Source organism: Anomalospiza imberbis, chromosome 8, assembly GCF_031753505.1.
Source record: "Anomalospiza imberbis isolate Cuckoo-Finch-1a 21T00152 chromosome 8, ASM3175350v1, whole genome shotgun sequence".
Lineage (NCBI taxonomy): Eukaryota > Metazoa > Chordata > Aves > Passeriformes > Viduidae > Anomalospiza > Anomalospiza imberbis.
The window spans coordinates 27412043-27531436 of NC_089688.1; the positions used below are offsets into that span (position 1 = coordinate 27412043).

Here is a 119394-nt window from a genome sequence, read left to right on the forward strand (position 1 = left end):
CCACACTTTGCAGCATGTGGGTGCCTGTTTAATTATCATTATGGCTGAACTGTATTTTAGTAGCAGCATCTAAAAAACGTAATTGTTTTACTCAGATAACAGTTTTGCAGCTTTGACCCAGAACCTGTGGGTACAGGGCGATATTACAGCCTCTCATGTGCTCCAGTAGAACTGGAGATGGACACCAACATGCCTACAGAGATGATCTATTATTTGTGCTGCTCATCATGTTTTTATTGATACAGTGACTTCTCAGTAATGAAAGCATTGTGTGACAAAAATTCTGGAATGTCTACTGTAGGTCAGCCTCATAAATTGTAGTGTAACTGTTGAATTTGTGTCATTCCCACCACCCCACTAAAGATTATTCATTGTGTTCATTCATCTATTCAAATATTTAAAATATTTATACACACTACTTATAAAACTCAGCTAAATTTCTTTGATTTCCATGCAGATGCAATATATTCAGCATAGTGTGATGCAGCAAGTCTAGATTTGACAGACACTCAAATTCGATTGTAATTTCTCTGTTTTACTAAAAAGTTCATCAAAAGCTTCTGCCAAGCTGAACTCATCAAGTTTAGGCCAGGTCACACAATCTCTCAGCATCTCAGTGAGCATTTGCCACAGGTCACAAAGCTGAGCCTTGACTGGCTTTGGATTGTCATCTCTGAAATGACACCTTTACACCCAACTTCTGAGTGTTCTTAAACCAGAAATGCTGTCTGAGCACAGACCTGCACATTCTACATGCAAACCAGTCTATGATGTTTTTGTGTCTCATGGCACTTGTGGGACTGAGCTGGGCTGGTGCATTTTGCCAGAGCCCCGGCAGGCACTGCCTGGTGCAGATTTCTGTGGTCACAAAGTCACTGCTCTAGGAAACTATTAATTAGCTTGTTTCTAAAAGCAAGGGAAAGGAGCCTTTCAAGTTAAAATCACTAACAGGGCCAAGATATTTTCTTGTTATTGCAAGGGATTCTGCAATCTCCTGCCAAGAGCAATTTATCCAGAGATTGGGTAAATGAGGCTTTAAACAGCTCCTCTCCCTGCCCCGTCCTTCCCATCTGAAGTAGTTTCCTGTAGCTGTTCAAACTCAGGACTCTGCTGCCCCATCTGAATTTTATCTTTTCTGCCTGACACCCTGGTATTTTGTGCACACAGTCCCACCAGGAACTGAAAACAATACCTGATGGCTATTTTACATGCCAGTGTGGGTGGCAAAGTTCCACACTTGCTGTAACTGAGCTTTCTAGAGCAGGTTTGTGCTCCTCTGCCCTCTGCTTTAAGCACAGAAGTCAAAGCAGAGGTGAGGATTTCAGCCTTTGCGTGTAAAGGAGTACTTTCTAAAGTGTTGCTAGAGCAGCACATACTGTTTCTTTTTTTTGGAAAAGCATTAGCAAGTTATAACCCTTAGTTAAATCTCTCCATAATTTTACTATCTCAGACATTCCCTTAAGCAAAGTATGTGGGAATGCCAGTGCTCAGAGCTCCTAGCTCAGGCTGTAAATTCTGGGTATATTTTCCAAACACTGAAAAAGCTGTAATATTAAGGAGTAGTTAGATATTAATGAAGATTTTGTTTCACTAAAACCAAATACTTAGTCAAACTTACCCTTGTGCTGCATAACTTATGAAATCCATTCACCATGGAACTGCAATGTTATTTTTGAAGCTATCATTGCAATTACTGTCCTTGAGAACTAAATAGTTGTTCTAACACCATCTTTATTTTCCAGCAAGAAGGTAGCACATCAGGTTTAATACCCACTTTAGACTGCAGGGCTTGGCCGAGCACATTGCTTCTGTAGTGAAGTGAACCCTGTGTTTGAGGTGACAGCACATAAAGTGTGACATGTTTTAATCAGAGCATGGCAGACTCAGCAGTTTAATGATGTTTTTATTGATACAATGATTTATCATTGATGAAAGCATTGATGTGTGTCAGCAGCAGGCGTAAGCAGTCGTTTCCTCAAGGTCTGTGTGCCTTCCCTCCTCCTCTTTGTGCACACTGACACACTTTATTAAAGCTGTGATGTTTCCAAGTTATCTGGGGTTGATACTGAGACACAGAGATCACCAAGAATGAGAGATAAAACCATTTTTTCAAAATCTTAATACATTCAGCAAGTGGAATCACAGGATAAAATATAACATTGAAATGCACCAAGCACTGTGTAGGTGCATCAATGCTTAAGTGGCAGATAAATCCAAAGGAAACTTGCTGGGGGCTACTGAGAAACCCATCATTTAAACTTTTCTTTCCTTTATGCAGTTGAGTGAAGAAGATGGATTTAATTTGCATTTTTGCCATGTGTTAGCAAAAGTGCTATAAAGTGCTGTTGTTATCATAGACTCAAATCAGACGTGCATGTGGCAGAACTTCTGAGAGCTTATGAGGAAGATGCAGAGGGTGTAATGGAGTCTCTAGCAGAGAGTGACAAAAATTTGCCTCACAAATTCACTGCAAAGTGTAAAATGAAACATTTACTGAATCATAACTGGATTAGTTATGAATTTAAACTATCAGGGGATTAAAATTCTTATTTACTTGAGGCTGCTGAACAGAATAATTCTCTTTACAGGAGGCTTAGATTACATGGAAGTACACAGTACAGAGAAAAATACAGAACTTAGCCAAGAGAAGTGAAATAGGATGGATGGTATATTTTATATAGAAGTGTGTCTTTTTTCCAATATATAGCAAGCTTGCTGATTTTTAAATAATACTTTTGTTCAAATGTTAGTGGATGGAGGTCTCAGCAGCTTTGAGACCCATTTCTGGTCTATGTGAGTGCATCACCTGTAATCACAAGATTGTATGTTTTTCTTACACACTTGGTACAGGGTCTTCACTTGCAGGGGTGGCCTGATCACCCTGACACCCTCTGGGACTCTGCATTTCATAGCTTTTTTCTTGACAGTATAAGAGGGACTGCCTTGCTACAGGCACCTGACAGCAGGTATGCATCTGTTTTCCAAGAACAGCCTAGCTCAGATGAACCTGTCAGAGTGACTGTTTTCCACCTTCTCCTAACATGCAGAAAGCTTATGGAATACCTTGTACAGTGACAAGCAAAATAAATTACCAGGATTTAATCCATGCTCAACTTCTCACAGTCTCACAGGAAAGTTGTGTTTACAATTAAAGTGCTCCCAGGAAAGAAATAATTTGCTGTTTGCAAAAAACCCCTACAAGTTAACCTAGAAAACTTGTATGTTTTAAACTCAGAAATGTTTGCAGTCAAGCAAAGAAAATTTCAGAAGGAGGAACCAAGTTAGCCCAAAGCAATTCTGACTTGCCACTTTAACATTGTGAGGACTACAGAAAGCAATGACACATCCTGGTGGAAGGTGTCCCTGCCCAGAGCAGGGGGCTGGAATGAGATAATCTTTAAAATCTCTTCCAACCCAAGTCATTCTATGATTCTATAATCCCATACTTCCTGGGTTTTGTTGTTGTTGGGGCTTTGTTTGGGGCTTTTTGGTTTTGTCAGCTAAGGAAATGAGTGAGGAAAATCCACTAGAATTACGTTCCAGCACAGCTCAGCATTACAGCCTACTGAGTTCTCCTCCATTTGGGAAGAGACTCAATTCACTGGTAAGTTTGACTCAGTGATGTAAACCATATGAAGTCTGAACCCTCAGGTGGAATAAATTTTCCTGCTTCTAACTGGGCAGTGGAGTTTATACATTTCTCTCAGGCAGCAAATAGATGCATTTATCCCTGCATTGCTGTGCTCCTCTTGTTAATCTCTGCTGAGTTTTTTTCTTAATGACCATCATGTCACCCTTTTCACTCTCCATTCATCTCTGTAATTAGTTCTCCCAAGGCTTGTAGCCCAGTAACTAGTTTTGAAATTTTCATTTTGTTTGCCTCTGTACTTCTCTTTATTCTAACTCTCTACATACTTTGGACACTGCTCCTTCATCATGTGCTTGGTTGAATAGCTCTCTTTCCCATCTCCAGTTTTTGGTGGGAATTTCTGTAGACTGCTACCCTTCTTTCCTTGCTGCCTTTGCACATTTTGTCTCTGGAAGGTACAAAGTTCCTCAACCACCCATGCTGAGGAGTCAGAGTCCTCCCTCTCTCCTCCAGAATGGTCTCTGTCTACTAAAGAAGTCTCACCATTTATCTTGACTTATCCTGTGACTTTATAAAATGTAATATACCTGCAAACTCCTAATCATCTGTTCATTACTCCATGTTACTCCTTCCCTTTTGCAAGCAATCTTTTGCTAGATTACAATTAATCTGGTTACAGATTATTTATTATTCTAATTACAGACAAGCCTTAGAAGTTCAGTGTTCATTCAGTTTGAACAGCTCACTGGATCCTTGCATTTGGACAGTATCTGAATGTTTGCAGATTTTTTCCCACCTTTTCTCTGCTCTCTCTAATCCGAGCATTTATTTGAGGTTTTCTACCTCATGTCTCAGTTTCTACAATACACTGTGTCAGTGACAGAATATTGGCCTGCTCTTGCCTATCCCGAATGTGACTCTGTCAGGTGTTGATTGCACAGTCCAAAGGCTGGTGACTGAAACATGACTTTCTAGAATCCAGGTGCCAGCTTTCCATGCTTGCTGGTATTGGTCACATGCTGACCCTTCACATATTTCACTGTGCCTCTCAGCCTGGTCATTTCCTATTTCTGAGATTCTATTAATTTTCAAGATACCAGCCCCAGCCTCTGGGTTTTTTTTAATCTTTCTGCACCATTATCCACTATTATTCTTGCAAATATTGCACAGCTAAGCTCTGAGGTTTCCCTTAATTTTTCAAAAAGATTTCCTCATCATCTCTGGCAAAGCTTTTCTTACAACACTGAAATGTCATCAACTTGTAGGCTCTCCTGGACTAAGATCACTCACTCCTACACCAATAATAGCTCATTGTTTGCTGTCAGACTCTGGCTCTTCTGTGCCATTTGGTGCCAGGTGTTGTCCATCAGTTGTAAAATCTCAGTGTAAGCTCTCCATGGACATGGGACTTTCTTCTCCTCATGTGTTTACACAGCACTCAGTGGCATGCAGTTTTTCCTGAGAACTGTGCTAATATAAATGGTAATAACAGTTGGTATGACAGGTTTATTTCCCTGGCAGTGCTTAATCTTAGCAAAACAGCTTTTAAAATCGATTTGGGACCCAGAAGAATAAAATAGGTGACTTGTACAAAATTTTAATTTCTGCTTCCATCATTCCAATATCTTGATTTTGCCTACTTGTTTGTAGATAGATCTCACATTGCTTGTCCCACTGAAGCTTAAGCAATGTATAGGAAAATAAATTTTAAAAAAACTTTCCTGAACTGGGGGAATTTTTTCCTTAGTCCAGGAACTCCAGAAGGGCACATGGAGTTCAGCTGAGCTGGATGTCTGTCTAGGTTCAAATCCTAAAGGATCCAAAGATTTTATCATGCTTTTTATAGGGATGTTTAATCACATACTGAAAACATGTTGAAATTGGCTAGAGATGTATCTGCCTTCACGATATTTCTTGGCTTTTTTTTCTCCTCTAGTGGATGAGGAGACGATTGAAACAGATAAAAAAAACAGGAGCATTGCACATGGGGTTTGATCCTACGATGTGACCTCTGCCTTCCTCCAAAACACAGCAGATCCTACACATGTGAGGGAAGGGATGAGCCTTCCCACTGTGGGCTGCTGCAAAGGGCACATTTGCAGAGTCCTTGGGAGGGAAGTTTTGTGGCTATGTTCAATTCTCATAGAACTACAGTCCATGGCTTTGGAAAAGCCAGCAGGCTGTCCCCTGCACTGCTGGTTGTCACCCTGATGTGGAGATCTGAGTGACTGATCAATCATTCATTACACCTGCCTAACACCTGTTCATTCTTAACACCTACCTGACTTTTTGGCACTGAACATCTGGAAGGTCACAAGCAATTTCCTGGATTTAATCTGAAGGATTGAGATTGGGGCAGAGGGATTCAATCTCCTCATCCACAGGCCTTCTCTTCTGTATAAACTGTTCTTTCCACGCTTCTCCGCACTCAGCATCAGAAGCTGCTTCCCATCATTCCCATGACCTTTGCTGTGTGTGCTCCCACTGCTCCTGCAGGGGGGTTCAGGCTCTCAGGTCCCTCTGGCAGGGAGAGGCCCATGGCACTTTGGGGCACAGGTTGGTTTTGGCACTTTGGGGTACAGCCTGGTTTTGGCACTTTGGGGCACAGGCTGGTTTTGGCACTTTGGGGCACAGGCTGGTTTTGGCAGTCTGGAGCACAGGCTGGTTTTGGCAGTTTGGAGCACAGGTTGGTTTTGGCACTTTGGAGCGCAGGTTGGTTTTGGCAGTTTGGAGCACAGGCTGTTTTTGGCAGTCTGGAGCACAGGTTGGTTTTGGCACTTTGGGGTACAGGCTGGTTTTGGCACTTTGGGGCACAGGCTGTTTTTGGCAGTTTGGGGTACAGGCTGGTTTTGGCAGTTTGAGGCACAGGCTGGTTTTGGCACTTTGGGGCACAGGCTGTTTTTGGCAGTTTGGGGTACAGGCTGGTTTTGGCAGTTTGGAGCACAGGCTGGTTTTGGCAGTCTGGAGCACAGGTTGGTTTTGGCACTTTGGGGCACAGGCTGTTTTTGGCAGTCTGGAGCACAGGTTGGTTTTGGCACTTTGGGGCACAGGCTGTTTTTGGCAGTTTGGGGTACAGCCTGGTTTTGGCAGTTTGAGGCACAGGCTGGTTTTGGCAGTTTGGAGCACAGGCTGGTTTTGGCAGTCTGGAGCACAGGTTGGTTTTGGCAGTTTGGGGCACAGGCTGTTTTTGGCAGTCTGGAGCACAGGTTGGTTTTGGCACTTTGGGGCACAGGCTGGTTTTGGCAGTTTGAGGCACAGGCTGGTTTTGGCAGTCTGGAGCACAGGTTGGTTTTGGCACTTTGGGGCACAGGCTGTTTTTGGCAGTTTGGGGTACAGCCTGGTTTTGGCAGTTTGAGGCACAGGCTGGTTTTGGCACTTTGGGGCACAGGCTGGTTTTGGCAGTTTGGAGCACAGGTTGGTTTTGGCACTTTGGGGCACAGGCTGTTTTTGGCAGTCTGGAGCACAGGTTGGTTTTGGCACTTTGGGGCACAGGCTGTTTTTGGCAGTTTGGGGTACAGCCTGGTTTTGGCAGTTTGAGGCACAGGCTGGTTTTGGCAGTTTGGAGCACAGGCTGGTTTTGGCAGTTTGGAGCACAGGCTGGTTTTGGCAGTCTGGAGCACAGGTTGGTTTTGGCACTTTGGGGCACAGGCTGTTTTAGGCAGTTTGAGGCACAGGCTGGTTTTGGCAGTCTGGAGCACAGGCTGGTTTTGGCAGTTTGGAGCACAGGCTGGTTTTGGCAGTCTGGAGCACAGGTTGGTTTTGGCACTTTGGGGCACAGGCTGTTTTAGGCAGTTTGAGGCACAGGCTGGTTTTGGCAGTCTGGAGCACAGGCTGTTTTTGGCAGTTTGGAGCACAGGCTGGTTTTGGCAGTTTGGGGCACAGGTTGGTTTTGGCAGTTTGGGGCACAGGCTGTTTTTGGCAGTTTGGGGCACAGGCTGTTTTTGGCAGTTTGGAGCACAGGCTGGTTTTGGCAGTTTGGGGCACAGGCTGGTTTTGGCAGTTTGGGGCACAGGCTGGTTTTGGCAGTTTGAGGTACAGGTTGGTTATCTGAGAAAAGGCAGTAGTCAAAGCCCTGTTAGCACCAGTTAGAGGGCATTCTTCCATGGGAAGCTTTTCTCAGCAGAGAAGGAAGATGTGGTGACCTCTCATTTGCTGCTGTCACTGCCAGGACTTTGCAGCAGTTCATGGAATAAGTGATGATTTCACCTTCAGTGTTGCAGAGCTGCAGCCCAGGCAGCAGGAAACAAAGGCATTTATAACTGGGAGCAGCATTCTGCCAGGTTTGATGTCTTCTGGTCAATGAGAGGAGGTGGAAAGCCTTGCCCTGAGATGGAGCTGTGTGATCCTTCCATGTCAGTGAGGAATCATGGAGCATTCCAGCTGCACCACCAGTGGAACCACCCTGACAGATGGATGGTCAAAAGCCCTTTTTTTGGGGAAGGTCTGCAATGATACATAAATCTTCTGGCCTGGCCTGGTTTATTTTTACCTTTAATCCTGAAGAATTCCTGTCTGATATTCTAACCTTGTTTTCTGATGCTTTATTAGAACTAACTTGCAAAACCTTTTTCCAGTATGTGTGGAATCCTGAGCTCAGCTCTTCAATAAAAGCTGCCTTTTTAACTCTTTTGCACCTTCTCTTAGTTGATTTTTCTATTAAGGTAATAAAGTATCTAAGGAAAATATTGGAAGGAACAATATGCTCTTTTTCCTTTTCTGTAAAATAGAGGGGCTTGAAATGTAAAGCACCTAATACAGGACATTAACCTAGGAAAAAAGCATCTAAGACCCGTGAAACTCAGAAACAAAAATTAAGATATTATCTTAGAATCTTTTTTTTTTTTTCCAGATTCCCTAACTTTGGCTTATTTCTTTTACAGTCTGAAGAGAGTCACATATATAACTTTCAAGATTAAAAAAATAAACAACCTATAATTAATGCAGCTAATATTCTAGTCAAGAATGTAAGGCTGCATAACCACAGCTGTCATAAAACACAACAGAGCCCAAGTCAGGTCTTGTCCTTTATGGCAGTGGGAGAAGAGAATACTCAGTTCTCAGTGATTATATATCAGTTTCCTACCCTCTCAACCATAAATAAACACCATCCTTGTTGGTACTTGCTTACTAATATACTACTTTCTAGTATGGTTGTCTTTCCTCTGCCCCAGAATATCTATATTCTTTCTTGGATGTCCATTATAGAAGTTTTAAAAATTCTGCACTGCCTTATTTAAAACCCTTGACTGCAGATATCCCCCTCTCCCAGAGAACTGACAGCCTGTTATAAGCAGGCCTGTATGATGACAGATATGTGATTATATTTAAATAGCCCTGTCATAAAAAGCATTTTCTGGATTATTTTTTTCCCTTAGCTTGATATTTAAGAGGTTGCACTATGTTTTCTGTGCTGTTAATTAAAACTTTCTGCAGCGTGACGAAGGAATTAAAAGCCCTGAATTAAACATGTAGGTACCATTTATGCTGCAAAATAAACATGGAAAAAATGGGGGAAAAAATCTGTAATGCGTCTATGAGAGCTTCTCATCATGGCAAAAAAAGTCCTAGTCTGCTCAAAGAGCAGATGTATTTGGATCCGACTTCCAAAGAAAGGCTCCTGCTGCTAATCTCTGTGTCCTGCTGCTTGAACTCATCAGCTTCAGAGATGATAAGAATATGTTGTTATGCAAACTATCAAAGTTTATTTACACAGCTTCTTAAAACACATTCTTTCAGTGGTATGGCCAGGTGGTTAATGCTGATTGTCAGATTTTTATGGATGCCAGCTTGGTAGTACACATCCTCCACCCTATAAGCAAGATATTGTCTGCTGTACAATGCTCTGTCATCCTAAATCTCAGGGGTTAACACGCTCTCATCTTTAATCTCTTGGAATTCTTCTTTTCCTTTGATTTTAAAACATATGAACATTTTCACAGAGCAAATCCTCAATAAACACAATGAAAAAAAAAATCAAATAACCTAAGCAGCTTTAAGTTTAAAATTAAATTATGTATCAAGCAGGAATCTGGCAGTGCAGTGCTAGTCTACCATAAAGTCTTTCATCCATGCAAATCCTGTGAGCACTTTACTGCTCCCAGATTGTCAGGTGAGCTCTCTGTTCTAAATATTTTTAAGTGGCTTAAGCACTTAAGCACTCAATTCTGGGATTCCCAACTTAATGTTTCCTCAAAGGAGCTAATTTACAAAGGATGGCTGTTCATCTCCTGCTATCTATAAACTGAGGCAGCAATTTAACTGCAAACCCTTTATAACAGCTGGGATTTGTCAGGTCTTCTATATTTTAAAAAACTTTGCTTCTGCATGGGATATAAATCACAGAATAAAATGTATGAGGGAAAATGGGAAATGGAGATACCACCTTATAGGCAAAGGAAATACTGAAGATTTATTGTCAGTGATTTTCTTAAATCTGCTTTTACAGCCAAGGCAATAGTTTCCAGAATGGAAAAATGGCTGTGGTTTTCACATTCATAGGTCAGCAGTTTGTGGGGGACCTTTGAAGAGCTCAGACTCAAACTAAAGGGCACTGACAGTAATGAAATGTCTCCCAGTGAGCACCAAACTGCCAGGAGCTGCTGGAAATCACCACCACAGGGAGGGTTTGTGTTGGAACCCTGGATGCTGAGAATTTTAAACTTTCTGTGCTGAAAGGCACAGACCCACAAGAGAATACTACATTTGACCTGAGGCCGTGGAGAAGGCTTCCAAAATTGAATGATAGCACTGGGATTATGGGTGTGGAGTTAGAATAGAAGTGTGTAATATCACAGGGTGGAAAACTTAGAATTTAAGGTTTTAGAATATAGCAATATATAGAGAGCTAAGATGAAGGTTTTAGGGCACTGGCTGGTCCTTCTTCACCTTCTTCTTCACGGGTTTGGGTGGTGTTTTGTAATTGGACAGAAAAGTCTGCATTGCAGGACATGAGTGATTGGTTATTGGGTTAAAAGTAAAAATAATTTAGGTATCATTACTTAATTGGATAGTTTAGCCTTAAAAGACCTTGTAGAGAAAGATAGTTAGCCATTTTGTAACTTGTTAGTAGAATGCTGTAGAACTCACAACTTGTGGGACTGTAATATAGATAAGAAATAATAAACATTTGAGTCTGAACACAAAATATCTCAAGTGCTTCAATCCTGACCTTGACAGAGGCAGAAAAGAAGTTAAAGAATTGACAGGTTTGGTGTCACCCTACCCCTCACCGAAGTGCTGAATGTGACAGCGAGAGCTCTGGTGAGTGGTGAGAACATCTCTGAATCAGTGTCACAGGGATCAAGCGTTAACTGGAGCTCTCAACACATCAGGACAGCATTTTGGAAAGAAAAAATAAAAAATTCTTATGTCTAAGTCAAGTTACAGCAACCTAAAAAGATCAGTTGGACATTTTGTGGCCTGTGTCACCAACAGGGTTATCTGAGTGAAGGTCACAGTAACTCAGACTACTTTATGTTTGCTGTGAACTAGAAAACCACAGCCTCAAGGGGCAGGAATAACAGAAACAAAGTCAGCTGAATGGATTTGTGAATTCTAGACACCTTGGAATCCAAAAATTATTTTCACTTCACTGTCTCTTTTGATATTACTTCCCCTAATAATGACAAGTCCCTCAATACTGTATTGCTTTCCAGCTAAAGCTTGACCTTTGCTGCCTTTTCTTCTTCAACAAGTGACACCGATAAAATTATACAGCAGACAAAAAGGCAAATAAATAATCCAGCTATGAAATACTTATATTGGAGCTGTGGAGAAATATATATTGGATATGACATTCAGGAATTGATTAAATCACCACACTTGCAATTCTCCAGTGAAAGACTACAAACAAAGTTTGCAGAGAGTTTGCAGCAGATACGTAGCAATATCCATGAACAGTAAAACCAAAACTTCTGAGAGTGTGTGTGGCATTTTGGAGGACAGAAACATTCACAGAATATTAGAATATTTCAAGTTGGAAGGGATAATATTGTGAGTTTCATTTATACAGATACCATTCTCAATCAGTTTACATCTACCAAAACTCTGCTTGTTCAGAAACCAGACATTTGTTGGCCGGAAGATTTCCAAGTAGGGAGCAAACAGGAATTGTCCACTTCACAGCTATATAATACCCTTTATAGGTAGTGTCAGTCTGTTCTCAGTGGTCATGCAGCCAGGCTCCAGAAATATGTCTTCAAAGCTGACTGGCATTTGGCTGAGTGCAGAAAGGAGAAATACTGAGGAAATTGGGAAGGGAAGTGCCTCCCAGCAGGTCTTTCCAGAACTGAGTTAAAGCATTGTGCTGAAAAGACAATAACAGACATTTTTATGCAGTACATTTCATCCCCAGATTTGGTTCATCTTGAATAGCTGCTCTCACAACTGGGGCTGTTCTGTGGATGAGAGGACTGTCCCTCTCTATTCTGAACCAGAAAGAATGTGCAGAAAGAAGAGATACACAAATTAAATCCAGCCAACATTTTCATTATTTATGTTGGGAAGGTGAAAGACAGAGCAGACTTTCTAGGCTATTTTGGTAACTGGAATGATTTAAAAACGTGGCTAGGCAACAGTGTGTACAGTCCTTAGGCTGTTCTGCCAGCTCATCTAAGTCATCATCTGCAGCATCATTTGCTGTTTGGTTACTAGAAATCCTCGGGGCTGAGCACTTCAGTCATGCTGCAGCATTCCAAATCATTTCAGCTGGGTTTTTCCGTTTAGCACCCAAGGACATATGCCCACAGAGAATATCATTGGGTGAGCAACTTCATTTGCCTTTGTGCTCTGCTCCTGGGGCTGGACTGAGGATGCAATGCCCAACCTGTGCTGGATGCACATCAGCTGAAGAGAGGAGTCACTGGAGCTGCAAGGTCCTGCAGCTCGTTATGGCTTGGGTGCGACAGTGGAAGCTGAAAATCTTGGCTACTGTGACAGGGAATGAGCAGCAGAGAGGCAAGAGCCTGGGCTCCTGATTTCCAGATCTCCATACACTTTCAGGAAAGGCCAATGGTACCTAAATGAGACCCTCTCCTCGAGCAGGGCTGGGCTGTTGGGCCAGTGCTGCTGTCCCAGGAGGAGGGGAGCTCCATCACCTCAGTGCTGTGGCCCTCACAAACACATGTGGGTGCCTAAACTTGAATGTAGAGATTTCTGCAGCCAAATCTGGACATGGTGTTCAGATTCCTCTGGGCTGGGCACTGGGGTGCAGGCAATCTGGTTGCTCTCCAAGGCCTGACTTACACAGCACCTGGGTCGCAGTCTGAATTTCACCCTTAAGCACAAGTCCTCATTTCAGTGTTCTCTGAAGTCTTCCTTGAGCTTTTAAACCTTTGCCCTGAAAAGATATTATCTTGATAAGATACATGATTTAATAACCCTTTTAAAAATAATAAGGAAGAAAAAAAATTGAGAACCCAAGTTGTGCACACTAAGGTCAAATACTCAGCTCCTTCTCCAAACTGAGCTCATCGCACTTGGAAAATTCAGGACATAGCAGTGTTGGTCCAGCTTTCTTTTGAAGCATTTTAATCTGATGTCCAAAACAAAGCAGTAAATTAGATGAACCAGTCAGCTGAAATTCGATGTCTTTAGCTGAAACTTGGCCAGCTCAGTTATAGATTTTTTGGGGGTTTTATGACTATTTGGCTTTTTTACTTCTGTCTGTGCCTTTTTTTCTTCTTTCTCCTTCTTTTCTTCTGAAAAATATACTTTCCATTACAAGGAGCCCAAGAAAGCACCACCTTACTAGCTTCTCTAATGCAGCCATTTTATTTAAATATTCTAGACACTAGAGACATTTTCTATTAAACTTAACAGTTTTCTTTCTTTTTGTCATTGGAACATGGTTTTAAATGTAAAAGTGTTTTGTTTCTGAGGTGTGTGGAAATGAGTGTAATGTGGAAATTCACTTTGCTGAAATGAAGCTAAACAAAGCATTAGAAAAGATACAAAAGAACATGATCCTGATCAATGCAGGGGCATCTACTTCATTTCCATTGCTGAGTTCTGGCACCAATGAAATTAGTTTTTCTCCAGGTAAGACCAGGTAGATCTTACTTCTAACAGTGAATAATATAGTATATTTTGAAGATTCAAGTTTTACCAGAGCAAGTTTTGGGAGTCACTTCACATCAAAGTTAGCATTACAATTTTTAGGATTACCAAGGAAGTTTTTATGCAGCTGATTTGTTTCCTTTCCTTTTTCACCTGGGCCGCATAGTGATGATACCAGCGCTTTAATAAGCTCTGTGTGCTGTTTGCTCATGACATTTGGAATATTACATCTCCACTTTACTTGTGGGTCATTACCATCTTGAGAGAAATGGCATGGCCAAAGGTTCTTGGACTGTCACTCTATTCTCCATCCTCAGCTGGTTTGCGAGCAATGCTGACTGCCAGGGTTAGTCAGAGCTGCTTAGAAATTGTGAAACTGCTGCTCTTTCTCTGGCTTCTGGATTTGCTGGCTTGTTGCTAGCAATTCCAAAGAATCCATGGTTCTCCAGCCCAGACAGAAATATTTGCCTCTCTTCTTGAACTTGCCATGATTTCTTCTCAAATTTCCTTCAATGTCAGTAAGGGAAGCAGAAACAAACAAACCAAAAATATGAGCTTTACAACTTTTCTTGGGAGGAAAAATCAGCTAAGGCAGCTTTCTAAGGAAGCAGAAACCAAGCTGAAATTGGCTTTCTTAAATTCAGCTTTAAGGCTTGACCTTCAGTTCTTTAGGCCACATGAACACCAACAACATTTCTATAGACATTTGGTTCCAAATAAAAACCCAAAAGAATAACAGCATACAAAGAAATCATCATGTGGCTACAAAGGAAAGTTTGAATTTCCCAGAATCATGCATTTGAAAGGTTTCCTGGGAGAGATATTATTCTATTCTTATATCTCTATATCGAGTGAGTGAGAATTAGATGTTGTATCCTTTCATTCTTACGGTCATTTCTTAATCCAGATGGAATCGCAATCTTATTTATTACATTGAAAATACAGAATAGCCCCACTAAACAAAATAGTACAAATACTATTCCTTTTGTGTACAAAACATAATAATCACTGCAGTAATGGTGTGTATATGTCTTAGTTTATATGCAGATGTGTCCTTCACATCTCCTTAAGTATTTCTTCAAGTATTAGTGCATCAAAATCCAGCTGTATCCTGGGTATGGCTCTCTCAGAGGGGTGTACCTTGGGCACTGAGCTGTGGAGGGAGAAAATAACTGTCTCTCAAAAAGAAAGGTTTTAACAGAGCTCAGAATGGAATCCTTATCTCCTTTCCAGCCCTTCCTTTTATTGTTGCACTTTTTTTCTTTCCCTGACTCATGGAACAAAAGCTATATAGCTTAATGCAGATCTTATCTTCTTTAGCTAGCCCTGAAACAGCAGCTCCACAAAGCCAGTGTCCTTTACACAGCCCAGAGTGACTCATTAGCTGTGTCAAGGGCTGTTTGCTCTTCTGATCTGCTCCTCCACAGAGCTGCATCCAGAAGCCTGTTTGCACATAGGATTCCTGCCCTCTGTGTATTGATTGCTCCAAATAAAAGCACTTCCTCCCCCTTTCTCTTGCCTGCCAGAGCTGGTGTGCTCCAGCTGTGAGGTTGCTCCTGTCCCTGCTGGTGGCTCACCAAGGCTCCAGCAGGAGCAGGCAGGTGGCCCATGAAGGTGGGAGGTTTGCAGTGCCATTTCAGAATATCAGCAGTTGTAAGAGATATCTGACATCCATTTGGGAACTGGGACAGGCCCATCCCGTCGGTTTTCCATCTTAAAGCCATCTGTAACTTTCCAGAGTGAGCTTTTGTTTTCCTGGGAGAGCATCCAGCCCGTGCCCACGCCAGGGCTCCTTGGCTCATGTCTGTGTGTTTGAAGGGATGGCTGCTTCCATCTAAAGGAGCAATCCCCCCCCTGCCATCACTGGACAACATGCAAATGTAGTAAATGAGAGTGTTGAGGATAATCTGCTAATGGGGAACCGACTCCATGTTTTTGCCCTATCAGTCTTTTTACCAGAAATGTATGAATCCACACGAAGAAAATGCTACCCTTTGTGTGAGTCATAGAGAATGATTAAAATCAGATTTTTTTGACTGAGATGCAACTCTATAAACATCAACAAAATGGACAAGAGCAAGTAGAGTTTGATAGGAGGAGAGAGACCTGCCTCTTTCTCCATCACACTGCAACTAAACTTGGTTCAATTTTTTCTAGTTTATCAAAGTTCAGCCTAAGGCTTTAGAAGTTCAAACACTCATATGATCTTTCTCCCTTCCTTACTCTAAGAAGTCCAGACTAGTTATTACATGCTATTTTTGTTCTTGGTCCATCTCTCTAGAGTTTGAGTAGGAAACCTGCAGCAGCACCAGATGGATTATTTCTCCTTTTACAGCTTTTTTTCTGTGTATGTGTTTGGTGACTCCAAAGTTTGAAAAAGAGAACTCACCCTCCCATTACTCAGCAGCAATTCCCAGTGGGCAGACTGTTAGAGATGAAATAGCAAATCACAAGCACTGTATGGAGATTTAAAAGAGGAAACTTAAAAGCTGTATCATTTGATTAACCTCTGTGTCTCACATTTGAAAATTAAAGATAATTATGTTTACTTTCATGTAAGCCTAGAAATAATTCTCTGAGAATTTGAAAGCCCAGAGCATTGTCATTTACTTAGAGCTTAGATTCCTCTATGCAGTTTTTAATATGTTATACACAAACCCATGTATTAACTGGTTTTGGATATCTGCAATATAGATCCTTATTTTTACCATACCCTTTTCCTCCCACTGTTCTACAGCTTCACCGTTGAACAAGCCTGGGATGAAAAGCTGATGGTTTAGTTCCACACTATAATTAAGTGATGGCTAAAGTCAAGTCCCTGATTTTCCAGACACTCTTTTCTTTTTTTTTTTCTTTTCTATTCGTTCCACTGACTATGAAGAATAGAAATAGAAATCTGTTCAGGTGAACAGAATTGTCTGAAACAAATTACTTTAATGATGATGCCTTTTCCACGAATCAATGATGCACATTAAAGATTCAGAATGCACTTTAGAGCAATCCAAAATGTGGAAAATAGCAAGATACCGGTGTGATCCCCCTTTAAATTATAGATTGAGAATTAGATTCTACTTCCAACCATGCAGGTGCAAATCCATTAATTTCAGAGCAGCTTCTGCAGGTTGACTTTGAAAAATATGTGAGCAATAGTTTAGTTCTCTTTTTCTCCACTCCATATTTATTTATTTATCTGTATGTTGGAAAACCTGTAGAAGCTTTGACACAGTTTTCAACCATTCTGATAGACCCCAAAGAAATTCTAGGTAGTTTTTAAATGCACACTAGAAAATCAAACCTGTTCTTAACACTCCCTTCCTGCATCCTTCTGAATCGATGAAGCATAGAATTTTTTACCTTTTTTAGGCACAACAGAAGGACACACCTAAATGATGCATTGCTGGTGAAGGAAGAGATATAACAAAAAATTTTGACACTTCTTTGGACAGATCCTCAGCTGTGGTAAACCGATAAAATCAGTCAGAAGTCGACACATACCTCAAGGGGAGATCTAAGTCACATGCTTTACATCTGAGGAGGTCTTTGTACAGGGTAAAAATGCATGCTGATCTACCATTTCAGAGGTAATAAAATTGAGTTATAAAGATTTTTGAGCATTTCCCTCCAAAATTAAAAAGGGACTAGAGGGAAGAAAGACCAGGAGTTCCATTTTTATAAATTTAGAGCAATTTCTGTCATGAGAATTAACCTGGTGTGGGGTTCATAGACCTTATTTTGCCAGACTTTACTTCCATGAGTGCAGCAAAGGGAGTTTTCAAGCAGCTTAATGAGGTTCCTGGCCTGCAACTTCTAAGGAAATAAAACCCATGATTTTTGCATTCCCTTATGCAGTGAGTACCAGACTCCTCCATCCTCAGACAGCACAGTCTGTATTTGCAAGAATTTGCAGATAGATTTAGATAAATTTGTCTGAGTAACAAAATAACATGAGGATTAAGAATTGCCTATAAAATGTGAGCTTTGGTAATAAACCAGGATGTGTGGGAGTTCTGCTCTAAGGCAGCAGTATGTCTTGAGTCAAGGAGTCTCAGTGAATAAAACCCTCTCAGCATGGTATTAAATGAAGTTCTTGCTAATTTTGGCTTGGCTTGTGATGGATGGGAATACATTAATTTTCCATAAGCAGGAAAGCCCTGTGTGTTTTCTTTTCGGTAGTAATGGAAGTGAAAATACTTTTAGAGGGCTTTGAGGAGGCAGAGGGAGAGAACAGAGATCTGCCAGCACTTTTTCAGCTGCCCTTTCTGCTGAAAACTGTCCAAGTAAAGGATGAAGTTCACAGAAATGAATGGAAAAGACCACTACAACTGTGTTGTCTTGCACAAATTATTTTTTCCTCTGAGCTTCATCCTTCTGCTATCAATGGAAGCATTCCAGATAATGTGATTTTAAAGGGAAAAAGATGTAAACATTTTGCTTTGGTATGCCAGAGACAGGCTTAATTATCTGGAGATTTGCTGGATATGTCTGCAAACCATTATAGGCTGAACTAAATCCTTTTGAAAAGCCAGGTCTCATTCTTCTTTACTGTTCTTTGCATCTAAACACCCTGATAAAACGTACATATTTGTGTTTATTAGGCAAGTTCTGCAATCTCTTTGTTCCTTTTTTTCTGTGGCCCTTTGTACTCAGGGTGTGCAGTGTTTGATGAAGTGGCACTGCCCTGCTAATGTTCCTCCAGCGGCACAACCGGCTTCTGAAGAGTCCAACTGAAGTAATTATTTACATCCTTTTGTGTTGCAAAGACAACCTGAATATAATGGAGGGGGTTCCTCCTCCCCAGGGTCTATCTAGGTAGAAACACTGAAGTGGCTGAGTGCTTGATGAGAAGAAATACAACTTGAGAAGCATGAACTGTCCCACTCCACCTCAGCCAGGCATGGGTTCTGAAGGCTAATAAAACTCCCCTTTTTTGTGGGGGCACTCTGCTGATCACAGATGAATGGAGCTTTCAGCTCCCACCTGCTCTCTTTAGGGTGGGGGTCTGTGTTATTGAAGCTGAAGAGCTCATCCAATCATTATCCATATTTTCTTCACAATTTCTGTCTGCGAAAAAGAAAGTATAACTGAAAATAACATTTCAAAAACCTGAGGCTGAAAGCAAGTGATACTCAAGCTCAAGTGAGAAATTAACCTGATTTCTGAAGGGCTGTTTCTGGGCTGCTCCTGCTGCTGCCTTTCTCCTGCATTTCACAAGAAGACATCTTATTTCAGGAGAATCCTCACGTTGATGAGCATCTGCAAACAGTTTATTTATGTCAGAAACCAGACAAGGATGAACTTGTGCCCAAGTCCCTATTTATACCCCCATTTATGTTCTAAAGAAGTCCTCAGATCAGAAGATGAGCCTTTATCTTTCTTTTCTCTTTCATTACAGAAAGCAAATTGAAAAGAAGGTCAATATAAAGATTAAGAAGTCAGGATCAGTCTGAGATATCTTCTTGAAATCTGTTTACGCCTGCATTACTCTGTACATACGAAGTGGTGTTTAAATTCCAGGTTCCTATTAAGGCTTTTTAGAGAAAACAATGGAATTTCACAAGCTTTGGAGCTTATGCGCTCCCAAATTGCTGGAACCTGACAAACTAAGAGGTGGAAACCTATTCCTGGATTTGTAGATGTGGATTTGAGGCTGCTTTTCTATCAGCCACCAGCCAAAGCTGATGGTGCTTGGTGGTCTGGTTCAGGCCTGTGTGCTGTGCAAGTCAGGAGAGTGCACACTCTTCTCTGGAAAGCAGACATCAGTTAAAAGAGACTCCTTTGGTTTCTGCTGGAGAAAGCCACACTGTCAAGTAACCACAAACTGTTCAGCTCACTGTGATTTAATTCTTTTGCTAAGAAAAACAGTTTGACCATCTATATTCCTACCTAATGGTTACTGGCCATGCTTAATTTTGAATTTTAGCCATGTGCTATTAATTCTAGTACCATCCTGGATTTCCTGGTCTGTCACTTACTGTTCTCACTGAAATGTGGCCATGCACAGCAAGCCAACTAAAATGTGACTGTGACACAGCCAGGCTGGCTGACTCCCAGGATTTCCCTGGCCTTGCTCACGTCTACTCCACTGCCTTCAACTTGCAGGTTTCTCTTCATATTATTTATTGCTGCTGAGGGTTAGTTAAAAGGCAATTTCTGCTTAGGTCTAACTCTCTGAATACACAGTCAAATCTGGGATAAACCTTCTGAGGTAAGTTAGTAAGTTTAAAAACAACACACAGCTTTTTACATCCCTCTCCTCCCCATGTACTTTACAAGTCAGCTTCACAACTACAATAAGTTTTTCAACCCCAGAGAGTGAAGCCCTCAGCACTGGCTGTGTTGATTAACACTTAGCTTGTGAGGAGAAGAGAGCCCTTGCAGACAGAGCCTCTTCTGCAGGAACATTTTCCATTGCTGATCTCCTCCTGCGTGCTCCTACTGCCAATGACACACGGCCCCTCATCTTTCCAAGCCATTTTACTTTGTTTTCCTCAAACAAAATGATCTAAGAGTGGCAAGGGTGTGCTTTTGCAGTAGTCTCTGGAAAGGCTTATTGCTGCCATCTGTCTCAGCTCAGCTTAACCTCCACTCATGTTCTGCAGCATTATTGGTGCCATTTACTCTGTAGTGAAGTACAAAGTCTTTTCACCCAGTATCCCAATTCTAAAAGAAAGTTAGAGGAAAGTGGTTTAATCATGTGCAAAATAAAGTAGCAATATTTTGGGGATGCAAACTTTTTTTTTATTCCCCTTTGAAATAATTTGTGAAGAATTGAGTTTATTAAATTTTCTCTTTTGAGACATTTATTTTTAAATACTGTTTTAGCAAAGTAGGCTTTTTCAAAAGGGTGAGTTTGATTTGGAAAGCATCAAAATTAAAAAATGTTTCACTATTTCCAAGAGGAAACATTTCATTTAAAAACCTGTCAAAGGAAAATGTGGTTACATTTAGTAAAAAAGCTCCGGTCAGCTTTTTCAGCTATGAAGTAAAATCTAAATCAATACAAGTTACAGTCCCCCTAAAAGTCATCTCCCCCAGAAATAGGTGTTGACTGTCTGATACCTCAGCCACCATCCTCTGAAGCTTTACACTCTTGTTTTACAGCTCTCCCAGTTGTAAATCAGAAGCAGGGACAGAGTGGATCCCTGCACTCCACAAGATTTCTTCTCTTTCCCTCCCTCCTCAGCCTTTGTAAGCACTGGCACACTCAAGGCAAGTGCCTGCCCTCCCTCAGCCTCTCTCTGTGCCACCAAGGCTCAGAGGTGCAAATTCAGTGTCTCACACTCCCAGTGGGTTGTGCAGGGAGGAAATTGGGTGGCTGCAGTAACTGGAGGAGTGATGAGCGGGCAGCCGTGGAGGCACAGGTCTGCTGCTCTTACACCTGCCTGGGATGGGACCTCCTGGCAGCCCAAACCTCACTCCTCTCCTGGCAGCTCTGTCTGCCCACCCTAATAGGAGGTGACAGGGCAGTTCAGTTTTCCTGCCCTTTTTCCTTCAGCTCCTCTGCTAAAAGTGCATCTTTGATAAAAATCTTCTGTAATACAGCCAGCCAGCCATTAAGAATTAATGTAAATCCAACAAAGCCTCAGAGATGAAAACAACTCTTGACCATAAGGAAAGGGGGTGGCATCCAAACCGCTGCCCTGGCAGCACAGTCTCTGGGAAATGGGAGCCTTGTTTCCCAAATGTAGTGACTGCATGGCCACCAAATGCCTTCCTGCTTGAAGTATCTGCTGCTGCACTGTTGCTGGAGGGGCAGGATAAGGGTAAATAAGAACAATGGGAAAATGGGCTCTGAGGACCAGCAACACTGCTCCTTTTCCTCTGTGGAACAAATTTTTCAGTTAAAATTAAAAGCCCAGACTTGTTTTCATTTTCTTTTCTTTTTAACTAGCAAGAATCTCAACATACAGCAGAAAGTTTCTCACCCTGACCCCCAGTGCAATCAGCCCCTTGCCATGGGGGGCTGGGTAGGCAGACACAGCATCATTCCAGTAAATTTCTCATTAACAAGCAACTAAATGCACCAGGTCTGCTTGAAATGCAAATTATGTCTCTGTGATTCACTGACACTGGTGACAGTTTTCTCTCAGCTCAGGTTAGGTCTTCCCACTTGTTCAACTCGTACTGCAAAAGCACTCAAAGTGAGCTACAGTCAGCTGTAAACATCAGAGCTGAATAAAGTCTTGCAAGAAAAATAAAATAAAATAAAATAAAATAAAATAAAATAAAATAAAATAAAATAAAATAAAATAAAATGGATTTTAGAGGAAGAAGTAGGGTCTATTGAAGACTTGAATTCACCCATGATCCTACCATACTGCAGAGATCATATTTGTCCACTTCTTTTCCTTTATCTGCCTCGTGTATGTAGATGGCAAGATCTCCAAGACAGAGGGGGAGTTTAAAAGCTGAGGGTGTGGTACCTGCACAGGGGGCTCTAGTCTTCACTGGTCCAGCAACACTTGTGGGAAGGGGTGACTGAAAATTAAATCAGAAAAAGTGAGAGAAAAGAGATTGGGCATTTAAGAATGGTGAAGTGCTGGAAAGTACATGTGGAGTTGAGTTCTAGCTTTGTTAGACTGACTAAAATGCCAGTATTCAGACAGAAACACAGGAAAACAAGAGGTAGCTAAGGACTGCAGAAACGTTGGGAATGGTGAGTCTTGTTCCATGCTCTTATCCTTCACAGCACTTAAAAACCCATTCTCTGAGTTATTTATCCACAAGAAATAAAATATTTTGTTTAACGGACTGATCAGATCTTGGACAACATAGAAATGTGGGGGATTGGGAAATCAAAGAATGAAATGAAGGGCTGCAAAGAGGACACTGTTTTTTTTCCACAACACCCGATTGTCTCAGCCCTGTCCCAGCCCATGCAGGCACTTGCTGTTCATTTTGCTGGAGGTAGGAGAGCAGGACTGTACCTGTTTCTGTTTGAAGTTGCTAAGTTATGAAATCACAGGTTCCACAGCAGACTCAGGGATGAGTAGGCTTTGCTTCCACCTCAAAAGAGCCATGCAATAGTCACAAGAAGCAGCAGCTCCACAGTGGCCTTGCCAGAAAAGGTAAAGGAAAAAGAAGAATTCAACCACACCTGGCCGACATGGACAAACCTGTGCAGTTCTGCCTGAGCAGTCTTTCTGCCAGCAGATATATTTGTGTAGAGCAGTTTAGATCAAGGAAGCATGGAGACATTAGAATCACAGAATCATGGAATTGTTAAGGTTGGAAAAGACTTCTAAGTTCATCAGTTATTCATCTCCATGCTCACCACTAGCCCACATCCTCCAGCGCCACATCCACACTTCCAGGGATGGTGACTCTACCACTTCTCTGGGCATCCTGTTTCACTGCTTAACAACCCTTTCTGTGAAGAAATTTTTCCTAACATGCAATCTAACCCTCTGCTGGCACAACTTGAGGCCACTTCTTTGCTACATGGAGAAGAGACTGACGCCCACCTTGCTACAACCTCCTCCCAGGTAATTGTAGAGAGCAATTAGGGATCCCTCAATAAAAGTGCCTATAAACACTGAGTCACAGAGTAGCCTTTTTGCAGTTCCCATAGCTTTCTATCATATCAATTTTGATTCAAAGTGACTTATTTTTCATAATAATACATGAGAAGGAAAAAAGACAAGGGCACATTGTGTATTTTAAAACCACTAGGAATGTCAGATAGATATTTTACACTTTTTCTGGAGATTTCTGGAAGAATTAAATTGTTCCTTTTCATCTGTGGATGTAGTTATCCTTCTAAGAGGAATCCAGGTACCACCTCCCTAGAAACAGACTAAAGATAAACCTAGCCTTATACTCACCAATTTAATAACTTTCAGTGCATTGCCTTTTTAGAGGATTATTACCATCATACTTAGCTTAATTTAAAACATTTTTCAAATTAAAGTCTAATCAAAGTGTCTTTGCATCTAACCAGAATATTCTCTGTAGGAAGCTTGCTGTTTCAGTACCTGGAACAATGGAAAACATTTAAACTGGTACCCTTGTTTCACAATGAGACTGCTCTTAGGTCTGGGATGCAGAGTCTTCTCAGGAGAGTTGTAGCAATGCTCTGGTAATAAAGAGGGAAAAACCCTGCTGAAACATCTGATGCTTCTGGGAAGAGCTGCATTACATAAGTTGTTTTCTCCAGACCGTTTCAGTCTCTCCATATTTTTGAATGACTAAAGAGATCCATCATGTAAGAAAGTTTCCTGATAAGCTACTCAACAAGTTATCACACTCCTTCAGCATGCTATTAGAAATGGATGGTTCACTTCTACAGCTCACTGGCATTTGCTGCTCCTGCTGAGAGATTTCTGACAGTCTTGTAATAATAAAAGACTCGTGTGGATGTTCAGCTAGTGTAAGATAGGGCAATAGCAACTTTTAGCTGAGACAAGCTTAATAAAGTCACAGTTTTTCAGGTTTCAGAGCAATTGGATATCACATTACAAACTGCAGCTGGAGCCTTATCTAAAATTGGGAATGGGGCACCTTTCTGGCAAGTTCTGCAGTAAACACTCCAGTAATTCATTGGTGCTATTCTGGTCTCTTGGTGTGAGTCACCAGGCACACTGGTCATACCTCTGTACACGAGCAAAGGTGAAGCAGAATACTGAATAACTGAATAACGTGCATGGTTAAATTTAGTAAAAGATTCCATTTCACGCTGTTACTCAGAAAAACTCCTTTACTTTGACAGCAATCTTGGGAGGCATGTCCAGAATTTTGTGTATTCACTTGAATACCTGCAGGTGAAAAACAAGTGACCACACCTGGCAGTGCTGATTCACCTCTGTGATTCTGTGTTCTCCTTTAACTAATTTAGACATGCAAGGAAGTGCCTCATCTGCATCCAGGCGAAGCAAAGGTGTTTGGACACCTGTTTTTTGAGATCTGTGGGAGTTATAGCATGCTAGGTAATGCACCATCACATGAATTGGCACACGTTGCCCAGGACTTTGAGCGGTCTGGATCAGGTTAGGTGTCAGAGGCAGGCAGATTAGGGGTCCCTCTGCCTTGGAAGAGCCTCTGGTTCATGACTTTCAGGCAACTAGTATCTTTAAATTGAGTAAGAATGTGAAGAAATTTTGACTCGTATCATGACCTTTAGAATAAAAAAGAAGAGATGTGTGGGATTCTAACAGGATTTATGAATTAAACCTGTCTTTTAATACCTGTGTTGACCACAAGATAGTTTCCTGGGGAACTGTTACGTTTCCTGCTTCGTGTTAAACAGTTGCTGCATTTTTTCCTTGCTAAGAGAACAGGTATTGCTATATTTCTTACAAGAGAACAAGAGGATTTCAGTACCCTCTTTAGGTTTATGAATTTCTGTGTGCAATATTTATTGTTGCTAAATATAATTGTGAAAAGCACAGATCCTTTTCATTGTATTTAAAATACAATGGCTCTTCAGCCTCTTCAGTTTTCATCTTGTTTCAAGTGGGGAAAAATATTCAGTGTGCTGTATGTTTTCTGCCTCTGAAAGATGTATGTATCTACAGTAACATCATAAATGCTTGATTGCCTGAAACTGTATAAATATTGTGCTTCTGCCCAATGCAAAAGTGATTACTTCATTACCCCAAGATATAAGCTGAAATAAACATGATATACAGTGAGGTTGTTCTGATTTTGGCTGGATTCTCAGTCTGTGAGACCCTTTTTACTCTGGGAAACATAAGATATCTTTTTCTGTTTGCAGAACTAGTGATAACTTGCTCCACAGAGAACAGAAGGCTTACGTTGAACTTGATTTCAAAACACTGCCTAATCTTGGGGCACTATCTAGAATGGTCTCTGCTTCAGCTGAGGTTCAAGTTCACGTCCCTTTGATGCTGTAAATGGAGCAAGTTGGACTGGCTGACGCAGTATTCAATGTTCTGTGTGCTTTTATAAGAACAAATTAACAAATTATCTAAGGGTTAGCATGCTCTGCTTTACATGCTGAAAATTCAGAGGTAATGACTTTAAAAGCTGATTTGTGTTTTCTTTCATGTCCTAAAACAGCATTCATGTGCATTGTCATTCTTATTCCTTCTGCTGATCTAGAACATCACATTATCTCAGCAGAGTTTATAGACAAATGGACCATAAGGCTCAAGATGAAAACTCTTATGCTGGTATTAATCCCCATCACAGAAATTCATATGGCACTTGAAGCAGAGACTGGACATGTTCCTGGACAACCTGCTCTAAGGGACTCTGAGCAGGGGAGGTTGGACAAGGTGACCTCCAGAGTCCCCTTCCAATCCCAACCATTCTGTAATTCTGTGAAGTCCCCCTTTCCCCAAAAATCTAACACTTGTGCTTATTTTAGTATGATTAAAAGTAGCAAGACTGCAGTGTCAGATACATTTATGTTCTGGTTTAGTAAGAAATTCTAAAGATATGCATGATTTTTTAAATTATATTTTAAAAAGAGAAGGAAAATGAATAGTATCTCTGTAGTTCTTCACTCCTCCCAGTCATTCATTGGATCAGTTGAAGGTTGCTTTCTGCTTTTTCCAATTATGGTACGCTTTTAAATTTCAGTAGGAAAGTGTTTTTAATATTTCAGGATTTGGCTTGTTCTTTGCTGCCTACAGTTTTATTTTTCCACCATATTTCCACATGATATCCCTTTCCAGTAAAGGAGAGGGAATGCCAAGCCTTTCGGTGCTCACTGCCAGGGTCGGTGTAACTCCAGCATGATGGCATCCGCAGTGCCAGCCAAGCAGACAAGGAGTTGTTCACATGGGACTCTCTGTTCCCAGGCTGCTTGCTTTGATACCTGCCTTTCTGTTCCTCCAAAGCTCCCTCCTTCTATCTCCAGATCTCTTTAGGCTCTGGTTCTTCTCATAGATCATCTGCAGCACTGCACATGCTGCCTTCATCCGGGAAACATCCTGCTACACAAACTGAAGTTCTTTCTGTGTGCCCATTTATAGTGTTTCTAGAGTGATTTAATTTTATTTTTTCACATCCAAAACATTCCAGTGATAGGCAAAAAATTGCATCAAATATCAAGGAGGTGTTGAATTTTCAGCACTAAGTCAAACTCTGTGTGAACTTTTCTCCATGCTTCTAATGCTAAGAAGCTAAAGGTTTCCCAGTTACCACAAGAAAAGATTTGTCACCCTTTGGAATATTTTCCCATGTGTAGCTGGTTATATATGATGCTGTGGGAGGACTAAATCACAAATTTGCTATAAATTCTCTCCTAAAGACAAGCTGTACTTTTCAGTGGGCTGAAATATTAGAACCCTTGTTGAACCAATCTAGTTCTTGTATCAATTAATCCATTTCTGCCATTTATAGGAAGTGTGATTTTGTACAGTTTCAAGGTAATATTTAATCCAGGTAGGAAAAGTCCTGTGTCTGAAAACAGTGTCATAGATCAAGGCACATAGATGAAAAGATCTAGAAAATAACCCAGGTTATTGGCATGGCAGAGGTCTCAAAAATAAAGATCCTTTCTTTCCCATCAAAGACAGCTCATGTAGCTGATTTGGGATGGACTGCTTTTGAATTTCATTGCTGCCCCATTAAAAAAAATTATGTCCCAGAAAAATACGATAACATCCAGACCAATGCACTGAGTGCTGAATTGTAGGGTCCATTCTCACTCCTATGTGGATTCCTTGTGTCATCCAGAGGAGTAACTTCATTCCTCTGCACGTTTAATTTTCCTTGAAGGAGGAAGAGAATCATTCTCTGTCTGAGAGGGGTCAGAGAATAACTAGAGGATGTGTTCATACAATTATAACATGAGGACTCCCTAATGACACCCACTCCCAAAAGTGTTCAGAGAACCTTAAAGAAGCAAGTTCAGCTGCATCTTCAGGAAGTTCATCTGCAGAGAACCCCATTAGGATTTAAAAGCCTGCTTAAATGCCAAAGAAATCTTCAGTCTCCGGCTCCTTCCTGTTCTGGAGTAAAATGCAGTATCAGAAGATTATCATCTGTAGCCATAAGGTGTGTTGCTTTTTATGTGTCAGGTTTTTATGGAGAGGTTTAAGGAGACCAGAGGGAGCTTCTTGAATTATAATGAGCAATCCAGGCAATATCAATTTGGGGTTATTTTCTATTCTTTCTACTCCTTAGTGCCTAAGCTCTACTGCTGATCTTTCTAGCAGGCAGATGCCAACATAAATTTCTATTCTTTTTTCCTTCTTTAGTTAAGTCTGACATACCAGCAATGTAATAAACTCAGCAGATTCAACATTATTAATGTTGCCACAGAGTTGGGACCTTGCCCTGATAGGATTAAAGAGCTGCTGGGATTGACTTCCCTGTCAGCCCACTTGAAAAATTAATTTTCTTTTAATTGGTAGAAACCGATTGCCTTTTAAGCCCCTAGGAGTTTGCCCTCATTAATATTACCATATGGGGTAAGTAAGTGAGTGGTGAAGGAATTAGGACACTTGGTGGGTTTAGAGTAGTTTGGGGCAGCAGCAGTTTTTCTTTTGTTATTTAGTTTACTGTATTAAACTCCTACCAAGGATGGATGGAGCAAATAGGAGAAAGAAATAACTCTCAGATGGGAAAAGCACTGAACAAATACTGCTTTGTCTAGTACAAATCCAAAGAAAACGGAATTCTGGCTCCTTGGATGGCACAAGGTTTACACTGGGGGAGAGGAGGATTTGGCTCCTCTTTCCTAGGGATTTGTGTGTATAAAACAGCACAAGTGCATTTGTAAACTGGAGCCTTAAATCACAAAGCTTAACACCCAGTGAGTCTGACTTGGTCTTTTGGTAACACGAAGTGGCAAGGAAATTACTTCTGGTTCCTGGTGAAGTCTCGTGGAGAGGTGGCACCTGAGGTGACACTGACTCAGCATGAAAGCTGGTATTTCCTCTGGCATCTTGGGGTTGTACAGGACTGGTACAGCCTGAGGGGCTGGTATGGCCCTTACACAGAACCCTTGGCTGGAATTACAGCTCGTGGTGATGGAGCCTCAACTATTAAATGCATCAGAAGCTCATGTGAAAATCTGTGTTGAAGTTCCTTCAACTCTTCAGCTCTCCAGCCAGCAGAAGCCATCCCACGTGTCAGCACAACTCAGTCAGTAACAAACCACTGGGAGGCCAAGCTGTGAAATGTTTATGTTGAAGTAAAGGATCTCACTGTGCATCTTCATATGATTTTAGTTGTGAGGAATGGTAACTAAAAGACACCATGAAGCCTAACTGCAATTAAAGGAAAGGGAAGGCAGTCTCCGTGTTGCAAATGGAAAATGGAAAATGAGTACTTTGGATGTCACGTAGCCAGGGTGAGAACAAATTTCTCTATTCAACATAAGTGGATGAGCACAAACATATTTTCCACATATGTTTAATCATGCATTCACAGACTCTTTTTAGTTTTATTTGGCATATAGGCATAAGAAAGAACAGAATAGAATAGAATAGAATAGAAATGTTTCAGTTGGAAGGGACCTACAACAACCATCCAATCCAATTTCCTGACCTGTTCAGGACTGACCCAGTTAAAGCGTGTTAAGGGCATTGTCCAAATGCTTCTTAAACATTGACAGGCTTGGGGCATCAACCACCTCTCTGGGAAGCCTGTTCCAGTGTTTGACCAGCCCCTCTCTAAAGAAAAGCTGTTTAATGTCCAGACTAAGCTCACCCTGATGCAGCTTTGACTCATGAAGGAGTAGGTCCCTATCAGCTCCCTGTGATTCTTCGCACAGCACAGTGAGAGCTGTGTGCATCAGCCTGCTCTGATATCAAAAATGCCTTTGGAACCCTTGCAGCTGGCACAGTAGTTGTCAGCCGTCAGATCCAGAGCTGAGGTGAGTTAATAAAAAGCTTATCCAAGGGGTGGTGAGTGGGTGAGAGGCAAACAGAGGTCCAGGGATTTGGCACAAGGACTGCACAATACAGCAAGGCCACAGTGTCAGCCACAGGTTTTATGGTTGTTATGAGTTTTCTTGAATTTATCATATTAGCCTTCTAACAATACATCCTGATGCCCTGGAGACCTGGCAGCAGACCCAGGAAGCTATGGAGTGACAGCATGCCAGGCTCCCAGGCTCCTGTTTGAATGCAGAAAGAGACCCAGGTTGCAAAAAGAATCACTGAGATGAAAATAGCTCACTGCAATATTATAAACTCTATTATATACTGTCTGCAGGATATAAATTTTGCCCTGCACTTCAGTGAGTCATGTGAGATTTTTATAAACTCATATTAACATTTTTTTTTTAATTTGAGAAGGGCAGTGGATTTTGGTTCTAACTTCTCATGTCTTGCAGTTTAAACATTGTGATGGTGATATTATTGTTACTTCACACAGACTTTCAGATTTCCCTTTGAAGGAGCACTCAGGATACCTGTATGTTTTTAAATACACAGGCAGGCAGTGACATTGTAAAGCTTTTCAAAGTCAGCAATTAGTGAAATAAGTGATATTTTAACTTTGCAGAATGCAGTATCCATGCCATCAATTACAGATTAGGTGTAGCAAACAGTGACTATCTAATGAAAAGCAAAACTGCAAATTAACTTCCTTTTTTTGCAGTGGGAGGAGGTGAGACAAAGACCAAAGGCATCTTCCTGATATGTTATGGGCTTTCCTGCACTGCTTTGTGCTCCTGTGCTCTTCTGAGGATTTTGCCAATTCAGAGAAGCTGTGTGAACAACAGCCACTTGGGATCCCAATTAAGGCTTCTGAATTATGTTCTAATTTTGTTTCAGTGTTGCAAGGGTGGAAATAATTCAGCTTCCTGCAGCACCACTCCAAAGACTCAAAATCCTCAGCCAGAAAGAAGAGAATCAGTCCTGTCACACTCCCACCTTCAAAATGCCCTCTTTGGTTTAAGGAAATTAGTTTTCCTCCATCATTTCCTTGGAACAAATGGCAGAGAAAGGATCAGTAAAGATTTCCCACTCCCTGTCTTCATACTCATCTATTTCACAGGGTACAAGTGAACAGATGCAGCTTCTGGCTCACAGCATCTCTGTGGCTTGTCAGGATTGCATTTAGCTGCTGTTCACAACTTCTGGGGCAGTGTGAGAGACACAGACTTCATTTTTCACCAGCTGCTGCGTGTTTTTATAAATAGAACTGGATCAGAAAAACACACTTGCTGCTTTTCTAAGATCTACAGGTTGTTGTAACTCAGTTTCTACTGCACAATTCACAAATTCAACAGAAATTGCAGAATGCTTCCAAGTAGACTTATATTCTATGACCAAAAAACCCCTAATTGCACAATAAGTATACAGACAGCACGCAGACAAAATGTGCTGCCTTTCCCCTCACACTTTCTGCGCATCAAAAATTTGACATAAAATCAAAATGTATTTTTAGAAACCCTATATTTTGTCTTCACAGATGATGTTTTTACATTTCTCTGCAATCCAAAAAGTCACAGAAGTAGTTTTTTGGGGAAGGGCTGTGACTGCTTGTTTTTTAATGACTGTTGTGATCCTTAATACCAAAGGTTCTCAGCCACACTTTGCTAAGAATGACAGCTGAATTCAGTTTATTCTCCTCCTCCTCCTCATTGTGAGCTGGCTTAAGGCAGAAAACTATTTGGGACAGACTTTTTTTTTTTAATTTTTGTGCACCAAAATTATCTTGCATGATTGCCACTGCACATTAAATAAAAATATGACCTAAGGCTGATAAATCTCAGCCATTAGCCCCACAACAAGTGTGGCACCTACTTCCTTCCTATGGAAAACACAGACCAAAAGAATATCCATGGTACTTTATAAGTGCTTGGATCTAGATTTACAGTTAAAGATTCATGGCTTCTACTCCTTCTGCATAAAAACAGCCTTAATCCTTTGTTAATCTTGCTTAATATCTCTAGACCTGGCTGTTCTTCATTATTCTTATTATTTTTATATGGCTCTAAATATGTGCCAGGAATTAACTCTTCATTAACAGAAGGGAGTCAGGCAGAGTCCAGCATTAGGTGGGAAGTGCTGTAAGAGTGGAAAATACATATGTTCATTCTTAGAACTTCTATGTTTGTAGACTTGAAGAGTATCTGACTTACCTCTCTACCAAGTCCTGCTTTTAAAACTCTTTCAAGCTCCTTTGTAAAGACCTGAGATTGCTGATGTTACATAAAGTTGTGTAATATTTGTTCATGAAAGAAATTAAAGCTTATTATGTGAAGAACAACTTCAAGACACCAGCAGCAAAAGCCAGCTGTGAAAGGGGAATTTTGAGTCCAAATTTTGATATTTTTTTTTAATTTTGAATTTATTTTGAAATGTGGATGTTTGGTGCTGGTAAAAATGTCACCACCCATATAAACATTAATAACACACTTTTCTACTTGCATAAAGTGTTGTTTATGCAAAGACAGTGTGAGTGGAAGTGAGATAACTCATTGACAAGGAATCTTGTATTTGGTGGAAGAGTTGGGTTAGCAATGACAGTGCCCAGCTGGGTCTTGTGGCCCTTTTGTTTTGGGCTCTGTGGAGGCTCGTAATTGGAAGAACCTTCCAAGCCTTTCCCTACAAATCTCTGTTGTGCCTCTTCATATCTGACAGCATTTATGTCCTATTCCAGTCCCCACTTTTAAATCTTATCTTTTCATCTTCCTAAGCATTTTCTAGTTTCTGGTGAGCTCTCCTTTTCCTGACTGACAGTGCAGTTGTGTTCTGCTGAAAGCACCTGGCTTGCTGATGGATGTGGAGCTACACAGCACTTAGGGCTAATGAGCTCTCAGCATCCTCTGCTGCATGTGCTGCACAGGGGAAACACCTCCACTTTTTGAGCTAACTTGAAGAAAATGTAGAGAGTGAATTGCTTTAGGGAAAAGAATCCACTTAAATGTAATGGGGCCTAAAACAGATAGCTCCTTCTGTCTGCAAACTCTCTGATACCATTTCTGCTATTCTGAGATTATGTGAATTTTATTTTTTAATGCTGTTGAAACAAATGGAAAGTGTCAACTGTATTTTTCCCCGTTTTCTCTACACAAGAGGGTTCAGAAGTTCAGATAAGCTGGGAAATACGGCAGGAAATCAATGATCTGTCATGGAGCACTCCCAGCAGTTCCTTTTCTGTATCCCACAGCAGCAGACAGCATCATTCCCCATGGGCTCTGTGAGGATGTCCCCATTCCAGAGCTCTCTGCAGCTGCTGGAAGTCTTGCCAGGAGCATGGGCTTCGTGTCACACCAACTTTTGCTGATTTTAGGAGTCTCAATTTCCTCACATCTACGCACAACATTTCACAGAAGGCCCATTAAGTCTCTGAACTATTCTTACACACCAGGATATCTTTGAATCATCTTTACCTTAAAGCAAAGGAAAAAAATATATGTCTGGATCACTGTGATGCCACTGTTGCCTAGGAAGAGCCATTCCTGCAAGGCTCTTTGATTTGAATTACCTGAGCAGAGCACCAACCATTGCAGCTCCCATTTCCTTGCACTCAAAAGGCAGCTGGTGGTAATTTCCAGATATTTAGGAGGATTTAGCTCCTAGGTTTATCTACAACTGCAAATAGTAGGATTTGCCTGTATTACTCATGTCTCAGGAGAAGCTTTGAGAGTATTTCATTATTAAGAATTACAGCAATGCTATCCAAGGAAGTTGTCTGGGAATAAAAAGTTTTCCAAGTAGCTGTGACCAGTGTTTAGGACAATGTCAGCTCTTTACTTGACTGGGCAATGAAAATAAGAACATGATACCAACATACCTGGATTTTGCCCTCTTGGTAATATGTTAACAGAGATTTTTTTCCAGCAAGTGGCAAATGACCATGGTATTCACCATGAAAGCAAGCCTCTGAGTGCCCAAACTACATTTCACAGATGCAAACTCCAGATTGCTTACTCATTGGGTTAACCAAATGTACAATCTGTTTCATTAAGCTGAGAAACAATGACCCTAATTTCTTAACCAAACCCTATGAATTTTAAAAGAAACATCATTATATTTTTTAATTAGCCCAGAAAAGAAAGGTTAGATTTTCCTGTGCAAAGCCATGGTTTCTCTCTGCCACAACTCTCTAGCCTTGTGTGGGTCACTTCAGGGAAAGGATGATCTCCCAGCTGTGTAGGAGTAAAATGAGAATTTCTATTCTGTAGGAGGCTATGGGAACTGCATGGCCTCTGCTTGCTCATAGACTGAATTGTTTCTGGCCTTTTATTGCCTTTGAAGGGCACTGTTAGATGGAGCAGCTCTGACAGTTCAAAGGCAGCACAGGTGAACCAGCCTGGCACAAGAAGGAGCAGAATCAGAGGAATACAGCAGCAATCTTTATGCAGCTCCTGTGCAAGGAAAATTGACTTGGGTGCTAAGGATCTGGACTATAAAAAAGAATCTGGCCCTTTGTTTATGAAGCTTCATGTTATAACACTGGCATCTTAGATGAAAAGCACTAAGCCATCAGATCATTAATACCTTTCACGTTTTGTCAAATCATGGGTGAAAACTCCAAACAGAACTCAGGGCAAAGTTCATTAAGTTGGCAACAGTCCTGGGAACATGAGCCAGGAGCATAAACCCAGACTCTAGCGAATTCTGTTTATCTGTGTCATTGCCCAAAATGGTCAGAGAAGGAAAACAACAGTGGACACCACAGCAGGTTCAATTCCTCTGTTTTAAGGTCCTTCTGCATTACAGAGAGGAAAAAAAAAAAAAAAGGAAAAAAGAAAAGAGTATATTAACAAAATAAATGTCCATGTTTAAAAGTGTAAGTCTGTGTTTCCCCTCTTCTTGGACAGGGAGCAGCTTAAACAGTTGTTGAACATACAACTTAACTCATTTCCCCCTTTTTTAAGAGTTTGTGCTCTCTCTGCAGAGAAGAAGGTCCCTGTTTCATTCAGTTTTCTGATGGTTTTTATGATAGGAAAATGCCCAGGAGCATGTACAGAACAACCTTGAAGCTGTTGAAAGCTTGATACCAACTTGAATGCACTCTTGTTATACCCTCCTGCAGCTGCTGTGTGTCATGCAGGGTTTCTCGCTCCCATCTGCAGGAGATATCTTACCAGCACTCACCTGCAGCAGCATGGCATAAATCACAGAGACCAAATGCCCTGCTGATGTGAAGGGGTGATGTTCTAGGCACACCAGGGAGTTTGTTTTTTTGACTGGCAAGCAACTGGCACTAGATGTGTGCATGTGTGTGCATGAGCATGCTGCAGAATGGAAACAGTACCAGGACCCATATCCTCGTGTTCTGTTCCCTGCAAGCACCATGGTAACTCCCAGTGGTGCCCTACACGATGCTATAAACAGCCAGGAAGGGCTACAACATAATAGATAAGTAGCTATAAATAGCTTTAATGTTTCTCTAAAGGAGGAGATGGTTTTATGTCATTTTAAATTCCATCAAGCCACCTGCATAGAGTTGCTAAACATTCCTTCTACTCAAATATCCAGAATAATAAGTTTCTGTTAGCACAGTGGGGATATTTTTGTGACAAAAAGATTCATGTTCTCTTTTAAAAATCATTTAATAATGAGATTGCTAATAGATATGGGCTGCTGAGTGTTTAATCTCTCCTTTCCCTGGATTAAGAAGCTGAAGGTTTCTGAATGCCCAGGAGACTGAACTCATTCACTGAATAGAGAATAAGTGGTGGCATAGCTAAATTAGCCTTTGGGTAGTTCAACTTGCAGATGCCCCTGGAATGACACACTCCAGCAAACTGGGGACTTCTTGAGTTGCAGGTTCCACCCAGCCAGAAATCAGCTTTGACCACAACAGCAGCCTCTGAGTGAGACACTCCAGTGCTGCACACCTTTGGGCAGTAACACCCAGCACAGCTGGGACAGGTGCTGCCATGGCTTATACACCACAGCCCAAGCTCACAGAGACAACCCCTGCTGAAAACACACCCAGGACAGGCAGCTCTTTGGATTTCCAGAGCCCTCAGATCTAGAAAGGTGCTACACAGGGGTTCCTGTCTACTGCTGCTCCTTTGTCAAGTGATACAGGCCACAGGTAACAATATTAGAAAGGCAGGTGCCAACTGGAAAACAGGAGAGTAAGCAAGTTGTCCTGGCAGGCCACAGCTGAAGGAGCCCCTCATGATGGGACCCATCAGGAGACCTGCCAGCAAATGTAAACGCTTTGTGAATTTGCCTCAGTTGTATTCAACTGTCCATGAATAACAAACCACAATAAATGGCGAAAGCTGAAAATTTTCCTCTTGGCAACTCCAGTCAGAACATTTGGTTTCCAGCTGGAAATAGGTCTTCATTTAGAAATTTCATTCCCTTTTGTTTAAGAAAATAGGTTTTAGAACATCCTACAATGCTTGAAACTGAAATGAAATGTTTTCTTTACATCAAATTCCAGAAACTTGTTGGGTAGGGAGTTGGAGAGATTTTAATAATTTTTAAAAATAAACAGAACCATCAATCATTGGAAAAGTTCTCTTCCTGGCTTTGCCTCTGATTTCTGATGGAACTTGGGGTATCTCAGGACATTTACTAAGCCTTTGTTTTTCCATCTTAATTTGGAGCTATAGCTATCCCTGCCCGTGTTTGTGTTACCCTGACCTCAGTGGGCCCTACTCTAATGAAAACTGCAAGAGCTCCTCTGCTCTCATTCTCTCCTCCCAAGGCCCCTGAGAGCCTCTGTTCCTCAGCCCCACTAAAACCATTGATGAACCGTGGGCAAGGCTTGTGTGTCTTCAGACACCACGTATCTCCTGCCTCCTCCCTCCATCTATTTGCTGCTGCCTTCTGCAGAAGAGAAAACTGCTCAAGGGAAAGCAGATAAGCTGATCTGAAAGGGCAAATGGGCTTCCTGAGCTGACCCCAACAGTGCTGTCTCCAGAGCACCAAACCACAGCCAGGCCAGCCCTGCCAGATGGGACTGGGTCAGCATCATCTCCCCAGCTCTCAAGATAACCAGTGCAAGATGAGCCAGGACAGATTGTTCTTCAGGACAGACTCTTAACTTCTGCTACTCTCTAGTGCCAGCAATTCCTTTAGCCAAGCATATTCAAGATTAGCCCTTTCTGTGAATATCAGTACAGTTTTCCCAGTAATCCTCAAGCTTATTTCCTCCTAAGAGTCCTGAGAAAGCTTATGCTGGTGCAATTTATCCTGACTTCACAGAAATCAACAGAGCTCTGACAAATTTTTTTCCAAGTCAGGTTCTTCAGCCACTTGGCAAGGAGACCCACAGGGCATTAGGGTAACCTGAGAGGAGAATTCAGATCTTTGACCCTGTCCTGGGACCTTCCTTATTAAGAGGGAAAGTGGAGCCCAGGGGACAAGAGTGGGAGTGCAGCTCATTGTTAACAGGAATTAATGCCATCATAATGCCACCATCATCTGCCACTGCAATGGATCTGTCTCCATGGCAAGGAGTTTGCTGTCAGGACTGCATTGATTCACAAAGCCTCATCTATTTTCTGCTCATTCTGAGTAAAAACAGTGAGGAAGTGGACAGAATACTGCTTTGTTTCATTGGGTGTTTTGGGAGACGTGATTGATGGGCTGGATGGATGGTGTTAGAGCTTGTGCTGTGACAATAACTCTTCCTGCCTGGTAGTGCAGGGCTGCACATCTCACCAAACCTTGTCAGAGCAATAGTAAATAGCCTTTATAAATTAAAGAAAGAGTAAAATCAAGATTAGTACCAGGAAGGATAGAAATTCTTCTTGGAAGTTGTTTCCTTAATATTTGGATATAATCTACCTTATTCAGGAATATCCATCTGTATGCAGAAGAAAGAAATATGCTTTTGTGCCTTGCAGCAGAGTCCAACAATGAGGTAGTAAGTACTGCTTCCTGATCACACACAAATGGGGTTTTTATCTGTGCCAAGATCATAATATGAGCAGTCAAATAAAACTACAAGAAGACAGGGAAAAAAGCTCATACCTGAAAGCCTTTGGTGACTCTTTCCATCCCCTGAGCTTTGCTAGCCTGTTCTAATGAAGCTTCACTGGAGATTTTTTTCTGAGAACATTTATATTCTATTAGGAAAGTGCAAACATCTCTAACAATAGCTTTGTGTCAGGCCACAATTGTAGCCCTTGATGTTAATGCAAGCTATTAAAAGACAAAGTTCAGCCAAAACCCCATGGGTTCGAGGAGAGCTGTACAATTTGGATGTCAGATTCACTTCCAGTTTCAGAGCTTTGCTATGCAGATGATTTCAAACCTCGCAATTCCACCAAGAGAGACTAAAGCTGCAGAGGCCACTAAACTGAGAGGGACTGCAAATCAAACATAGTTAAAATGCAAAAATGTCTTGGCAGATAGGGAAAAAAACCCACAAGTGTAGGAAAAAAAAGGATAATTCTGGAAAGACTACAGCAGAGCAGAAATATTGAAACTAACTGCAGAAAAGGGGGAAAACAGAATTACAGACTGAGTTTCATGTTGTCCCTTTGTAAAAAGGTGAGCAGCAGGTGGGGCTGCCCAGGCTGGAAACTTCAGGTCCTAAGGCTGGTGGAGTGGTACTGCTCCAGATGGGGCTGGGAACATCTGAGCTGAAGCATCAGCTGCAACATGGGAAATCCAGAGAGTAGGGAAAACATTTTGGTTGAAGTTGTAGGGAAGCAGGGCAGTAGATTTCTTGAGGATGCTATAGAACCTGCATGAAAAGAGATTCTGCAAAACAAGTGGGGAATGGGTGAGAATGGAAAAGGCCAAGCTGCTTCTGTCCTGGAGGAGGGGCATGGGCCAGAGGAGGTTACCATGCTGGAATTTGGGCCTGAGTTCTCAGAGCCAAAATGAGTTAGAGCCAATTGCATCCACGCAAGTTGTGCAGGATCACGGGTTGTGCCGGAGAACAGGGTGTTTTCCATGTACTTCCTCAGAGTGTCTTCATTTTAATTCACGGCCCACAGGGCTGCTCAACAGAAAGAGGAAGGCAGCACTCCAAGGAAAACATCGCTGAGTGACCTTCAGTGCCACCAGTTAATCCCTCTGCTTCAGGGGCCAACTCACTCCAGCCAGTGCCAGAGCACTGCCAGCTCACATGTCCAACGAGTTTGGGTTCAGTGATGGCACTTAAGCCAAAAATGCAATAGATGCAACCACATCTTTTAGGAAATACAGACCTCCATGTGAAAGTTCCTTACCACATGAGATTTGCAGCCTATAAAGTGTCACACTGAGCCACATCTCTAGCCCATCTAGTCAATCAGGCTCTGATTGCCATTTGACTTCCCCTGAGTATCTGCCTCTAAATCAGTTTCTTGTTTCAGGAAAGCACCTTTGGATGCAGTCCCAGATACTGGCAAGTGGCAAGACTGCAGCAGGGCAAAAGAGGAATCTTGCAGTCATGAATGGTTTTGCCCAGGTAAAAAGTTTTACAACTTGTACACACAGAGTTACAGGAAACAACTGATTCCCTACAGCCATTCTGAAATCAAAGCATCCCACCTCTTTCTGAGACTGAATCTAGATGATATTCCACATCCTATCGTTCCTTACAGGACTAGGAACTAGGGAAAAGAGGCCATTTTTTGTGAAGAATCCTTTCTGTTTGAAAGAGCCTGCATGAATCTTCATTTCTCCTCATCATCTGTAGGACTGTATGACACACACGGGAGGGAAACATTTTAAATATATCCTCCCAGCTTGAGTTCAAAGGAAAATGAGCTGGACAAAATGTGCCAAAGGGTTTACACCATTCTTATAGAGCATTGTTTTGTCCTTCATACTGTGTGAGGAGACACCCACATGTGTTTTCCACTTTCATTGTGAAAGCAGGAAATGTTTAATTAAAATCAAGCTTAACCCACTTTGTTTTTTCTTCATGCTGAAGTAACATCAGCTGCTAGAAGGGAGGATCTGTGAGTCCTGGAACACAAATGGCCTCACCCAGCAGAGGGAAGGAGCTGGAGAGATCCAAACAGATCTGCTGGGATGATGTGTGTGTCCCTGGGGTATGGAAACAAATTAGGTCATGTACCTGAAGGGGCAGGACTTGTGGTGGGCTGGGGAAATTCAACCCAGATAGCTGTACTGGGCCAAACTCTTTTGCTTTTATACAAAATTACAGAAAATAGGGATGGCAGGGAAGTCACCATAAGATACAATCCACCTGCCTTACTCTGTTCCGTCCCCCTGGTGAGCTGCAGTGGCTGGGAGTCAGGAGAGCTGAGGTAAGGACAGCTGCAGGTACTGCACCCCAGCATCCTCCCAAACCCAGCAGCTGTGGGGGGAGGCACCAAATCAGTTAGAGAAACTCAGAGCCGTGACTGATTCATATCCTCGCTGGATCAGGCCAAAGGAAGGACACTCCATCTGTCTTAATCTTAAATACAGATTTTATCATGCATCCCCTTTCACTTGACAGGGTCTGAAAGAGTTTTCAGTCCCCTTTCAGTGCCCATAAAGTAACACAAATCTTTGTGCTCTGTTTAGTAATGCAGGGAACAGTCCTATGGTCATGTGTGGTTTGGGAGGAAGGTTAAGTCTTCATATTCTGTTTCCAGGGATAACTCCACTTCCAATTACATAGCATTATGTGTCAAGTACAACTTCATTTTGCCGTAGAAGGTGGTCTCAAGTGCTTTTTGCTATGGCACTTCAAGTGCCAGGAGAGGCACTAATTCTCTCAGGAAAAAAGAAGTATAATTGTGTAACAGGAGCTTTCCATGCAATGATTACAAGTAAAGTCCTTGGATACATCCATCAGACCACTTTGGAGAATTCTATAGCATCAACATAGTCTCTAAATATATTCTAAAGAATATAATTATTTCCAGTAACATTTTCACCAGCTCAGATGTTCTTGAAATGGAAGTATTCTTCAAATAATTCAGTGTTTTGGGTCAAATCTCTCTGTACAATTTTCTTGTAGATGATGAGTGATCCAAATCAAGATAGAAGCAAATTAACGTTTGCAATTTTAATAAATTTCCCAGTCAGGTGTTAACTTTCTCATTTGCAAGGAAATTTTGAGGCAGCTTGTCAAAGCTGTGAAGTGCTATTTAAAACCCTTTGGGATTTTCCTATTTATCAACATAATCACTGGCATTTTTCTATAATTTAGATGGGGTCTTTAGTGCTTAGAAGAACACCAGCCAGAATATAGTGCGAGCCAGGAACCCATTATCAGAAGACAACCCCTGCCCATGGAAGCATAATCCTTGTCTCAAACACCATATTAAAGTAGGCTAAAATTGCTTCCTCAGTTACCAATGAAGAATCTGAGGATAAGAAATAAAAAAGTTACTCGAATTTAGGATTCCTTTCTTCTATGTAGTTGTAATACCTTGCAGCAAAGGGAAGGCTGAAAGCCAATGGATTTAACTAAACATATTGTTGAGTTTATGAATTCAAAGTGGGAAGAGAGTGGGAGGAATTATCCTGTATATCAATGCTGCAGTAGAAGAGGTTTGTCTCCAGCTTTAATCTCACTTCTTGTTTTCCCTTCATTCCCCCTTTGGCCCATCCTGACATCATCCATACTTTAAAAGGTTGACCCCTTCTCCTACCTCTCCTTCCCTAGAGAAAGGGAGGTAAGCAGAAGTTTAAATGAGCTCAGGGAAGAGCTCAGGACAGAACAAGAGCATAAAGTACTGGGGCTCATAGGGCTGAAGTACAGCAGTGCTGTTTCCTCAGCTTTGGAGCTATAAAATGACAAGCAGCAGCACACAAACGTGTTGTCATGACAATGAGTGGGATAAAAAATGGGGGTTTCTTTGCACGGCTGATGCAGTGAGGGAAAGGTAACCAGGACAGCAATAAGCACTTGAGAGAGTTCACTGTGTTGAGGAGCAAGGCAGCACAGAGTTTGAAACACAAATAGAGACAAATAATTTGTTATTGATGAGATGATCCAAACTTTCCTATCTGTATTGAGGGACAGTAGTACAGGGTAAGCTATTCCAGTCTGACCTAACACCTGCAAACTGACTCTTCTGCATGGCTGCAACACCACACTCAACCCATCCAACCAAGAAAGAAGAACTCGTGGGTCAAACATATAGTACAGTCTAATGCCTTGAGAATGTAAAAGAAATTGAGAGATGTAGAAGAGAACACAATAAAAGTGCTAATAATTGCATGTGCTAAATGTGAGCCACAGCACAGTGCCCTTCATCCACTCAGGCTGGGTGAGTTGAAGGGACAGTGGACAAATCCAACAATTACAGCTTGAAGACCCTGTGTGCTCATAACTGCAAAGCTGTCTGTGAAAAAAAAAATCTAAGCTTATTCATTTTTTCAAACCTTTTCCCCAAGTTTAAACATTTTTCCCTGTCACTGTTTAGATCAGTGGCATAGGAATGCCATGCCATGACCTGACAACAGGCTGCCACAAAATGTGCAGGTCTCTTGCTAGAGGATTCTTTTTCCTTCTCTCTTGTGTTCATGAGTTATTTACCTTTGATTCTAAGGAAGCAGATAATGGCTCATTTCAGACAAAAGACAAACTGATAGTAATAGATCTCTCAGTTCATAGGAGGGTTTTCTTTGTTTTCAAGTCAAAACCCAGTGGCTCAGATCCAGTCAGCTGCCTGAGTTTCGGGATGTGGCTCTTGAGCAAGGTTTTAAAACTCCATCCAGCATTTTTTAATTGATGAAGAGCCATATTTTTGAGCTTCCAGGGAAGACATATCAACAATAAGAAATAATGGAGTCCAGCCTGACATATTTAGTCAACTGTGTGGATCAGCCCATCCATGGGTCTTCTGTTCACACAAAATAAAATCTCTAGTCTTTTCTAATCTCATTGTCATCTTTCTCTTGAAGGAGACAGTCCTTGCTATGTTGAATTCCAAAGACAGGAATAGTCCGTAGCTTTCTGCTTGAGCATAACTGATCACATTTATCTTCTGCTTTGTGATCTGCTTAGAGATCTCTGCTCTTCTTTAAGACTGCTCCACAGCTGACTAGATCACACTAGCAGGAAGCTTTTCTTGATATTCCTCCTTCTTTTCAGCTGCTGTGTTCAAGTGTCTTGTCCAAAGCCACTCTTCCGGACATCTCCCAGTATGTGCTAAACACACTCCCTTGCACAGAAGGGAGTGTTCACAGCAATCCTTTCCGGCAGACCACCAGGTTTGTTATCTGTCTCACAGTGCTTATTTTCCTTCCCCTCACAGCTCACCTTTTCCCATTTCCTTCCTGCAGTCATCTTCCAGTGAAATTAAGAGCACATGCAGTCAATTAAAATTTCAAAACCAGGTCCTCCCTTGAAGGCACACCTGCTTTCAAGTCCAGCAGGGCAAACCACAGTTCACCAGCTGGGATTCTTGGGAATGGCTCCTGCTGGGAATCAAGTCCCTGGTGGTGGGCAGCACCCACAGACAGACCATCTCCATTTCACTCACCAAACCAACAAATGTGGGACCGCCTAGCTAAGAAACTACTGCTGTATTTATGTTGCATCTAGGGAAGAAAGGCAGCATATAATTTTGTATTGGAGCTACTCTGTGCCATAAGCAGCTCATGGCACTGGGACTAAAAATATCCAAGTTATTGGCTTCCCACTCATACTGGAGGGACAAATCTTGCACAGAAAAAGCTCTATTTCTTCCTATTCTGTCACACAAATGAGGAAAATGCCGGGCAAGTTTTTGTTTCTCTTTCCTAAGTATCTGCCTGTTTAGTATATATGTTGTTTTCAAAGGTATTAAAGTTCACCACTTCCAGACAACACACCACTGTTCTTACACAAAGTGTTACTGCCTAGAGAAGAAGCCACATAAGGGTTAAATGTCCGAGGTTGGGAGCACATAACCAAGTGGGGATTGTAACTAAGGGGCAACCAGGCTCCCTTCCTGCTCAGTCACACTGCTGTGGCACTGCAATGATTTCATTCACCAAAACACAGCCATGGACAAAGAACGGACTCTGCAAAAACAGCCCCTTATCTGCTCCTGCCTGCCTCTTGTCCAAGTCATGTGTGATTAGTTCAGTGACACAAACACCGCTCTGGAGCCAAGGCAGCTGCAGGAGCAAGCTGTGCTCTGATACAGCTCATGCCTTTACAGCAGTGTGAGAGCAGTAGCTACTGTCTAGCTGAGCCCAGGAGCTTCGTTGTTTGTTGAGCTGGAAGGAAAACAGTGTTTGATTCTAAGGGATCAAGCAGACCTGCTTGAGCTGGCAATCAAAAGTAAAAAGTCAGTCCTGATTTGTAACAATAACTGTAGTGAGTATGAAATAAAGATTGGTTGTAGAAAACAAACACAGGACTGAGAAACGTAATTCCCAGGTGGTGTTTAAACTTTTCTTTAGTTTTAATTTGTTGATAGGAAGCAAAGGGGTTCAAAGTACTTGGGGCTGGGGGGTGAGGAGTAGATGGCAATAGAGCAGTTGAGTCTCTAAGTGCCATAATTCCAACCTCATATTGTTAATGCAAGTACTCCTCTGAAAACTAAAACTGTGGGGAGCTTCATTTCAAATATACTTCAGCTGTGTGGGTTCTTGGATATCTGCTGTGAAAGCAGCTCTGCAGCTGCCTTTCTGTGAGTGAGGCTTTCTCACTCTACCTAAACAGTATTTTCAGTAACATTGATAGGAGATTATTATCTACTGGAGATCTTTTGTCCTCTGTCAGCCCTGGCTGAAATTAGACAACAGGAGAAAGACTTTAGAAGACAAGTTAGAATCATCATCATCATCATCATCATCCCCATGCTTTGCAGTCCTTCCATCAGCATTCATTCCTGCCATGAATGGACCATGGAAGCATGGCTATAACATATGCCATGTAACAGACTTTCTGTCATGCTGCAGAAGCTTTTCCAATGCAAATGTTTTGATTCCGGTTTGAAATATCAATTCCATGCTTTTTTCAGTTTCAGCTCCATAAAGTTCATTGAAGACATTCACCTTTTATTTTCAGGCTTACAATATGAAAAGCCAAGGAAGCACAACCTAAAAGCTCAAGGAAAAAATATCAACCAGCAAACAAACAAGCAAAAACCAACCAGAATACAGAGCATTTAAGAAAGACCTCAGTCTTTCTAAATGTAAAACCTCAAGAGTTTTAGGCCAGTATGATTTTTCTGGGGAGGGCATCTTTGCCACAAGACAGTGTTGGGTGTTAAATAACCAAGACGATGACTCAGTACTTCCTTAGTTCACAGTAATGAGGTTATAGATAAACTTTTGTTAGTGCTACATCTTCTGACCTAGTAGGACAGTCAGGTTATTATGGTGTTGCTATGGCATCTTTTTCTAGTTTTTTTTTTACACTACTTCATGGTGTTTCTAAAGAATCTTTGAAAACTGAGACTAAAAACTCTTTTCCCTCATCTGCTTTTCAGGACTTACACTGGAATATAAGCCAGTAAGAAAAATGTTACTCATTATCAATTATTCTAGAAGGAAAATGGTTTAGCTGATAAAACCTTTAGAATCATGTCTATATTTTCAAAGGGCAAATAATTAAACAGTTTGGCACAGTAAACAAATGCTTAACTTTTCTGTGGAACAGAAAATATGTGTAATGTTAAGGTCATTCAAGCTTTTGTGAAGCAAAGATTCACTGCATCAAAGAAGTTGAAAGGCAATGGTGAAAGCAGAAACTGGAGACCATGACACAGGACCCACAGGGTCTGAGGATGAGCCACAGGCTAAAGGCCGGTCACTGAGGCCCAGATTCATCCCATTTAACTTCAGGCACTTAAATGAATTGGCTAATGTAGGAAGCTGGGCTCCCTCATTAGACAATGTAGAGAAAAAAGCTTCTTCAAAGAGAATTGAAGCACAGCCAGAACTCACATTTCTCTTTACTACATGTAAGAGAAGTTTAAACTCTAAAATTCAGTGATGCTTCTAACCTGAGACCTCACTTAATTGCATAAAGTTACTTCCCAGCCATCCCAGACTCGAATCCAGCTGTCTCCAGTGCAGCCTAAATGGCTCTTGTTGTAATGTATGTCCATTCCTTCTTCTCCTGTATCCAACAGAGAACAGTTTATTCCTGTCTTCTTTGCAGGAACATTTTACACTGTCATTCTGTCCCCTTAGTGATGTCTCTAGAGTAAACAAACCCAGTTCTTTCAGTCTTTCCACTCCAGCTACAGTGTCAAGGCCTCTGGTTGTTCTCATTGCTTACTTTTGGGATCATGCCACTAGGCTCACATATTTCTAAAAGTTGGCACCTAAACCTGGACACAGGCATTGCCAGTAGGCCAATGCCAGGTGTTTATTTGCTACTCTATTTTCAATAGAGCAGAGGGATTACTTTATGTCTTGCGTGTAACTCCTGCTCCTGGTGATTGTGCAAGCGCAGCCGCCGCTCCCCAGAGGCCTTGCAGCACGTCAGGATTATCAGACCTTTTCACTGAGAGAGAAACAAGGGCCCTGCCCCCTTAGTCCTGCTCCCACAAGAATGTCTTTTCATGGTATGGTAACTGGTGCCAAGGGTAATAAGGGCAGGAAATGGGCATAAAGAGGAAAAGACAAGTTCTTTGCAATCAGAGGCACCAATCCCGCAGGCCAAACACCAATGGAGATGCTGAAGTTGCCTGTTACGATCCAACTTTGCAATGTTCCGTCTGGGAAATGTCATTTCTCTTGTCTGTCCCTTTGAATCCCTTCCTAACTTTCACCTAATGAATGTGATCAAGTCTGCAGGAGTGCATTCCTGTACCACAGGCCAGATTCAGTCATTCTCCCACTTCACTCAAACTACCCACCCCTCTGTAGGACAACTGCAAGTAGCAACTGAAGTAGAAGTTGACAGCAATGCCAGCTGCCCAACCCAGCCTCCAAAAACATGTGATTTCAGAAAAAGTTGAATGAGAGGTGCCTAGGACTGGGAAACAGTGAGATGCCCTAATGCTCACGTCAGAAGCCCTCCCGTGTTCCTTCCAGAAGTGCCTCTCATGGGTTGGAGACTCATCCTTTGGGGAACAAAAGCAGTGCCACATGATATGGCTTGCAGTGATCCATGAGTTCTGTGGACAATGCAGGAGGAACAGCAAATACACAAAGACATCAGGAAGGCAAAAAGTTCATAGAGAGTCTGAGATGTGTTTGCATAAATAATCTCCCTGAATCATTATGAATAATTAATGTGTGAAAAGTCCCATACTCATTCCTGGACAGTCTGCAGAATAGAAGGATAAATAAATCATAAGGAGCAAGGTGTTTGCTGAGTGACAGCAGCTAAGCTAACTACATTCTTCGCAGTTTCAGATTGCAAGGCTGCAGTGAGCAGCCTGTGGTTACTGTCAAAAACAGCCTTGAACACAGGGGTGTCTCAATAACAGCTTTTCTATTTAAAATAGTCACAATATTCTGTATAGAGGAGACCTTTCAGATGAGGACTGCAAAGTGGTTCACAGCTATTCAGACTCACAAAAGCCCAGTGAGAGCAAAGAGAGTATTTATTAGATACAATTATGGCTTTATTACCAATGCATTACAAATTTGTTGGCAGATGCAAGATTTTGCTACTCAGATATAAAGGAGTTATATTAAGTCTAACAGCTAATACAGAAAACCTTAAAAAAAAAAAAAAAAAAAAAAACGAAGAAACATTAATCCTCTTTTTTCTCCAAAAACATTGTATATAAAAAACAGGCATATCAATCATTTCTTGCAAGTGTCCTTTATGTTACTTGGTCATAAATTAATTTAGCTTGAAGCCATAGTGAGGTATTTGTATATTGCTAAATGTCTTCTGATTGAAGAGGATGGGGGAAACGGAGACCTGGTTAAACGGACTTCAAAATTAGGCTCTTACAATAAAAATTGAGATAAGACTCAATATTAACTTTGCTTCATCAGTCATTGAAGAAAACTAGAGAGGAATCTGACAGAAAGGCTCACTGATTAAAGGGTCACTTCAGTATGCTTTTTCTTTTCTTTCCCTTAGTTAAAACTATATTTTAAGATCATAATTATTTTACTGAAAGATGTAGATATATAGCTTTAAATTCTGACCAGATTTCCAAAAGTACAGAACACGTTTATCCGCTTTACCTCCTGGAAACAGGAATGCTGAGCACTTCACTTTACCATACCAGGTGTCTGTTGCCAAATGCAGACTGAAGAGATATTTCCCAATAGGTGGTACCTAAAAGGGGATTTGCCATCAGAAGTGTTACTTGCAGAGCTGGAGTATCGTAATTTAATTTCTAATAACAAATTGATAAGCAAACAGGTGAAAAGTAAGGCCACTTATCACCATCTTACAATGATTTTATGATAGACTGAATAAATAAAAAAGGCACATGCCCTGGTCCACATCTACTGAAAATAAAAGATGTAGAGGTGACAAAAAGCTTAATCCAAAGAATCCAGTTCCACCAAGAAATGGTCAGCAGAGGTGTCTCGTAACCAGTCAGAAAAGGTTATTAGCAGCAGATTTATTACTGTAAGCATTGCTTTAAACACTGGGAATGTGCTTAGAAGGAGGCACCACTGGATTCCAGCACTTTTCCTTCCCCACTTCCAGAGGCTCAGCTGGTCTGCAAGTCAGTCAGGGCAGTGCATTAACTGCTAAGGGCTGAGCTCACCCACGTGCAAGATAGATGCAAGTCAACCACTTATTCTGTGATGATTGAAGCCCAGCAGTTTTCACTCCGTGACAGGCATTGACTGCATCTGAGGCTGATGTTAAGGTGGTTTGAACATTTTTAGCATTTTCCAGAAGCAGGTATCAGACATTTATCAGAGAGGTATAAAGCAAGAGGTTAGGGAAAAAAAGAACAACACAGAATTAAAGTTATTGCGATATATTTTCCTAAGATTATTTTTAATATTTGTGTTTTCTTTTGCTACTTATTAGTGGCCTTGCATGGCTCTGCAAGACACCCATCTAACACTGATGCATCCTACCATTTCTTCCTCTTTTAGCTAATCCTGTATTTATTTGCACCAAATAAAAGCAGTCACTAAAAAAGCCTGTCACTGAATATTTTAAACTGCCAAAAATATAGGTTTCAAAGTTAAAATTTGTAATACAGAATCCCCCAAACCTTCTAAAGGCACTCAACACCACAGAAAAAGGAACAACTATTTAACTTTCCCACATGTAGTGACACAATCTCAGCTCTTGAGAGATCTTTCCCATGGCACTGCCCTAAATTAGCATGAACCACAACTGACTTTTCTTGCTTAAAAAGAATCCAGAATGTATTCTCTCGCAGTGGGAGCCCTAACCCGTGTCCCTACAGAATCCAAGGCCTCAGTGCTACATCTGGAGACACTCAGCCAACAGCACTGGGCTGACCAGACCTCTAAATCAGCCTCAACCATCACCCACCATCACAGTCAGCTGGGGCTGACCCTCAGCCATGCTGCTCAAGTCAGTCTTTTGCCATTCAGAACAGAGATACAGCTTTCCCACACGTCCAAAAACACTGAATGAGTCTTTTTGAACATTCCAGGCACTTGTTTATGTGCTGTAGTTATCCATGATGTGAAGGGGAATGAAATGGTCTCTAAATTTCACATTTCAGCACCCAGCATGTTGCTGGACACCGAAACGGTGCTGCTGTGCTTTTTCATCAAGCCCACACACCAAGATGTGGTTTTAAAGCACCAGGTTTTTTCCAGGTAAAATGTGAGATGGAGTTTCCCAAAGCATGCTACTGTCATCCTATGGATGGGTAAGCATCAGGCTGGAGAAATAAGGCAAGTTCTTGCAGCCAGTATGCATTGAAGCAGGAATAGACTAACACAAAACCTCAGAGGGCTCAGTCATCACTCCTCTGCTGTCATCTCTGACCACAATCTCTCTGTATAAACAAAGGCTCTGGCCACTGCAGGGTTTTCTGGCCTGCTGTAAAATGTTCTGCCACCCCTCTCACAGGAATTGCTGATGCTTAAAAAAGAGGCAGCCTTTTCTCACAGTGCCAGTGTCTCTGCAGAGGAGTCGGGATGTCAGCAAAGTACAGGGGGATGTAGACAGGAATACCCAGAAGCTTGAGCAATTACAGTCAGTCGTAATCTGGATTAATGAGCACATAATTATTGCTCCAGATTAATAGTAGTCCAGATTGCAAATAAAGTCCATTCTGGGCGAATTGAATGATGTTGGTCAAACACAGCCTTCTTCTGAATTTTGACTTTTTAGCAATAATGAAACAAAGATTTCGGGAGACAAGAAACATGATTTGGCTGTTCTTCAGCACTGTTTTGCTCAGTGTGTGAGAGACAGAAAGACATAGTGCATCTCTTTTATCACCTGAAGGGAATTAACGAATCAGCATGATTGTAAGACAGTCTCCCAGTGACAAAAATACTCTGAACAATGGCTGGTTTGCTGTGACAGGGTCTTCCAGAGCATCAGGATTTATTTCTGTGTGTTCAGATTGGTTTGGAGCTTTTCAAAATGTTGATATGCTCAGTCCTGTACATACTAACCTTCACATCAGCCACAGCCCTTGAGTGAACAGGAATTAATAAGCATTCATTGCTTTGGACCCCCAAAGTCAAACTCAGGGTGTGCTTCCTACGGTAGCTCACACTTGTACACAGCAACCCCATGGAACTATAGTGTCACACACACAGCATAGGGCTGGAACTTCTGTTCTTTGATACCTTTGCTTTATATTTTTCTGATATTGTTTAACTAAAATCAACTACATACAGTATTTGGAGCACTGTCACACGTGCTCAGGAGATAATGTCAATGGAATTGCGTGTTGTCACAGGATAACAGCCTCCCGCTGCTGCTGAAATGCCAAATTGAGGCTGAGGCATTTATGGAAAATAAACGTCAAGTCAAAGCCAAGATGTTTATTTTAAAAGCAAGAGACATGGATCTTGTGGCAATGTTCCATCATGTCTCTATTTCTCTAATAACAAATGTCTAGTGTGAATAGGGCCAAGTGATGATTTCTTCCTGGGCCAGCAGGGAGAGGGTGAAGCCGGATCACTTCACGTGAGGACTCGCAGAGTTGTTTCTCACCTACTTTCCTGCAGGTTTTAGTCAACTGTCCAGGTAGCAAACACAAAATTATTTACCAGATGCTAAGCTTGTGAAGAGGCAGCAGGAAGAAAAATGGACAGCAAATGCATTTTTAATTTGCTTTTAGGTGGTTCTTTTTCTCCAGAGAAGGAATGACAACATCAGGCTCACTGAAATCAATGGGAGGATTTCCAGGCTTTTCAGTGGACTTTGATTAATGCCTTAAGAGAACAAACAGCTCATGTTTTTAGAGGGAATTATGTTAATAATAGTGGTCCCTGAATTTGATTCATGAAGGCACAGCTGGACCAAGACTGGGCAAGGAAGACAAGATCCTTGTCTAAGGGGCATCACGAGGCACACAGAGCAGCCCTGGAGAGTCAGGGATGGTTTACAGCAGCAAGTCAGAGCCGGCAACAGCAAATCCCCTGCCCTAGCTACAGCTACAATGAGGGAAGGGGTTAGTGCCACTGGCAGCACCATTCCCAGTCTCCTGCCCCACTGCTGGTAGGGACAGAACTCATTCAACAGGACCCTCATCTTCCAATCTGTTTTGCAAGGAGGGAGGTGCACGAAGACAAGCTGGAAGCTGCGCAAAGCATCTCAAAGGACTGGGTTTAAAAAACACCCATGTAGCTCACTTCAGTTCCTGAAATGCTGAGGTTTCACAGCTCATGCCAACAGGGCTCCTCAAATACAATGCATTTTGGTTCTCATCAAATCTACCTGTTGCTCATTAGAAACTGTGATTTGGAGAGCAAGTAGAAACAAACCATTTCAGTGCTGTAAGCTCTTCTCTTGACCTAACATAACCTCCTTAAATAATATCCAAATAAATGGAAGTATTTAAATCATGTTAAAGAGCTGCCTGAAATGCAAAGAAAAAAAAAGGAAATTTCCAAGGAAACATGGAGTTAAAGGAGATTTGCAAAAGGTAATGCTCTGAAAGGGGTTAAGCCCACAGTGAATATTTGGCTGCTCTGTGCTGCAAGGGCCAGAGGGATGTTCTGTACAGAATTTGTAAACTTGCTTATTTTTTCCTTTGGAGATACATTGTTTCCCAAAGACATTCTGGCTCCAGCTCTGATCTGACATTCCAGATTGATGCGTGTGGAACCAACAAAGACATGGAGAAGCAACACACAATTATGTGTTTTCTGCTTTATTGCATACTTGTTAATAATTTCCTTTACTCCTCCAACCATTCAGCTTATCTTCTCTTGTGGTGGGAAGAGACCTCCTGCTGGAGATCTGATAGGACAGCTTGATAGGCAAAGAGTTAGCATTTTATTAGTTTATGGTATTTATTAACTGTGTAAAGATATTACAGCAGTAATGGATCTGGACAGATGACAGATGGATGGTGCTCCAGGAATAGCAAGTAAAACAGCTGCAGGGTATCCCCACCACTGCTTCAGTGTCATCTTGGGAAAAATATGTAAGATTTTATCAGAATTTTTTCTGGCTGATTTTATGCTAAAATGGACTGTACACATTCAAAAAATTCATCCAAGCATCTCATCTGTGAAGGTTTTGGTGCAATGATGCACCATGGGCCTCGTACTTACTTAAAGTGTTCCAGCTAAATGTAGCAAAGAAAAAATTGTTTCTATCCCACAGCTCCACTAACCTGGTTTCATATTATTACTTTTTTTTTTTTTTTTAGATCAGGATTACTGATACAGATACCAGATCTGGCCAAATACTCCTAGAAACAGTCCTTCTGCTTTTCATTTGGCATAAGGTCTCCCTCTGTTCTTGAAGATGTCATGCCTCCTTCCCTTCCCACTGAAGAGGGTCATGCTTTGGTCCAGCAGATGACAAGTGGCAAAGCAAAGTCCATGGGAACATGAGGGAATGGTTTGCCAAGCAGCAGGTCCACGCTGGTGTGTGGCCTTTAGTCAGGGTTAAATAAATAGTGTGTAAATAAATAAATATTTTTTTCCCAGGTTGTGACCTTGTAAATCAAGCCTAAGCCTAGAAGGGATGTTTATGGGCCAGCTAGAACAGTAGAGCAGTCCTAGCAGAATAAATATATAGGGGGAAGAAAATAACTGTGACTTCCACTTGCTCCCAGTGTGCTGTGGGGAACATTTGGTGCTGCTGTAAAGACATGCCAATGATTTAAAAGGCAGGAGAGAGGGGACATTGTTCTTATTTACTCAGTGGTTGCTCCACATTATTTTAAGAAGTTTAATACAGTAAAATGCAGTAAAATGCAGTCTTACAGCTTCAGAGCAGAACAGAGAGCCAAGCAGGTAAATGGAAATATAACCAAACAAGTTCCTAGTAGCAGGTTTCACAGAAGGGCAGGGGACCTGGGCAGGGATTTGCTCCGTTGGTTATCTGGGCATTGCAGCCTCCTGATGTTTCACGTACTTTACTGCTCATTACCAAATAATGGTACAGAATTACCAGCATTTTTAATGACCTAACATAACCTCCTTATAACATAAGCCTCCTAACATAACCTCCCCATTTTTAATGCTGGTAATTTTTTTTTTACAGCATTAATACTTAGAGCAGTCCCTAGATTTCGTGGATTTGACCAGACTGTGTAAAAGCTATTGCAGGTATTTTTAGAAGTCCAGAGAGATCTGTTCAACACAGCAGAAAAAAAGCCAGAAAAGGGAGCTGGGGCTCCTACCTCCCAGCCCAGCAGTGGCTTGGTCTGGCAGGGCTGGAGGAGAAGGGGAAGAGAGGATTCGCAATGGGGAGATGCAGGGGACAAGCGGCAGCCGCAGTGCCTGCACGGAGCTGGCAGCATCATCCCTTTGAGCGGGTTTTACATGGGGCTGTGGGGCTGCCCAGGCTGGCAGAGGAGGCACTGGGGACAGGGAGCTTGCGAGCGCGGCACTTGTCCCTGATCCGGACATCCAATGAGAGGGGATGCCAATTACTTTCCAGTGGAGAATGGTGCTGACAGTGTTGGCATTTTGCTTTTTCCAGGGATAAAGAGAAGTAACTTCTGCTCCAGAAGCCGGTAGGAGCCCACCCTGCCCGTATCCCCTGCCTGCCCTGCGGCTGCCGGGCACAGACACGCCTTGCCCAGGACATCCACGCTGCCGTGCGGGAAGGGGGCTCTGTGCCCGGCAGCCGCGGGGCAGGCAGAGCGTAGGCAGAGCAAAGACGGGGGTCCGGGGGTGTCCGGGCGGGGTACCGGCAGGGATCGGGGCAGGGATAGGGGCAGGGATAGGGCAGGGATCGGGGCAGGGATAGGGCAGGGATAGGGGCAGCGGTACCGCCGGTGCGCGGGCGGGGCGCTTCAGTCCCGCTCCCTCGGTGCCGATTGGCGGCGGGCGGTGCTGGGGCGGTACCGGGGCGGTGCCGGGGCGGTGCCGGGGCGGTACCGGGGCGGTGTCGGGGCGGGCCCGTCCGGCGGCGCGGCGCGGGGCCATGCGGCAGCCCCCGGGCGGTGGCAGCGGCGGCGGCGCCGCCTTCCTGCCCGCGGCGCGGTGCGGAGCGGCGGCCGGAGCGCCCCGCACAGCCATGGGCGATGGGTGGCTGCCTCCGGACTGCGGCCCCCAGAACCGCTCCGTGGCCGGGGTGACGGCCGTGCCGCCCGGGAGCAGGCAGCTGCCCGCCGCCGAGCTGTCGCAGCAGTGGGCTGTGGGCATGAGCCTGCTGATGGCCCTGGTGGTGCTGCTCATCGTGGCCGGGAACGTGCTGGTGATCGCGGCCATCGGGAGGACGCAGCGGCTGCAGACCCTCACCAACCTGTTTATCACCTCGCTGGCCTGCGCCGACCTGGTGATGGGACTGCTGGTGGTGCCCTTCGGGGCCACGCTGGTGGTGCGGGGCACCTGGCTCTGGGGGTCCTTCCTCTGCGAGTGCTGGACCTCCCTGGACGTGCTCTGCGTGACGGCCAGCATCGAGACCCTGTGCGTCATCGCCATCGACCGCTACCTGGCCATCACCTCGCCTTTCCGCTACCAGAGCCTCATGACCAAGGCTCGGGCCAAGGGCATCATCTGCACCGTCTGGGCCATCTCTGCCCTGGTCTCCTTCTTGCCCATCATGATGCACTGGTGGCGGGATGACGACCCCCAGGCGCTGGAGTGCTACCAGGATCCGGGCTGCTGCGACTTCGTCACCAACAGGGCTTACGCCATCGCCTCGTCCATCATATCTTTCTACATCCCCCTTCTCATCATGATCTTTGTGTATCTGCGGGTGTACAGAGAGGCCAAGGAGCAGATGAGGAAGATCGATAGGTGCGAGGGCCGGTTCTACGGCAGCCAGGAGCAGCCGCAGACGCCCCTGCCCGCTCACCCTCACCACCAGCCCATCCTCGGCAACGGCCGAGCCAGCAAGAGAAAGACCTCCCGCATCATGAACATGAAGGAGCAGAAAGCCCTCAAGACTTTGGGCATCATCATGGGAGTGTTCACCCTCTGCTGGCTCCCCTTCTTCCTGGTGAACATCGTCAACGTCTTCAACAGGGACCTGGTGCCGGACTGGCTCTTCGTTTTCTTCAACTGGCTGGGCTACGCCAATTCCGCGTTCAACCCCATCATCTACTGCCGCAGCCCCGACTTTCGTAAGGCCTTCAAGAGGCTGCTCTGCTGCCGCCGGAAAGCCGACCGGTGGCTGCACGGCGGCGGCGGGGAGCTGGCCCGGCTGCCCGGGGGCTTCATCAGCACCGTGGGCTCCCCCGAGCGCAGCCTGGCAGGGACCTGGTCCGACTGCAACGGGGGCACGCGGGGCGGCAGCGAGTCCAGCCTGGAGGAGAGACATAGCAAAGCCTCCGACTCGGAGTCCAAGGTATAGGGGGGCGTGGGGGGCCGCGTCGGAGCCGGGACAGGGGGGAAAGGCAGGCGGGGAGACACGCAGGAGCAGAAATCCCCGGCAGCTGCCTGGTGGTAACGCTATTGCCGAGCAGAACGATCCCTGCCTTGGCAGGGGGAGTGCGGGTGTTTGCTTAGGAATAGGAGCAGGTGAACTGGTGTACGACATACCTCATCCGAAACTACAGAAAGCAGGAAACCCACTGACCGGACAAGAAAGGAAACAAACGGCCCATCCCAGAGACAGCCACCGCGTCTTTAGGAGACGCGCTGTCGCGGGGACTGTGGCGGCAGCGCCCGCGCTCGGGCGACTGTCCCAGGACCGTGCTGGTGGCCCAACCAGCGGGTGGTGCTGGCCCTTGGTGGCCGAGTTCGGCTTCAGCTGGGGTCCGGCCACCCCCGCCTGGCCCCGGGGCTCATCCCCTCTCCCAGAGCACCGGGATTTTGGGAGGCGCGGGGTCGGTGCTGCAGGTGCTCCGGGCACAGAGCGCGGCCGGCAAAACGGAGACCTGCTGGAAAGATGAGTTTTGAGCTCGGAGTAGCCGTGCTCTCCTCGTCTGCAGAGTAGCGAGAGAGAAAATAACGAGCAATGAGGAGCGCTGGTATATTCTGAAAGGGGGTAAAACAACCCGACCCACACTCTTGAGCTTATTCCCTCTGCATCAGCCAGCAATGAGTTACTGTGCTTATCTCCTTCGGCCAGACAATAGCAGTCAGGCTGAGAAACTTCTACCTCAAACTGTGCATATTGTACAGGGGAATGAACGGACCATGTTTATATTAAACAGCATATTTACATACCACTAATAGGGTTTTAGGACAAGGGCCGGGGAGGGAGGGGTGAGGAACCTTCTGCAGCTTGTTCATTGTAATTACAGATGAACGGGGGGAGGGGGGAGAATCCTGGCAACAAAAATTTACTGCACACTTTTTTTAAAAAATGGCGACAAAGTCGTTTTTTTGCACAGTGTTAAAGAGTTGTAAAGTTATTTGAAGATATTACTTGCACACACGTACATACATGCAGATTGAAAAGGAAAAGGAGGTTTGCGTAACACCGACCCTGAACCTGATTTCTGGTTTTGTCTGATCTGTTATAGTTTTATTGAGAGAGTGACTTTTTTAATATTATTTTTTGAAGGTACTGTAAATATCTCCATATTATAAATTAAAATATCTTAAGAGAATTTATTATTTTTATTTTTATTTCCAAATGCCCACGTGAATCTGCTGTTATTTTAGCACTTGTGTGTCATTTCCATTTTTCTCTGTGTGTGTGTTTTATAACATATTTATACTTTGGTGCAATTTACTACTGTGTAAGTAATTGGTCTATGTGCAATAAATACCATTGCAGCACAAGCAAGTGTGTCTCTATAGGTTTTGAAACAATATCAACCTATAATGGGAAGAACAGCATTTGTTTTTCTCCAAAGATGGCTCAGATTACCAATACAACTTGATCTAATGGCTTTTCCTGACACAACGTTGTAAAAAACCTGTTTGAAACCCAGTATGGTTGTGTTCCTGTTGCAGTGAGGTCCACTGACTTCCCTTATTAATGGGAAAAAATTAATGGCTAAAGACAAGGTGTTTCCACTCTGATAATGAATACTCATTTTCTTGAACTATTCCTTTCTGGAATATATTCTTCTCTTTTTTTCTTTTTTCTTTTTTTTTTTTTTCTTTTGTTGTTGTTGTCGTTGGAGTACATGGCTGGGAGTCAGGAGACCGGAATATTTAAGATTACAGAGGACGCTTAATTTGAAAGCTTAAAATGGTCTTGAGTAGCAAGAAATCTCTGTAAGCACTACATGCCACCCCACAAGTAGGTCCACCTCATGCTGACAGCAGGCCTGATCCTGCCCAAGCAGGTCATGAAAACGGAATGTTGTATTTTTCATTGATTTAAGTAAGGAGTTAACAGTGAGCAGAAGTGCTGCAGCTTTGTGTCCCTGCTCCGAAAGATTATCTTCCTTTATTGCTTTATGAAGGTGTGCTCTATCCTTGTGGTTTCATTGCTGAAATGAGTAAATGGCAGACAGAGAAACAAAAAGACAGTGCAGAATAAAAGTGAAGTATTTTTTAACTCTATTAAACTCAGGAGTATAGTTTAATTAAATATCAGCTCCCAGGAACAGCACTTCCCAAAGCGAGTTCTTCAGGGTGGTGGCTCACGGTTTGTTTTGGAAACCAGTTGTTCATTTTTCTTTGTTTTCAAAGTTAAGGAATTTGTCCTTTGCAATTTCTGATGTATTTTCAGGGGGAAAAAAAGTTACTCTTTTTATGCAAATTCAAAATAAAGGGACTGGAGAAGTAAATAATACTTTTCCATTGATGTCACTGGAGTTTGATGTGAGCTGCAGTTAAAGGTGTCTTCCTTGATAACAGTGAAATGGGCTCCTTAAAATGCTGGGGTGACATCAGATCAGGAGCTAAGTGAAGTGAGCTCTGCCAGCAAATAAAAAAAATCTGGTTTTATCTTTGATTACAGCAAACACAACAGGACCAAAAGAGTGCCCTGGATGGTGATGTCTGATGCCAGCAACTGCAGCGAGATGCTGGCTGTGCATGTCTGGGATGGGATGGGATGGGATGGGATGGGATGGGACGGGCGGACAGCGCTGCTCTCCTTGTGCATGTTATGGACCACAGAGCCAGGGCAGGGCCAGGTTCCTGCCTGCGGGGTAGAGCAGGACAGGATTCCAGCACCTGTCTGGGAACTGAAGTGAGTGTCAAGCCCTCATCCTCAGCAGGGTGCTAGATCCTGGGGAAGCACAGGGCCTACTGCATGGAGCAGGACAGCCTGATGGACTTGGCTCTTCACCTCATAAATCACTTCCCACACTCAGTTTTAACTATCCAAACACTCCTGTCCTTAGACTTTAAAAAGTGGTGAGATTTTTGCCTCAACAGGGTCCAACTTAGGTGGGAAATTTATGGCCAGAGCTTGCTCTGCTTGCCCTGCTGAAGAACTGTACTGGGTGATGCATCTCCTGGACAAGTGTAATGGCACTGGGGTAGGATGAGTTTAGCCCACTGACCTCAGAAGGGCCAGCTGTGTCAGCAAAGCAGTCAGGATTTGTCTGCTGTTGAATTTTTGCCAGTTGAGGACCTGCTGGAAGAGTCTGGAGGCTGACACATTGAGTGCCTTCATAGAGAGCTGAAGTAATCCCACTGTCAGCCTGCACAGGGCATGCCGGTCCATCTTGCACGGCGTGGAAAAGGCAGTGGCACAGTAACAGTGAGGACGGAGCAGGACATATGGCACACACGTGTGCAAGGAAGGGGAGGCTGCTGGAGAGCAGTCTGCTGTGGATCACACTCAGAACAGGCTGTTCTCTGCAGGGAAGAAGGATACTCCGAGAAGCGAAGCGTTGTGGGGCAGCTGAAGTACTCTGGAGGCAATGAGTCAAACACTCAGGATGAATATTTTTTTCTGACAAAAACCAGACATGGATTAGCAGTTGGAGCTGCAAGTCAGAAAGAAAAGGTGGTAGGCATGCGGCTGCACACGTACGTGGGCAGGAAAGCAACAGCAAAGAGCTGCAGGCCTGCAGGGAAGGGAGACACAGGTAAGCCAGAAATCCGCTCAGAGAAAATGTCCTGCAGCTGCCAGGACCAAAATTGTTTGGCGAGGATGCCTGGAGACTTGCACAGGGAAGACTGTGATTCTCCAAGGCGCCGGCCACACTCCGTGCAGTGTTTGCTCAGCACTTCTGAAAAGAAGGCTGCTTCTCTCCACGTGTTTGAATGGGAATAGATGGGCTTGAAGGGCTGGATTCAGTTTTGTGTGTGCTCAGGGAGGTTGAGGCTGTTTCAGGCACACAGCAGGCTCTGCAGAAGGACTCCCCACCAGTGAGAGCTGCACAGAAGCCCTCCTGCAAATCTGCTGCACTCTGAGACTGCAACCTTCAGCACCCACTGTCTATAGCTCCAAGCAGCATGGAACTATGGGCAAAAAAGGTGGCTTATGATCTGAACTGTGCATTTGACAGCATCAACTGGGTCTTTGAGTTGCTGCATGCACTCGTTCTTATGCAGATGCTGCTTTCCCTCTTGGGTATCCATGTGTCATCGACTATAAGGACAACTTCTTTATCGGCCTTTTTTTTTCATAAACCCTATCTGAAGCTGAGGTTTTATTAACAGCCTTGAAGTGGCTATTTTGCAAAACTTCCTTGTGCTGCACACTTTCCTAATTTATTGTAATTTCCCGTCTGGTGGAGTGCACTTACTTCCTTTATGTAATATATCAGCTGCAGGCCTGGAAATTGGGCAGCTATGAACTGAAAAGAGCAGGCTTTCGTGAGGCCAAATGCGGTCAGGCATCATTGCCACTGGGAGCAGAATTTGACCTGATAATCTAATCTCATACAAGAGACTATCTCCAGAAAAGTATTGTTACCAACAGCAAATGACCTCTGCTAATGAACCTGGAGCAATTAACCTGTTTAAAGCTGTGGAGAAAATGTTAACTGCTAAACAACAGTTAGTGCTGGATAGTTCAAATAATGAGTACTTTGTTTATTGGTGTGTGTTAGGTGATGTGTTGGGAAATAATTATCCTTTGACTAGCAGCCAGCTTTGTACTAATCAGAAGTCATGTTCTGTTTGAAGGATTATACCTAAAAATAGTTCTGTTACCACCACATCAACGAGCACGATGAAGCAAATTCACGGCAATGTACACACCTTGCTAACATTTCTCTTTTCATCCTAAAACCTCATTGTTCAGCTGGGACTTTCTGTTTGATTGTGTCAAGAGCACTAATGTGATCTCCTGCAATAGCACTAAGCACACTCTCCCCATGGAGCATTACCCTATGCACCACTGACTCGCTTTCAGACCCTGCCAAATTCCCAAACGCCCCAGGAGGAAGTAAGGATTCTTTCTCTTCATATAAATAATCACACATAATGTAAGATCAACAATATTTTTTGACAATCATGCGGCAGAAGAAATTGATCTGCTTATTCTCTGAGATGTTTGTATGCCTGCCCATCTGCAAGCAGCAGCCGCCCATGGTAACAGCAGGTGATTTATCCTGCAATTCAGTAACTTCAGCCTGCCAAACTCTGCTGGGAAAAGTGACCAAGATGGGAAAAGGATAAAAAAGGTGATGCTGGTGAGCAAACACAGGATTGTCAATTCAAAAAGGAAAACTGGGATATCTTTGGCCATGCTGTAGGTGTTGACTTGTACTGGTAAAGTGTAATTGGTTTGGAGAGGGATACACCGAACAGAGACACTGCAGAAACACAGGTTAAGAAGTGTGAGAGGTTAGACATTCCATACAGGACCATGTCACCAAAGAACTGGCAGCTGAAATATACCCAAAACATTCCTAGAAGTTTTTCTTATTCTTTGTGGATAAGAGCAGCAGACTAAAGCACACCTGAGCAGCTTCCAGCTGATGTAAAGCCCTGCAGCTCCCTGGGCAGCCGCAGACACGTGGGACCCCCTCAGCATCTCCTCCTCCTCCTCTCCAAGTGCTTCCAGCTGAGTTTTGTTGGACCTGGGCCATCCCCCAGCCTGGAGCCACCCTCCTGTTCTGTGGTGCCAAACAGGAGGTGTCTGGTAGCCTCCGGGGATGGCAGTGCTGTGGGCAGGTGCTGTGGGGTGCAGGGCGTGCCCACGCTGCCCTGGCTGTGCCAGGCGTGCTGGCACCGGCTGCTGGCCGTGCCCCTGCCCTGACTCATCCTCTGTCCTTCCAACCAGCCACAGAATCGGCCCCGCCGTGCTGGAAATGGAGCAGAGTTTGGGTTTGTTATGTAAACTGGCGATCAGCTTCCTGGTTCACCAAAACCAGGAGCTTGGTACTCACATTTGCTTCAGAAGTTAACTTTTTTCTGCCCTACCCCACTCAGCTTCCAGGTTTTTCATGGTAATGTTTGTCTGCTTGGCCTTAGCACCCAGCAATACAAGTTTTTTTGTCTGTGCCCTGGCAGCTGTTTGAATCCAGATATGAAATGTACCAGGTGCTGGGCAGTGTCTGGGTTTGGTTGTACCCATTCCTTTCAGGATTGATGTTCAGAGTTATTAATATGGGCTGCACCAGAGTGCAAAATTCCCAGACAAATAGGAAATGAGTCCTGACCTCCAGGTTCAAAACCTAAAGAAGAAAACAGAAGCTTACCATTTGCAGACTTTTGCCATTGGCATGATTAGCAGAGCATCTCAAATGTAATGGTGCACCCTTCCCATCTGATCCTGTGTAATGCACCAAATCCTGTTGTCCTTAATGAGATTAAATGAGGATTTTTTACTAGTTCAGTGCCTTAGCCATTAGCAACTGTTGTGTGTCTCTAGGCAGTGATGTACCTTTGCAAGCCTGGCCCAGTGTCTCTCTCAAAGCCATGATATTTGGCTTCTTCCTACTAAAATTATTTTGATAATTGCTCTTAAGCTCATTGGCACAATACTTTGAAAGGCAGATCTAAGTGCATACACCAAAGAGGCAAACAGAGACACTAAAGAGCTCAAAATCTCAGCAGCTGCTAGGTGTATAAATATTTCAGCTACCAACAAGTCATTTTGCAGAGTCAGGGGAGTGCTGCAGCCCCCTTGAAATCTGCAAGCTGCCCTCCCTCAGAGGGGGACCCTGCCACTGTAAGGAACAATTGCAGGGACAGCACAATAGCTCATCACAAACGATTTTTCCAGGTGATAAAATTTGAACAGTGCTTTGCTGCCAAAATTTAGATACCTCTTGTTAAGAAGAAGGAATCGAGAAAAGCCCCCCAGCAGGAATTCCTAGTGGGGAAGGGAGAACAGTGCTCAGGGTTAAAGTTTCCATGTGCAGATGGAGAGCCCCGCACTGACTGGTCCAGTGAGGGTTACAGACCCTGGTGATGGACAAATGCCATCCACCCTGGTGATGGACAAATGCCATCCACCACAGCCACCCCAGGGACACTCTCTGTGCCCCCCATCACCTCCCTGTGCTGCCTCTCACGTGTACAATGTGTGCCCCTCTCACCTGCCCGAGTGTCAGAAGGGACCCCAGAGGTGTCCTGAGACACAAAGTGAGTGTCAGCCCGCGCTGCCACCCTCTCATTGTGCAGTGGAGGGAGGAGTGCTTCCTCTTGGACTGGAGCAGGTGAAGTGGGAGATGTCCCACAAAGCTCCCATTGTTATTGTTCCACAGCTCTCCCGCTCGCAGAGCCCGCCTTCAGCCAGGGGTGTTTTGTTTGTCTGTTCTTCCCCTAAATGCTCACTTGGGAGCCGTCAAATAAAATCTCAATTAGCTCACTTAGGACACGCAGGGCGGTGTGGGATGTGTTCGCTGGCAGGCAGCGGTCCCTGGCAGGCAGCGGTCCCTGGCAGGCAGCATTCTCGCCGTGGGCACAGGAGGCAGGAGGGCTATGTGGGACTTGCTGCTCACACACAACCCCAACCTGGTACCCTGGTGGGTTCCCGTCACCAGACTAGGACAGCCACACCACCAGTGCATCCAGGCTGGATCTGACACGGGAGCATCTGTGGGGATGCTCACACAACAGCTTGTGTCGAATACTCGAGCTTTTTGGAGCTTTTATCTCATATGCAGCACAAGGCAGGTGCTGCAGTAATTGCCAGTCACAACAGGTGTTGCAGCAGTGCTCTAAACCACCTTGAGAACATCCACGTGAGAGGTTTTGTTCCTGTTTCATTGCCAGGCAGTTACCAGCTGACTGGCAACGGGGTAGATGCCTGTCTGTGGTTTTCAACATCAGCCCGTCCAAGCCAGGGCTAGTGCTTACCCCCCTCTCCTCCCCAGCCCCCAACTCCCATTCCATGTCCTGCTTCCCAGCCTGGCTCCATGCTCGTGCTGCTGCATGGGCAGTGGGCTCCTGTAGCTGGAAACCAGCCCTTTCAGACAAGGTTTGTTTCAGCTCACCCAGCAGCTTGCACAAACAGGGGTAACAATTGGCATAGGAAGATGCAGAGAGATGGGTTAGGGATCATCTGTTTTGGTAGCAGCCCTGATTTGGATCCATCCCTGTGATCACCAATCTCATGTGCAGTGTAGAAGCTGAGACCCAGACCATCCCTCCCTGGCCCATTGTTTTGCTTGACTTGTGCTGAAAAAAGAGGACTTGCCACCCAAACCTTCCCTTCCTTTCAGAAGTTGCTCTGAATATTCTATTCAGAGGCTTAGTGACTAAGCCACTAAGCTTCCTACTGTATGTGAAGAGTCAAAATAAATTTAGTTTTTTATAAATACTGGTGCAATAGAAAAAGAAATTATTTAAGTCTGATTATTTCCAAGACCACAGCAAGGGGCATGGGACAAACTTTTGAAAGAGAATGGGACCAGGGCAACTAAAAGAGTAACTCATGTGGGTCACAGCACTAAACTGTCCTCAAATGCAAGAGGGTGACACGGCCACAAGCCAGGGACAGTGGAAAAATAATTCCCCAGGAAGAGCAGCTCTGTTTCCCCAGAGCATATGTATGAATCCCAACACTCACGGGCACCACTGAGCTGTTAGGGGCTTGTGAGCAAACCCCATCAAAGTGTGTCTGCTGGTGAATGATGTTGAGCAGCTTTTATTCCTGCACACTTCACTTATGTGGGAGCAAGGAATGTGGTGATAAAAAGGCTGGAATGATTTCAGTGCTGGATAGTTTCCATTAATATATTTGTCGTTATATAACGCTGCCATCACAGTACAAAATCCAGTAAGGTGCCTTTTAGGAAGGTGGAACTTTTCTACATAGCTGCAATGAGGTAAGTGGGGCTGTAGAGCAGGCTGGGCTTTGATCAGACAATTTTTAATTGCACCGGATGTGTTTGGGCTAATGCATGGTATGAATTTCTTTGCCTTTAGGTTACAAGCCACCTCATAAATTAAATGGTTGATGTTGTCAAATGCATGCCATTAGCACTCCGAGCAGATAATCCTTCCCATGGCCTCATTGGAGTCTATCTCAGAGCCTGTCTCCAGATAATGGCCTGGAAGAAGAACAATGGTGCTCCCAGCTCTCAGGGGCCTCCACTCTTCTGTTCTGTGCTTCAGAGAAGAAAAATTATCATTATCTGCATGGCTCAAGCTCTCTTTGAAATGCAGTTATTTTTTACTCATACACTCCCAAGTATTTTTTTACGTGATATCAGTGAGAAACTTGAAACCCCCTTTGAGAAGAGAAAGATTTCCTGCAGCCCTACTACTAAAGAAAATGGATAGATCAAGTAGTAAAGTTCAATGACTTACTTAGCGTTAAATAAGAAAGAGAATAATGAATTGGATTTTGTATGCCTGGTTTTCCTCTGCAGGGAGCAGCCAGGCTAATGGATTTTCATTGCCTTGTGTTCATCAGCCTAGGTGAGTTCAAAACACTCTTGCCTTTTTATGTTCTCCTTTCCCTGACCACTTGTCACAAATTCAGGTATTTGGAGATTAGCAAACACATAGATTTGCTGCCATCAGCACCATCTTGACTGGGGAGGAAAGCACAGGGTTAACCCCCTGCACCCAATGATGACTTTTGCCTGCATGGACATCTGTATTTTATGCCTGGTAGCTGCAAGTAGACAATTCCTTACCTAAGCTGGACACTAGTTTCCTACTATTATGAATTCAGGCTGTAACGTCCTTCAAAAAAGACATTATTTCCCCACTGGGTTCACCAAATATTTGTTGGGTCTCCAAACCCTCCTCTTTGTTTACAGGATTTGCCAAACATGCCGTAGGGCTTTTATTGGGGAAGGAAGGGAGGTGGCGGAGGAGGAAACTATTACAAAGCTATTTAACATAAACAACTCTCTCCTGTAAACTCCAGGCACGGCTTGGCAGGGAAGAGGTTAAAGCTAGGGGGTGGATGGGGAGACTTATTAGGGCAAAGTAATAAATGGCAAATTGAAAAGCCCAGGGAGAGACACAGGGGAAGAGCTGAGCTGACCCTAAATGGGACCCTAAATGGACTCTCTGGCTTGCTGGAAGCCCTCTGCTGCTCTGACCTCAGGGTTTGGACCTGGTTCCTCCCTAAGGCATGCCAAAGCTGGGGGATGCTCAGACAGAAATCCTGCAGAACTGATTCGGAGTCATATTTCAAAGGTGAACCTGAAAGGTTTCTACAGAGCCAGAAATTGCTACTTCCTGCCCCAAACCTTTGCTGGGTCTGCCAGCGCTGCCCAGAGCCAGGGAGCTGCTCTCTGCCCACTTGGAGCAGGATTTCCGTTTTCCTACCAGCCTTGGTGCCTCAGGCTTTGTGGTCTGTTTTTGTCTGAATGGGAAATGCATAATGACAAACAGTTTAAACAACTTATGGTACAAGGAAACTTGCTGGGGTACAGTACAGGACTCTAATTTGTTTCCAAGGAAGTGATGCGCCCTCCAAAAGCACTCCACTCAAGCATTGATATTCCAAGTGCAGGTTAATTGCTGGCCATCCTCAGTGCTGCCTTCAGCCCTCAGCTAGGCTGGTACTCAGCCTGAACCTCAGGCATTCAACTGAGGTTCAGGGAAGGTCTGGCTGTTAGAGCTGTCCTGGCTCTTGGTTTGCTTGTGTGGGTAATTCTGGTCATCCTGGTGCTGGGGAAGGAAAACCCAGGAGCCACAAAAGCCACAGAGGAATTCTCTTGTTCTATTTCCAGCTCTGCTTTTTAAGACACAAAGGGTTTCAGATCAGATGCATTTCTGAAGCTTATCTGTGTGAATATTTCACTGCTTATCCAAGCAGAACAAAAACCTTCAAACCTTCTGAGGTCTATCCATCAAATGCCTTATCTGCCCATGTCACAATTTGGCTCCTGGCTGCTGCTGCTTGGAGCCTCCCGCCACCAGCTTCCCATCTTCCCTGTTTGTGCTGCTCCACAGCATTCTCCACAGCCACCCTGTGGTCACAGACTCCCTGCCACTTCAGCGCTGGCCTCTGCACTGCATGCAGGAGCAGGCCTGTGTTGCTGCATGCTCTGCAGCCAGCCAGCATGCTGATGGGCTGCATTTGTGCTGCTGGGTCACAGCCCACGGTCTGCATCCCCCACACAGACGTACAGAGTCTGGGATATGGCCAGAGCCGTGGCCAGAGCAGAGCACACTGACTCTGCCTGGCCCCAAGAATGAGGAACATTTCTCTTTTTTATGGGATATTAATGAAGCTTGGATAAAGGAATGCTGTCTCCTCTATCTGAGGTTCCAAGACTGAAATATCCAAGGAGAATACTTCTGATCCTGTCCCACCTGGAAGCTTCTGGTCCCCTCTGGCAGAGGCACCACTGACGTGGGGCTGCTAAGAGATCTCAAGGAGCATCTTAAAAGTCCAGGCAGGCTCTACCCCTTTGTAGCTGAGCATGGTACCTGAACCACTGGGAAGCACCGGGAGCATGGAAAGAGCACAGGGGAGGCATCAGCATCATCAGCCATGTGGAAATTCCTGGCCAAGTAAAACAGCTGCACAGTCAGTCTTAGTGCCCAGTTTATCCCTGTGTTACTGAGCCGTGCCAGGAGAGTCTCTGCAGTGCCTTGGGACCAGGGCCACAGGACTTTTCTTGCTTTGAAGCTGAGCTGGCACAAGAAGTTGTCTGCAGCCATCCTGTCAAAACCATGGCCAAAAACAACAGGGTGAAGTCTTTGGAAAGAGCCACCCATGCACAGTGTCACTGATTTAAACTGGGGACCTGGCTGGCTCAGGGCTTGAGAACAGCTTTTATGCAGGTCAGAGGTCGAGATCCTGTGCACCACGGTGGGGATCAGAGACCTCTGCTGCTTGGTACTGCCTGGACTCAGCCCAGATGTAGACAAGCTTCAGCATCAGGGTGGCTTTTTCCAACAGGGACCATTTTCCTATGGTCCTTTTCAGAGGAGACTCTGATGTGTGGGTTGGTTTTGCTCTCCTCCCTGTGGTTCTAATTCTTTTCTCTGTTTTGATGGTCAGAGGGGTAAAGCTAATTCCCATCTCATATAAAACAATGATCTAGTCTCAATAACAAGAGGCTAAATGTACTTTTTATACTGTGGTGTATGATTAGCTATTTATAAATTTCATATCACTGCTGGATCGTAGTCAGAGTTTAAAATAAAGTTTGAATTTAACCATAGTTTTCCAGTGTTGACAGATATGATAAATACTTTTTTTTTCTATAAAACCTACTTTCAGCAGTATTTTGCAAAAATCATTAGAAGCTAAGGATAATTTCCATGGGGTTTTTTTTTTGCTTTGTTTTTCTCCATGTTCCAGTGTTTAGTTTAATGTTACATTCCATTATAGAAAAAAAAAATTGTGTCGTTGGTAATTTGTTCTCCAAGGCCTCTGCTTAAGAGATGGAAGGATTTTCCTTGAGAAGACCAATGGAAAGAGGTGTCAGCTCATGTCACAGAGGCCTTGGGGCAGTTGCAGCACCTCTCTGAGGTAGAACCAGCCCTCAGGGCACTGCTGCAAAGCCCACTGGCAATTTCACAGTGATTAAGCAAATCTTGGTATTTCAGGTGAGCCCACAAGAGAGCCAAGAGAGCACAGTGGGGCAGCTTGCATGTCTGGAAGGTGAATTTGAAACACAAGTCCTCCATCTACAGGAGGGTTGCATTCCTGTTGCATCCACCGATGAGCTGAGTCCCTTCAAAATTTTTCTGGACCCTCTCCAGTTTTCCTGCTTCCCCATGTAAACAGCTTTGAGGAAGATGTCTCTTTCTGCAATCAATCATTTTCATTCTGCAGTAAATAGCTCTCACATCAGCTACCATTGTATTGTAGATGTAGAGGCAGCGCAACAGAGCCCTACCAGGTTGTGAGGTGAGTGGGTCAGATACTGTGCTGGAACAACAAAAGCACACGGAATGTTGAGCAGGAAAGAAGGCTTGTTTTTAAAGTGTTTTAAAGCTGCTGTCTGTCTTCTCAGCCCTGCAGTTTACAGCCCATACTTCTCACGCTGCCTCCCTAACAGACAAACGAGAGATGAAGCTATTTGGAGAGCAAGTCTGTGCTCTGCAGACATGAAAACACTGACACCGACTCGTATCAATATGGACTGGCCTTTGTCTGTGAGGAGTTTACAGAAGCTGCAAATACCCAGGAAAGGGGCATGCAGGAGGGGAGAGAGGTCTTCTTCTGGTGGGCTGCCATGTCACTCAGGCTGCTCTCATGGTGATACCCAGGGGATGTCATTGATGCAGCCAGCTATGATAGTCCTTTCAGTGGGAACAGGTGCTGGGGGATAATCCTGCTGTTTTTCTTGGTTATGGTTCTCTTCAGTCACTAAGACAGAGCAAACAGGATTATCACAGCAGCCATTCAGGAGGTGAAGGTTTTGGTGCTGCGTGCCTGGGGCTCTGTGGATATTTGTTTCCCAGGAAGGTGCTGGCTCTGCAGAGCAGCCTGTCCTGCTGAGGGCAGCCAGGTGGGCTTGGCTGGCTGCTCCTGAGGCTCTCACTCAGACGACCCCTCAGGGATGAGGGCTGAATTCCAGATGCAAAGATCCTGCTCTCTACAGCTCTCCCAGGAAGATGCCTTCCCCAGAATCCCAGACAATGTGGGATGGAGACTGCCCAGCTGTGCATTGCCCCAAATCCTAGCTGGGCCAAGGCACTGGCAGAGGAGCTGGGGGAGGACAAGGGATGGCAGCTCTGCCTGGGCTGCCAGATTTTGTCTAGCCAGGAAGGTTTGAGGCACTACAGACACCCTGGGGGCTCACAGTGACCCAGCCTGTCCTGACCCTGTGCCTGAAGTTGTAAGTGCAGGCTCATGCCTCCAGCAGACTTTAATGTATTGTCAGGTTTTGTTTTAAATCCCTGGATTGCTGCACTCATCCATCCCCTCCCAGCCCAGCTCCAGTGTTCTTAGACCAGCCTGCACCCTGGTGACTGTCCTTGCCATGCAAAGCCAATGTCTCTCTGTTGCTATTTCACCACCTTTTGCTCTGCTGATAACAGCCTCTGCCCCCCCGGATGGTTCCCTTCTCCACCAGCGAGGAAGGGCACGTGGGGTTCTTGGAATCAGCCTTCACACAGCCTCTGTGCACAGACACCTGCTCCCCACTCCTGCTTTGTTTCAGGACTTCCCTGACCCCTGATTTCAGTATCAGCTCAGCAATTGATCTTGGCTTCATGGTACTGTGGCAATCTGGGCCCAAGGCTATTTTAAATGGAAAACTACAAAATAAACTTATGTGTAGAGCATATAGACACTGAAGTGCAGGAGGAAGAGCCAGGGACGTGCAGGGCTGTTAAAGCTCCAGCTTGCAGTTGTGCTGATAAGGCAGTTTCCAAGAAATTGCCCAGCCCTTAAATTCTAGAAGCTCTCTCTTCCCAGGTCAACAACCTTCTATGGACTGAATCCTGGTGTCACTCTACAAGCAAACACAGGCCAGGCTGGAGGTACCTTCTGTAGGTGGTACAAAAAAGAGAACTTGTGTTGCTAAGAAGGGGTCCAGGCACCCTCTGGCATAGGGAACCAAAACACACATTGAGAAGCACACTGGTAACTGTGGTAGTTTGGGAAAGCACAAGAAAATGTGCTTCAACTTCATTCTTCTTTGGCCAAGCCTCCTCCATGCCTGGGAGGGGATGAAGGTGGTGTTAGCTGAGCTGCTGCTTCCCTGTGCCAGCAGTGGGCTGCAGTGCTGCCACACTTGGCCTCTCCCCAAGGTCTTCCCTCCTCTGGAGGAGCACTCCATCAGCTCTGCACCCAGGCTGCTCCAGCACCTGCTCCCCTGCAGCTCCACACCCTGCTTTTGGCCAGCCTTAACTTCAGACAGGAGCAAAGGCTCCTTGGAGACAGATTTTCCACAGCATCCCACAGCTCCATTAGCAAAAATGTTCAGTGTGGCTCTAGTGGGAGCACAGGCAGGTCTGACTGGACCCAGTTGTTTGGCTCCCTCATTTCATGGGGATATTTTAAAATATCTTATGCAGGTGCAGGAGTTGACACAACAGAGCATGCACCGTGTTAGAGTCTGTCCAGCTTGTGTGCAAACACCACTAGTCCCCTTTTCAAACTCTTAGGAGTTGTTTCATAAACACAAAATACTTCACCTAATTTCCAAACCACTCAGGGTTTCCTCAGCAGGGCCAGTGGTGGAGGACACAGCACCAGCCCCAGGTCCCTGCCAGGGCTGGCAGCAGAGCCAGGCAGAGGCTACCACCTGCTGGGCCCTCCTTGGTGAGTGCTGCTCAGAACCTCTCCACGGTGCCACTTGCTGCCTGGCAGGAGCACGGTGTGCATGGCACAAGCCCCTCTGGCCAGCCCTGGGTCACTGACAGAGCCCTGGACATGTAAGCCTTGTGAACAGTGAGGAAGCTTAGTCAGTAGCTTTGGGCACCTGACCTGTTTCTTGCTCATTTTATGTCTTCCAGAGTCTGTTTCTCTTCCTTACTGACCCCACAGAGCAGGGTCATCTTTCTGAGCTGAAGCAAATTGCTAAAATTTTGCTGAATTGGGGAACCTGTTATTTCCCCATCGAAACTTGCTCCTACCAAAAACCAAAATGACTCTTCCTGCAGTCTGCAGAAAGGGGGAATAAAATTCATGTATATGGGATGGGCACATGCCTGAATTTGTGTGGGATCCCACACTTGCACGAGGAGTCTGGAAAGTCTTCGTGGGAAACACCCTTGCATGTTTAGGGCTCTCCACGGGAGATGTCACCGTGCAGTGCCACCGTGCAGTATCACCGTGCAGTGTCACTGTGCAGTGCCACTGTGAGGTGCCACTGTGAGGTGCCACCATGCAGTGCCACAATGCAGTGCCACCATGCAGTGTCACCGTGCAGTGCCACCATGCAGTGCCACCATGCAGTGTCACCATGCAGTGCCACCATGAAGTGTCACCATCCAGTGTCACCATCCAGTGTCACCATCCAGTGTCACTGTGAGGTGTCACCATGCAGTGCCACCATGCAGTGTCACCGTGCAGTTCCACCATGCAGTTCCACCATGCAGTGTCACTGTGAAGTGTCACCATGCAGTGTCACCATGCAGTGCCACCATGCAGTGCCACCGTGCAGTGTCACCGTGCAGTGTCACCATGCAGTGTCACCGTGCAGTTCCACCATGCAGTGCCACCATCCAGTGTCACTGTGAAGTGTCACCATGCAGTGTCACCGTGCAGTGCCACTGTGAAGTGTCACCGTGCAGTGCCACCGTGCAGTGCCACAGTGTCACTGTGCAGGCAGCACTCATGAGCAGCCAGGTCAGGTCACAGGGCTGCTGCATTTGTGAGGGTGCAGAGCCTGGCCTGGGCAATCCAGGAAACCCAGGGTCATGTTTGTCCCACTCAGATGAGTTCTGTTGGTGACCCTGACTCCTGCAGCCCTGAGGTTAAGGGACTTGGAACCTTTTCTGGATGGACACTTTGTGGATCTTGCAGTGCTGAGCACTCACTGCTACCAACTTCTCCAAGGGGCTCGTGATGTTGCAGCATGTGCATTTCTGGGGCAGAGACTCTGGTTTTGCACCAAGCTCACTGAATGCTATTGACACAGTTTCTTGATTGAGCCTTTTTTGTTTGAGCTGCTCTACGAGCTGCTCTGAGCCTTGACTTGCACCTACAATGCATCAGGCTTCATCTTCCCAGTCAGCCAGGCTCTGGGAAAATCACTGGAAGGACTCCAGTGGCTTCAAAATAGGAGTTGACTCATGCCCCAGGAGATCAAAACAAAATGTCTCTGCATATGAAAAATATTATGGAAACTGTATCATTCATGCACGAAAGCCTCACTTCAAGTTTTTCGTATAAAATACATAATATTGAAAATGGAAAGAAAAAATTTCACAAGGCCTGGTGTGCATGACAATTATTGGCATGTGAAAATGTCTCTTCCCATAAACACAGCTGTGGTCTGGTACACAAATAGGCATCCAAAACGGGCAATCTCGGTCCCTTTCTGCTCTTCTTCAAAACTCTCCCTTTCTGTAGGAGCAATTACTTTCTAGACTCATCCCTTGTATTGTCAAGAGTGACCCAGAGTAAAGGCTTAGGATGGAGTGACCATTATGAGGTGGTGTGGCAGTGTGACAGGTACTTCAGGAACTCACAGATACAGCAGCAGCACCTGAGAGCAGCCTGGGACAGAGATGGTGCTCAGAGCACCCCACACCAGGCTGCAGCACTTGGCTCACTCAGCTCTTTGTCACAGGTCTGAGTCTGGGGTCAAACCCTGCCCCACTGGAGCAGGCCAGGATGTGGCCGTGGTGCTCAGCAGTGCAGACTCCCTGTGATTCCCTCAGCCCACATCTGCAGCTTGATCACATTCCAGCAAGAGCTGAGTGCCATGGTCCAGGGAGCAGGATTTAGCATATCACCTTGAGGAAATGGTTCTGCAGGCACAGCAAATGTAACTCTGAGGTGAAAAATGAATTAATGTGGGTATTAACCAGCAATTTGTCATACAGCCTCTAGAGTCAGCTTCTGATGCTGGGAAGTGTGCTGTGAAAAGCAGTGGATGCTTCTGTACCTCCTCTGGCTTCTCTGAAGCTCTTCAGCACTGGGAGCAGGTGGATACCACCAAGCCTGTTCACTGTTCAGCGATGGGAGAATCCAGGATGAACACTACAGCTGCTGCTGCTGTCCCAGCTCTGTCCAGGGGCCATGGGGCAGCAGCAGCTCAGCCTCTGTCCAGGGGCCATGGGGCAGACTGCAGCTCAGCCTTTCCCTCCGTGCCATGCTTCCTTCCCTGCGTGGGAGCACCAGGAGCTGGCTGAGGGCACTGCAGAGGTGCTGTCTGTCCCCTCCTGGGCTGGACCTGACACACGTCCCGTTTATCGCTCTGCCGTGCCTCAGTGTCCCCTCTCTGAAGTGGGATCCTTCTGCCTCTCCTGTGGCAGAAGGATCCCACCACACACCCTCCAGCAGCAGGGCCTGAATGTAAACACAGTCAAGATTCCAACGGCCCAGAGAGCCAGGTGAAATGATCCACCTGCACCATTTGTCCACTATTGCCACAAAGTGACCCATTTCTTCCCCCAAAGCACATGCAGTGCAGCACAGCTGGCCACACTGTGCAAGCCCATCACTGATCCCCATGCTTACAGAGAAGAGCTGTGGGATGGCTGAGAGGACTTCTGGCTCTCATGGTCTCCTGCCTCAGTGTTATGAGGTGACTCTGGAATGTTCCTCAGCTAACTGGGCTGTACTGGTTCTCTGCTGGAGCAGGGAACTGGCTGACTGACCCCCAGATGACATCAGGAGACATCCAGCTGCGATGACTAAACTCTTCTTACATTCCAGAACTCCGACAAATAAATGTTTCTTGAAAATAAGGTGGTGTTTTGTTTGGGGAAACGAGCAAACCATCTTCCTGGTTGCTGGTGTGCAGAGGGCAGAGCCTCTCAAGGACCCGCAGGGCAGGGAGCAGGAACAGGAGCATCTTGCTTGCCTGCCCTCCCAGCTCGCCTCCCCTCCTTTGATGGGTTTGGAATGGGCTCTGGAGGTCTAACTGCCGGGAGTAATGATGTGTGAAAGCTCACTTTCATTCTTCACTCTACTTTTTTGGAAGGTGGAACATTTTAGAGTTGACAGTACCATGCTAAAGCCATATGAGGCAAGTAACTATTTTTAACCAGATGGAGATTATCTGAGAGTCTACTGCTGAATCATTTCAAACAAGGAAGAAATCATGGAATCCAAATGTAGGCGTGGGAGGGATGGGGGAGGGAAGGCTTTTATCATACACTTATTCCAATAACTGTCCAACTGCTTCAAACTTAAGACAACTTAACTGAACATGTCTGTGGGGTCACTTCAAGCAGTGGCTGCATTTTACAAAATGCTCCTGCTCTGAAAGAGAGGCAGATCCTCAGGTTAGAGCAGCTTGAGAGGCTCACCAACCCCCTTTGCATCCTGCTCTAAGCTGTGCCAAATGGGAGAAGACACTTGCCCATCTTGGCACTGCCCTTCTCTGGGCCCCCATCACCACATACCTGATGGGTGTAATGTGTTCAACTCTTCTGGGGCCACAGTCTGGGGTGAGAGGAGAAGGGGTGGTCTCAGCCCTGCTCTGGATGCCCTTCCACCTGCCAGTGAAAAGCACTGCTCCTGCCTCCCCTGCCCATTCCAGCATGGAGGTGATGCTCCAAATAATCAGAGTTTGCCACGTGAAATTTGCCTTGTGGATAAACTGAGGGATTTTCATCACATTTCCTTTATCTGACACGCCTCAGGCTCGCCTTTCTCACTGGCAGCCATGGACTAAGGCAGTCCCTCACACAAGGAAAGGAAGAGCCAGGAAGTACAACTGAGTTACAGCAGCCTGACAGGCCGTGACCCAAATGCCTGCCACTGCTTGTGTGAATTAATGCACAGCCTATTTGTAGGCACTCAGAGCACAGGGGGGGCAAGCACACACATGATGTTTAGCTTTATGCTAAGTCTGTTTAACTCCATTGCAGGTGCAGCATTGACTGGTTCCATGCAAGAATGGGGCACTGCTCGGGCACACCGTGGTGCCAAAACAAGTGTTGGGAAGAACAGTTCTGCATTCAACTCCACCAAAAGCCATGCTTGGTGGTCTGCAATGTTTTCCCACTTTGCAATGGGAAATCAAACCTCCTTCCCTGACCTACTGTGGTACTTGGCCACTAGCCTGTCTTCTCAGTGTCATTGAAATCATGAGTGGGACACATGACCTTAGCCCCCTCTAGACAAATCTCTTGGCTCTGATTTCCCAAAATCTGCTGCTCCTGGGATACTCTGCATTGAGAACAAAAGTCAAACCCTGTCCTGGCTTTGCACTTCAGCATGGGTGGGGCAGAGTGTGTAGAGAAGACACCAAGGCATTGTGAAGTCCTGTGTCTGTTTGTCACACAACAAAACATAGTCTCTTATTTTGTGGAGACAGAAAAGTTCAAATTAACTTTCTCTTCCAAGCCATCAATGTAATCTACAGAAGGAATCTTGTACATTAAGAGTACTTTTAGCTCCCAACTCAGTGGCACCTCAAATGAGGAACATATTGGCCATGGTAGGTAGGGTGCAGCTCTCTCCAGTGTCTGCTGCACTGCAGCTGCCTCTGCAAACATCCTAAATGTTGGCTATGAGACCAGGTGGACATTGTGGCTGCAAGGACTCCAGCAAATTTTGCGAAAGGGGTGGGATACATCCCCTTTAAAAGGGGTCAGGGTCAGTGTCTTCAGCATGGAGAGTGGAGTTCAGGATAAATGATCTAGAAACTCAATGTTTTAAAGAGCAGTTGTGAAGTGAGAGGGACAAAGCAGGGTCTGCTGCCACCTCCAAACGCCTCTGCACAACACCCAGGGCACTGCACATCCCAGCTCCACCCGGGCTGGTCACTGCTGTCACTGCAGCTGTCAACTTGTGGCTTTGCTCTCACTCTGCAGTGAGCAGCAGCGAGCAGCAAGGCTTGCATTGCTCCTCATTATGTCAAATGCAGCGCAAGCTGCCGAGATCACATGTGGACTGTGGGGCTGTGGAGGGAAGACTTGGGTGTCCCATGGGACTTGGCTTTCACTCGGGATCCCCATCCATGGAGAAGATCAGAACTTCCCTTCCAGACCTCCTCCTTCTTTCTGGTTGTTTCTGACCTCACCCCTCTTCTGGAGGCAGGGCTGTGGGGAGGTGGTGGCTCCCTGCTCCGTGTCAGCCCACCCGGGCAGAGCACAGCCCAGCCTGGTGCCAAGCTGACCCGGGCCTTTGGCTTGAGGAAACGCCTGGTTCAGCTGATGTCACTGGACTGGCATCCAGCATACTCACACACCACGTGTGGCTTGTCCCATCCCTACCCCTGCAGTCTTGAGTAATGGGGACTGACACATGTTTTTTCCAGAAAGCAGTCTCTTCAGATCAAATTAATTCTGTGATTTCCAGGTGCTTCCTCCTCCGCACAACTGATGAAGACTTCCTGAAGCTAACGGCCAAGGCTGCTCCAAGCCAGGACATTTAAATTAATCTTTTGTTCTTGGGGACTTTCTGTAGCTTGGTGACTCTGGGTGCTGCTTCTTTCTTACTCACAGACCTAGATCCTAAAGCTGCCAGCAAAGAGGCATTTTAGGGGGAAGAGGAGGGCAGGGTGGGAAGTGGCTTGTCTGGGGGTCTGAGCCTGTGGGGAAGCTCCCCTGAAAGCTCCTTGCAAGAGCCCCCCTGTAGAGCGGCTCTCTGGGTGTGGGGCGAGGGCAGCGCTGTGAGTCCAGCCTGGGGTCCACCACAAACGGCCTCAAATGAGCCTGCAGCTGCATCCCACTGTCTGAGGGTGAGGCCAGCGGTCACCAGCAGATCCTGAGGATGTGGTAACTGAAGGCTGTGTTTAAAGGCACCAGATGACCTCCCCTTCCCAATTTGAGGGGGTGCTTCTTGAGTAGGATGTTTGCTTTTGAGCAACACTGGGTCCTGTAGGTTCTCTGTGCATTAAGAGGAACTGAGATTTTGATGGGAACACCTTGTGTTGTGCCTCTATTTCCTCTCTCTCACTTATCAGGGGTTGGATCATGTTGCTTATGTTAAAGTCCAAAATACAGATGAAGTTGTGAAGCATGAACAATAAATGCTACTCATCAGTAGATACCCCAGAAGCACATCCCATTAATAAGGGGTGATGAGTGAATAAAATGCCTTTTACTCTCTGATGGAGAAATTTTTATTCGCTGCTTTTTAGCATAATTTAGTGTTGGGTCTGAGCCAGAATGTTTTTATTTTTGTGTGGATCTACATTTGCAGTTTCTCATGGCTATTCTATAACCTGACTGCATTGCCAGCATACATAGTGCTGGCATCCCAACATTTTCAGAGCCTGTAAAAGACATGGAGTGGAAATCTAGAGACCATACCCCACACCTGTGTCCTACCTGCAGTGTAACCGTCAGTATTTATCTTACAGGTACAACTCCTCCTGACACAGATCTCAAATATCCATTGGTAAAGTGTATTCTTTTTTCAACAAATGAGAAGTATTTCCTTATCCAGCTTTTTATCTGAGCAAGAGGCCATGTCCTGGTGCTGAGCTGCAGCTTTCTTGCCTTGCCCTCCTCATCAGGCAGGTCTGTCCTAGTAGGGTTTTTAAATGTGATGGATTTTAAACAAGTTTCAAATGTACAAACCTGAACATGAAGTCTTCATGGTTACTACAGTAACTGCAGACCTAAGGGACAGGCCTGGTTGATGCTTTCAGTAAGGTCAAGCCCTTCTTCTTAATTCCGGTGTTACTTGTGCCTGCACTTGTGCCCTTGCTTGCCTGCCAGCCGGGAGGTCGACACCCCTGTTACACAAGCGAATGTCGTCGGTGTTTTCCTTCTTGATTGTTCTGCGTGTAATTTGGGTTCCACGAGCGGCGCTCAGCTTATGTCATTGCGTCATTTTAATGGTGTTTTTCTTGGCTGCAGGTTTGATTTTCTTGGCCTTGCAGTCAGGGCATCTCTGCAGACATGGACACCCGATAGCTGCACACGCCGCTTCCCCTTTCGCGCACCTCGCGCTCGCCCCTGCGACCCCAAACTGCAAAGGACTGGCTTTGCAATTCCTGCCTTGCCCCTTCACAACGGCCAACACACTCCTCTGCTCCTTTCATCTTCATGTATCAGAACTTGAAAAAGTTGTTACTGTACTATGTTAAATCTTTAAAGATTTCATTATGACAGCAGTGCCTAGAAGATGCCTGCAAGGATCAGGAAGAATTTGTTCCGCACAGGCAAAACCCAACACTCCCGGTTGTTAATGCTTCTGCTCTAATCTTCACATGGGACAGCAAAGGGATAAGGACAGGAAAATAGGATCATCAGGAAATGATGATGCAATGTTAGATGATAGATGCATATGCTTGGCACCAGTCATTTTCAGACCTTTGTCAGCAGCTGTGCAAAGGCTTTTCAGAGGAACTTGGAAGGATATCTAGGTACTTTTGAGTGGTCCCATTTCACTTATCCTTTTCTGGATGCACATCTTCACAACAGAATGAGTTTGGGATTGTATATTTTCCCGGGCTGTTTAGAAAAGCCATTCCTTACTCCTAGTAGTTCTGTTTTCAATGTATCTCCAGCAACACAGGTATGCTAAAATAGTAGTGCAGGGCTCTTGATGGATTCATGCAAATCCTCACATTTTTTATTCCCAGTACTGTTATAAGACAATTTGCCCTTCCTTGTATGAGCTGACAGTCAAATCATACATGTATGTTTTGCCAGTTGAGAGTTGTGTTTTCTTATATATTACCAATTACATTTCTTGCCTGCACTGTTTGTAAAAGAAAAACAAAGCAATCAGCTCCCCCCAAAACAACCTCTTTCTTCTCTAAACCCATCAAAAATTAGAATCTGCATCTTCCTTTCCTCTCCCCCTGCCCATGCACTTCTACTTCTGTGCTCTCTGCTCAGGGATGGTCCTGTGTCCTGCTCCTTGGAGGAAAAACGGTATCAGGAATCACCAAGCTGAGTGAGGTCTGGCAGGGGCTGGGGTCCCTGGCTCCCACACAGGCACTCCCAGAAGCATGGAGAGGAAGGAGGGAGAGGGAAAATTGATGGGGCTGCGAGCCAACACACAGACCAGAACAGGCAAGACGCTTCCCAGAAGGAACCTCCAAGTAAATAGGGTTGTGCAAGCCATTTTTGTGCCACATTTCCAAAGAGAGACTTTTCTGTTTCACATGTAGCCATTCAGAAGTGCATGTTTGGATGCTCCAGGGTTGAACAAAGAGAAGTTAAGATCATACTGTCAGCTGCACTCCAGATCTGGGCACACAGCACCCTGAGCTCATTCTGTGGAGGAGAAGGAAACCCATGACACTCCAAAAGCAACTAGGGTTTGCTCTTGTGGCAGGATGGCCTTTCTAGAAAAAAAATTGTCTTTCTCCACATCCCTCAGTCTTTAACCAATTAGCCAGTTCGCTTCCTCTCCCCTCTATGTTGATTTTAGGCCTTTTTTGGGGACAAGCAGCATCCCCAAGGAGAAGGACTTGGGGGTGCTGGTGGATGAGAAGCTTGGCATGAGCTGGCAGCCGGTGCTGGCAGCCCAGAAAGAAAATCATATCCTGGGCTGCATCTAAAGGAGCATGGCCAGCAGGCCAGATTCTCCCCCTCTGCTCCATTCTGGTGAGACCCCACCTGGAATGCTGCATCCATCTCTGGGGGACCAGCAGAAGAAGGATAAGGACATGTTGGAGAAAGCTCAGAGGAGGACAACAAAGATACTCAGAGGGCTAGAGCACCCCTGCTATGAAAACAGGTGGAGAAAATTGGGATTGTTCAGCCTGGAGAAGAGAAGGCTCCAGGGAGAACTTGAAGCACTTTACAGTGCCTAAAGGAGCTGTAAGAGAGATGGAGAGGGACTTTTTATAAATGTTTGTAGGGATAGGACAAGGGGGAATGGCTTCAAACTGAAAGAGGGCAGGTTTTGTAAGATATTAGGAAGGAATTCTTTGCTGTGAGGTTGGTGAGGCACTGGCACAAGTTGAACAGGGAAGTTGTGGATGCCCCCATCCATGGATGCGTTCAAGGCCAGGCTGGATGAGGCTTGGAGCAACCTGGTCTAGAGGAAGGTGTCCCCATGGCAGTGGGCTTGGAAATAGATGGCTTTTAAGGCCCTTTCCAATCAAATGATCCTGTGATTCTGTGATATGAGGGATCAGGACCCCAGCTGACCTCCCTGGCAGCTGTATCTGAGGAAGGCTCTTCACCAGTCCCAAGGCATCCACACAGAGTGTGGCAGTCAGCGACAACAGAGGATGGTGGCCAGACAGGAGCTACTCCTCCATGCTTCATCCAGCACAGTGGTGACAGGGCATCAGTGCAGGAGCCCATGAGCCTGCTCTGAATCATCTTCTGGAAGGACTTCACTTCCTTGCTCTCTGATCCAAGGCGGCTTTCTTGGCAGAGGCGTCCCCCCAGCAGTCAGTGGTAAACTCACTGCTTTGGTTGGTTGGTGTTTTTCCAGTGTTTGCTCTGATACACAATTAATGAAACGTAACTACCTCCATTTATTGCTCTCTAGAGAATTCCTTGGATTGCAAGTCCTGGCCTTTGGGGACATTTCTATTGTTCCAGCTGCCACCAAAGCCAAGGCAAGCTAAATCACACTCTCTTCAGTGTGATGGGAGGGAGCTCACCCACCACTGTGCCCTGGCATTGCTTGCAGTTGCCTGAACATTGTCTTAATGAGAGACACGCCACAGTGGCTCTGGCATTACAAGGTGACCACTACCTGTGAGGTCTGGGCTCTGTCACCAACCCAAGCAAGGTCAAATCACTTTGAAATAGTTGACTGATCTTTCAGCATCAACAAGCAGCCTTGGAAAACTGCAAGGAAATTCTGAGAGAGGGAAATAGTTTGACATAATTTGGGTAAACAAAAGAAAGCAATCTGCCAGCCTCGTGCTGCAGGCCTACTGCCAAATCTGCCACGACTCCTTCCAAGGGCTTCACCTGCCTGAGGAGCAAAGGTGACTCCATCCACCCTGTGTTTGGTCAGGTCCTGGTTTAGAGGTGTGCCTGTATTTTTGAAGTGCCTGTATAGTAGTCATGCCCTGCTGGCAGGAGACCTTCTTGATGCATTTGGGTTTGGGGTTGGACGGCCCACGAAAGACCACGAGGGCTCCCAAGCACAGTGTCCAAGGTCACAGGTACCTGGATTGATGGCTGCTCTCTTTAGCAGGTTGGTTTATGAAGCAGAGGCTTTCCTCTGCCAGTACTTGCTGATGGAAAACAACTGCTTGGTACTAGCTGGATCTTTCTAGATCCCAGAAATGTCTGATTAAAGCCAAGCAAAACAAGGGGCTGTGGATTCTGGGGGAGGTTTTACCTGGAGCTGTGGATGGGTTTCACTGCCAGCTGTCCTGCCTCACTCAGGGCACTCTGGCTGCACAGCACAGGGGATGTCGGAGCTGTGCAACCACCTCAGGCAACCTGCAGGTCACAGAGCAGCATTGCCAGGGAAAACAAATATCCTTGTTTGCCTCAAAAAGCTGAGTCATTATCTGCAGTGCACCAGGAGCTGCTCGGACAGCTTTGGGAGCAGGTGGACAGGCAAAATCTCACTGGGGGACAGTTCTGTTCCCTGTGCCAGCCACCCCCACGGGTTTGAGTGAGCCCTGGGTCAAAGCAGACACATGGCAAGGGAAAGGGACCAGGGGAAGGCATCACAGGTCTGATTGTCAGCAGCCTGTGTCGCTCCACATGTTAAGCCCATGAGAAGCTGCCAGCAGCTCATTATGATTTCTCATTTTACCTCATGGATGAAGATCCCTTCTCGAGAGGGGTGAAACCCTTAAACATTTTCAATAGTCCATCTAATCACGATTGCTCTGATAATCTAATTACTAAAGTGAGGCCAGGGCAGTTGATTAGTACAAGCCACTTACAGCATGAACAGGTCAGAGCTCTGAGCCCAACTTTGTTTTTTTCAACCTCTTTGACTTGAAAAGTTTTCAAAGAATTTGCAGGACCAAAACACAGGGCTAGGCTGAACAGCACAAGGCCTGTTTTTTCAGACATATGCTGCTTTTACCCACAGTGTTGAAATGAGTAATTCTCACCTTCTTCCTCTCCCCTGTGCTAGGTACTGACTAGAGTTAAAATAATTTAAGATCTACCATTTTCAGAGTATTTTTAACCACTTCCTTTCACCGTGCAGCCTCACAAAACCCTTCTGTCTGGCTGCAGATCGCAGCTTGAATAAACTGCCTTGCATTTGCACCCTGCTTCAATCCATCTCCAAAGGCAGCAGCAGTTCCCAAAGAACTGCAGGTTGGATGGCCCAGGGCAATGTTTAAGGACACACCAACCACCCCAGAGAGAGCAGCAGTGCCTGCTAGTTCCCAAAGAACTGCAGGTTGGATGGCCCAGGGCAATGTTTAAGGACACACCAACCACCCCAGAGAGAGCAGCAGTGCCTGCTAGGCTGTGCTCACCTACCTTGTGTTAAACACCAGTGCACTTTGGTCAGAGCTCACAGACTTTGTGCTTTCATTTGCCTTATTCCACACACATGGGATTATTTTAAAATAGAAACTTCTTAAGAAGATGTTAGACATTCCTATGACTCAGCCTGTTAGTGAGAAAGGTGCTTCACTTGAGGCATTTGTGCAGCCCTGCTGAGATCAGTGGGCAGCTGCACATGGTCAAGAGCCCAGTGAATCCCAAGGGCCAGAGGATTTCCTGACTACAGGGCACCCACTGGAGCAGAACAGCAACAAACACATCTAACAGCCTATTTCTACATGTTAGATGAGAACAACTTGTTCAGCAGCACTCCACTACTGCAACGGCTACATTTATGCATGCAAAAATCTCACAAAATCTGGCACAGACCCACTGTGGTTTGATGCAAAATAGCCTAAAAACAACCTCAAGAACAAAACCTCCAGCAGAGCTTGCTATTGAAAATCCCTTAAAATAAAGCAGAGAGAGAGAGAAAAATAGCAGGGATGATTTCCTCATTCACAATCAGACAGAGAAGAGAACTGCTAGCATTTGGTTAGATATTTATCACACAGTAGCTGCAGTATCAGCCTGGCTTACTTCAGCGCCGAGCACTTAACACGTGCCATGAGAGCCCTTCCTCTGCACAGAGCTCAGCTGGGTCAGGCTCAGACACAGACCCAAAACCAGGGGTGGGAAGCGTTTTGCCAAATGGCCACTTGCAAATACCACCAAAGCCAAAAATTAGTATTTGAGGAAGCTTAGCTTCACGCTGCTGTTTCCAAGCAGCAGCGTTAAATACTCAGGAAGCACAAATAAACCTTGATTTTTGGTCACATCTGTCACCAACAACTGTACCTGCTAACAGTGGAAAAAGCTGGAAGAAAAGTTGTGAGCTGTAAAACAACTTCAGCATAGGGTCATGCTGTAACCAGAAAAATCACTGGGAGCCCCTGGCCTGGTCCTGGGAAGCTTGAGGCTCTTTGCCATTAAATTTCAGCAAAATATTAGGACAGCCCCCTCTCTCATTTAAGGTATGCTGGGAGATACTAGAATAAACTCCATAAATTGTCACCTTCACCGTATTCTTTTTTCCCTTTTTCTGGCTCCCTGTAAGGGCAGGACAACCCATATCAATCCCATTCCCAGGTTTTTAACAGAAGCACTGCCAGCAACCAGACATGAGCACTTACCACTTATTAGAAAATACTATCACGGTTTAAAAACAAACTGTTAGATCTCTACAAGAGAATAAATAAATCAGAGGAACAAATGTGGAGCTGCAGCCAAGGAACCAGTCCTTGCTGCTAGGATTGTGGGATTCCCAAAATTCAGCTAATGGAAGGGAAAAGCACCGAGGGCACTGACAGGGACTGCAGTCCTGAACTGCAGCACAGCTGTCGCCTGCCCACCGCATTTCCCAAGGGATGAATACAGGGAGAGGTGTTTTCCCTGGCTCTGCTGTTCCTCCCGCTGGCAGTACCGGAGAAGAGGCACTGCCACCTCCTGTTTACCGGGTGCAATGGGCAAGCAGGGGCTGGCAGCGAGCACGGGAGCGGCAGAACCTGCAGCACCGCTCGGATTTCCTGCCTACGGTCAGACCCACTCAAGAGGAACAAGAAATGCTTCGGTGGTACAGGCAGCCCAGCTGCTTCTAGCCCAGAGTGTTTGTTTACAGGCATCACGAACTCCCACTCCCAGGGATCAGCACCCAGCACAAACCCTGCTGCCACCCCACTCTGAGAGCTGCCAGCACAACTGGAGCCAGGCAGCAGCAAACAGTGGGACAAACCAGAGCAAAACCAGGCTTTCATACATTTGTATGTTTATTATTTCAAAGTACAGTATATACATAAGGTATAGCAATACCTTTGAAAACTTTATACAGAAACGGTATCTACAAAATTAAATCAAGACATTCTGTGTATAGGATTGGAAGAATCAACAGTTTCAGTTAGAACACAAAAATGGGAAGGAAACACCCATCCATCTTGGAAAAGCTCTAAATACCACCCAGCTCCCTCTGCAAACAGGCACCTGTCCCTGGACAGGTGAGACAGGGTACACCTGATTCCTTGTGCCCCCTCCTGCTGGTGTTCAGTCACAGTGACTTGCACAGGAAGGGTGGAGGCCCTTGGGACAGGCCCTGCCCTCTGAACCCCTCCCCAGATTCAGGTCTCTGCAGCATGTAGACACTCAGGTTTACAGTTGATGCACTGGAAGCCAGACATACTGTTTTTAAATGTTTCTTTTTTAGTTATGAACCAAAACATTTCAATTAAAAATATTTTGAGATACTACAGGTGTTGCCAGCAACAGGTGAAGACAGTGAAGAAATGTTCAAGGAAGAATTCAATCTCCAGTTTTCTGGACACTGTAATTAAAAATATTGCACAGGTCTGTATGGCAGCAAGCCAGTGATTTCTATAGCATAGAATTGTATTTTTCAGGTCAGAGGGTCTCGCTTCTAACAATGACAGTGCTGGATTTTACAGAGGGTGGAAAAGCATAGGCAGCTTTCTTGTAGGGCCTCTAACAACATCTGTTTGTGCGATGTTTGAATAAAAGAGCACCCTGAGTATTTAAGAAACAGATGTTTAAGCTTGTAAGACACAACCAGCCACAAGCCTGGAATTTTCAAAAGCAGCCTGTGGAAATTCCATGTCTAATGGACACTGAATTTCAGTGACAGGCATGTCACTGTGACATTTCATGCTCCAGGCTGCCTTCATGATTAGTTGATGAATTCACCAGTTTGTCTCTAAAATTTAGTTTATCTGAGGACAGTTTTCAGTTTCAGGTTCATAACACAATTTCCAAAACAAGGATAAGTGGGATGAGATCACTACACAAGGCTCACACCCACCCTGCACCAGCTGGTGCTCACCTGTGTGAGCCACCCCACAGAAGCACCTTTCCACAGAAAGTGTTCTGAGTACTGCACCAACAGCATCACACTCCTGACAAGCTATCCCATGGGAACAGGGCCAGCAACATTTTATGGCTGATACATCACTGCCTCTCAAAAAGGAGGAACATCCTTATGCCAAGTTGCTGGCTGGTACTCATCAGGTACTCATCACACCCCGGGCTGACTGGAGAGTCACTTGCCAATGTGCAAGCCAGAATGACTTCTCCATCTCTAACAGATATGTCTAAAGTAACACCTGTGGATAACAGATTTGGTCCATGAAAACACCATGCACAAAAAACAACGTGGTATTTTGGCTGCTTTGTGTGTCTCCATAACCAAGGGGGAAAAAAAAAGTCTGAGAAGTTACTCGTGCTACAAAGAGCAAGCAGCATTTCAGCAGGGCAGGAGGACAGCTAACTAGGTTTCTTAACTTAAAAGGAGAACAACCATGCCAAAAAGAAGTAAGAATTTCCACAAAGCCATTGCACTGATTCCATCTGCACCACATCCCTCCTTCATTCACACTGTACACCTGGAGAACATACATTAAAAGATTACAATATTAACATGGTATCTAAAATACTGGAATCATTCAGCTGAATGCCTGAAAACATCCAGAGATCTGGTACATTAAAGCATGAAAACACAAACATACAAGAGCTAAGCTATGTTTTAGCATGCAAATTGCTCTAGAGTACTTTCTCTCAGCAGAAGGTCCAAGCTCAGTCATGAACAACTGTCTGTTTGCCTCCTGGAAGCTGTGACAAACCTGTTTCAGCAGAGCCAGGTATTTGCCTCTTCACATCACTTAAACAACAGTAAAGCAGAAGTAGTCCCATGACTGGACTGGCCCGAATTTCCTAACATTTCAGATAACCATTGCTCTCAGGAATTAGAAAAATAGATGTATAAAAACCCACCCAGATTAAAGGCTTGCAGTTTCTGTGTAATACTAGCTCAGGTTTTAAACTATTTGCTCCCATTCTCCCTTTCCAAAGGAATACTTAACCCTCTGACACTGAAGGGACCTGCCATCCCAGACTCTTGAAGCTCTCTGGACCACAAACCAGGTCTTGATCCTAACAAGGACTTTCAGAGATGCCTATCTTTAAACTAACAAGGAAGTTCCACTGTCTTGAACCAAACTATTCAAACCAGTTTAGGCTCTTTTGCTCAATTTGCTTTATTACAAAGCTCAGGCAACACAGTGGCATCTGAAAATGGAGCTCACACCCCTAAGTCACCCAGATGTCTGATCAATTATCCTCCTCTGTGCTGCCAAATTCAGGTCCCTCATTCAGGTTTGGTGTACAACACAAACACTATCTGCATAAGAGATTCTCCCCACACCCCCCTTTTTGATTAAAGTAGCTAAAGCATTGTTATTGTAAATGTACATTGACTCTTTTTTCATGGCAATAGGAAGTTCAAGTATTTAATAAAAACCTGAAGTATGTATTTACACGGTGATCTGCTCAATTGATTTTGGTCAAAAGGTGATAGATACAGAAACTACGCATTTACTGCTGGAATAAAGATATTTCACATCATGTATATTACTTATCCTGGAATTAAAATGTGAACATGATATTGTGACTAACCCAAATCTTGTCATCTTGATACTCTTCCTTCATCACCCTCTCAGCCACTGAAGGACTAAGTAACAGTTTTCAGTTATTTTCATCAACTAATTCTTCACAACAGTAAAATCAAGGAGTTGCACAGATTTCTGTGCCACTTTCACAGTCCAATAATAGGTTTAAATCCCATTTAGATCTATTTCTTACCATTATTGTCACTAGTTGGTCTAGCCACAGCTAATAAGAAAATTTCACTGGTTTCCATTTGTCTTTGAAAACAGATGCAATCACCATGCCTACATGTACTTACATAGATTTACAATGGGCAGCTTAAACTCCTTAAATGCTGTTAGTTATGCAGAAGCCCAGAGAACTTTATTAACCAATTATCTGATATCAGACTTCTTTTGATCATATGTCTAAGGATCAAGGGTTTACAAGATTTGCTGAACTGACATTGGTTTCAACTACATGAACTCAAAAACTGAATCAGAACACTTTCTAATTCCTTAGTTTTACTGTTGTTTCACTCCTCTGGAATAAAGAAATTGACCAGTTGAATGTTAATCTAAAGGAGAAAATACGCAATATCATGGCCACCACTTAAACCCCAAAATTTCGTAACAAAGCATTGTTCCATGCATGTGTCAAAAATGCTTAATCAACCCAAAGATCAGAAATAATATGCAAAAAAGGAAATAAATGTCTTCAAGCCCTTAAAGCTCCGTAAAACTGGATATGTTCAATAGCAACTAAGACATAATTGGCTTTATTTTTTTTTTCAAGCTCCATCATTAAGAGACTGATTAATTACACAGTGCAGAAATTAAAATCTCATGGCAACTCACACTCCAAACAGTCTGCGCTGCAAAGCATCTGTATTTCAAACAGAAGTGTCAGATAAATGTAGTGTGCAACAAATTTCAGCAGTGCCTCAGGCTGGTCCTGGGTAGACAGAACCACACAGATGCCAAACCCTGTTGATCTCTCACCCGAGTGAGCGTGTGTGGCCAAAGGCTTCTTCTGCAAAAACCCAGATGCTTGTGCTGGCAGGCAGAATGTAAAACACAGTGGTCTGTAGCACCTGCCTTTTCTGCATCTTCAGGTTGGTGAGTCCCCAGAAGTTTTAGTTATGTCTGCTTTATTCTCTGTTCCAGTTCATGCTTGTGTTTAATAAGCCGTTCTATTTCTGTTCCTAGAGTTTGCAGGTTTTCCTTTGTGGGGGGAAAAAAATGATAAGGTAAGTTATACAGGGAAAGGAGTCCATCAGCACAAAATGCACTAGTAAGTCAAAGTTACTGTTTATGTCAGCAGGTTGATATTTCAAGTATCCAGAACAAATGCAAATTATTAGATTCAGAAAAAAACACAACCATTTCAATAAGAGACTCAAAGCTCTCAGCAGGTCCTTTTTTGCAGTTACCAGTATTCTACAGGATGTCTAGAAGGTAGAATGCCAGTTCCCCTAGCATTCAAGGAGAATGATGATGATTACAGGAAGAGATCTCCAGCTTGTGCAGAGCCCTGCAGCCCAGCTGGCAGCCTGCACACCATTTTCCAGCCTACCACCTCTCCCTGGCAGCAGATGTGCTGCCCCAGGAGCAGAGCCTGCACTCCTGGCTCCACATCCATGGGGAGAGAGCATGGAGAGACCCTGCCCTGCTGAAGGCACTGGCACTTCAGAACTTATTTCAAGCAGAGCCCGTTAGTGCAGCATACTCTGAGGATCCTAAACTGGAGGTACATGGCATCATATCACATAACTCCTTGGTTAACCCCAATGCTACCTGTGGCACCAAATCACGATGAGCTGACTTCTGAAAAGCTTTAATTAACAGCATGCAGTGAAGGGAGCATCGGAGAACCACAAGAATGTGCAGAAGAACTGGCACAGCTACTCACTTTCAATGTAATATTCTTCAGTAATGTATCTTCTAACACAGCCTGAAGCTTCCTGTTTATCTCTAAGGAGAGTTCCAACGTGAGCCCACTGTCTGCAGGGTGAGATGTATACAGAGATGCCATGATGCCACCACGCCTGCTCAAGTGTACTTTGTTGAAGTCAGAGGCCTCTGATGACAGTGTTCCAGCTTCTTCCCGCAAAATATAACTCTGAATAATTCTGGAGGATAAAAAAAATTTTAAAAATGACATCATAGCATTACAAGACAGAGAAAAGTCAGATGCTGAAGTAACTTCAGATTCCTGACACGAGTAATTTTATTTTCAAGCAGTACTGTATTACCAAAAAAGCAGTAAAAAATTATTACTGCTATTTCCATGTCAGAGGAAAACCTGGGATACCAGTAGTGATATAGGAAATGCTGGTAAGCCAAGAGACTACAATGTGCAGGGTTTACTTATTTAAGATGAGATTTTCATTTAAGTGGAATCTTGTCTCACACATTAACCACTGACCACATTCTGCTGAGATACATCATTTGTTTGATGTCTATACCAGAGTACCATCTGGAATAATGCAGATTCTCCTTCCAAAGCAAACACAATCAGCACCCTTTTAAGCACATGAGGAGAATGGACTTTTCTGTTAGCCAGTGGCAGCAGTCCACCTCAAATCAGCCACCTGCTGGCCATTTTGCTACCAAAAACCCACTTGTACCAGTTTATTCCTCCTGAAAAAAATCAGTAAGAGTACTAATTGCCAAAAACTTGGCAATTACTATAACTGTTGGGAAAAGAGAAGGAAAAAAACCCCACAAAACTAATTCCATCTACAAAATCTACAGTCACTGCAGTATTTTTACTGTTTTAAACATTTTCACTTAGACAATTAGTTTTCTTACATGTCTAGTGCATCAGCTCAGCACTGAAAACCTGCATGAAAAGAACACAGAACATACTTTGTTTTTTTCCTGATTTCCTCCACTAGCTGTTTAATGTGATCCTCCATAAACTCCATTTTCTCATTTTTTCGGGCATGTGCCTTCTGCAGCCTTAGTATTCTTTCAACCAAGACAGCCTTGTCCACCTCTGGGAAGCTGTCCACAGCCACGGCAGAGCCAGTGTTCTCAGGCGACCGATCCTCGGTGCTGCTCCGCGCGTTCAGGGACCCTGCCAACACACCAGTGTTTGTAAAAACCCCTTTGGATCTTGCATCGGGTGAAGTGCCCCAGCAGAGCAGAGCATGCACTCACTACCTGTCAGGAGCTGAGGATACCTTCCCCAGGATGCCAGTTTCCCTTTATGTTAGTGGGGTTTTCCCTAAAGGATCCTTACAGTGTTTAAATGCGACATGCTGGGACAGCGGTGCAGTCCCCTCCTGTGGGTGCACTGCCTCTGGTGTAAGTGTACTCCCTTCAGGAATGCTTATTCCTGCTTAAACACCTTCATGTCCATTTATCTGCACAAGACTCAGCTGATTTTAAATGTGTGTTTTCGAGTAATCTAAAATTACAATACTTTGAAAACTGTACAGACTCACCAAAGCCCTACATAGGAACACTCTGCAGCACTGATCACTTTGAGCTTGCAGTATTTACTTTCTGCTGTTCTTTCTAAGCATTTGTCTCTCTCATACAGTGAGATTACAGGACATCTGGACAGAACTAACCCAACTTAAAACCCAAAGATATTGAGGAAGGAAACATGCTGTTTTCAGTGCTAAAGATCACTCCTTTACTTCTAACTGGATAGAAAGCAATGAATATTACATAAACCCACTGATGTCTCTAATGATGCTAATTGATTTCTCATTCACACAGTCGCAACTGTCAATAGGGCAATTAAACAATGTTGGAAGCCACTGCTCATTTTTATTTTGCCTCTGGCAGCATGTAAAAGGACCATGTATAAACTGGAATCCTCTTGAGCTTCCTCCAAACATAAAAGCAACCAAATAAAAAAAGGCAGGTATTTAAAAAGAACCAAAATATATAAACATTATACTTTAATCTCATAATAAGCACTTACAACTGCAGTCAGCCAAGTGCATTTTGGTGCTTAGAGGCTTTTTTGTCAGTTTTAATGGGAGGCTGCCCACACACTGCATATGCACAAACCACATAAAGAGCAAGCACACTGTGGCAACCTTGTTAAGACTGAAGGGCTGTTTGGCAGCCCTGCTATGTGCTCCATTACCTGATGAACTGGAACGGCTCCCCATGCTGCTGACTTCTTTGTCATAATTACCATTTTCCATCTGATCCAATTTCCTGCGTGCTAAAAGTATTAACAAAATGATGATTAGCAATAGCAGAGTAAGAACTAAAAATTACAGTGTTACCCAACATACAGAACCTCTAATCATCTCTGGCCTGCACTAATTTAACATGATGTGACAACTGAAAGACAATGGTAGCAATTAAAAGTAAAACCCAAACAGCCATGCAGCACCTGGATGCAACACCCACCACGATCCCTACACACTGCTGTAGTTGCCAGTTGAAGGGGTAATGTCATATATAGGATTAACCTGGACCAGTAAGACTGCAATTTGATCTTACTTTTGATTAGGTCTGCCATGTAAATCACTACTGATGTCAGCAGCTCTGTTCCAGCATCTCATAACTGCATCACTACAGCAGCACTCGTGCCAGAAGCACCACTCACTCAGTAGGGATCAAGAGGGAAAGCACACAGCTGTTCTTATATGCACAAAAAGGGACGTGGAACTTGTCTTGCAAAGTGCCAATAGGATCTCTTCATTCAAACACACTTCAAACATCTGATTATCTTCAAATGTATTTGCTTTCAGAGCATATGCATTGTTGGGTAATTGATGACTTCTATTTGTAGACAAAATTAGTCATCAGTCTCTCCATGTCCAGCTTTAAAAACTGAAGTGTTATGTTAAAAAAAATAGCCAGGAATTCCTGATATGGTCAGCAACTAGGAAATTTCTGGCAGCTTCTGAATATACTCCTACATAGATCAGGATCCATATACTACAGTGACATTTCAGTAGTCAGATATATCATAACAAAGACTAAGCTCTTTTGAAATAAATATTTCATTTTATGTCTAAGCCCACTTCAGAAGTTACATTTGAGACTGAAAATTAACACAAAGGTCTGTAACTGCAGTTTCCACAAGGTCTAACTTGCTCACTCTCATTGTCTTCAGGGACAAGGAGAGCTTGAAGGGTGACACTCAGGCAGTGAGCACACACAAGGACCTGAATCTCTACCAGACACTGAGGGGGTCACAGATGGAGCTGTCTCAAAAGTGAAAATAATCTCCACCTAGCTGAAGTTGTTTTGTGAGGTCTTTCAGGTTTGCTGCGTGCTTGCGCTTCTGGGTAATCAGGTCATCCTTCAGTTCATCCACGTGGGTCTTCAGGGCTGACACTTCTTCCTGCTCTGAGGCCAGCTGAGCCTGCAGGGTCTCAACCTCTGACTTTCGCTGATCCTCCTCTTTCTGTAACTTGATGGCCTGGAATTGGGATTTTATTTTCAGTCATACACAAAAAAAAATCTAGCCTACCCATAGTGCACGCAAAACATCCCTAACTGCACTTTTCACCTGGGAATCATTCACGCTTTACTTCTATTATTTAGGCTGAACACTAGCACTTCACATGAATATTAAGATCCCTCTACTACCTCCAAAACTTCTATATGATAGAGTACAAAGTCCATTACCTTCCACACAAAATTTATTAAAAATTACATTTATTTCATAGTACAAACAGGACCTGAGGAACAATTTACAGTAACAAATTTCACAGGCAAATTAGAACCTTTTGTCTGTTTCACTTTATCTGAAAGTGAACAACTCTCTGCTCCCAAAAAGCCAGAAAGAGCAACATAGTGACACCCCCTCATTCCAGTGCAGCGTGCCTCAGGATTTCTTTCAGCCTGGGAACATGAGGTGTTCATATCCCACTGCTAACTAATGGCAAACTCAAGGAGAAACTGCAGGTAAATGAAGATACAAGGTGGTATTCATGTGCTACATCTTTATCTGCATCAGACATCTTACTAGAGCAAAAACAAAAAGCCCACTGTACTCACCAGATCATCTTTAGTCTGTTGAACACACTCCAGCTGATTCTGCAGCTCTCTTTCACTGTAAGAAAGCTTATCCAACTGGCTCTGTAAGGAATTGTTTTCAGACTGAAGCTGTGCATTCTTACTGGTTAATTTCTCAGTGAATATCAATAGCTCAGATTCTCTTTTCCGACTACCTTCAATGTCCTTCTGAAGATCAGCAACCAGAGAATTGGAACCATCTATTTCTTCCTTTAAAGCATTGATTTCTTGTTCATCTCTGCCAAAACAATTGTATCACATTAGGGATAACCTGAGCTTAAAGATATTAAGTTTATTGCAATAAAAGCATTCTGGTCAAGTCCAAATAAGGCAGGGGAACAATCCTGGGGTATCTGTTAGTCACTGGATCATCTTAAACGTCAAGGGAGTTTTCACTTTGTTTCACAAGACGCTGCAGTGCTGAAATGACAGATGTCTGCAGCCCACAGAGGACACTCAGGCATTAGCTCCTCAAGGAAGGTCACCTCTCCATATTCAACTTCTCCATATGACCTTCAGATCAGGGCACAAACAAAACCCTCAAAACCAGACCTAGTGGGTAAGAGGAAGGTTTGCAAACCCAACAAAGATGGCCAATCTGTAAGAGGCCTTCTCTTCAGGAAACAGGGAAATACTCCAGTTTGGATTTCTCTAGGACAGCAGTATGGCAATTCCTGACACATCCTTATCCAAGTCCTGCAGCTCTGAACCAAAGGGCCTGTCTTACACCATTACTCCTCCTCCCAAAAATAAGTCCTTCCCCTCTACAAACAAGTTGTTGTTTCTACTGAAAGACTCCCATATCCAATCTGAGTGAAAAATGCTGCATCTTCAGTTATCATCAACATTCTACAGAAAGTGCTTGAAATTAAGTCCAAAATTTAATAGCTGTTAAAAATGTTACAGACTAAAAACGTGTGTTTGTATTTGCTCTTGCAATATTAGTTCATTAGTTCTTCAACCATAGAATTTCATACCCCTTTTCTAAAACCAGCAGAAAAAAACTTCACCTTTCTCACAGGGAGTGCGTATATTCAAATTTAAAAATAAAATTAAAATCACACAAAGCAACAGCACACATCTCATGAAATTTCCTGACAGACAGTGTAATTATGAGGAGGATCAATTCACTTTAAATCAACAATTCTGGACTGATTTGTTTCTCCAAGAAGAGCCGAGACCCAATCATTTGTGCTGCAAAGTATCTCACCTGGAGATCCCATTTAAAAACCTGTGCCAGAAGGTTGCACGTGTGCTTGCATTTTACATTTTCAAATATGTTGTTTCATTATGACAGGAGAAATCTCTGCCTAGCAGTCAGGGTTGGATCAGACAAAATTAAAGGTTTAGACCATTCTAAAAGAGATGTCTAGATTAGCCTTAAAAATTTGCAAATGCAAGAGACCAGGGAACGCTGGAGGTGATCGGTATCCAGTTCAGCCATGAAGTTCTTCCCAGCATTCAACCTAAAATCATATTCCTCCAGTGAACAAACATAGCTGAACATTCACTTTATAATATAGCCTTTTCAGGATGTCTGCCTTGAAATTGAAATAAAAGACAATATGAAATTTGATGTAGGGATAATAAATGCTGTGTGGGAAGGATACTGAAAAAAAATCCAAATTGCATAGGAAAGAGAGACATATTTAAGCATGTCTCAATTACTGAGAGGAAAAGAGAAGTAGAAACACACATTTGTAATTTCACACTTTGATCACAGTCACTTTAATTCATTTGGCAAGATTCCAAGTGAAAAATAACTGTTACTGATCCAAGTATAGGCCCCAGTAATTTCCAGCACACAGCAGTTTCCCTGGACAGGCTGAGGACACCATGACAATACAGGTGACCAGCACACGGAAAGTGGCTGATTTGGTAAGCCCTGAGGAAGGCCTATAATTATGGAAATACTTCACAATGATAAATAAACAGTGGGTTTTTTACCAGCATGAGAGGGACAGACACAGGGGCGGTTCTGCCCATCTCCATTTATGCAGCACCAGTGGAACCAGCAGAGTGGTCAGCATTTTGTATCCCAGTCCATGTGCAGCACACAGACACAGGACCATGCTCAGACACTCCTGAATTGTGCACAAGCCCAGGCCTCCCCTGAGATTATTCCCCTCACATTCTTAAATGAGTGAACTTCAACACAGCAGAATGAATTCCAGTCCACTAGAAAGACAAGTGCCTCACACTGTCTGAATAAAGCATCTGTCAAATAAGTAAAATTCTTTCCATTAAATACTTCCTTTCATCCATGACAATTTTAAAGCAATTTATCTTTCCAATTTAATTGCTCCCCTCCATCTTTCAATAAAACAGGCAGTGAGCAGACACCTAGAAGACAATTTCCTGTAGAGTATGCTGGAAATCAGGCACTTGTGTGTGATATAACTTATCACATATATTAGAATAACTTCTTATTCTAATAATGAGAGACACTAAATTAGATTTATCAATCTCAAACCACTTGTTTTGTAAGAGGCCACCAAGGTTATCTTCAGTATTAGCAACACTGATTTAAATCAAGACAGGCATTCTTCAAATTACAATGCATTTAAAGCATCAATAACTTCAATAAAACAAACCCTTCCACATCTCAGATAATCTTTTAAATCATTACTCAAAGTGCACAGCTGTACCTCTGATGCTGATCCTGCAGCTGATCTATAGTTTTGACTCTGTCCAGCAAATTCTGAATTTCACTTTTCTGTCTATTTATTATTTCTTTATACTTGGATAACTCATCTTCTGTTCTTAAGCGCTCATCCTCTAGACACTTTACCTAAATGGAAAAAAAAAAAAAAAAACACAGAAACTATTTAGTTTCACAAACTTCAGAGCTAAATTATTCTGATTATATGTCTAGACTGTTGTACAAAGCTCATGTGTTAATTTTTTGGTGGTTCCAAGTAACTTAGACCAATATCCCAAAGTATTTCAGATCAAATAAGAGTCAGAAAAACAAACAAAAACAATTTAAATTCAACAAATGCACTTAACGTTAGTTTTGTCCAAAGACTCGAACTTATCAGCCTAATGGATCAGGGTCCACAGATATGATGCTTCCCCAGTTACCAAGGCAACCCCTTACTCTGTCTCTCTCCCTTTTTCCAGAGTCCTAAAGAGCTGCTCTGGAGAGAGGGACTGGCATGCTATTCTATAGACTGTCCATGAGTTATGGACAGCATAACCTCCTTACCAGAGGCCAAAACTTATTTCACAGGTAGGAGAAGCTTACGAGTATTTTGTTTATATTACATTTAGAAGATTTAAAATATTTGCAGGATTACAAATCTAAAATGTTTCTCAGCTTTTCACCCAAATGAGTTGCGCACAATGAAACAAAACACTGTTGTGTTACAGATCAGCTCACACTTCCTAAAAAAAGGCTACCCAGAGTCAACAATTAGGTATTCTTTCTAGTCTCATGCCAGCCAAACTCTAATCAATCTGGAGTCAGATCTGAAGAACTAAAACGACAATTAGGAATGGAATGTATTCTTGCTCTAAAAACCCAGCACTGTGCTTTCAGCCCCACTCCAATCCAACTCAGCACAATTTACCTTTGTTCTCAGTGTTCGAAGCTCATCCATGCCTTCCTTAAATGTTCTCTTCAAGTCTTCCAGTTCTTTTATTTTTGCATGATGCACCTTTTTAGAGGGTAAAATGCACATTAAGAAAACTAAATGTCCAGTGGCACCTCAAAAAAAAAAAAAAAAAATCGAGGCCAGCACAGGCCACCACAACATCTTAGAGGGCTTGAGGCAGAACAGGTACCCCAAAGGCTTGGTTTACTTCTTCAGAAAGGAAAGCGAAACCTCAAAGCTTCTTTATTCTCAGGAGAACTGAAGAAAATTCAGCCTGCACACTCTGGTTTTAGGTACACAAATCTATGACACAACAGGCCCTAAGAAAGCTCTGAGCAAACTGGCACTTGGTCACCTCTGAAAATGGCATGGGCACAGATGAGCTGTGAGCAGGCACATCATTAAAGAATTACACTTTGGAGCTAGCAAATCTCTACAAAGAACAGAGGCTGGTCCTTTTCTCTCTTTGCCATGCATCTTGGCAAAATATGGTCAGAGAAAGGCCTGACTACACTGAATTTGTGCTTTTAATTACAGGAACACTCATGCTTATAAACAAAAGAGAAGTTCACCTTCACTATATCATACTTTCCCCCTAACTTTGTTTTTAAGAAGTGATTGAAAGGTATCACCTGAAGACATCCTCCAAGAAAAGCAATGCTGGAAGGGCAGGCACCTGGGATTTACTATCAGACCACCAAAAAAGGCAAAACCCATAGAATGTGGCATAACTGTAAGAAGCTTAAAATAAGATTCTCAAAATTATAATCGCATGGAATTCTTAACCACAAAGTGGACTCCACACACCACGTATTTACCTCCAGGTTATCAGACTTCTCCTGAATTTGTTTCTCTAGTTCTCCTTTAGTTACTCGGAATTTTGCATCAAATTCATTTGATTTGATTTCTTCTGACTCCTAAAGGGATTGAAGAAATATAAAGTGGAGTTTTAGGGTTTTATGTTTCCCATTACATTCTATGAATGTACAGACAGCTTTTCATATCATTGAGTCTTTTCTGTAAGTACACCGCTGATAATCTTGACCATGCCAAGAAAGACCCCCACACTGCATGCCAATCAAGATAAACTTTTTCCCTTTTATTTAACAACTTTTCAGTAAAGTAAAAAACCAGTCAATATTCAATTCAGCTTTGGAGCTTCCACAGGATATTTCTTTCCTGCTACAGCTTAAGCTAGAAAGAAATTAAAAAGAAGACTAAGGCACTAAACAATAATTTGACATCTTGAGAAAATGTGCCTACTTGATATGATTTTATCATTTCTTGACAGTTTTTCCTTATCTGATCTCCTTCTTCTTTTGCTTCAGTTAATTTTGTCATTGCATCTTTGAGGCGTTCTTTGGTTTCCTACAAAAACAGTAATTAAAAGAATGGGTCAAACCTAGTAAAATCCATTTACTTAACTTCATCTGAGAAGCACATTTCTCATAATAAAAATTCCCTTTCAGTCTGAAAAGAATTAACAAAACAAAAAGTCCAACACTATTTTTCCCCTTGCTTCCATTCAGCTGTTAATGCATGTAATTCCGTTTGACCCACCACTGAAGGCACAACAAAAGGATCTCTTGTTTATGTACCATGCACATTTTCAGACAGCAGATTTAACTCTCACTTAAAAACTAAGATAACAGTTATTTCAAACAAATAACCCCTCCCCAAAACACAAACTTAATGACAAATTAAAATTTGATGACCAAATTAAAGAGAATCCTCCAGTACATCCTCCCTTCCCATCCTTTCAACATTTCCATTTCAGTATCACTGTTTGAGAGCACTATTCTGACTTTTGCTGCAAGTATTCAAATTAAACAGAAACACCCCATTAGGAACAGTACATAAGAAGTAAATACTGTAACAACCACATTACCCTGACTATATTTTCATGTAATGATATCAGCATCACTTCACTCACCTTGTGTGAATCCATTTCTGTTTTCAATTTGTTCTGAGCCCATTTTACTTTTATAACATGAGAATTGATTTCTTCTTTCAATTTTTCTATTTCTCTGTTGAGTCGAGTGGCTTCACCATCCTGAGAAAATTTCATAGGTTTTTTATAGAATTCAATCTAGTGTTTCTAGAACAGAACTCCTGTCCACTTATCAAGTTAGTTTTTTTCTTAATGTCTGGGTTTTGCAAAATCATGCATATATTTCAGAATGCCCAATAATGCTTTAATCCAGTGGGAATAAAAAAACCCCATTAGTGTTGTAGTTTGAATAGCAAGGTAAGGTTGCATTACTCTTAGTATATGTTAATGCTATATATCTGTGAAAAGACAAAGCACCACAGAGGCAATTTTTCTTTCAGAAGTGTAGTTTCTAGTCATTTATTAATTTTTGGATCTTCCACATGACATAGTATTGTAAAACACAGCTGTGAAGAACGACAAAAATACTTGGATCATTTAATAATAATCTTACTGCTTTCTAAAAATGAGTAGCAAAATTCTGGATGAAAAGTTCTATTGCTTTATTATCAATTTTAGTAGTACAGGAGAGGAAATACAGAGTGAAAACACAGAAAACACCAAAAAAAGACTGCAATAATTTAATGCCTCTGCAGCCTTTTAGAAAAATCTGAAGCTAGAAATTACTTCAAAATCTAGACAACTGAAACAAGATGTCTTCTCAGTTTTGTCAAAAAACCCCTAATGTTTCACAAATTAATATTCAGGGAAATATTAAAAGGAACTTCAAAAAGATCACAATGAGAACTGAGTAATTCCTCCCCTTCCCTTGGAAGGAAGACACTTTCACAGCTGTGCAGCAGAAACTAAATGAGAGCAGGTTTCTTTTCCCAAGTACAACAGCAAACAAGCGATAAGGTTGTTCTGACAGTGCTTTTAATCAAGTCACACAGCAGTACTTGGAGTACCTTTGTTTCATAGAGCTGATGCAATCTTCCTTTTTCCTGAGAAAGTTGTTTGATTTTATTTGTAAGCTTTTCTATTTCTTTGTTTGCATCTCTCAGTCTTCTCTCAAGGCCCTCCTTTTCCTTTCGGAGGTCAAGCGACTCCTTCTCCCCTCGGACGTATTTCATCACCATCGTCTCCTTCTCATGGCGAGCTTCCTCACATTTCTTGTGTGCCTTGAAAAAAATCAAAACACAAATAATCAAACCTTGTATTTCATAACTAACCAGATATTTTTTAGTATTGCAGTAGAGCAGCATAACAAGGCAGGGCTCAAAAGCTCCAGTTTGACAAAGACTAACATTCAATCCCTCTTAAGCACTGAAATTACTCCTACTTCTAACAATGAATATTTTAACAGCTGCATCTTCACAGCTGAACGTCTCAAATGAGTTATCAATACATTAGTAATTTGCTTTTTAGGAGGAAAGAAGTATAATATTTAGGAACAAAATAATTTTGCAAATACTCAGTACTGGTACTCTGTCTTCCTTCATCCTCATGCCAACTGCACAATCATTTTCCAGTGGCTTTTCAGTTGGATCACTTCCAGTGGCTTACTTTTACAGATTCTCCCCACCCCAGCACTAATAAGTTCTGCTTCAAATTAGAAAAAAAAAAAAAGTAAAATCAGACACTGAGGTTTAGAGTACATGCAACAGAGAAAATACTTGGCATAATATGATATTAAAAAGGAAAAAAAAAATCCCAGATTTCAGTAATACATAAAGACAAAATAAGAGCTTTGTGCTAGAATTAAGAAAAATATTAGTTTTGTGACAGCCTGTCTGAAAAAAGCTACTGCCAGTTTTTAGCTCCTTCTGAATCAAGTTCAGCTTACAGGTAAAGAAAATTCAATTTCCTTAAGGGCTTAATTCAATACATATAAAAATAGGTATTTTTTAAAAGAGTTATCAGGCACTCTGAAGTGTTAACAGCTACTTGGAAATTCACTGCTGACAGTTATCCAAAATGCATATATAACTGCACACTAGGAGTTCCAGTTCTGGAAAATTCTGTCTTACCGTGTGATCCAATGTTTCCTACAAGAACCAAGTTGTTCAATAATGTAGATGTTCAATAGTTTAAGTTTTTCCATATTACCTGTTCCATTCGAAAGGCCATCTCTTTATGCAACTGCTGAATAGTATTTTTGGCTGCGGCATCTTGAGTTACAAGTCTGTCTTTGCTAGCTTTCACTTCTTTATTAAGCTCTTCTATTCTTGCTTCCAGCTAAAATACAACATCATGATATAATTATAGGGAAAATAACTCTTTGATCATGTTTTATACAGGCAGGCGTATTTCACACAAAATTAGATGCTTCAACAGATATTTACCTGTATTTTACACTTGTCAAGCTGCAACCACCCATATCAACATCTAGCTTTGCATGACTAGCAAAAGCATGAAAGATGTCAATTCTCATCTTCAGTGAGAGTGAAGATGCTTCAAGTCAAGTAAAACAGTAGGCACAGTAATTTACTACACAAAATAAGACTGACAGCAAGTCAGAGAGCTGCCAGAGAAGAGCTGGCTGCTGTCTGAGGTTGCTTCACCTTCCAGCCTTTTGTTCCTATCCTTGTGCCATATCCTTCACCATGCTAGCAAAGCAGCCATGCACCCATACTGAAATGGACTGGGAATTAATTCATTGAAAAAAATCACTCAGCAAATAAAGATGAGCTTAGTCATCATGCTGGCACTTTTTTTAGCCATCTAGTGAACCAAGTCAGAGACCTGATCCAGCTGAAGAATAATCCCCAGTGTTAACTGGAACACTTCCCAGAATGTGCTCCCTGCCAAGTCATGCAAGTCCAGGAGGAGCAGCATGGTGGCTGCAAAGGCTGTGACACTGCCCAAACGTTGTTCAAATTGTGCCTCATGACTCTTCTCTTGTCCCAAGGGAAAGCCAAGTCACCCAGGTTGGGGGTTTCGTTTTTGTTTGTTTGCTTTGTGGGAGGAGTGGCAGGATCCTAGGATCAGTACTGTAAATTCTGTGCAGTCCCAAGCTGCTGTGTAAGAAGCAAGAACCACCTAATTTGCTTTTGTTACCACACCATTACTTGACCACACTTTATTCAGCTCTGCAAATGGATCATATGCCAAAGAAAAAGCTTCACGTGTACAAGCAGGCAGGTACAGTTTGGAGCTGTGAGTACAGCCAAGCTTTAATTTACATAAAAGTAACCATAAAGCACTACTACAGAAATTCCAACAATAGATCACAATCTTCACAAATGAAAAAATACGAGTGTTTCACTGCAATGTCTCTTATAGCTCAGGTGCTATCAACAGCCATATAAAAATATTATAGTCCAAAAGAATATTTTCTGAAATCGCTTGCAAGCATGTAGTATCACAAACACCCTCACAAATACTTTTTTTCAGAATGGAATACAGAAATTACTGCATGATAGAGCTTCACAAAATCATACATGACTCATGACAGAGCCATCATGGAAATGCAGACAAGAAAGAATGAGAGAGCTGTTCATACTGGTTTATTCAGGCACAAGCAATTTCCATTTGTAGCCTAAAAATAACACTTTTCAATCACATCATGCATTTGCAAATATTCTCTGAAATCAACCATGACTATATGAATATATTACATGAATATATTCCTCTAGAACACTTCAAGCCTGACACCCTGCTCTGTGAACAGATTTTTGTGTGATGCAGACACCAACAAAGAAACCTGACAACCAGTATAGTCACCAGCACTTGGATAAACAGAAATTAGTATTTTAAATGTTTCTTTTGCCAGATTTCCAAGATATAACCTGTAATCAGTTTATAAAGCTGGCCAGCCAGCTGCAGGGACATCAGCAGATAGCTGATTACGGCCAAGCACTAACAACCAGCCTCCACCATGCACACACCACGGTCCTCCTTGGCCTGCTGTGGTTCTAACAAGCCCCTGAGAAAAGGCCTCTATTTAGTACCTGCTGCTACCACAGATACAGAACACTTAAGGGATGGGAATCCAGAAAGTAGGTTTATCCAAATTCACTAAAGGCTTTTAGACAATTTCTTGGAATACAAGAGTAGATTTATGCTCTTAAAAAGCTTAGGATAATAAGCACGAGAATCAACAGTGGCAACAGTGACATTATGCACAGGTGAAATACTAACCAGCACTTCTGTTTTGTTATCTGTACCTGTTTAATAATGCTGAGGTGCTGCTTTTCTGTTTCTGTTCGTTTTTTCAATTCATCTTTTAAGTTGTCCTTTTCTGAGCAAATATCCAAAATCAGTTCCTGATGCTTTTTGTTTTCTTTAATCAATCTGTTAAAAAAAAAAGAAAAAAATTTAAAAACAAGGTATATCAGTACTGGGGTCTTTTGGTTGCTTGTTTTCAATCTCGAGATACACAGTTTTTGCTCTTCGATCTGCAAGTTTTATTGGAAGCCAGAAATCCTAAAAAATCCATGAAAGCCTTACAAGAAAAAAAAAAAAAAAAGAAGAATGTTGGACATGTGGAACTTACTCCAAAAGAGCAAGCAGCAACCTCCTTGTGAGGAAAGTGCTTGTTTCCAGCATTTTAGGGCTGTTGTGGTCCATAATGACATGGGACATTTGGTAACCCTATGAAACTATGAAACTGTAAATGCTGGTAATTTTAAGGTAATGTAATACAGTAACTTCCAGTCAGACAGTCTCACCAGTCATTTGTCTGAAAACACAGGTATTTTAATAATTTCATGGATTTCTCAGAGTACCCATGAAGTTCACAACCTGGAAAGAAACAGAATTCTGATTTTTTAAGTCCTAACTAGGTAACAAGTATCCGTGCCCATGCTCCTTATAAAGTTCAACTTTTAGCAATAGTTCCAGTTCAGCTGTTTGAAACCAACTCAGACCTAGTTTGACATTCTAACATAAAACTCCGAAGTTACACTGTCAGAACTACTGAATGAACAGTCTCACACGTATCTACGTGTTTGCAGATACTATTACACGGTGGGTATTTTAGGCCACTAAATGCACGAATTTGTGGGAGGCAAGCATTTGCATGAAAAAGATACTTAATTATCCCTTTATCCCCTCTCCTTTGTTGAAAAAAAAATCTCTGAACAAACTAGTCTCCTAAATTAAAAGGAATTCAAAACCATCAGTTACAGAGAGCTTAGCGCTTGTGATCTGCTTTTTAATCTATTAATCAATATTCCAGGATTACAAATTCTTAATTCATACCACAGCTGCTGACATATATATTTAGATCTGATCACAGGAGACAACTGGGCTATTTCCAGAATGATGTTCCAAGAAATTCTGCTCATCATAAAGCAAGGGACAAAACAAACACAACCCAGAATACCCTTTGGACCAAACACAAAATGTTCCACAGCAGTTTGACACTCTTGAGGTGAGTTCCCAAGTGTCAAATGGGTGCAGCTGGCAAAAAGAAATAGACATGTTTTTACATAAAGCCTTCTGTATGTATATATAACATACACACATATAAAAACACTGTCTCTAAGGAACTAATTGGTCCATGGCTGAAAACACTGCCCTGCTTCTGAGTTTACCATGGATAAGTAAAACTCTTCACCTCATGATCTCCTGGAATTACCTCGCTCTACACACCCACTATTTCAGATTCCCACTCCTCCTCTGTAACTTCTGAACGTCTAACTGTGCATTCTCTACCTTTCCTGTCATCAGCTGACTTTCCTCACATGGATGGTTTCTGTCAGAGGTTAACTGGTGAAGTTCAAGAGAATACTTTCCCTACTGGGACTCTCTCCCTCTGTCTGGTTTCCCTTCCTTTGATGTCCTCTTATATCATGGTATTGGAGAGCATTATATGAAAAGCAGGACTCTCATTTCCAGCTCTGCAAAAAGGAATAAGTATTAAATTAGAGGCTACATTCTGTTAGCAAAAAACATTTCTAAAGAGGCAACAGAGTGTTAAACACCAAGTAAGGAATCATGAAATTGAGCAATGAACTGGCTTTTGATGAACAGAAATATTCATGTTGAATGCTGCCTGGTAGAACTATTAAGCCCAGTCAATTATAACAACAGTTATAAGCCATGCATTTCAGAAGTCCTCCTATAACATGTGCAGAGTAGTTTATCTATATATGCCACTTCCAACTCAAACAATACTCTCATCTGATTAACAACTTCACTGGATGATGACAGGAGATTGAATACTACTGGAAAAAGAAACAAGCAATTCTGAACAGAAATAAAATGCCCATTGTGGGAGTTAGTACTTTCGAAGATTCGTTTCTCCACAGACACATATGGACTGAATGAATCCTGGACTATTTTTAAATCACCATTACTGCTGCAGTATTTAAGTAATTCTAGACATTGGCAAGCTATTCAATGACACAGTTGGCCATTCAGTTCCTGCCAAATCCTGCAAGAATTCAGACATCTAAGCACACAATTTTATTTACAAGTACACACCACAATTAAAAATGATTCTTTCATTAAAAACAATTTAAAAAAAATCTCATTAACTATTCTCATACCAACTTGAGACAAATACCAAAATGTTGTATGCAGGTGCACAAAACATGCAGCCAAAACTGGTCAGCACAAACCTCCAACTGTGAAGCACATACATAAATACTCACTTTCTAATAGTTTGTTCTTGCTGTAGGTATTTATCTTGTACACATTTTTCAAACACAGCCAAGGCATGTTCACCCTTCTGCACACCATTGGGGAGCTTTGGTTCTTTTGAAAAATCTGTGGATAACAGTTCAGACTCTATTTCCTTTAGTAAATCCTCCTGTGAGGAAGTCTGATGTATTGTGGAAATAAGTTTCTTTGTGCAGTCTGTGTCATAAGGGCTTTCTGAATAGATTTTATCACTTGATTTTTTCACAAAGTCAGACTCCTCCCTTAGATCCTGTAATATTTCCATTAATGATTGCTCTGTCTGGTTAGTTTTTGGATCATGTCGTTCCAGTTCTTCACTAGGTAGATGTTCTGCTTTTGTGGAGCCTTCTGCCTTTGTTTCACAGTAGGCATTGGCAGAGGAGTCTGCCTCTCCACACTGCTGCTGTCCTTCTGCTGGGGCACCCCTGCTGCTGGTGCTGACAGCTGCTGCATCCTGATCCAAGGGCAAGGAACTCAAGTCCCTCTCCAAGACACCAGCATCACTTCCAGTGCAACTGGTGCTTGGGCACTCCTCCATTCCAGGTGTTTTATCAGCTTTCTCATTATCTGGGGACTTGAAAGAGGCATCATCTGATAGATTGACTGGCTCCAGTGCGCTCTGCATTTCTGGTAAATATTCCTCCATAATCTTCCTTTGGAAATCTAGATGGAGAATTCATATTACAACACATTATATACAATATCGATAGAGAGAGGGGAAATAAAGACTACTAGAAAGTAAAATTCAAAGTGCAAAAATATTTAGATGTATGTTATACAGAGTTTGTTGATCTTTCAGCCCAACCTTTAAGTAATGCTCCAATACAAGTTTTTCTAAGAGAAGGTGAGAAATCGGGGATAGGCAAACAGGAAGCAGAGAGACAGCAAATGCCAAGACAATAGAAAAGCAGAACTTTTTAGAATTAATAATTCTACCATTTAAAGCCACAAAAATTCCAAGTAATCACTTCTAAAAAATATTTCATGACAATAAATAACCCGAAAAGATTAAGCATCCAGGGTCTTACACCTTTCACTTCCCTATATATGATTTGAAAGCAACAATATGTCTTGACTTACTCATTTTACAACACAGGGTGACTCCCTGGTCCAGCCAGAATATCCAATTTCCTCAGTGTCATGTTCTCACTGAGTATCCATAAAGCAAAATGCATCTGTACCCAGGAAACTAAGAAAAGGGTCTGGGGGAGGATGGGGGTGAGAGTCTCTTTTCCCATCTGTTTTCAAGCAACCAAAATCCCCTGTGGAAGAGCACAGATGGTCTGTGGCAGATCTGGTCTCTCAAACAGTAGCTTGCAGAGCAAGGACTTGAAAAGCTCAGTAGAATCTCTCTAGAAGGACACCACAGTGAAATCCAAATAGCCAGAATAATTATGGAAAAGCCTGGGTATAATACTTTTTTTACTTATATTACTTTTTCAGGAATCCCAGATGGTCCAATATCTGAAAAGACTACTGGCATTTTTAGCAAGCACAGGAAGCCCGTATTTCCATTAGGAGAAATTCATTACAGAAGTCTTCACTTTTATATGCAACCCTATCTTCCTACACTGGATAATTTAGGCTATTTATAAACAAGGCAAACTTTTCACTTATAAATTCAACTCTGCTATTCCAAGAGCTATCTCAAAGGAAGTGCTTACTTGTCCCATCAAACTTGTTTCCATCCTTGCTTTCTAACTTGTTCAGCTCTCCCTTACACAGCCAGACCATCTGAGCCCCTCAGGTACTTGCTCCATGCTCCTTCCTTTGCCTCAGCCTGAAAGGAAACCCTTTGTGCTGTTTGGCTTCACTCCACTCCCCCAGAGTGCTGCCTTATTAACCAACACTTCCTACTGAGGCTCACACTGTTAAAACAGAAGGGTTTATGAACCCCATTAGGCCTGTCACCAATTGCTACCACTGTCACCTTTCACTGTTAGACACAAAAAGCAGCTCCAGCCCAGCTCTTTCTACCAGGAAATATCCCACAAAACACCTCCCACACGCACCTGAAACCTACAGCTGGGTTCCAACTGGCATTTAATCAACAAGAGAGAAGCACATGGAAAACTGAGCATTCAGCTGAGAGTATGGAAGGGAACATATCACAACTGCACAAGAGTCACAGATCAGCAAATGAGAATCACACATTTTTTAAGTAACAAGCAAACAACTTTTCTTTTTCTGGTTTCCAAGCAAAAAAAAAAAAAAATCCCCAATGCTACAGCCTCTAACCCAGCACAAATCAGCAAGAACTAGAACACAAGTGGGAAGGGAGAGGTACAAACAAGCACAGAGATAGGGAATGAGAGAGTCTGTACAATGTGACAAGGACTGCCCATTCTACAAACAGATGTTCTCTGGTATTACTAAAATTCCTGATAACCCTTTGCTTCCAAAAATTTATGTTTAGGTCAACACTGGAACCAGCAAATCCCACCACTTGGTTTGTGCAGTCCAAACAAATGCTCTATTGGAATCCATCTATCCTTTGATAACTTCTGCTAGTAAGGAAAGTTCACAATTTACTACCATTATTCTCAAATAAAACAAACCCAACTGACAGTCTCAATGTGAAAGAAAAAGTGAACGTAACTGCAAGAAAAAGTATTCAGTTTGACAGTCACAGAACACATTAACTCCTACTTAATTAAAATGCTGTTAAAAACCAATGCTTTCAGACTAGTGCACTTTAAACAATCAATAATTGTAAGATAATTTGCCAATTATGCAGTTAAGACAGAAGAAAAATTCACCTTCTAGTATCTGTTCCTTCTTGTCAAAAGAAGTTTATAATCCACACTCAGCTGTATTAGCATAAAGCTGAGGAACTGGTTTTTTCTCTAGTAGTTACTCTAGTCAAAGTTCTTCATGATGCTTTCTCTGGAATGATCAGAGTGGGTTTTTCACCTCATTTTAAGCCTTTTTTTTTGAAGTATCTTCTGACATATTACAGAACATCCCAACATGCAGTTGTTTGATATACTACTGCCTCAAACCTGCTTGTGACTGCCCAGCTGCTGCAGTTCACCTTTACTACAAGAAAGGGAGTGGTAAAATTGGATAAATGAACTTCCATGTTGGCTGTTACACATAAAATTTCCAGTCCAGTCAGCAAACTGGAGGGTATTTATCTCCATATGGAAGCAACAAGTGAAAAATACAGCCCTGTTAAGAGAGTATATTAGGAAGGTCACTGAGTTTCCTTTTTATTATTTCCTTATGTAAATAATACTGTGAATTAGTATTACAAAGACTAATCTACATGGAAGCAGAAATACAATTATTTGCACAACACAGTCACAGAGAAAAAAAAGCCACTGACTCCATATCCATAATAACTTAGTTATTATTAATCATAAATAAAGTGTAGGTTTTTTATCAAACACATGAGGAAATCTGAGTAATGATTATACAAATCAGTTAAAGCATGAAAAGTAAATTATGATGATTCAGTGTTCCCTGCAGTCGTACTTTAATTTTCAGTGGTACCTAGAATATAATTTACCACATTAAGTTCACAGTCTTATGATTCCAATACACTGGATTTAGCCTTATCTGCCCAAATCTACCTGCACCTACCTGCACCTGTTCATGACATACATAGATTTTTTCCCCCCTACTGTCAATGAGTAATATTAGCTTTTACATTCTAATTACTAACTCTTAAACAGAAATTAAATAATTGATCACAGGATCACAGTTTATTTTCACACCAGCAGACAAAGAACTCATTTGGAGCAGCTGTCAATGCAAATTCATACTGATATTCAAATATCTCTTGAATATTCAAAGTTTGTTCTGCCTACCTCTGGCAACTTAATATAACAGCTACTTCCTATATAATGCCAGAGACAGAAAACTGCAGTGATGTCACTAAAGAACAGGCTCATGGTTTGTAGGCAAAACATTTTCTGTGACAAAATAATCAATCAGTCTAGCAGTAGCCAGTTGAGATGAAATGCTAATATTTGACTGTTTCACATCAAACATACAAATCCATCAAGCTCCAGATGATATTTGGACACTACCTGGTAGGAGCTCCACGCCTTCCCAGGTTTAATATCCGTCTTGTATTACCCTACTCATCCTTACAAATTGCTTTTTCAAAATCAGGGATGTACTAAGGTTACATATACTGCATTAAGGAAACAAAAGTTTGGTGCCTCTTACGAGGTCTTCAGAGAGCATCAAAAACAATCAAAAAAGGCAAATCTTGACTGAAGCAAGTGAACTAGTTTATGTAATGATATGCTTAAACATCAAACAAGAACATAGTGTGTTGACTGACAGCAAAGTGCTGGGCTCTTGCACTGGTTTGCAAAGTTTCTACCTTCAAGCACCTGCTCTGCTCCTTCCTTTAGGCCTGATGATCATCTTGTCAACAGGGCAGAAGTGTGATGTTTGCCCCAGCCGAAGTGTAAGTCCCTTCTGCTGCCTGTGCCACAGGACCTTCTCAAAGCAGCACTGAGAGCGGCCCAGCCCAAGCCTGCTTGCCCACATGCCATCCAGTGACTGCCATCCATCCAGGGCAGCACGTGAAAAGCTCTGTCACTGCCCTGTGACACCTTCTGCAGCTGTGACAGCACTGCCTGACTGGACTCGTGTAACTGGTCTGACCAGCTGTCCTCCCTTTTTACAGCTCACAATTAGTCTGACACTCAAACACATCTTTCCAGTGCTCCTGCTCCACAGCAGAGGAGGCAGCTGGCTGTGTTTTCCCCCAACACAGTGACACAAAGCCATGCAAGTGGAAATACATCAATTCAGATCCTGGTGATGAGAGCAGCAGGAATGAGGAACAGGAGCACAGCTCAGCCACATTTGCAAAACATCTCCCTATACATGAGAATACAGACAAGTTGTAGCCTTCAAAGCCAAAACTGCTTTTTAAACAGCCATTGTTTTTTCTCATCACAGACATGTTCTTCAAAGATGCAAAGAGCATACACACTTTTCATCATTATTCACAAAACTAAGTTTAAATCTGCATCAACACAGATGATCTCAAGTTCCAATGTAACATCTAAAATGAGTAAGTAGTTAAATAGCTGGCACAGGATGCACAACATTGAATACTAGCAAGGGTTACAACCATTTATCACACTACTTAAACTGAGATGTGCTTATCTGCTAAATTGCTGATAGCACAACTGACTGGAATCAGAGGCAGGGAGCAGAGAGCTTGCCAATGGAGCTGTGAACAGCACATCAGCTTTTGAACACAAACGTCTCCCAGGTACAGCAGGGAATACAAAGATTCAGGAAATAGCAATTGTTTATTTCACTTTCTGTTACACAACAGAAATACCTTCTAGTAACTGCTAATCAAATGATAAAAATAAGAACAAATACAACAATGAGTCATTTAAGCTCTTCAAGGAAGTATCTGACACAATGTAAGTATTGATTATCCTGGGAGAACATCAAAAACCTCAATACACACTCCTGTAACATGCCAACAAAAGGAAGAAAAAAATTTCCTGCAGCTACCTTCAGCAGCAGTCCAGAGAAGCTTATGCTGAACAGCAATTTCTCACTTCAGAGTCCATCCACTGGCACAGAGAAAAGCATTTCTGTAACACTCAGTCCTCCCTTTTCTCTGCTGCAAGTACTTACACTCCTAACTTTTTAAGGAAGCTGTTGGCACCCTCATCCCTTGGCCATTCATCCACTGTACTGGCTGAAAATCCTTCCTACCAGGGCAGTACTGCTAATTCCAATTAGGAACACCACCTTTCCCAGCTCTAGCCTGCTATCCAATGAGTACAAGCACGTGCTGAGGCTGTGATAAGTTTTAATTCAATATTATGCAATTTCAAACTGCTTGTCTTTTCAATCCTCCTACTGAATGCAGATGTGATTCTTTCAAATCCCTGACTACAAAGGCCTTTCCTAAGCAGATGCACTACTAAAGCGAGAATTTAATTTCATAAAATGGATAGAATTTCACCCAAACTCTTAATACTTACGTTGTAAATATTCAAGGAGGAAATTACTTTGTTTCAGCCAATTTCAAAACACATGTGAGATGAAAGCTAAAGAAACACATTTAATTATAACTATAGGAAACTTTCACTGAGGTGTGGCTGTCTAGAAGACTTCACTAACAACAAGGGTAAAAAATGAAGCGTACCTTGTCACCTAGTAACTATCACAATGGGATTCTTTACAACAAACAGATTAAAGAATGACAGAAGTGTGCGCCTGAGGTGGTGCTGTAAGCAAACTTAAAGGTCAAGGTCCTGAGAAACAAAAATCACTGCTTCAAGAGAAAATATATATATATTGATACCTCAATGCCTAAAAACACTGCAGAGAGGGGGGCAAAAAAGGGTAGGAAGGAATAATGCTTCACAGGTTTGTGCATATACAAAACCTTGTTCAACCCAGGCTTGAAATGAAAGTGAAGAGCATTGAGATAAGTGATTCTGAGGCACAAAACCTTCTCAAAGGGGAGTAATAAAAACTTAATACAGCAAACGCAGTTTACTGGACACTAGACACATTCAACTACACATTACATAACATAACGGTCAGTAGCAGTCAATTATTTTAGCTCCTTTCAACAAGAAAGGGTTTTGCATCATCTTTGGGCAGATGTTTTCCACTCCTGGCTGTGCTTGGGAATCATCTACTCTCCAAAAAAAGCAGACATGCAATCCACAAAATTGTGAAAAAGCATTTCCACACCAGCTCAGACCATATATGCTCTTTACCTCTGGATTTGTAAAAAGCATCCAGACAGATTTAATAGGATGTGAAATAAGCTCATTTTTAAACAGAAGCACAGGTAGCTTTCCTCTTTCCATTTCATATCAGCCACGAGAGAGTACGAAAATTTCCTTTAGTAATGGACTGAAGTATCAAAACTACTCAGAGCTGCCACAGAGTTGTGATGCATTTCAGAGAGCAGGTGAGGGACAAGGAAAGGAGTGATGCAGTGCTCCAGCAGTCACAGGCAGACGACTCCAACACTCAGCAGTGTCCAAAGTACCATGGCCTGGCAAGCAGCTCAGTGACAGAAAAACCTGGTGAGACCAAGACAAGCAGCCCAAGTTCCCAGAAGTCCTTACTGCTTCTTATACTGATATCACCTCGGGACTTAGACTTGCTTTGTCACTGCAGTGTGTGTAAGGAATCACTGCACACCTCTAAACAAAGTCCATGTATTTATAAGAAAAACCTATCTTGAAAATAAGGCCCTTGAAATTGCTTCAGAGCAATTCTCTTCATGCTATAATTTGTGATCCATACTTCCTGGTTCTTTGTCAAGAACTGGATGATGTCACAAAATTGCTGCTGTTACTCTGTATTTTGTTTTACCAGATGGTACATTCTGAATATAAGTTCCATTCATTATGAAATTCATCACAAAAATCCAAGCAAACATCCTTAAGCAGCAGTCCATTCAAATGCTCTGTAACACTCACTATCCTTCCATATTGGCTCTGGTTTCTGAACTCCGCAATTCAGGTGTAGTGTCCAGTGGCAGCAACCAGGAGAAGGGATGCTTGTCCTTTGGAGAGGCTCTTATGGAGACAGCTAGAAAAGGGATTTATTCTTAACATTGTCAGGCTCCCCAGTGAGACCAAATAAAGATTTCTTTTCCCTAATACCACACCAAAAGACTGGGTAGCAACACATAGCTCAAATAACCAGCTGTCTGTCCCAGGCACTGTTACTGCTCTCTGTAACACATTCCAACTGATCTTACAAACATCTCTGCTCTTCTGCATCCTTCTCTCCAACTCAACCAAAAATGCCCGTTTATGGGTTTACAGAGATTTTTGTTTGCTAGCTGATCCCAATGTTGTGGGAGCAAGAAGGGTAAAAATAGTTCCATTTTGATACTGAAGGTGTTGGATGCAGACATCTGTGAATCACTCAGTTTTAGCAAAACTGAATTTAGGAAAGCAGACAAACAGCTTGTCTACATATATAGAAAGTTGTGGGGTTTCTCTCTGCACAGCCCAGTACTAGACTAACAGCAAATTCTACAGCCCAGCTAAACCAGGTAGAAATGTAATGCTTTCACAATGACTGCCCTGTTTGTTCACCAGCAATACTTCAGAAACCAAAGTAGAGCACTGAAGCACCTGAAACTGTAGCTGGTCTAAAGAGATACCAGGAACTGTTCACTTTTATTACTCTGGCTTTCTAACAGCCCTCCAGTCAAGAGGCCTGTTCACTGATACGTATGATATCAGAAAAAATAAATACTTTTAACTTAGCTATACAATCTTTCAAAGATTATGCAATAATAAAATAATAAAGGTTAAAAAGCCTTACACACACTAAAAGGCTACTAAAAAACTACAAACTACCAGCTATATCTAGAATTGGAAGTCTGGAAAACAGATTTTTTTTTTTTAACAATGAAAAGCATTATCCTTATAAAATTCATGCAGTCATGTGAATTTGCAAGAGGAAGTTATGTGCATTTTACAGCTATTTTGAAGATTCACACTTACACCTCAAGTCACATTGTAAATCACCTCCCATTACTCCAGCCCTCCAGAGTTAAAGCTCTCAGCAACCGGCCCAGACACACTCATGGACTGGACTCAGCTACAAATAAAACATCCACTATGTCTTAGTGTTCTGTGTCTTCATCTGTAAAAGCACTGAGCACAAGTAGTTCCCCATCTTAGCAGCAACTTGGAGGTGAGCTGAGACTTCAGCTCTTCTGCAGGAATGGAATCTAATATTTACTTCACATACAAGCAAGGACTGCCTTTTATTCAGTAATACTGAGCACTATTTCAAAACATACCTTTTTTCTGACATGATTTTCAAAAATTCTTATAAGGATCAGCCATGCCTTAAACCTATCCTGAGACAGCAGTTTTACATTCAACCCTTGCAAGCTGTTATTCAACAAGAATTATGATTTTAAAAAGGAGGCTAGTGTACATGCCAACCCAGAATCAATATATACTCCACCATTTAAACTACTCTGCCTCCTACTCATTCACATTAATTAATACATAATATTAAATTCCAATCCACAGATTGATTTTTATACATGGTTCATTACACTCAAAAATCCCATCTTGGAAGCACCTCTCTTCATGTAAGCAGCTACTGAAGCTCATGAAGCAAATATAAATACATAACTTGACCAAAAGCACATTTATCATTTATAGTGCAATAATAGGTTGGCTCTTTTCCCAATCACTGCAGTACAGTCTAAAGGCTCTGCTAAAGAGATTTTTTATACTGCCTTACATTTCCACTCATGCATCCATGAAATGAAGTGCCAGATGACTGAAATGTCAACAATCAAAAGACTTCCATGATAAAACTCTTGATGCTCATCAGAAAACCCCAGTAAAAGCAAAAGCTGCACATGAGCACCATTTGCACAATTCAGTTACAGATCCACTTCCCTCTTGCAGATTCCTGAGCAACAAAAAAGAGAGAGTACAAGTGCTTTAGCCAATTCAATTGTATATTCAAGAGTTAATGTGAGATGCAGTATAATCCAGTCTAACACCAGAGATGGACTTTGTATTTCAAAGACTTAACTAGCATTTATTGGCTGAAGAATACTGAAAAGAATAATGATTTGTAGAATTTTCTTGACAAGTCACATACATATGAAGCAACCAGCAACCCAGTGTAAAAAACCTTCACAAATGCCCCAGCATTTATTAGAAAGAACAAAATTTGCCTGAACAGTTTGTTCCACAAAGGTCTCTGTCTCCTTTAGCTACCATGCTATAAAATATTCCATTAGAAACACAAGCTTAGATGAATCGCAACAGAAAAATAAAGTATTTTCTATTATCTTTAAAGACATTTTCCTAAGCCAGAGATATTAAAGTAACCATTAACCGCCAGACAACTGTTAGAATCAGTTGCCATTTTAATTCAATTTCCAACCTATTACACTCAAGTAAGAGATGAACCTGTTAAGACAGTTTATGTGCTACCATGTGTATAATGACAACCCAACAAGATTGCTAAAGAATAATTTTGGGGTATGAAAATATTTCTAGCTTCTTACAGTTGTGTTGTTTATTGCAAAACCCAAAATGCCTCTCTTCAAGAACTTTTTACATCTTTATTACACAATAATCATTACTTAAGCAAACTAAAATGCTTTTCCAAGTCAGTGCCAACTTGTCATTTCATCAGAGCTCTTGGTAAGAATTTTACATGACAATAAGACTAAAAACAAAAGTGAAGAGAAGTTTTATTGTTTGTTTTAGCTCACTGTAATCCTAATAATACTTTTACCTAAAGTAATCTGGACAGGCTGACTACACCTTTCTACTTCACTTGTTGAGTGAAGTTTTTTGTTTCTTTTTCCTAAGGCTACTTTTTCCATAGCTACAGTCTACTAGTCAACAAGGTGATCAGCAAAACACACCTTCCTGTTGTTTCCAGTTAATACCCAGCTTACCTGTGTTTTGCATGGTATCTTTCACAAGAACTCTGTCACAAATGGCTTTTTCAGACTAAGCATTACATCACCAGGTAACACTGCAAAACAGTGAAGTTCAAGTACTAGAGATAACTGTTTTCAACTGAAGTTTGTTTTAAAAAAAAAGGATTCTACTAAAGAAGTTCTTGTTTACATAAGATACAAAATGCAGCTCTACTGTATAGCAGCTTTGTAGAGAGACAAAACAAAGGTTTGAACTAAATTGAAAGAGACTGGGGTAAAAAGATCCAAAAAACCAGATATTTTACATAATCTAATGTGAGATGAATTTCAAACTCCTTCTGGCTTCAGGTTTATGTACTTGCTTACAATTCTACATCCAACATTAATCAGAGCAGCAAGCCACCCAAGTTATGAAACACACTAAAAGGAGATGAACTGGATTGGAAAGCATCACACAGCCTACTAAAAAGACAGAATTCTTAAGCTGAAGAAGAGATGATGCTGATCACTACTGCTTGTACTCTATACAAAAAAGAGGATGGCTAGGAGGTCTCACACACTCACAGCCATCCTGTATTTACAGATAGCACATATAGGAAGCAAAAGAAAAATACCAGAGTCCCACCCACACTAGGTGTCCCAATATTAATTCACTTTTGCCCAAGATCAAATAGAAGAGAAAAGCTGGCTGTACACTAGGACATGGAGTCCTCCAGCCCAGGCAGAACTTGACACAGCTTCTGACTCAAGTCACACAAATGCTTTGATGCATGTGCTTGAAGGGAAGGAGTGGAACAGTGACTATACACAGTGGGTACTCGCACGATTTCCTTGTTTTTATCAGTTTAACACTTCAACTCAATTATTCTTCTCAGGTTTTTAATATGACTTCATTAAACACCAATGGCAGTGCTTTGAACAGGAGACAAGTACTTTAGAATACAAGGTTTACTCGAGCTTTGTATCTGCTTTCCTTTACTTACATCACAAGTTAGATAGTTGAACAGAAATGTACCATTCCTTCAAGGCAGCACCAGGTTTTCTGTGGAACTCGTGCACATGGTTAATATTATGGTCATATTAACTCCATGTCTGGAGTCAACAGCACAACTCCAAAACAAAGTTCATCAGTAAAGGTTTAACAAGTGAGGCTGGATTTGCTCCCATCATAACACGAGTCATGGGGTACACCTTGAGAGCGTTATTTTTTGTCATAGGAGCTCCAACATTGGAAGCTCATGTATCGGGGGAAAACAACACCTGGGCAACAGCATCCTTTTACTGTGAACATCACATGAGGCTTGGATACTTCAGGGTTTACACAAAGACTTGCAATCTTCTGTAGGCCTTCAGCACAGAACAACTCTTACTCCTCCAAGTCAATAAAATGAGTCTTAATTCAGCAACCAATGAATGCAATGCCAGCAACAGCACTACTGACACCTTTCAGGTTTTAGCACCCTGCCTTCAGCTCTGCTTACAACAAGGCCAGGAGCAGCTCTGTCCTTACTAGAACCCTGTTTCCACTCACCTTCTGACACTGATAACATCACCTGTGCAAAGAAGAATGTCTTAACGGAGGGGAAGAAATCAAGTTTATGACTGAGTACACAACCTGGACAAAGCACACATTCTGTGACAGCTCTTCTACACCTATAACAGAGCCGTAACTCCTGTTCACACTACAGAAGCCAGAGCTCTGGCAGACCTTCTTACAAACCTGCAGTGTCATGGCATTGCTAAGATATGGATCCTGGCATATTTGGCACTGGAGATTGCAGCATGTTTGCTTCCAATGGCTCTTTTCAAATGTTTTTTCCAGAACATGCAAAAAGCTGTAAAATTCCAGCCATGGAATTACTGTCTGTATGGTCACTACATACTGAAAAACACCATTTTGGGGGGGATCGCAGAGTTCTACTGTTTTCAAACCTGACTTTCCTAGAGTTTCTCCAGTACCCCTGAAAACAAATAAGTGAACAATCCTTTAGGATGCGAAAAAGACAACTGTGAGCTCTACAGAAGACTGACTTCTGTTAATTAATCTAAGAGGTAGCATTATAGACAATATTATTACAGTATCAGTATTCCATGTACTTCTTGAAATCAGAGTCATGATTTTCCCCTCTATTCTGACACTGATTTCTTTCTGATGAGATTTTTTTTCACCCTCAATTTGAGGCAGCGGGTCTTGGACTATGACTCGAAGGTAAGTATTATCCATGAGGCTATCCAATACTGTCTTTGGCAATTGGAAAATAAGTTCAGAACAAGTCAGCCCAGAACTAAGTACAGGATATTGCTTCCTGGAGCCCACATCTACTAATTTAACATGCCTAACAAGACAACTAATTTCAGAAACACATTGCCTTTCTATTTTTCATAGCTCTTTTAAAAGCTAGCTTCAGGAAATTCAGTATTAGCTTCAGATAGCATTAAGCAACAGAGCTGCTAATTAGGACCAAATTAACCACTCTCTGTATTTGGCTCTTCAGTCCTTTTCTCAACAGTTTGAAACAGTGAACCTCACAATGCCAACAAACATCTGCCAACAACTCCAAATAGTGTCTTATAACATGACGGAAAAATACTGTTTTAAAATCAGACAAGAACAGATGATTGAAGATTTTCAGAAAGAGCTCAAGGCAACATACAACTAGTTCTTTTTTTTTAAATAAAACAAATGACATTTCAAATGTCATCTAACAGCCTCCTGAAACATCTTCATACTTTCTTTTCTCGTATCTCCAGAGCTTAACCATCTCCTCCCTAAAGTAAAGTGCAAAATAAGCATTCATAGCAGCCAGTGATTACATTTCCTTGCTCATAGAGAAACACAGCTGCGGTTCAGTTTCACCCATTTCTTTATAAAACAAAACATACTGGGACAGCGGCCATACCTGGATTTTTCCTGTATTCTGCTTGCAACGTTTTAACTTCTGAAAAGCAGTTCTGCAAGAAGATAAAGCAAAGCAGCACTAAAGCTGGAATGCCATACTTCTCATCTTCACAAATTTCAATTCCCTAAGAAATCCTCTTTTGGTCTGCACAGAGTCTCACTGGAAGTATACGTGTATCAGACTCACCTGTGCAGACTATTTTCCAGGACAAAAGCCAAAACCTGCAAGCCTACATCATTATCATTTTGCTTAAGTCTTTCTTTCAAACCTAGAAGGGCAGGCAGCTTTTACAAATACCCTCTGCAAAAACAAGGACATGTACCCTACCGCAACACCACAGCCGGCTCTAAAAAATAACCTTCATAACAGCTGCTGGGCTTTGCTATGGAACTATTTACCCACACGGCAAAGCCAACACGCAGCCAACGAAACAGCACAACCTAATTAATACCACGGAAAAGAAAGCTGAACAGAAACAAAGAGACTGCGAGCCAGCACAGGAGCCTGCGCTACCGGCTCGGAGGTCCTGACCGGGAAGGTGTTGCTATGGCAGGACCTCACCCCCGGCCCCGCCGTCACCTCGCTCCCTCCTCCTGCGCCTCGCCCGCGGCCCCGGCGCGACCTCTGCCAGCCCAGCGCCCCCACCTGCACAGGGAGCGCCCCTCGCCACCCGGGGGAATTCTGCCCCCCTCCCGTCCTTCCCCCGCCCCCGCGTCCCCCAGCGCTTATCTCCCGCTGACAGAGAAGCGGATCAGCGGGCCCGCCGGGCAGCGCCCGTCCCGTCCCGTCCAGCGCCGGCGCCCTCGGCCGCTCCGCGCCAGTCCCTCGAGGAGCCCGGCGGTGCCCGTGCGGCTGGGGGACGCCGGCAGTGCCAAGGCACCGGCTCCGAGCATCCACCCATCCACCCGCCCGCCCGCCTGCCCTCGCTGCGGCGCGGCGCGGCCCTCACCCGGTCGCTACTCGGACGGCAGGAGCGGCGGCGGCAGCGCGGCCATGGCGGGCGCAGCGCGGTCCCGCTCCCCGCCGCCCGCCCGGCCCGGCGCGCTGACACATCAACAAAGATGGCGGCGCGGGCGGGGCCCGGCGGCGGCGGGGCGGGATCGGGGCAGCCCCGGGCAGCGGGGCCGGCCCAGCCCCGCGGCTCCTGCGGGCCCTGCGGGCCCTGCGCTGCTGCTCGGCGTGGGCCGGGGCCAACGGGCGATCGCGGCAGCCACCGGGACCAGCGGGACGCGGGACCCGTCTCCCTCGCCCTCGTGCTGCTGCCGCGTTGCCACCCGCGCCGCCGAAAGCCCGCGATCCACTGACGGTGCTAAAAGCTCCGAGCGGCTGGGTATAGGACATAACGCTGCGGTATTAGTGCACTCGGCGCCAGGGCACGTTAGGGTGGACGTTCGGAAGAATTTCTTCACAGGAAGGGCGATCAGACGCTGGAACGGACGGCCCCGGGAGGCGGTGGAGTCACCGTCCCTGGAGG

At 43.3% G+C, this 119394-nt stretch overlaps 2 protein-coding genes across 14 annotated transcripts; one reads left to right on the forward strand and one right to left on the reverse strand.

The window, feature by feature from the left end:
• Nucleotides 1–53697: 53697 nt before the first annotated feature.
• ADRB1 (adrenoceptor beta 1) lies at nucleotides 53698–73386 on the forward strand. 6 transcript variants are annotated; one of them, XM_068198097.1, is made up of 2 exons: nucleotides 53698–55183; nucleotides 72520–73386. In XM_068198097.1, exons 1-2 carry the CDS (start codon nucleotides 53816–53818, stop codon nucleotides 72826–72828), a joined length of 1677 nt encoding a protein of 558 aa, XP_068054198.1. In that variant the 5' UTR covers nucleotides 53698–53815; the 3' UTR covers nucleotides 72829–73386. The 6 variants fall into 6 exon arrangements, 3 of the variants coding, with proteins under 3 accessions (XP_068054198.1, XP_068054199.1, XP_068054200.1); XM_068198098.1 differs by lacking the exon at nucleotides 72520–73386 and adding an exon at nucleotides 64024–64637 and having other exon boundaries at nucleotides 53711–55183; XM_068198099.1 differs by lacking the exon at nucleotides 72520–73386 and adding an exon at nucleotides 58123–60351 and having other exon boundaries at nucleotides 53712–55183.
• Nucleotides 73387–86316: 12930 nt separating this feature from the next.
• CCDC186 (coiled-coil domain containing 186) lies at nucleotides 86317–119009 on the reverse strand. Of its 8 annotated transcripts, none has more exons than XM_068198093.1 (16): nucleotides 118870–119009; nucleotides 104594–105284; nucleotides 102161–102287; nucleotides 100101–100229; nucleotides 98960–99172; nucleotides 97995–98114; nucleotides 97325–97429; nucleotides 96880–96978; nucleotides 96038–96124; nucleotides 95114–95256; nucleotides 92448–92703; nucleotides 91677–91866; nucleotides 90574–90654; nucleotides 89337–89547; nucleotides 88378–88597; nucleotides 86317–87689 (listed from the first exon to the last, which is right to left on the reverse strand). In XM_068198093.1, the coding sequence occupies exons 2-16, from the start codon at nucleotides 105265–105267 to the stop codon at nucleotides 87606–87608; spliced, it is 2739 nt and encodes a 912-aa protein (XP_068054194.1). In that variant the 5' UTR covers nucleotides 105268–105284; nucleotides 118870–119009; the 3' UTR covers nucleotides 86317–87605. The 8 variants fall into 8 exon arrangements, with proteins under 8 accessions (XP_068054194.1, XP_068054195.1, XP_068054191.1 ...); XM_068198094.1 differs by lacking the exon at nucleotides 118870–119009 and adding an exon at nucleotides 118107–118171; XM_068198090.1 differs by lacking the exon at nucleotides 118870–119009 and adding an exon at nucleotides 116552–116585.
• Nucleotides 119010–119394: the final 385 nt, after the last annotated feature.

Coding starts and splice junctions, on each gene's coding strand:
- CCDC186 (XM_068198089.1), bottom strand. CDS start 106,355: ATGGTCTGGCTGTGTAAGGGAGAGCTGAACAAGTTAGAAAGCAAGGAT. Junction 100,230..102,160: donor ACCTCAGCATTATTAAACAG/GTACAGATAACA, acceptor GTTGTATTTTAG/CTGGAAGCAAGAATAGAAGA. Junction 90,655..91,676: donor CACAAAACAACTTCAGCTAG/GTGGAGATTATT, acceptor TAATACTTTTAG/CACGCAGGAAATTGGATCAG.
- ADRB1 (XM_068198097.1), top strand. CDS start 53,816: ATGCGGCAGCCCCCGGGCGGTGGCAGCGGCGGCGGCGCCGCCTTCCTG. Junction 55,184..72,519: donor CCTCCGACTCGGAGTCCAAG/GTATAGGGGGGC, acceptor TTTGTCATACAG/CCTCTAGAGTCAGCTTCTGA.